Raw genomic sequence first — 144,179 nt, 5'->3', positions numbered from 1 at the left:
ATATTTAATGTTATATAACATGTGTATGCATGGTTTACTTGTAATGCAGTGCTATGGAATTCTCCATATCTGCACTTATCTAATGGGCTGCTGACTCTTGATTGACTTCTTAGTATATTTTAACAGACATAATATGAAGCACTTCCTAGTAGCATAGAGGTGCTATTTTTGGAGATACTAGTTTCATTGAGGGGATGATGGTGTTTAGAATCTAGTATTAGCAGCTGATAATAACCCAGTATGTTTTCTGAAAGCTTACAATAAAAATAGAATTTCTGGAAAAAGTTTCCCAAAATTTCCAGGGATGGATGTGCAATACAGAAATAGTGTGATCTCTCCTGTTAATCTCATGAAACAGATGAACTTAATTTCACCCAGCTAGGAATTGACTTGGTCCCATAGAAAACAAAGTCTTACTATTAAATTAATGAAGAACAAGACCAGACCCTAAGTAACAAAAACATATTCCTGTGTTCTCCAGATGTATCCCAATTTTTTAGTTCCCATTTCTATACTTGCACACCAAACAAAACTTTCTAACCTGTTTTGCTGAAGAAGTAAGGTGGAACATTTATATTCAAGCAAAATAAAGCCAGAAGGCTGCCAGGGCAGTGTCCACCTGATCCATCCTCTTGCCTTGAAACAAATGTATTCTTTTACATACGGATGAAAATAATTCTTCATCACATTTAACATTTCATGCACAGCTTTTCTCATGGTTCTGTGTAGCAGCAGCTATGTCCTATCCTATTAGGTATAATGCAAAACAAGCACGGCACCCACTTTGGAGATTCTGAGTGTTCCTGACTTCTCTAGTGTAAAACAAACTACAATTCATCTCACCACTTCTGTGATTCATTCATCTCAGTTGATCTCTTTGTTCATCGGTTTTCCCTTGAGAAAGATGAAAATCCTTATATTTCTTCAAAGTCAAAGGTCTCTAAAACTAAATTCTTCATGGGAACAGTCAATTCAGCTTCCCCATGTAAAAATTTATCTAGTTTTCATTATTAAAAAAAATCTTATTTTTTTAAATCTTTTAATAGAATCTCATTGCATATTATACATATCTGGTGAAATGGTTCAAAACCCATATGTAAATAGTTTTTGAAATTCACATAGGTAAGAGAAGTCTATGTAAAAATGAAATAATGTAATTATTTCATGTAAATTTTAAAATTCCATTAAACCAATAGTGTGTTAGATTCTATTGCAGTTTTCCATAAAAGCTTAGTGAACATAATTTTCATGTTTGCACATATGATGGCACATAATATTGTCCACCAGAGCAAAGCAATTTATACAACAAACAAACCAAACATTAACTCAATTTTCATATTTAATGCCTGATTCTTACAGATGTCAATGGTGAGACAATTTATTTCACTAAGGTAGGAGCAAGACCTAAGTAGCCAGTAATGTGCCCTTCAACTTCGTGTTCACTCAGTGCTGTTCAGTTAACACACTTTTCCATTGCTGTGACAATTTTAAAGCATTTATTCTGTAAATGAATAGTCAACTTTCATGCAAACAGTCCATTAGCATTAATCATATGACTCTCACATACATTGACAAAAAAAGTGTTTGCTATATTTCCCTTGTCCGTGAGTGGTTGGTAAGAAATGAAAAATAACAATTTAAAAGGAAGGTTAGAACAACTGATCTCTTCACACCATTTCATTTCTCCTCTGAAATGGGAAAAACGATATTCCAAATATGTAGAATGACATTTCTGTTGGTCAAAATATAAGTCTTCACCTACTTTATCACTGATCCTGTTGATTAAATTAGCATTTATATTTCCTGATATATTTCTCATCGGATAATTCTGAAGAATTTCAACTTACTGGAGTACAAATGTGCAACTACATAAAAATAATTAAATTAACTCAGTCATTTGCATTGACTAATACAAACAGATACTTTCTAAATTTTACCTAAAGAATTTTAAGGTATTAAAATCTTACAGCTTTCAAGACATGCCCTTCACTTGAGTTTGACTGAACACTGCTATGCAGTCACTGGAAAAAAATTGCATTAGGGCTTCTGCCTAACAGGAAATTATGCCAAATATGAATCAAAGCCCGGTGAATTCAGTATGAGTTTTGTTGTTTCAACTTTAATTTGCATTGGATCAAGCTCTTTGCACACGATCTCCCATTTCTTTGACATTAAAGCAATGCCTACGATTGTCAAAAAATATTTTTCCTTTCTATTCAAAAAGAGATTTTGAAAACTATCCCAGGACTCTGAAAAATGAAAATCAGACTTGAATTTGTGTGTCAAATAATAATCTTCAGAAGCTTGTTATTTTGCAGATGGAGATTTTAGCTGCCATGTTGTCCTTCTAAAAATAACATGCAGTTTTCCAGTGAGCATGCAGTCATCTAGCAATATCAGTGTGTGTTTTTATCACAAAGAATCATTTGATAAATCCATCTTTAAAGGTTTCTGTAATCAAATCGGGAAAACTCTTAATTTTATATATAAGGAAAAATATTTTTTAAATCTTTAAAAACATGATACATCTCAAAGTCCTCTTATGTTTCACAGTGGAAGACAAAAGACCATAGATGAATGTGATAATGGATAGACTATCTGAGAATTAATCAACATTTTTTAAAGTGACAATGCTGGCAAACCACAAGAATGGAATGTTAAGGTGTTTATTGTAAGCCAAGAGGAAAAGATTTATATGCATTATCTCCAAGCCAATATACAATAAAATCCATTTTCAGGCTTGAAATAAAATACAATCAAAAGGCCATTTGTGACTCGGAGTCCATGTCTCCTTCTTATGTTATAAAGTACCCCTAAATTTTCCAGCACCATTTTGGCCCTTTTCTTTAAAGGGCAGATACTATTTAGTTAGAAATGCACTTGTATGTTTTTTTTTAGTCCTGATCCAACTCCTACTGTTGCCAGAGGAATATTTTCCATTGAATTTAATAGGAATTAAAAAAAAAATTTAAAAGTTCTTTAAGTAAAACTTAGTATCCTCTACTAAAATGATTGTTGTTAACAGAGATTCATTTGTGACTGCCCCAGTGGCTTACCAGTAAGCTGATGGGACACGAACAGTATATTTTTTAAACCAACTGTAAGGCAGAAAAGCTGAGGTTAATATCTGGATTCCCTGATTAAAAACTGCAATTGTTTCATCTATAGGTAAATGTATTCTGGCTATTCCTAGAGTGACCTTGGCAGCCAACTGTGTTGCCCTTAGTGTCAGCAGAAGGAAGGCTGTTGGTGTCAGTGGGCTTTGGATCAGGATTTAAAGACAGAGGAAGCTTGCTTAAGGAGGAAAATAGACATAAAAAATAGTCCAGACTTCCCAGATTTTGTCACTTGGAGTTTAGAATACCAACAAGACATTTTGAACCCTGAAGAATAATTGTTGCAAGTTAATTATTTTGACCCTGTATATTTTTTACAATTGTATACAAGAATACAGAAGAACAAATCTCTCTGGCTTACAAAAAAAAAAAAAGGCAAGTACTTTATTTATCAATAGATAGTTCAGCTGCTTTTTACCATTGCAATGACTAAACAAATAGCATAAAATAAAAAAAGGGGAGTATAAAATCATTTTACTCAAGCTGGTATCCCAAGACAACCTTTTGACTAAATACAGAGTTAGATGTTTCAAGTATGGCACTTATATTAAATAAGAGCAGAGAGAAGGTGATATATTCACAGTTAAACACAATGAACTCTCTTCCTTTGGTATGTATGTCATCATAGGTGATTGTAGGTAAATACATAACGTGGTTAGCATGAACCAACTCCATCTTATTCATGCACATATTAGGGAATCAGTAAAAATGTACCGCTAAATTTTGCAGACCACAACTAATTAAGATGATTAAGGTCTCTGGTGTGTGTGTGTGGACAGGCAAACAAAAAATGGTAAAATTATATTCAGCATTTATTGTTTAGCGTAACTAATTGATGCACAAACCATGATAGGAAATAGCTAATAATACACACCAGGAATAAAGTCTGTGATTTAGACAAACAAAATAATATAAGACATCTGTGAGATACGTGAACGCAGATATCCTGACTGAGCTGTGGTTAGGTTTCCTTACAGTGCGCTTACCCTCCTCTAAAACATGCTTATGTCTGCACATTGCATCCCACCCCATCCCACCCCATATAGAGTATCCTTGCAGAGTTTTGATATGAACATTCTACACATTTACAACAATTAATCAGACAATTCAAACTGTAAACATCCTAATGACAACCAAAAAGCTGCTTCACTGACAGATAACACCCAATCATTAGAAAGAAAAGTAGGAATAGTAGTAGCTGTGCTGTAAGGCTAGATCAAGCATGGTTTTATAGCTGTTTTTTCAGTCTTTTACATAGTGCTGCATTTTGCAGCTAGTTCAGTAAGTGCAGATCCAATACCTTAATGGCTTTCTTGGTGGATTGATAAAATGCTTGCCTAAGCAATGTACCTTTCTCTAATGGTATCTGGGTCTGTTCCACCTGGCACAATGCTTCAGTTCTGTCACAGCCTCACACATAAGCTGAGTCACTTGACTGAGTCCTGCCAAAGTTAGGCATGCTCATTCTTGGCAGGTCCTTATTTCTGATTTCGTATATGGATTTCCTTTTTGCCTGTACTCCTCTCACTGCCATTTTGATCTTTCTCCAGCCCAAATGGTTCAGTTCTGCCAAATTAAGCACCACACAAATCCCACTGACAGCAAACATGAACACCAAGAATACAGTCTTCTCAGTGGGTCTAGAGACATAGCACTCTACTTCTTTAATGCAAGGATATCTGTCACATTCGTACATGGAAGGGACATTGAATCCATACAGAAAATACTGTCCCACTAAGAATCCAATCTCTAGGGCATTTCGAAAGACCACTTGGATGATATAAAATCGAGAAATGCCTTCTTGCCTCCTCATCTTTGACTTTGTAGTTCTGATAGCAGGATTGGGGATTTCCTTCACTTCTAAGCAGTCTGGTTCTGCCTCTTTGGTGGAGTTCTCAGTGTTCTGCAGCACCCCATTGACAATAGTGTTCTTGATTTTCTTACTGTCCTCACGCTTCATTGAATCCTGGTCCCTTTCCAAGGTAAGGAAGACAGTGGAGTACCTCCGTTCCCTTTGTTTAGCAGACTGGTGAACGGAGTACGTTATAAAGCATAGGCTGGGAGTGCACACCATGATGATCTGGAACACCCAGTACCTTATGTGAGAAATGGGGAAAGCCTGGTCGTAACAAGCCTGGTTGCAGCCTGGCTGCAGCGTGTTACAGACAAACATCGTTTGCTCGTCATCGTACACCGTCTCCCCTACAATGGCCACAATGAGAATTCTGAAGATCACCACCACGGTCAGCAGGATCCTGCAACAGAGAAGCCGGTCAGTGCGCGCCGCCGCCGCGCGGCCGGGAGCTGTCCAGTGCTGACCGGGCCCTGCCCGCGGCCCTGGCCCTGCCACCGACCGGCACCGGCACCCGCGCCCGGCCCCGCTTCCGCGCTGGGGCGCGCAGCCTGCGCGGCATCATCTCGGCGTGGCCGGGCGCCAAAGACCCCGGGCAGCGGTCAGCGCTGCCCCCCGCCCGGCCCCCTTGGAGAACAAGCGATCACACGAGCCGTGGGGACCCCCAGAGCACGGCCGGGAGCGGCACGGGGTCGGGGTGGCAGCGGGATCCCGATGTCAGTGGGGTCTCCACACCGGCCGTCCGCTGCCCCTTGGCTCCTCGCGGACAAGGACGGCGGCGTTTGCGATGTCCCCGCTCCTCGGCGCCCTGTGCCGCATACCACCCCCACACACACCACTGCACACACACGGGTGCCCCGGGCACACCCCGCAAGAGCCCGGCCGAAGGGCAAGGCACGGCCGAGACCCACCGTGCCCCGCCGACCCTCCGGCCGGTACGCCCGGGCAGAAGGGGATCCCCCGCTGTTCCCCCGTAGCGCTCCCGCAACCCTTACCTCCCTATCATAGTAGAATGCTGCTGCACGGCAGCTTCCAGTAGCCTCTCTAGAATAGTCCATTCCCCCATCGCTGTTCATCCGGAGACAAAGACTTTGGCAAACGGAGGGGATCTCTTCACTTCTGCCTTCTTTTTTTCACCCCTCCTATTTTTGGTTGGTGGTTTGTTGTTTGTTTTTTTTTTTTTCAGAGGGAGGGAAAACAAGCAGTTTCTCCACCTCCCGCAGTCCGGTGGCGGGAGTGCGGCTGGAGGCAGCAGTCCTGCCGAGGATTCCCGGCTGGGCTCGGCTCGGCTGGACTCGGCTCGGGGCCACTCGGCGGCCGCCACCGGCCCGGCCCGCTCGGCTCGTGGCGCGGCGCGGCGGGCGGACCGGCGGCGTGGAGGGAGGAAGGTTGGCTTTAATATCTTGCTGCCTCTAATCTGCCTTTAAGTAGTCTCCGCTTGCGTCACTGACAGGTTGTTGGAGAGCAGCCAAAAGCAGTGCTCGGATTTTCTCATTTTTATTATTCCAGTGAATACAAATAAATAAATGCAATAGAAATAAATGAAATAAATAAACGGAGGAGGAGGAGAGAGGGCGGAGAAAGATCTGCCCCATCAGGCACGAGGCTCATTGTGCAACCCAGTGCCTCCTTGCCGGAGCAACCCGGCCGGGCCCCAGCTGCCCCGCCGCCCCCGCCCGCCGGCACATCCCGCGCTCCGCTCGGGAGCGCAGCCCCGCCAGCGCCGGGCGCTGCCCTCGGCTGCTGGTTAGAAACGATGCTCTAGGGCGGGAGTGTGACACCGTGGCCCATCCAGCCACGGGCGCCTGCCCGCGGGGTCCCCAGGGGTTGCTGGGCTTTTCCTCTCTCCCAGGGATCAAAACAGCGGTGTCATACAGCAGCAAGCTTACCTGTTAGAACTGCTGACCCTTGGAAGACATTGGACTTACAACTGAGTCTTCTTTCTCCCCTGAATACAGTTATAAGAATCACTGTGTAGAAATGAAACTCATATATAGGCATTTCAGAGAATTCTGAGATTGAGATGATTGTATATGTGCTAGGAAAAACACCAAACCTTCACAGAAAGCATCTCTAAACAGTACAAGAAAAAAGTATCTTGAATAAATCTCTTGTAATAAGTCCGCATATTTTATTCCCATAAACTACTATACTGTGCTTAAAATATTTTTTTTCTTTTTACAGATACCCTTACAGACATCACCAAACATTTCCACAAAAAATATTGGCACCAATTGGAATTGAGTTCTCTGGTGAAGAAGCATAAAATATATTCCATATATTTACATAAAAATCAAGTAAAGCTTCATACCTGCTGTTCCTTTTGCTCAACTAATCTCATTAAAAACAACATAGGAAAATTTCTTGTCAGTCTTATCATAATACTCTTACTGTCAAACTCGGTAAAATCAACCTTTCTAAAGTAGAACTGCACAGGCTATTGTAAATGGTTTAGTCCCTTTTTTTCTTTGAAGCTCTTTCATGAAGCAATCCCATGTTTTACCAAAGATGTTAAATGTTTTCTGAATAGATGGGACCATGTTTCATCTGTGCAAGAGGGTATCTGTACTCTTTAGACACAAAAAGTTTTGTTGTCTTTTCATTTGACTAAGTAGATGGTCCCTGTTTCACACGATATTGGGTCAGTTGCCTGATCTGATCCCCAAATCTTTGAATTAGGAAAGTATCAAATAGGAAAAGATTAGTGAATACCTCTGTACAGACATTGGTAGACTTTTCTTCTCTCCCAATCAAGAGTCTGTGAAGAAGCATTCAATAATCTGGAGTGTTTCCTTTCCACACTGTTAGGAATTACTAGGAAGACTGAATAATCACTTTTTTCTTTAAAATATAACTGCATTCTTCTTGAAAGCCAGTTCACACCATTCACGCATTTGCTTTTTGTATATAGTTTCTAAAACTTGCTGCTGCAGCAACACAAAAACTAAAAAGAAGCGGTTGGGGTTTGGTTTGGTTTGGGTTGGGTTGGGTTGGGTTGAGTTGGTTTGGCTTGGTTTGGTTCGGTTTAAGAGGACTGTGGTATCTATCAAGTGCCCGGACAACTGAGTGTCTCATATGGATCCAAAGTATTTGTTTGAAAATGGATCTGAAAATGAGAGAAATGAAAGCAGTAAGGGAAGCAGTAATGCATTTGTAGAAGGAGAGAGGGCAGAGAATATGCTAAGAAGCTAATGATGATAATCCTACTTAGCAAACCAAACAGAGAGGGAAAGCCCATGATTGAAGTTACTGAGGAGAGAAGATTTCAGTCCACAGAAAAATAAGAGAATTTCTACAAAGGAAAATGGTCCCCTAGCACTGGGAAAGAAAACTCATTTATTTGAACTTTTAAGACCAGTAAATGAAAAGGAATTACATTCTGATCGTATCAAACACTGGTCTATTAATGAACAGTTAGTCAATGTTTGCTGTGCTACTGACAACCCAGCTGTGAAGATAATGAGGTGAAATATTGTAAATGAATGCTACAAACATATAAACATTGTTATTAAATTACTTTTGATTTAATTATGGTTTAATGATAAATACTTTCAGACCTTCACTTGCAGGTCTTCTCATTCTGAAGAGGTGCTTCTCATTCTGAAATACCTGACCTCTCCTTTCTTAACAGTATCCTCATATGCGATTCCCCCAGTCGTATTCAGATACAGTATACTTGGTTTTAGACTTGAGAAAGTTTACAGAGCTTCAGACTCTGGTGAGTTTGGGAAAAAAAAGTCATTTCAGTGAGTGTCTCTTTCACAATGCCAACATTCATTTTAAGTGGCTGGAAAACTCAAAGGAGTTTGTTACATCTAAAACTTATGTGTATGATTTCTGAAGCTATGACTTTCTGTCCTTAATTTGAGGCCTGACTTGCTGTCAAAATAGAAGTAATCAGAATCAATATGATGTTCTCTGAGTGTTTAACACAATAGTGAAAGATGTATGAAGAATGTAGTTAGCTGCACGTCCATCATCCATTACAAGTATAACAGCAACCTGTGGACTTATATGACAAGTTGTCTAAATCACAAAGTGCTCAAACGATGTATAGTCATGATTGTAAGTTGTAGACATAAGAAGATTTTCAGCTTCTAGAGGTTCATCTTAGTTTTTACACCATTCCCCTGAATGTTTCAGCCTATGGGAAAGCCAGGATTTGCAGAGCAGCAGGTTGCCGAGGATGCTGTGGATGTATACTGCACAGCGTATGGTATTCGGATTAGAAAACCATGACTACATTTCATTCACAAGCATTCAGGTTTATAAAAACTTTATGTCTACTGCTTGCAAAGCTTACAAAGAACCATTTGCTGATGAAGAAGCAATAACAGCTTGCAACAGGGTCGAGCCTGCCTTGTTCAATACCTTTATCTGTTGCATACTAAGGAAAAAAAATCAGCTTCCTATTCCACACATAGGCTTTTGTGTGGTAGGGTGTATTTTTGTTTCTCTTGCTTTACATCCAAAGAGAATGAGTATTCTTACACAATCAAAATTCAGGGTAAACTCTGTCATTCCTAACAGGATCTCAAACAAGCTTTGCAAAAAGAAAATTCAGTCTGCATGTGTTCAAAATTGCCAGTGCTGCAATATTAATTTCTGATGAAATAATATAGACTAAGTTGATCTTGAATTAGGTCTGAAGAATGAGACTGTATGTGTCCTCAGTTTGAAGCCAAACTGAGGTTAATCTGTCTGTAAGAAGCTGTAGGCCAGATTCTCTCTAAGAAATCCAACCCTTTTGCCCTGATCTGGTTTTGTAAAAGGTCTGGAGAGCAATCAAATCTTTCAGGCTGCACATTCCTCCAATATGGAGCAGAACAGACTGGGAGCAGAGCTGACACATTTGGCTAATCTGTCAGACCCCCTGCAACCTGGACATGGATGACATGACTCGGGCAGGATGAAGTAGTCACATGGCTAGTGCCATACCTACTGTCAGACAGTGTGCCGAATAACAGTATTCTCCTGCTTCGTTTCTTTCTATTATGAGGTTTACTGATGTAAAAGCACAACACAGATCTTACACGAGCCTTCCCCACTTACTATCTCCTTTTAAAGTTATACATTCATTATAAATTTATTCCAAATATTTTATCTTAAAATAAATCTAATGAATTGTTAGTACTATCCCAACAATCTTCCTCAATGATCTTTTTTTTGCAATTGTTTGCAATGGATCCATAATTGCAGCAAATGAATGTCTTATTTAGATTCTAAAATTGCTTGACAAATGATTGTATTTCATTATTATACTGCAAATCACTGTTTTCACCAATTGTAGCAAAATGAAAGCAAAGAAAGAGTTTTAATTAAAAATATGCAAGCTATTAATAAAGAAAATTATGGATTTTTCTTTCAGTAGTTTTTGTGAAAAAATCAAGTTGCCCCATATCTGTTTTGTGACTGCATTTTCTAGCTAATGTCATGAAAGAGAGATTTTTCAGCATTATTTTCACAAAGCAGTAGAACTTCCTTTGGAAGGCAGTTACCACAAATGCTTCATTTCTGATAGTATTTGGGGTAGTCCATGAAATCTAAGTCATTAGCTACTAAACTGAAAATGCCTTTTTAAGACCTCTCAAAGCCATCTGCTATGCACTGTTTTCATTTGGTACCATGTGTGTATTAATGAAATGATTGCATCAGATTAAATCTTTTATTCATAAAATCATCTAGGTCATCTGCTTCTACATACACTTTCTCTCTCATTAAAATGAGCATTTGTGTGTATATTCTCTCCCCAGTGTATGAGTACAATTCTATCTGCTGTTAACTGCTATATGTAGTTCTCAATAAGAAGTCCCTCTCTGTGTCTTTTTCTCAAATGAAATTCCCTCAAAAGACAACTTTAATGTATCACAATACCAAAAGTTTATTTTTTCTGCAGTTTGAAAAGTAATGACTTCCCAAAAGATACAAGATCTAGATCTACTAATGACCTCAGTCCTTCACAAGAGAAACCAACACTGCAAGAACCTGCATTTTAGTGCCAAGAAATAGGTAGCACACTCTTCCCATCCGATCAACAGTGTTTGTGTCAAAGTTGTCAATAGTGAGGCAAGTTTGTCGTCCTTGTTGTGAGGACAGAATATAGCCTGCATTTTTACACTTCATGCTTGACAGTAGGAAGGTGTTGAATGCACAGAATTCAGGGCTTTCTGTTATGCATGAGCAGACAAAACATTCACCCTAATACTCAAGTTAAGACTCTATTATGCGTTAAAGGTCCATATCTACAAAGGAAGATTGCTGTAAATGGAGATTTAATCAGGAAAACAATGAATGTGATAGTAAAGAAGGAATAAACTACGAATAGTCACAAGCTTTTAAAGTGAGAGCTCATAAGTCATGTTGAATTTCCATAACAATTCTTGCAAGGGAGGGAATTACATAGGAAATATTTATGAGGGGGGCAGGTACTAAGTAAATATTCCACAATCTTCTGAACAAAAGAAATTTAAAGTATTTAAATGTAACTGCTTTAACTAGAAACAAATTTTAAGTATCATATTTTTCTAGTTACAGAATATTTTATTCCCTGACAGAAAACATCACCCAGGTTTTATGGAGGTCCTGTCAGCTGTCCACAGGGATCTTCTTATGCACAAATTAACAGCTCAAATTAATTTTCTAGGAAACAATTTGGACTTATATACTGAATTACAATTGCTTATACTTCTAGCATATATACAGCTCCTAGTGCAACAGGGTTTATACTTCTTGAAAACTCCTGAGAGTAAACTCAGATTTATCTGCAGATAGGCTGTAGCTAGAGGAAGGAAAATTTCATTGAATCAAATCCTTATGAATTGACAGGCTCTGGAAAGAAATACAAAAGAAGTAAAATATTCCAGTGGCCAGATCATCCACTGCCAGTCTCTTGATTTTCCCTTCTAACTTTCACTAGTCTCTTAGTGCACTCACATTGTGCTAAAGCATCCATTAATGCAGCTTCATGGACTCTGATTGCTTAAGTGTAAATTTGTGAACAAATCTTACGTGGATTCCCATTGCAGTCTACTTTAAGGTTCCATATTCACCAAAGAAAAACTCTTTCAAAAATACCTTGGACATGAAAGAATACATAGGATTCCAGTATAATCAGATTTAGTGCACATCGTAAGGATGCAAATAAATAGGTACATACTAATATAACAATTAATTTAATATGGAAGGGAAAATGATCTTTCACTGTTGAACAAATTATTTTATTCCTAGAATCTATTCTTTCAAAGATACATATTACAAAATATAGGTATCACTATATAACTGATTAGGGCATTATGGTAAAATACCAACCAATTATACAGCCACTATGCCAGAATCAAAACAGAATATTGTGAGACTCAGTTTGGTAAACCTTATTTTCTATTCTCCTTACAAATCAAAAGTAGGTACAAATTGTCATCAGAAGAAACATAATTAAATTTGATTATAATAATACTTTTAAAAAATTGTAATTTATATCATAATATCTCCATGCCATGGTACTAAATTTTTATTATATTAATGGCAATTCCCACTGGCTTTAGCTGAGTCAGAATTTAAAAGCCTTGAAGATCTCATGTGCACCAGAATATCTTAAAATTTATAATGGCAGAATACAAGTTATGAGAAAGTTAGTGAGTGCTTCAAAATACCCAGAGCAACAAAAAAATAAGATGAAATAATAAGAAAAGAGTCCTCTGTATTGGAACTCTTAGCAGCATTTTGATGCTTCTCCTATTCCATATAGAAAAAAAAATATGAGAAATCATACTTCAGTATATCAGCATGAATGCATTACATCAAGCACTTTTTTTAGGCCTATTGCTTATCTGTGTCTTGCTTACATTTGTCTTCTACCAAATGCTGAATCTCTGTACTCCCAGCTGCTTTCAGTTCAGTGATGTGATTTACAGCAGAGCTGTTTTCCTTTGTGTTGATTGTTACACCACCATATGTCTTCAGTATTCCTGGTGCCCCTCACTCTTGTCCTCTCCCTCCCCATCTCACCAGTCACAGAAGGGAATTCACATTACATTAAAGCTTCCCTTCAGAGGCCAGGCTGAAACAATCCCTTGAAATAACTAGGGCAGTCAAGTGATTGATTTGAAAGTAAACTATGTCAGCGAACTGCAGTGAAAAGCGGGAGCTCAGTAAGAAGGTTTTTATCCCTCTGTCATTCAAAGATTCTACAGTTGCAGTTAGAATTTGTGAAATATATTTGATATTAATTCCTGTACAGATATATGAGGCGTACACATCAGTGTGCAAATGTATGTATTTATGCATGTGTGTCCTGGCTGGGAAGTCCTACGCAGTGGGTTGAGAAGCTTTTGACAGACAAGGTGGATCAAGTCAGGTTGCAGAGCTGAAAGCCATCCAGCCGGTTTAAGATACCACTGAATGAGAGAAATGGCCTGCACTCTGCCTCTACACTGACTTGTGAATGGTGGCAGATGCTCTGTGGGGGTTGGTTGGACCAATAGAAAAAGGCCAACTCGCAGCACAGGGGTAAATCCATCTAGGCTGCTGAATTGTGGCAAGACATCACTGCCCAGGTAGAGAAGTTGGTTATAAAAGTGTGTCATGTAGATGTACATGTACCCAAGAATCAGGCTACTGAAGAACATCACAACACACAGGTGGATCGAGCTGCCCGGATTAAAGTGTCTCAGGTGGATTTGGACTGGCAACATAAGGGTGAGTTATTTCTGGCTCAGTGGGTCCATGACACCTGAGGTCATCAGGGAAGAGATTCAACATACAGATGGGCTCACGATTGAGGGGTGGACTTACCCATGGACACTATCCATAACTGTGAAACATGTACTGCAATCAAGCAGGCCAAGCAGGTAAAGCCTCTGTGGTATGGTGGATGATGGTCAAAATATAAATATTGGGAGGCCTAGCAGGCTGATTACATCACAGTGCCCCAAACCCACCAAGGCAAGCACTACCTGCTGTAAATGGTGGAAACAACTACTGGATGGCTGGAGACGTGCCCCATGCCTCACACCACTGCCCAGAACACCACTCTGGGCCTTGAAAATCAAGTCCTGTGGCGACATGGCACCCCAAAGAGAATTGTCAGACAACAGAACTCATTTCAAAAATAGCCTCACAGACACCTGGGGCAGGGAGCACGATACTGAGTATATCCTATTCTCTACTATGCACCAGACTCTGGGAAAATTGAATGGTACAACGGATTGTTAAAAACCACATTGAAAGCAATGGGTGGTGGGACCTTCAAACGTTGGGATCTACATTTACTAAAGGCCACCTCATTAATTAACACTAGAGATCCAACCAATTGAGCTGGCCCTGCCCAATCGAAACCTCCGTGTACTGTACAAGGAGATAAAATCCCCATGGTGCATATGAGGAATGTGTTAGGGAAGACAGTTTGGATTAGTCCTGTCTCAAGCAAATGAAAACCCATCTGTGGGATTGTTTTTGCTCGAAGACCTGGACGCACTCAGTGGGTAATGCAGAGGGATGGGGAAACATGATGTGTACCTCAAGGGGATTTGATTTTTGAGTGAGAACAGTCTGTAATGTTGAATTGTATAGTACTGATTGAAGATTGACACTGATTGACACTGTATGCCATAACTACCATGAACAATGAGGATGGACTGTTCCAGATACACCAGCCATGAGCTCCTGATGCATCTTACAACCACCCAACACACCAACCTTCCTGGAAGATATCTAGGATGTATAGAACCCATAGTCCTGGACTAAATGGACTAAATGAACTCAGCAGACATCTTGGAGGGACCACTACTGACTATGGAAAAGATGTGTGTGTATATATATCTCTCTCTGTATGTATATATATGTATATAATTGGAAGGTGTAGGATCTGGACATGACACAGATGGTACAGAACAAGGGGTGGATAATGTCCTAGTTTCAGCCAGGACAGGGTTAATTTTTGCAGTAGCCAGGACGGGGCATGGCTAGGACCTGGAGGTTATTCTATACCACTTCACACCATTACCGGGGGCAGGAGGAAGGGAGTTTTTTTCCGAGGAGAAGGGGTCCCTTCTGGTTGAGTAGGAGTGGCAGAGGAAGCGATGGGGTAATGCCAGTTCCAAGCTGGAGGGAAAGGTGATGGTAGCGTGGTGGAGGAAGCGGTCAAATATTTTCCATTTTCAAGGGGTTCCACGATGAGCAATAACGTTTCTTTTCTTATATCCTCTGTCAATCCTGTTGCTGCTACTGTTTGTTTTCTTATCTCATTGCTGTTTGCAGTAACTTGTTCTTATCTGAACCTGTGATTTTTACCTTTTGTGCCTCCAATTCTCCTCTGCATCCTGCCATAGAGAAGGCGAAAAGGGGAGCGAGAGAGTGGTACGTGGCTTGGAGTGGTCTCAGTGGGAAGACTAAATTGGAGAATACCTAAATTGGAGAATTCCTAAACCATGACAATGTGTTTTATAATTAAAGTCTATTTGCATCACGGACTGAAAAAAAAGACATACAAAAAAAATATTTAATAGAGAATTTAATAGGAATTCCTATTCTCTAGGAATCCTCTTCTATAAGATTACTGATGAGATTTAAATGGCTTGTGTGGGGAAAATATATTTAAATTTCACAAGATTTTAGACTTTGTCCCAGGTAATATCCTGGGTAAAATCTACTGAGTTTCAGCTTTTCAGTGACATTAGTGCATGTGGATAAAGAATATATAGTCATGGGTTTGAGAGAAGAATCTGATATATTTTGTGGAGTTCATTAAATATTTTTTAAAAATAATCTCCAAATGAATTTAAGTTTTATAAATATTCAATAGTATCCATTTTTTAGTCTAGAATCTTTAATCTAGTCTATAGTTCTACACACTTTTACTGGAGATTACAAATTTATAGACCCAGAACAGTTTTCCAGAACAATTCCAATCACGCACATTTGAAATTTTGCAGGTGGTGATTTAAACTGGCATTATTGTGAGTTTCACAACTGTTACTAACAAACAGCATCTGCTCAGTGCTGTGCAACAAGCTTTGTTTTCATAACAACTTCAGTTAATCTTTCCTAAAGAAAAAGATTTCCAGGATGACCATTTCATTAAACTTTTGTAATCTTTCCATTTCAAAATGGAGCAAAATCAAATTCAGATTATCAATTTCTTTTATCCCAGAGAAAATTGAAACAGTTACCTGTAAATTTTGCAAAAAATTTTCATGTTCTGAAATAATCAATTCATAACTTTATTTCGAGAATTCATTAGAGACACTGTATTTTCTACTATACTGCAGGAATTTGCAATGCAACAGTAGAAAAAGAAAAATTCAATCATTCATAAAACATTGTAGGACAGCTGCAAATGTGTGTGAATTATTTCTGTGTTTTTAAGAAAAAGACAAATCAGCATTATGTGTAATGTTGCTATGGTATTGGAAGTTAGAGTTTATTTTTCTAGATAATGGTGAAACCCACATAATTTCTCGCACAGGTCAGAGTTGCTCAAGGGTGACCTTGATTCGCGCATCTTATGCAAATCTGTCCTCATTTTAATCAGATATTTACTTGGTACTTTAGATATAGAAATTCTGCTTTATAGTGTTTGCAACCTCTTTCACACTTTTATGTAAGTCAGTGTGGACTGTTTTCCTGTGATAAACCTAACTAAGCTATCAGTGATTTAGAGGAAAAAAAAAAAAAAGAGAATTTGTCATGATACCTTGCCCTGTGACTTTATTAATTCAAAGCAGTGTCTGTCCTACAAGTGGGAAACAGCATGGAAATATGTACTTTTCATTACTATCCACATCTTCTTTAAAACATTCCCAGGAGCTGTGGGCCTGGTGTGGGCAGGCTGGCTCACATTATCAGTAGTGCCAAGCAGCTGTTTGACTCATCCCTGGGTACTTTTCCCACTAGTACTTGCCCAGCTCTATATCTTGCTGAGGATCAAGGGAAACTGAAAGGCTCCATTACTCACCTCTTGTGAGGCTAAATACCTACAACAAAGCCTGAACTATAGAATCTGCCATTTAAAGTGTTTGTCAGTTGAACTGCAAAGGCTGCAACAGAGTGTGGATGATATCCTATGTTTACATTTACGTGCAAATGGGTAATTATTTTGTAGTTTTTTACAAACTGTTGTTTTTTATCAGTTACTAAGATGTATTGCAAATACTGCATCAGGTTTTACCTGCGTTTTCTGGGTTTTTATTTTTAGCATCTCTTACATTTGTATGTGTCTGTATCTGCCAGGAACATAATAAAAAAAATGCACCATTTTATTTTCTTCAATCACCCTTTGCAGAGTATTTCCATTTTGCACAGAAATTCTTCATGACAGACTCACTCAGGCTGTATCCAAATCCATATGCAGGTCATACCTCCTGGCACAGGACAGTAATCCTCCCTTTCCCCATTCTGATTTACTGTCATTTTCCTTTTTCAGCACAGAGGTATGAGGCATGATGAAACACATTCTTCCTGGTGGAAACTTCTAAGAGTAGATCTGTGAAGGACTTGTCTCATCCTAGAGGCTTCCTCTTGCCTAAAAAGAAAAGAGGGATTACAGCAAATCAAAAAGCCAGAAGGACCAGGGTTACTACACTTTAGATTCAGTAAAGATTTTTGCATGCTTAAAACAGATTAAAATTACACACAGAGCATTTCCAGATGGGAGTTTCAAGGCATCATGTTGAGATGAGATCCCCAGTGTTTTCTGAAAACCAAACCTCTTCTGATCTTGAGAAATAAAAATCAGTCAATTTCCAGCACTGGATTTCACTGTATGAGTACATCCATTCTATAATTTTAGCAGACAAAAAACAGGCAAGGGGATTCAAATATTTGCTGATAAGCACTTAAAGTCTTGATCTGTTTAAAAAAATATTTCAATTAGTAGGATGTCAAAAAAGTATGGATATATTATTGATCTGTTTCACTAGTGGTTTTTGATATATTTCATTATTTGATCTATTTTCTTAGAGTGGAGAATCAACCTTGAGGACAGAAACTGTATTATAAAGAGAAAAGGCTTGTAGGAAAGCTAGTACAATGGGGGGAGAGAAAAAAATGCCAGCCAATCACACAGGGTTTTAATAAGTATTTGTGAAGCATATTTTTTTTAATTACACTAACTAGTTATCAAAGTCCAATGTCATGCTACCTGAAAGGTCAGAGCAAACTGTTCCTTGGGCTTGAAGGAACTATGCACAGCAAAAATAAATGTGTGAAATCCAAATATGACTGCCACAAGGGCAAACAAGGCATGAGAGAAAACATGAGCTCAAAGATAAATCAATTAATCCAAAGAACACCAACTAGACAGGTGGATGAGTCATACACAGGGTGTGGGTAGAGCTCCTGTTGAATGGAAAATACACTTAATGCAGTATGTTTCACTCTGAAAGACAACGAGGCCAACAAAATAAACTAAATTGCATGGCAAGCCTCCTACCTGCACCATAGTCATAGAAGTATCCTCAAACAGGGAGAAGGGTCTGAGTTGCTGCTTTTATAATGTTTCTTTTCTGGTGTTTAACTCTTCTCAATAATGTGGTTTTCTTCAGTTTTGGAGAAGGTTGGTGTCAGGAAAAAAGTACAATGTAAAACAAGACATTGGTTTTGGCATCATAAATAAGAGCTATGCATTCTTTCCACTGGGAGAATTGGTCAGAGAAATATATCAAGTGAATATATCAAAAGAATTGAAAAAAAGATATTTAATTGTTCTTTTCTATGGCAGCAGGGAAAAACAATCTTTCCAGAACTAGGAAATACCAACATACTTGCATCACAGGGCAATAATGATTATCCTGCAGAGGTAGTATAATCTATCACAGCTGCCGCTGGAAAAAATCAAGCACACTACTACAATGGCTATAATTATCTTATTAAAATATTTTTATTTCTAGCTAATTGAATGTGTAAATAAGGAAAACAAATCACAACACAGAAACCTTGACAGAAAAGTTAAAGTAGTACATGACCCTAACTCTAAGTGGTCTTCTGTGACTGAGTATTATTGCATTCTTACTTAAGAGCACAAAAAAATATTTTTTAGATTTGACATTTATTATGAAAATAATTTTCTCAGAAGTCAGAAAGTATATTCAGAGGTATATACTTGTTTTCAACACATAAATCTCCAGCCTTTTATTGAGAATATGTATCAGGTTTGCATGGAGCATGCCTACTGGGTTTGCATGGCAAGGCTTTGGTAGTGGGGACCTACAGGGGTGGCTTCTGTGAGAAGCTGCCAGAAGCTTCGCCCATGTCCTTCAGAGCCAATGCCAGGTGGCTCCAGGACAGACTTACCACAGGTCAAGGCTGAGCCCGTCAGTGATGGTGGTAGCACTTCTGGGATAACGTAGTTAAGAAATGGAAAAAAGCATGTAAAACACCAGTAGGAGAGGGAAATGACAATATATAAGCAACAACTCTGCAGATACCAAGGTCAGTGAAGAAGGAAGGGAAAGAGGTACTCCAAGTGCCAGAGCAGAAATTCCCCCACAGTTCACAGTGTAGACCACAATGAGGAAGGCAGTTCCCCTGCAGCTCATGGGAGGGACCTCATGTTGGAGAAGGGGAAGAGTGTGAGGAGTCCTCCCCCTGAGGAGGAAGGAGTGGTAGAAACAACATGACTGCAGTCCTCATCCCCCATCCCCCTGTACATCTAGGGGAAGCTGGTTTTAAGATTTTGTTTTATTTCTCATTACCTGACTCTAACTCAATTGGCAATAAATTATTTTTTTCCCCAAGTTGAGCCTGTTTTGCCCATGACAGTAACTGGTGAGTGTTCTCTCCCAGTCCTTATTCAACCCATGAGCCTTTTGTTATATTTTCTCTCCCCTGTCCAGTTGGGAGGGGAGTGATAGAGCAGCTTTGGTGGGCACCTGTCATCCATCTAGGGTCAAACCACCACAAATTCAAAAGTTGTACAGACCAGCATTTAACTCTCTGTGCCTGCAGCAGGTTGTGCTAGAATCTAGATTGAGACACACAGCTTAAAAAATCCACATAAAGTGCCTTTTCACAAAGCCAAACTCAAAGGGTATCTTTACTTGGCTCTTTTTAGCTGCTATATTCAGTGGTTAATTAGAAGCATGCACTGGAGTTTTACAGCACAGGAAGAAAAAAAAATCTGTGTGTAAAATAGCCTTACCCTCACCTACTTCAGACATCTCCAGTAGTATCATTGGCTTCAAAACAAGAACAATGTTGAGATTTACCTGACCTGAGAATTTGGCCCTTTTTTATTTTTTTTTATAGACCTAAGAATATAGTGCAGCTTTTTTGTTCTTCATTTAAGTTATATCTCAAGTTCCAGCCTTCCAAAATAATACTCACTGAAGCAAAATACATTCTGCTCTTTAAGAGATTTTTTAAGAGGTCAACTTACCTATGCTTTGTGTGAATTTGAAGTTGTTACAGAAATTACTGAAGTTGGATACGGTACCCTCTTTCCCTAGCCTACTTCCCTCCATTCCTTTCACCAGACAAACTTTGTTTGTGAAAAGAGCAGGGAATTTGGGAGAGAATGGCAAATGAATGTGAAGAGTTCACATTATGCACTGACAGCAGGACTGGCTTGTGACACACAGGTTTTGTCAACAGCCCACGAATTTCATTATATACTCTTCAGTGCCATCTGCTGTAACCAGATGCATTTAAAACCTTAAAAGATAATCAAATAGTCAGCTTCAATAGCTTCATGGTAGGGACATTATCTAACTCTAGGCTTAGGTCTGTCCTACAAGGTTAGAATCCCACTAAGGAATCAAGGTCACATCGTTGCCAAAGATGAAGAACTTGGTCACAACTATGGACAAATTCTTTCCACTTTTTGTCTCACTTTCTTAAGCCATAGCAAAGCCATACACAATTTACACCTGTGAGAACTGTTGCTTTAGCACCACAGCACCTCCTCCAGTCATGGAGGGACAGAACTGCACCTGTGGCTATGACTTGAGAGCAGATATCCATTTCCCTGGTGAACCTGGGGAAGAGAAGTCAAGAAACAATATTTTCCAAAGTACAAATGGGATTTGGGTGCCTAGCCTCCAAACCCCCAAACCTGTAAGACAATGGCAAAGCCTCTACCATTAAATTTGCTTATTAGGTGAAGAAAATATAGTTCCGTTATGCCCTCTGTTATCTTAATATCTTTCCTGCAGTTATTACAAAGAAAATAATGATGAGTTTTCTGTGTTTCTTAGAGCAAGTGTACAATTGGATTGGTTATATCCATTCTGTCCTTCAGGATTTAGACAGAGCTCCAGAGCTCAGAGTTCTAGAGAAAAACTTTCTGCTGAAAAGTCACTTTTTCCAACAAGAATATCACAGTGGGTTGTTTGTCACAAGTTACATGGCATATTTTCCAATAGAACATTTTGTAAACTTTATGTACTGACTGACTCCATTTTCTCTGTGTGAATGACATACCATAGAATCACAGAATCATAAAGGTTGGAAAATACCTCCAGGATCATCAAGTCTGACCTTTATCTGAATACCACCATGTCCATTAAACCATAACACGTGCTACTCCATGATCTGGTTTTTATTAGCTTTAGGAGACTGAAACTTTGATAGGGATTCCTTTGTTCTGGAAGCTATACTGGAAATTTTCCTATACAAAAGACCTTTTGGTCTAAATAGTCAAAATAAAGGAAAAGAAAAGCATAACAAACATTTTTTGATTTTTCATACTGAGAAATTCCAGCCAGTAGCACCTGTAATGAATTTCCAGAATGTAGAGTGCTGTGGGTTTAGTGAAGCACTACCAGCAGTTTGTTGGGTTTTGCATAGGACTATTTAACTGGTAATTATCTGTTCTGTGGTATTTGTGGCATTCTCTATACTTAGATTGGCAAATGCCACAAATTCCATGATAAATTTAAACACTGTGACTGATAAATGTCAAGCTTTTAATAGCACCCACTGTCCCTCTCTCACCACATGACCCTATTTGGAGATTGCACAATCACTATCTCTGTATCATTACTTATACAAGAAATAGTCTTTAGAGCATTTTCAATGGCAATATATTTGCTTTGTATAATATATAGAGGCAGAATGAGCAATGGAACCCTTTGTATGTTTCTTGCAGAAAGAAGAGCCTGCAGGATATTATTCTTGATGATTTAATATGCTTTTTATTTGCAAAAATAAGGTCAGAAGGTAGTTTCCTATTTCTGTTAGGTGCCAGCACAACGGGAAGAATTCATTACCTCAGTTGAAATGAAAGAGCAGAAAAAAATCTGATGACAACAGCTGACATTATGTTTGATCAGAAGGAAAAGTCTAGAAAACTATGCTGCAGCCATTAAAATACAGAATGTGACACCAGACACTGTAAACTTATTTTCTTTGGGCACTTTTTACACTTTAAGTAGTATGTGATGTATTCAGACTATGTCTGAAAATCATCCCTGTGTGGCACTTTTTGACTGTAGCTTGTAAGAAGGAAGGAGTATTTCACATTATCAGTAAAATTGCTTAAGTTCTGATCTCAAAATTCCAAAATTCTGAGGTTTTCGTCTGACCACAAAACTAAATCGCGAATTAACTTCTGTCTTAGGAACAGGGCCACAAAATATCCACAGTTTTATCTTAGTCAAATACATCTGTGATGTTTCTGACCAGAAATACTTGCTCTTCCAACTTTAACTATGCTAATTCTCCGGGGGGGAGGACTCTTTCTATGTGGTACACACATGGTTTCTGAAACTTCTTACCAAGTTAGGGATGCTCTTCCATTGCAAAATCAAAGAGAACGCTTAGGGAAAGTATTTGTATGCTAAATTTTATTTCTTTCCTTGATAGCAGTTACTGTAAAATCCCTGTGTTTCTGGAATTTGCGGAAGATCTCCCCACATCTACTGGCCCAGCAATATGTGACCCCCAGACAGCAGTTAACTACATTTTTCACCTGTTTGCTTCCTCATGTCGGCTGAGGCAGCCACAACCAGCCACAAACAGGCGGGAGAGGGGGATGAATGCATGGCGGGAGTTGCTGTGCTACTGCATTTCCACTCTCCCATTTTCACTCACACTCTAGAAGAGCAGGAGTTACAAGCCCTGTCTAACATCCAGGAGCTTCTCAATTTCCCTTTGGGCACTGCCTTTTTGCAAAAGCATGCCCAAAAGCCATGGTGTAGCTCATAAGGCTTTTGGGACCCTTTGCAAACAAAGCTCATGTAGTCCTCATTATCATTGACAACGATAATGTCGATTATAATGTTAATCTCCCTTTCTGGTGATGTAAACCAGAGAGTCTTAGAGACTCAGAACTAATCTTTAAGCTCTTCCTTACTTGCTTGCTACCTTCATCTTGTCTGGTACCTTCCCAGACTTATTATATCGTTTACATGCTATGTAAATCTATGTCAATAAAGCTTTATGCTATTCCTCATCCACTTTTTTCTCTGTATGTACATACATCTCCTGATAAAAAAATCTTTATAAAATACAATTCATCTCCTCTGTAAGAGCATACTACCTTGTATTTGGTAGACAACATATACTGTGTTTTGTAAATTCTTTCTTTATGATGAAACATAAAATTACCACCAGGTACATTAACTTCTGCTAATACCTGCTGTTTAATTTCATCAACATTAGTCACACAGGACAGCTTAAGCATAAATAAATCCATTCTTTAATTATATAGCAGCATAATTAAATTTTTCCAATTATTAACATTTCTGTATGGTGACTTTTTAAGTTTCAGCAATCATAGCCATCCTCAGGAGAAAAAGCAAAGGTAATTGGTAGTATATTAACTGCCTGAATTGCTTCTTTCTGAAGTGTAATGAGTGAGATTTACTAATCGCTCAATTTTATAAGTTTTTTCTTTTTCTTGTGTCTTGATAATGACAGAGACTTGTGTTACAGGATGCTTCAGAGTTCAGCTGTTACTGGAAGCAAGCATCAATCTCTGCCTGAGCCATACACACAATTTATCCAACCAGCAGGTTTTATCTATTTGTTTCCTAAAGTAGTGTTAGTATTGTAGATTATTCTGACTGTCACATACATTTAGAGTCACCTAATGTTATAAATATAAAACACTCTTATTCTACATTTAAAAAATTATCCCTCTACAGAATTCAATTATTCAAGGCAAAAACTTTTATATTAGTACTTTGCCTCAGGGTGGCTTTTTTAAAGCTTCAGCTAAACCAGCCTTTTAAGAGACAATTAGTGCAAAGTAGACAACTCTAACAAATTTATGACCCTCCTACCAATTTTTTTAAGGAAAAAGCATTAACAAGTGAATTCTGAAACATCTCCTTATTTCCCTTAAAAAAAAATCCATCTTTTTAAGCAGAATCACAGTATTTTCAGATCCTTAGCACATACTTCATGTAGGTATTACAACCATTGTGTTTTGATCATAATTCTCAATACTCCTCAAGTGCTAACATGCTTCTTAAACTACAAAGAAAGTTTTCTGTAATATCTGAGGGTCAGGCAGCAGTGGTAATACCTCAATGCCCTTCAGTCAAAAGCAGGAGTACTGGGCAGTTTTGTTCTGGCTGCAATAAGATTTTGTCTCAGCTCTTACTGATGTATGTCAGTATTTCTTAATACTATTTAGCCCTTCTTATTGAATAAAGCTTCTTTATGTAGCTTAAAAATCACGTCAGACTGACTTCCACAGAATTTCTTCCACTCCATAGTATGTACAGAGTAATAAGGAGCTGCAAAGTCAAATAACAGAACACCCTTCAGTGTGGCAGACAGACCTTTTGCCATATATCCACACTGCTTTTCAAAATGTGTGTGTTGAATCTATAATCTGGCTAAACTTTAAGTTTCCTTCTTCCATTGAAAGAGAATCTTATCAAAAGCAGGAAAGGTTAGCTGTGATACTTTAGTCTTCACATTTGTGTCAATGTCTTCACTACCTGAGGTGTTTCAGAGGTGAAGATTGATGATCACAACTGGGTTTGGGTACAGATGGTTTTTAATATACCTTTCTCAAGGAAATATTGGAAATAGTTTTACTGCTTTTCATACAGACGTTCTGCAGTTATTTTCTGCATCCCATTCCACCATCTTCATTAAGGCTTGTTGCAAAATGTAAACAGAGGGTAAAGTTTAACAGTGGCATTTCTCATCAGTGTTTTGAATCCTAGCTTAAGTGACTTAACACTCAAATTCCTCTCAATCAAATTAGATCTAGTTTTGCTTCCATAAATAGTTATCATAACTCCCATCCCATTGAATTACTAGTTTTCACTGCACTGAGTAGGAATATGTAATTTTCAATGGTAAAATGTGGACTACTGCATTAGAAAGTAATACATCTGGAAAAATGCAGTAAGAAGAGAAAAAGTTTAAGGCATTGTTACTTTGTAGTCCTGTCTCTATATGCAAGCACACCACTATTTTGCACAATCCTTGCTGCTCATATCCATTTTCATAAACTGCGAATTACAAACCCCAGAATGTCTATGGAAGGGAATTTTTCAATCAGTGGCTTCCTTCAATTCCCTCCTCATGCCCACATGCTCAACAGTGAATTCCTGATCAGAGCTGTGAATGTGGTGCCAGCTGTTGCCTGCCATTCCTGACCTATCAGAGTCAGTCAAGTCAGGCATTCACTGGGCCTGACTTAGCATGCCCTTTTGCATACTTGCTTAACATTTTAAGCTCCAATTAGTTGCAATTTATGTCCAGTATTAATTCACACTAATACATGAGATAATCTTTCTGCCCAGATAAATCTTCCAAATTAGCAAGCAAGATCAAGCAAAAAAAATGCAATGGTTCTGAACAACAATATGCAAAAGTCATTGGCAAACATCATTAAATGTGAGCAATTAAATTTTTGTTATCCAAAAATCTGGAAAAGTTCCCACGTTTTCAAGACATACAAAATTTCTCCATTTTATGTGAACTTCAGAGTAACTCCCTTCCCTGGGAACCTTCTTGAGAACAGTGTGGGCTGTTGACCTGCCTTAACAAATTCACAAGTTAATGAACTTGTATTTTATTGTGAAAGGCCTATTTGCAGCAACAATTCAGTAATACTGTGTGCAGTGTGAGAATGAGTATTTCATATTCATGTTTAAATTTTCACACCATTATAATTTCATTTTTATGTTTGTCTAAAATACTTAAATGTATGTTTAGACTGCAAAATGTGCAAGTTTTATTTTTATTTGACAACTCCATCCAACTTCTCTGCCTAAACAAAAAATATTAGAAATATTTGAGTATTTCAGTTGCAAACGGATGGTAGGCAATTACAGTGGCACCACACCCCAGTAAATTGTCTTCTAACAATAAGTAAATTGGAAATAAACACTAAATACACCTTCCTGTGTTAAAAGAGAAAAATGAGTTCTACTTAATCACAGACCACATCTAATGTCAATTTTTAATGCCTTTCAAGAAAACATGAGGTAAGAGGAACAGAAAGTTTCCCTGCAAATGTATAAACTGCCTTTTTTTTTTTAAGTTAGCACTGGAGTATAAAATCTTATCTTTTCAAACAGCTCCAATGACACTTACCTAACTAACTAACTACACAGTTTGATAAATGTTTTAATTGGTTTCCGAAATAAAACTTGGGCAAACTCCAGTGTGTACATAGTTCAAACTATGACACAGACTAGTTACATTACTTCTATGAAAATGTCCTAGATCATTCTGTACCTTACCTTTTAGTTACTACTTTTTAGAAAAATTGAAGAGCCCAGTCATAAAAAGCCACCACGAGGAACACAAAAGCCCACGGAAAGTACGCTGTTTATGATTTTAGTATCTGGGTCAAATAGCAAGAAGGGATAGCAAAGATTAAGGATTACAAATTGCTTAAGACATATGAATGATGATGTGAAAATAACTGTGATTATAACAATTTGCTGTAATTATGCAGCAAGAGTTTGATTCTTGTGTATTAGTAAAATAAAGACTTCTTTATCTCTGGCTTTGAAGATATGGGAGAAAATGAGTAAGCTGTCAGTTTTAATTAATGTTTTGTCATAAATATTGATAGCCCACAGACAACAATTTTATGACTCTTTAGGATTGAGCTAAATATTTATAAATCAGATCCTAAATGTATTAACATAATTCTTTATAGAAGCTTTGGCTTTTAATAAATTAACATTAAAATGTCTGGATTACAATAAATGCAACAGAAAAATCTTTCTAAACTGACTGAGTGAATATGAGAGGTTTCTTTTCACTTGTTCCACTTTCTGGGTCTACCCTCAAGGCTAGTTTTTTATAAGCCTTGATATATAATGCTCCTTTTGTTTCAGGTTTCAAAATTGAAATGATAAAATATAAATTCTTACTAATAGAAAACCATGACCTAATATGCCTATATCAGTTAGGACATGGACGCAGTAAAAACATCCATAGGTCTAATGGGAGTTTCCAAATCCCAGGTGTTTAGTCTCTTTTTTTTGACCAAAAAAATAATTAAAATAAAACAAAAGACAATAATTTGTAGGTTGCAAGTCCCAGATCTCGTTTATTTATAAAGCAATAAATATTAGAAGCACAAATAAATTGCACGGGTGTGTAAACAAACTGTACAATGACTGAAGAGTTCAGGAAGGTTTGCCAGAAGACTCCAAGAAGCACATTGTCGTCATCCTGAGTGGGAAGTAAATTGAGGGGAAAAGTGCTTAGAAGCACTTGCGGTGTACAATGGATGGACCAGCTTCATCATACTCCTGTTTACTGATCCACATTTGCTGGAAGGTGGACAGAGATGCTAGAATGGAGCCACCAATCCAGACAGAGTACTTGCGTTCAGGTGGGGCAATGATCTAGGATAAAGAAAAGCAACAAAATCCTCATTTCTGAACAATGAACCCAAATCACCAATGCTACAAACCACTAGATATTTTCTTAAGTAAGTAAAGAACTTTGCAATTATAATAGTATTGATCTTCAGCAGCTGTTACAATACATGTAATGTTCCTTAAGAAAATATATAACTGTTGAGTTTTTTTAACATCTGCTTCTAACCAACATAATTATTCTGCTTAAATGGAATTTCTGCTCATTTGTCCATCAGCTGTTGATCTTACTTTTGAGTTGTTCTTATATCCCAGTTTAATGATGTGGACATTTTCTCTATCTTTATCCATGTTTCAAAGTACAGAGTCAAATTCCTTACCTTGATCTTCATAGTGCTAGGAGCAAGAGCAGTGATTTCTTTCTGCATGCGATCAGCAATGCCAGGGTACATTGTCGTACCACCTGAGAGGACGTTGTTAGCATACAGGTCCTTACGGATATCAATATCACACTTCATGATACTGTTGTAGGTAGTTTCATGGATACCAGCAGATTCCATACCTTGAGAAAAAAATAATACAGCAGGTCAGTAAAATATACAAGAGGCCTTCATGAAAAGAAATCTCAGCATTTCTCTTCATCACTACTATGAACTTCTGTGAATTTTTGTTGTAAAATTATTTACTGATTATTAAGTATTATAGAAAAATACAAGAAATAGAACTACAGAACTGACTTAGAAAATGAAAATTATTTGTTAGAAAAGGTAAGAATCATAATGCTTCTGTAAAGACAAGGTACACAAAATATACAGTAGGAGAAGAAGTAGACACACAAGATAAACTCATTCAGTATATGGCAATGGAAGGTTATATAGAAGAGAACATAAGTATCAGGTTATGTCAGTCTCACTAAAAAGCATTGGGCGAATATAGTAAAGAAAGTAATAAAGACAATGAGAACAGTTGAATTAGAACTAAAGAAGACAATAGTAATTTCATTTCTTTTTCAGTCAACTCAAAATACAGTCTATTCTGCTTAGAAACATCAAAGCAAGACATAACCATGACACGGAATAAGATAATAGCACTCGACAGTAAGGAAAAAGAAACAAGAAGCAAGTGTTTGTAGGTTGCATTCCAACTTATTAATTTCAACAGGTGCTTCCTGAAAGGGCTGACATTGGATCCACAGAAAGATGTCAGCTGATGAACAACTGCATGTATTGCTCAGGACTTCAGAGTATAAACATTTGCTGTATCCGTCAGCTGCACACACAAACAGCAAAGCTTATCATCTTGACCATGGCAATGTTTAATTATAGTGCATATAAATATACACACACCTTCATTCCGTTTTCTTCCCCTCTCTGGCACTTTACTTCATGGAGTCAGATACTGGTTTGAGTGTAAGCCTTACAAATACAGCACTGAAATGTATTCTTGTCATCAGTGACACGGAATCATAGAATGTCTTGAGTTGGAAAATACCCATAAAGATGATGGAATTCAACTCCCTAAATTGTGACCCTAAAACCTGATTTAAAACTTGCAACAAAAGCCCAGAACTCAGCTAATTACCAGATGAGCTCACATCAGGCACATCTTACAGGGACCAAAGGATCTAAATAATTATTTATTTGTGTTTAATTCTGTGCCAAATTTAGATAAGCAGGAAGAGGATTGGGGCACATTCTAAATCTTCTGATTCATTCGTACCTCCTACAGAAAGGAGAATTTCCTGGGAACACTTACCAATAAAGGATGGCTGGAACAAGGTTTCAGGGCAGCGGAAACGTTCATTACCAATCGTGATCACTTGACCATCAGGTAATTCATAGCTCTTTTCCAGAGAGGAGGAAGAGGCAGCAGTGGCCATTTCATTCTCAAAGTCCAGTGCGACATAGCACAATTTCTCTTTGATATCACGAACAATCTCCCGTTCAGCTGCAGATATATGGAAATCAAATCAAGTTTTGGATGAACAAAATACTAGGGAAAGACAGTAGACCAAGAGAGAATGAGGATTTTCATAGCAGAGAAAAGCTGAAGGACTGACCTGTTGTCACAAAGGAGTAGCCACGCTCCGTGAGGATCTTCATGAGGTAGTCAGTCAGATCCCTGCCAGCCAGATCCAGACGCATGATAGCATGAGGCAAAGCATAACCTTCATAAATAGGTACATTGTGGGTGACGCCATCACCAGAATCAAGAACAATACCTGGGAGAGAAATTTCAGAGAGCAGCTGGAATCACCTAGCAAATGCTTAGAACCCTTAGGCACAGTATGTAGCAACAAACACAACAAAATTGGGGATTTTTCAGGCAACATGAAGGAGCATCATTCTATTTTAGTCATAAAGATCTTTCTAATTCCTTCTGCCTTTGCTTGCCTGTACATTCCTGTTTGGTGTGAATTTTCCCACAAAACACTTGATCCGTACATATTTTAAGCTAATCCATAGGAGAAGTCTTCCACTGCTACTACACTGAGCAGTAAGAATATTTGCAACAGTCACTGTCTTGATCCAATAATGGGCATCCTTTGACCCAGTTTAAACCCTTAACCTGGTGTAACACTTGTGTAACTGCAGTATCTCCACAGGGAGGTCTCCTCATTTGTGCCACAACAAGCAGTGGCAGAGTCAGTTCCAGGGTGCCTCTTCAAAAGCAATGCAGATAGGTCCACATTGTTCTTTCTACAAATTATTTCGTACTGGCTTTTCTGCCTGTTAACATCAATTACTACAAACTAAAAATACCTATTTTTCTGTAAAATTGAATGAGTTACAGTGTGTTTTCTTCCTTTTTGGAGTGGAAAGGAAGAAGAGTTCCTGAAAGGAAATATCTAAGTAGTGTTTATTTGTTTATTTTACCTGTTGTACGACCAGAGGCATACAGGGACAGGACAGCCTGGATTGCCACATACATAGCAGGTACGTTGAAGGTCTCAAACATTATCTGGGTCATCTTTTCACGATTAGCTTTAGGGTTCAAGGGGGCTTCTGTGAGCAAAGTAGGGTGTTCCTCAGGGGCAACACGGAGTTCATTGTAGAAAGTGTGGTGCCAGATCTTTTCCATGTCATCCCAGTTGGTGATGATGCCGTGTTCAATTGGATATTTCAAAGTAAGGATACCTCTTTTGCTCTGAGCTTCATCACCCACATAGGAATCTTTTTGACCCATACCAACCATAACACCCTAAGAGAAGAAAATACAGAAAAGCATTATAGGAGGAAGACAACATCACAGAGGCCAAACAACTACCTTGCAGAAAACTGACATGAAGTTGTGTCAGGGAAGGTTTAGGTTCGGTGTTAGGAAAAGGTTTTTCACTCTGAGGGTGGTTGAGCACTGGAACAGGGTCCCCAGGGCAGTGGTCACAGTACCAAGCCTGACATAATTCAAGAAGCATTTTGACAACACTCTCAGGCCCATGGTGTGATTCTTGGAGCTGTCCTGTGCAGGGCCAGGAGTTGGACTTCAATGATCCCTGTTGGTCCTTTCCAACTCAAGATATTCTGTGATTCTATAATTCTAACTATGTTATTTTCAAGAAAGGTACAAACAGTCACACAACCAGAAAGTTGTTTTGGAAAAGAAATTAACATTATTAAAATATTAAGTCAACAGAATTTTATGTTTTCTCATAAAATATTTTTTCCTTCCATCAAATGAAAGGATTTTCCCTCATTTTTTAATACACATCTTATTTTCAATTGCTTCTTTCTGGTCCAAAATTTTGACTGAAAATAAAATGCACAATATCACGAGCAGGAAAAGATACAAATAGAGTTTGTAAAGAGGAAGATACAGAGGGAAATTCGGATCCTATGAAGGAAGATACTCCATATTACTATGGAGCCTTAGCTGTAATTTATTCATGCTAAAATATAAATTGCAAATGTTTTAATTGAAAAAGAAAAAGAAAAAGAAAAAAAAGAAAAAAGCATTATGAAGTTTATGAACTTTTTACCATGGAAATTATAGAAGAAAAAGGAGATATGGGACAGTCAAACAGGGAAGTTGAGGGAAGTGCTGGAAAGACCTGGAAATGTGTTCCTAGTATTATCGCAGAGGTGAGCAGATGAAAGGGCAGGGTATTTGGGACAGGACAGAAGAACTAGGGAGGGAAGGGGCAAGGGGAGGCGACGTCTGGAGAGAGGGGGAAGGGTCTGTCTTGCCCCGGTCCTGCCTCTGTATTTTACCTGGTGCCTCGGGCGGCCGACGATGGACGGGAAAACGGCCCTGGGGGCATCGTCTCCGGCAAAGCCCGCCTTGACCAGCCCCGAGCCATTGTCGCACACCAGTGCGGTGGTCTCCTCGTCGTCACACATCTTCGGAAGAAAGCACGGACCTGAAAAATAGCACGGTGGCTAGTTCAGACCCCGGCGCTGCCGCCGGGCCCCGACGAGCCCTCGGGTGGCTCCTCGGCGCTCTCCCGCCCGACATCCCGGAGGGCACCGCCGGCGGCGGCGGCACACGGATTGCTCCGGAGGGAGCGCGAAATTTGACTCGTCTAGGGAGGATGCTCGATGGCTCAGTCATGCTCGTGGGCAGAGCTCTAAATATGGTGAATCGACTGCTTTCTTCTCCGGGCTTTAAAAGCCGCCCCAGCTTGCAGGACATTCAATTAGGGCGTCATTAGCGGTACCCTCGGGCCGCACAAAGAAACGGGAGAAGAAGCGTTTTAAATCGAAAAGATCTATCCTGCCCAGAACACTTCGCCGGCGGCGAAGCGTCGCGCCCCGTCGGACCGCGGCGGCCGATGCTGCGCAGGGCGCGGCCGGGAACGGGGCAGGCGGTGCCCCCGGCAGAAACAGAGTGGAGCCGTGAGGTGGACGGGCCGAGGCCCGGCTGCACCTGCACGACCGGCATCCGCCGCCCGGCAGTGCCTCCCATCCATCCCTTCCCATATTTTCCATCCTGTCCCCTCCCGTCCCATCCAGTCCCTCCCTGCCCGCCCCGCTGCTGTCGCGCTACTCACCAGACCAGCACCGGCGGCGGGGGGGCTGCGGAGGAGACCCGAGGTGCTGGGTCGGCGGAGACACCCCAATTTATACCCCCCGAGTGTCAGCGTAGGCGAGGGCCGCCGCGGGACGGGGCAGCCACCTTCTCCTTATTTGGTCGGCTCCGCGCCATTGAGCGGCCGCGCAGCCATGAATGGAGCCCGGCCAGCCCCGGCCGCCCGACCCATGTAAGGCAGCGCGGGGCAGCGCGCCCCCGGCCCGCCGCATGGCCAAATAGGGAGCCCCGCGCAGCCCCCGGGGGTCAGCGCCTCCGGGTCCGGAGTAGGGAGGTGCCTCCCGGGCCGCCCTCCCGGCCGCTCCCGCAGCCCGGCTCGGCCCCGTCCAGCGCCCCGCGGGGTCAGCGCCCGCCGAGTACCGGCTCAGGTGCAGCCGGGAATGCGGAGCCTTAAACTCTTGATGCTCGGGTTTGGTGGAGGGTGCGAGGGAACCCTCACGGGTGTTTTCTCCCCCGGCTTTTCATTTTTCCACCAAAAAAAAAGCCATTCGAGCTCCTATTTAATCAACGAGCCATGAGGTTACTTCAGTGCCAACAACTGAGGCTCCTCTTCTGCATGGAGGCAGCAGATGCTGCCTGTATTGCCTTAGGAAAGAGCAGTGCACACTCAATTTCTTTTAAACTTTGATGAGCACATGCAGCAAAAAATGTCCTTTTCTCCACTTTTGGCTGACATCTATAGCACAAAATGGAATCTGCTCATTTATGTTAATATGCTCATTTATGTTAATATGCATATACTTAAACTCTCCATTTTTGCTCTTTTAATGCACACCGGATCAGTAACAGATAGTGATATGTCTAGGGCGGAGGCTGAGATACGGGAAGAGCTTGGACAAAAACCAGCTATGGTATTAATGTAATGTGACAGTTGTTTTCCTGCTCAGTTGTTGAAACATCCACATTGATAATTTGTTCCAGTGGTGGAACCTACAAAATCCATGTGTCTTCAGGACTTTTTTTGTTGTTAAAAATAGAATGACTGGAGAAGCATCGTTTGAGTGGGTTTACCCTGGTATGTGAAGGCAGAGATTGTCAACTTGTGTCCCAGAGAAACTCATTATAACACAGAGTACAGTGTCCTTCAGGAGCTCGTCTTGTAAGCTGCCCCATGTCTGCCTCTGACACAATGTGGGAAGAAGGAGGAAGAATTAAGGTTTGAGACAGAAGGGAATGGTGAGATGCAAAGATGAAGAGGGGAACACTCAAATGGATCAACTGCTTAAACACAGGTCCAGTTTATTAGGTGCCATACAAGGGCTGGTGTCACATGGCTATCTACATCACAAATTAGGTAGAAGGAAAGAGCCTGTGAATGCAACCCAACTTGCAGTTTGGGGGCTTTGAGGGGTGTTGGTGTAAGAGCGACCTTTGCACTGTGGTTTGGCTCTGACAGAGTGTGCAACAACTTGAAATCACCGACTATTTATTTCTAAACAGTATCCAAAGGGGGCGTCAGAGACCCTCAGACTTTAATTTCTTCTGAAATTGGAGATAGTGGGATCTGTTACTTCGTTTCTAGCACAATTAATAAGGTGGTTAGCTCCACCCCAACCCCAGTTTGTCTTGGGGTTGTACCCAATTATGAGCACAACTCTGAAACAGATGGTAGCAACAAACTTTTTGGCCGTTGATAGATAGCTCCTGCTTTTCTTTAAATGCCTTGAGGAAAGAGAACATGTTACAGGTGAGACATTATTTGTGTATGGAGTTATGTATGTATATTTAGTATTTGAGTATATATAAGTATATATGCACATATATATATTATATGCATGTATATATCTGGGTATATATACATATGTATATATTGTTTGGGTTTTTTTCTTAGCTACCTAAGAAAGGCTGTGTAGGTCTGCGAAATATGAAAGGTCAAAACAGCAAAACATGGTGCTTCAGTACCTCTTCTCTGGACAAACTTTGCCTCTTTGTTTGCTTTGTATTGGTGGAAAATCGACCAAAATCAATAATGGTGGAATAAGAACCCCAAATGAGTATATATTTATCTAAATTAATTAGGCTCAGGTAACAGAGAATTGGAAATATTTTAGTGATAGTGCTGTTGTGTATTTATATAATAATTCATATATATACAAGGATTTATAAGCATATACACCCTGGCATAGAGCACCATTTCGAAGACAAAGATACTTTACTGTATTCTGCTTTCAATTTTAAACAGTCAGCATATTTTACTCCATGGTAAGTTGCTATATGTAATTTAAATCTGCTTCTTTTTTTCCCTAGCAGATCTTTTCTACAGAAACCATGTATTGTAGGGGATTGGCCAGCTTCTCCAGCACTAGAGATTAGTTTACAGTGTTATCTCAGCTGTTCCTCGGTTCAGAGGTGTTGCAGTATTTACATAGAATCCCACTGCTGATAGCTGCATTGAATTCCTCCTCAATCAGACCCTCTCTGTCACATCCTACATTCCCTTTGGCTAGAGAGAGACAGACTGCTGACGCTGAGACTGAGCCAACCCTCACTGCAAAATCTAAATAAAACAGTTTGTATTTTCTTGTTTACTTTCTAACTAAATTTTTACTTTCTCGACTATCTTCTCAAATTTTAAATTTCTAGTCCAACAGGACTCATATCTAGGATCCTGATGCACTTGAGAACTCACCAATCCACACGCCAACACACTCCCACATATTGCAAGGTCAATTGAAAAGGGCACCACACAAAGTATGGAATTCCAAAATCGCATTTGCTTCCTGGTAGCCATTTGAAAACTACCCAGATAAAGTCAGTCCTTTAGCCAAAATAATTTTGCTTTCTGCAATAAAGTGTTATTACAGCCTCAAATAAACCATATAAGCAAACAAAGAAGAAAAACCTACTGAGGCATGTTATGCAACATCATCTACAGGAAAAACACTAGCATCTGACTGACCAGGGTCCTCACATGCTGTGTACATTTCTCATGACTTAGCTATTGGGAGTGGCCCCAGAGACAAAGGGAACACAGGCGGTATAGGCTGTTGGGAGAGCAGACAGATCTGCAGTGGGCGTGATCTGCATGTACCCTAGAACAGTCTGAACACGCAGGAGCCTCAATGAAGCCTCAGTGTGTACAATTATTAATGTGAGAGCAAAATGTGTGTGTGTGTGTATAGATATATATATGAGACACAGGCACATAGGCAAAACTGGATGTGTTATTCAACCAACAAGACTGTTGTGACTGCAGCCAAAATCCGAACGAGTTCTTACCTCTGTGTGGTAAAAATGTGAATTAAAAAAATCACATTGTGATCTTATGATGCCCGGAAATCTTCATGACTGCTATTAGACTTAAAAAAAAAAAAAAAATGCTTAAACATATAGCCTTGATTTTGAAATCTTTGAGGCATAGAACACTTATTACAACAGACTTCAAACCATTTAAAGTAGTTAACATTGCATTCAAAATTTTTTTCCTATAGATGTCCCAATAAAATGAATAAATTTTACATAATGCACCAAAATATTGCAGTATACCCTGACCTAGCAAGCTTTAGAGCAGACAGCTTCTCACTTAAAATCTGCTATTTCTAAATTCAATGGATGTTGACATATAAAATCTGTCCTAGCACAGAGCCAAATGTTACCTCTATTAAGCCTCAGGCCAGTGTAATGTTTGGAAGAAATTTTACTTTTTCAAGAATAAGAAGCAAATGTCACTCTGACAGGTTTTCTTGTGTCTCATGATAGCTGTTTGGAGCTATATGGGCTTTAGAAATATAAGCAGCATTGCAGCAGAGTCTTGCTGATGGGCAGGAGTCCTGATGAAATGAAAATGCCAAACATGCAATATATGATGAAAATCACTGTCATGAAGGAGTCATATGTGGTTATCTATATCTATATTTTCCATGTGTAGTTATGAACATGTGTGCATATGCAGACATATAAAGAGAAGCCAGAAAAGACACTTCTGCAGTCAGCAGCAATATGAAATTATTCCCTATGAAACTACTAAACTGTTAGGTTTTGAACCTCACAAGTGAGAAATCTTTCACCTAGAGGAGAGCCTCCCAATTTAATAATCATGCTGTCTGGCAAACTTCTCCAGAGAATTCTTTGGGTGTTTCCCTTTCTTAGTTATATCTCATTCACCCTAGTACTAACCCATGTTTCATAGTTAATACATTCCTTGTCTTCTCAGCATTTAAACCCTTCACATAGTTGCAGGCTGTTATCATCTCTCTGCGTCTTTCACTCACTCATGTACTGCTGCACATCTATAATTAACCTAAAACATCTTAAGTGTGCACTGAAAGCATAGAATCATGAGGTACACACTGGGAGTTAGAGATGCAGCTAAAACATCTTGTTATGAAGCTGAGAGAATTAGGCACAGACAGTGTAAGTGGAGGTGAGTAGCAGCGAGAGAAATTTGTGCTTTTAAGTCTGTGACTCTCCAGAAGTATTATTTGCCACATGTCACTTACAAAGAAAGGTTGAGATTTTCACTTCCATTATGACCCTTTTGCAGGGGAAAGAGAGCTCAGAGCATGCCAAGAGATTCTGTGTGCCTGCAAAAGAAGAGTGTCTTGCTTCAGAATGGCTGCGGATCTCTCACCAGCCAGAGTGTGACAAGCATGACAGAGTAGGACTCCAGCATTTCATAGTGTGAAGACCAGTCTACTCTGAAATAAAATATAGCCCAGGGAAACCACTGTAATTTAGGCTCTTCAGGCTATTTTATGCACAGAGGGACAGGAGTAGTTCAAGATGGCAGAAATATGTCCAGAACACTGTTGCCAGCGTGTATCTCGGTTGCCCGTCCTGTGCAGTGTCTCTGAGAGATACCTGCCCTACATTAGAGCCAATGTGCAGTATTTCTATCAGTATTTATAAATCTCATTTCTACTGTTGTTGGGGTTTTTTTCCATCTAGAAGACACATCTGACCTAAACATCAGAAAAAACGGAATACGAAAAACAACTTGAAAAATAACTTTGTGTGTGTTTGTTCAGTATCACAAAATCATCATTTGGCTGCTAGTACAGTGTCAGCACATAAAAATTCCAAAGGCAATGGCTAATTGCTAATTACTAGATGTACTAAAGAGAATTGGACAATACCTTATATTAGGAATATTTCCAAAATCCGTCAGTGCTAAAGGCTGAAATTTGTGACCATTTTTATTTAAATTATATTTCCTTCTTATATGTGACTGCAAAAAGCTCACATTAGCAGTATGGTCACCCAGGAAGTGTAAGGAAATTACATGGGACCTTCGTAGATATTTAATTAGTATATACATTATTTAAATTAATATCTAGATATTTAAAGATGACAAAGGAGAACAGTGAGAAAAAGAGAAAAAACACAAGACATAGACTCAAAAATTTGCAGCCAAAGGAACTTCCTCATCCTGATTTGTGTCTCACTCCTCCTCCAAGCTCATTCACCTCTTATTTTTTTGCCACAGATTCTACACCTGTCACGTTCTATAGAAAGGGATCAGGACTTCATAGCCTATCTATGCATTGCTTTTCAAATTTAGCATTTCACAAAGTGCTACCAGATCAGTGCCATGAGCAGACGTGAATCTACTACCGGTGGTGGTGTTTCCAGCACACTGCTGTAACCTTCCAGTGTAGTCTAGTTCTCTTACTGTAAGTCCTTCTACAAGGTCTCTGAGTCACAACCACCACGTTCAAGCTGAGTGGTGCAGTCGACACACCTGAAGGATGGGATGCCATACTCCAGTCTCATAAAACCTCACCTGGAATACTGCATCCACCTCTGGGGTCCCCAGGACATTAATCTGTTGGAATGAATCCAGAGGTAGGCCGCCAGGTTAGTTAGAGGGATGGGTTACCTCTCCTATGAGGAAAGGCTAAGAGAATAGGGATTGTTCAGCCTGGAAAAAAAAGGCTTTGGGGTGACCTAATTGCAGCCTTCCAGTGTCTGAGAGGAGCCCACAAGAAAGATGGAGAGGGACTTGTTACAAGGGCATGTAGTGACAGGACAAAGGGAATGGATTCAAACTGAGAGTAGGTTTAGGTTAGATATTAAGAAGAAATTCTTTACAGTGAAGGTGCTGAGGCACTGAACAGGTTGTCCAGAGAAGTAGTGGGTGCCCCATCCTTGGAAGTGTCACAGGCCAAGTTGGACGGTGATCTGAGCAACTTGGTCTAGTGAAAGATATCCCTGCTCATGGCAGGGGTGTTGAAACTGGATGGCCTTTAAGGTCCCTCCCAACGCAATCCGTTCTGTAATTCAATGATTCAAAAATTTGAAGCAAAAGGAACCTGAATCTGCCAGCTGCTGCGAAGTACTGTGAGAATATCCAGATTGTTTCTCAGCTGCCTTTTGTTTTCCAGAATCAGAGACAGATGCCTCATAATTACGAGGAAAACAACAATGAAGCAGTCTATTTTAATTTCATTCTTGCTAAGGAACTAACTTTTAACAAAGGAAACTATCAAATACTTGATTTTCTGTTAACCTCTCTCTTCAAGCATTTGCCTGTACTGTTTGTTAAAGCTGGAGGAGCAACAATTCTTAATCTGCATAGACCAAGGTGAGAAGGAAGTATAGCTTTACAGATGAGAAACTGAGGTTCAGAAGAACGAAGAGACTTGACTGAAGTCACACTGGAAATTAGCAGTTTATGTAAGAATGGAATCCTGCTTCAGAAGCACACCATTAAGCAAGAAGCACACCATTGCTCTGAGATACAAGTACATGAGGCTTTCTGAATCTGTGGTGTACACAAAAAGAGTTTGCTTTGTCACAATATCCTTCTGAAGAAATGTTGTATCACAAGACCAATGGATTCTACTGATGCTATTAGGAACAAAAAGATATTTGATGAGTCTTAGAAAAATGTGATGATTCCCACATGAAATTTTGCGAAGTTGTAAGATGATTTAGATAAAAACATCTCAATTATTAACAAAGGGTGTAGCTGCACCATGATATATAAAGAAAACATTACAGTAAGTGGATTCAAGAGCAGAACTGGAGGATGCTGACACTGGCTCAGAACTTTCTGGAAAAAATTATTTATCTTGCTAGAAAAACAGAGCTTCTTCAAAACATGTTTTACCCCAGAAGTTTGCTACTCCATTTTTCAAAGAATGCTCTCATGTCAGGTCATTTAATTTTCTTTAGATTGAAAAACTCCACAAACCTACAGCATTATTTTGCAGAAAAGCACTATTGGAATTACAAAGAAAAAATTTTATTTGATAGAAACTATTTTTTTCCCAGATTTCATTTCTGAGTATTTTCAGGATTTTTGCCCCTTAGACAAATAGAAAAAATATTTTTATCTCACCTTCTTCAAAAAATGGAAAATTATCTCAAACATGACAGTTTACAGATCAAAACTAAAACTGTGATAACCAAAATGAAAATGTTCTGGAATCTTGGTGATCATGAGATTCCCTTGAAAATTGAGCAATTAACAATTAAGCAATTGGCTACAAGGTTGCAGAAGCTTCCACAAAGTTACCTTATAAAGAGAGTTTATGTAATATAAAAAACATACTAAAAGTGTAAATTCATATATTGTGACTATGTATCATGTTATGAATGAAATTTTATCCACTTTTTGTCATTCATTTCTCCTTATGGCCAAAAGAGAGAGAGAGAAAGAGAGTGTAAGCATAATTCAAAAATCTAGACTTTCCAGTGAAGGAATAGTTATGTAATATGGGTTCCATTTTCTGGAGTTTCAGTCAGCTACTGGATCACGAATTTTACTTTCACAGGGAATTCATAATATGAGTACCTTTTTTGTGCAGGTATGGCCTAGGCACATTTTTTTACTAGCTTTTATGAATAGTTAGTTGCATAGTATGTTTTATAAAGGATACTCAAATATTTACAAAATCAGTATCCTACCATGAGCTATCTTCAGTAATAGTGTCTTAATTTCAACCCAGCATTCCCATAATACATTCAGTACAACTAATAAGAATCCATACCAGACTGACATTTTTCATCTTAACAATAAAATATATTTGTAACATGACAACAGTACTGACAGACTTTTAAGATCTCAGAGAGCATTTACTAAGCTACTCCTGTTATGTGCATACAGGCTAAAAGGATACCACAATGAAAAATAAGAGTTCAACTGAAATGAAAATAGCAAACCCACATTTTAAGCCATTCAGGATGCTTTGGGATGGAAACAGTTTCAGGAGACTAAAAGGAGATTAGTTCTGGGGTTTAATAATTTTCTAAATAGTGTTCTAGAATGACAGTGGGAAATATTTTCTACTAGTACTTATTTTGTCACTTATTAATCCAAAGTTCTAACTACAGAAAAAATAAATCAGTCTCCCTTATTTTTCTTGTTAAAAGGCTCCATTTTATATAAGACTTTACTTTATATAAGCATTTACTAAGGTTTCATTAATATGACAGAAAATGGGGCATTTCTGAGTTGCCTGTAGAACAGAGTACTGGATTTCCAAAGTACTGGAATACTTTATTTGAGTTACTGTCTTAACATAGGAAGGCCTGTTACTGGCTCATCAAACTTAGTAATTATTTATGCTTGATACAAAGATGTTTAAAATTCAAATTTCAATTAGCATTTTGTATAAAGCTGTCCAGCATATCCTGCAGATAAGAGTTGTAGGCAGCAGCAGTAGACATTTCCATAAATGAGGAAGGTAAAATACCTCTAAAGCACAGGTAAAATTTCTAGTTATTGTCATTCAACCTGTAAAGAATTGCCAGAAAGGAACTACCCTAAGCTTGGGAACAATAATTCATTGCATGTGGAGTTTGAACCGTTACAAACCTCTGGAAAACTTCTGATCAAAAGGGTCAAAATTGAAAGGATGCATATTTAAGGAACAGGTAATCTACCTAAAATCTCAATAATTCAAGATCAGAGAAAGTACCAGATTGCATCAGTAAAATCTCATTGGCAAAAGTTCATCATTTAAGTCAACTGGGGAAAATGTTGCTGAAAATACAGTTTTAATCTGTTGCCTTAAGCATAGTAGATGTTCAGGGAAAGAAAAAGGTCAGTTCAATGGTTCATGAAGAAATTACTTCCCCATAAAATATTTTCCAAAATAATACACACAATACAACCAAAAGCAGTCACCACAATAAAAATCTAGATGTTTTTCTACTTTGCAAAACAGTATCAAAACTTACAGGCCACAAGGTTGCCCTCAGAGGAATGACTCTCATGATAAGCAATTGTTTCTCAGTGCAAAATGTCTTGGATAGACCAAGTTTTGACACAACTTGACATGCAGAAAATTTCAAAGATAGCATACTGACTTTCAAAATGAGATAAAATGGCCCTAAGATAAATAACTCAGTAAAAATCAGTAAAAAAGAACAGTCACTTGCTGACGTTTCCAAGTCATCTCACATATTACAGGTGGAACTGACACACTTATGCCAATTCTCCAGATTCTTGCTGAGTGACAAGCAGTTAAGAATTGGGTACTGCAGTATCTCCAGTCTACCTTACATTTAGCACACTCTCCATATTTTTTGAAAGTAGCAAGTAAAATCTATGATGCTTTAAAAAAAATACATCATTTTAAAGGAAAAGGCCTTAAATACATAATCTCTCATGAAATGTAAATTTTTTCTAAAGTTTTGGAAACTGAAAAGGAAGCTCATCTGCACATTTCATTTTTATGTCATTCATGGTCAAGCTGGTTCCCAGTGAAGGCTCTATGACAACTCAAGTGAAAATTATCTAAATGGCTGCTGTAAGAATTAAACTATTGCACTTAGAATGCAGGGAGTTTCGAGTACTCAAGTGCAAGAAAAATGAATTAACTACAGCAAGTTCAGAAACATGATATGTTTGAGAGAAATTTTTTAGAAGAAAGTTTAAGGAGTTGATACAAACCACACCAAAAATCCTAGTAAACTCTTATTGACTTTATAGGCTTTGGAATAAGCCCAAGACAAGTTGTCTATGTGTATTGTTTCCTATCAAATTAAGAAGGAGATAATAGATATTTATAGTTAAATAAAAGGCATAAATGACAAGGATAAATAAATGTTTATTTGGTAGAACTATAACTAGCATTTTTACTCTGACCATGAATTATGAATCATTGTGCACCCTACAAACCTGTTAATTTGTCATCTTCAAAGAATACTGTAGGAGTTTGAAGCCCAGCAGGAACTGGACTAGTCATATTGAAGTAAGTGACTGAAACATTATTTTGTTGACTCAATTTCTATAACACCAGGAAACAGGTGAATTTCCATACAAGCAGAAAATAAATTCAAGGGTAAATAAATAATAGGATGGATGCTGAAAATATCATGTCTAAATATATTCTGAAAATTCGAGCAGTTGGCCTGGAAGCATATAAACCAAGTGAGGCCTTAAAGCCTGAACATTAAGAGAGAAAGCTGGAATATGCACTGTAATTACATTCTTGGGCTAGCTAACAACCCACCTCTGTCCTAAAGTCAGTAGTTTTCTAGCTCTTTAGAGGTCTTCCAGTTTGCTATAACGAAGATGCTTATGCTTCTTAGTGAATTTTAAACTCCTAGAATTCCTGTGAGGTTTCTATACATGAGACAATGAGGTACGGATTATAACTGATAAACAGGAAATTGTTGATGAATCTGAAAAACCACTCCAGTACTCCTCAAATTTTCCACTTATCACCCCATTCTATTGGGTGTTGGAGCATGCAGTTTTACAGATGACTTTCACAAAAACAGATAGTTGTCAATATGAAGAAATTGCTTTGCTCAGCCATATATTCAAAGATGATCTGCTTGAAAGCTGTAGAAAGCTCTGCTGGTTTCAGCAGTTATACCCACCCGAAGCCACAGAGTAGTGAGATTCTGAGTTCAATTATTAACAAAAGGAAATTAAATACTGGAGGCCTTACCTTTAGGAAAATTATCTCTGCAGTATTCAAATGAAAATAAAAAATACAATCCTGAACACAGGAACACAAGGGGTTTGAAAATCATAGCTCAACATAAATTCAGTGGTCCCAGCACTGTGCTAATACTACCACAGAACTGGTTAAGAAGTTCTGCCAGAATAAAAGTTAAAAGAAGTTTTGTTATACCTTTAATAACGAAATAATTGTGACCTGGTTTAGAACATAAAAGGAATTCTTTCTAACCTAGTAGCACAATTGTATATGAGCTTCTGTAAGAGGGTGACAGATTTGTAAATGTATTTCATTGTTTACATTAAAAGAATAGGCAAAAAACACAGAGGAAAGGTAAAAAAATGGAGAAGAGAAAGATGAATGAAGAGGAATTTTTGTTTCAACTAGCTTTACTGCTGTGTTAAATATTCTGTAACTGTAACAAAATCTCCTTCCTTTCTCAATTACAGAAAAAACAATGACAAATTAAGAATACTTATGGAAGTTAGGTGCTCTTTGGAAGAAGTGTGTTTGAGGCTACCGATGCTTGTTGTAGGAATATTTAGACCAGTGGTTTCCAAGTGGGAGGTAAGGACCCAAGGGTGTGCACAAGACAATGCACTGGGGTACAGGAGGAAAATATTTTTTATACCATTAATATATAAAATTATAAAATTATATATTTGTAAAATTGTAAATTTTTAAAATAGTGTTTATTTCATTTTTATCTCATTCACTTTCCAATTTTGTCTTTTTGTATATTTCATAATGTACAGAATATGTTATTACAGTAGTAATCACACATAAGTTGTACATTAATAAATATACATAGATTGGATGTGCATGTTCCAATATTTTTTGCTGATAGGCGTGTGCAATCAAAAAAGTTTGGAGACCACTAGTCTAGGACACCTACTGCTGAAGGTCCATTCCTACAAGGAAATAATAAACAGCAGGATACAGTCAAAAATGTGGTCAAGGATGGCTGAACAAGCAAACTTAATAACATAAGGTTTAACAGACTGTGATACAAAACACAAAAACAAAAAATCAAAACGCAATAGCCCCTTAAGATATACTCAGCATAACGAATTCTACAACTGTTATGTCAGGCATAAAAGCAACTTTATAAATATAAAAAGAAATTCGTCAAAGTAAAGTAGCTAAAGGGGAGCGTAGAAAACATAATGAAGGAAAATAAAATCAATTCATGAAACCCCAAATTAAAAATTATCAAAAATCTTACAGGGAAAGAAAAGAAGATGCAAATTACAATGGACTAAACAAAAAAGCAACAAAAATAGGAAAAAAATAGAGGAAAGAGTTAAGGAGAATAAAGGTGAATAATTAGATTAAGATTGAAAGGAAACAGGGAAGAATGGAGGCTGTTCTGGCAGACATTCATATCTGTCTTGATTGTTGAGCTCCAAACTCACTGGAATACAAAAGGATTTGAGCAATCACCTACTACTTTTTAATTTGAGAGAGGTGGGGAGGGAAGAGTAAAGTAGAGAGGTGCTCATAGAGATCACTCAACATTCTAACTCACAGTGTACCTCTAACAAATCCCTCTGAGATCTGGCATCATAGATACAGCCTGGACACAACAGGTACCCTGTGGTACCAACCGGTTATGTAACAGAAGTGAAATAAAGAGCTAGCGAACTAAGACTCCAAAACTCCCAGAATGTAGCTGCTAGGCTTAAGCAGTAACTTAAAGACGTTTGTACATTTCATATTCCATTTTACCAGCCAGTACAATCACTGCTGGAAGTCATACAATAATATTTATGATTGAGAAGGTGATCTAATTATAACATTGATTTCAGAAAATGTATTTCCATGCAGAACAAAAAGTTACCACAGACAGGTATTACAAAAGCAGCTTTCAACAAAAGATCTGATTTTTCAGAAATTTGTTTTAATTCTTTTTGATTATTGTGGAGCTATAAAAGAGGAAGAAAATAGAAACTATCCAGATAATTCTGTTTGTGCTGAATAAGTTAAACAAAAAATACACTTTCATTCCAGCACTTAAAAGCTACCCTATAGGGAGTCCATTACATGAACCACACACTAATTTTAGGGTTTGAGTTTGGGTGCCTTTATTTCTCTCATTTTCCATATCCAGAGCACATACTGTGCCCAATCTAAATCTCATATTTAAACCTTTTTATATCAACATGAATGTCAGATGAATGTTTAATATCTAAGTTTTATCTGCCTGCTCTGCCCTAGAGGATTTTACAGCTCCCAAGTTCAGTGTTAATACACAGGGGAAGTTAAATGTTTCAGAGAACAGAATCAGCAAAAAACTCCCAGTGAATCACCCCAGCCAGCACTGTGTTTTCTCTGATCCTATCCTCTAAAATATTAAACTTCTCCTGTGTATCATCACCCAGTTCAGCATAAGATGATGCTTGAAGATTGAGGCTAAATGAGGACAAGGATATTTCTGAAATAACATTGATCTTCAAAGCTTAGATGATCTTTCTTACCAGTCTAGATTCACAGCATGAAACCACTTTATAAGAGCTCAAAAATCACAGAATCAGAGAATCACAGATTCACAGAATATGCTGAGTTGGAAGGGACCTACATCGAGTCCAACTTCTGGCCCTGCACAGGACACCCCAAGAATCGCACCATGTGCCTGAGAGTATTGTCCAAATGCTTCTTGAACTCTGTCAGGCTTCGTGCTGTGACCCTGGGGAGCCTGTTCCAGTGCCCAACCACCCTCTGGGTGAAGAACCTTTTTCCTGATATCCAACCTAAAAATGCATCAGTTACGACCAACTTTATTTTACAAAGGCTTTTTAAGTACAGTAGCTTATTGGTAAATAGCACATGTAATCCTCTTCTGTTCTTACTGTGGTAGAAACACATATCACTACTTCGCAAAACCAAGTTCAAGGCAGTTCTAGGCAGAAGCTATTACAAGAATAATTATAGATACACATACACAGGACTGAATCTCTCACTATACGCTAATGATTAGGTATGTCCTCAAAAAGAGGAAATGAAAGATGTTTGGGGGTTGCTTCTCTATCTATGATTTCCTTTCAGTACTTTAACAAGTAACTGCCTTATATAAGTTCTGTAAACTGGCCTTGGACATTGTTCTCTAGACTGTAGGCTAAAGAAGATGGACTCTCTGGTTTCCTCAGGGATTTTACTGTGCCCTTCTTCACCGCAGAGTTTCCCAAGAGTCCTGCAGAACAAGATGATACATTAATATCCACATATGAAAAGCTCTGGAATAGATTTGATTGTAATTAAAATCCAAAATATCACACTCAGAGCACGTCCCTGTAGTACCCAGAATGATACCAAGACCCCTGCTGAAGAAAACATATGCAGTCATTTAATTTCTATTTAATCAGCAACCGTAAGAGAAACATTCCTGACTTTGTGTGCTTCACTTTGCAAGCGTGATATACTTTCACTGAACTGTCTTTGCCCAAAGGTTTCAGGGAAACAAAAAAGGAAGCTGAAATTCAGATGCAACGTCATATAACAACATAGTGCATTTTCCCCAACAAGGCTGGTGTCTTTACATTCACAGGAGTAATAGGTTTCCACAAGTGTGTTGAAGATAAATACCATTCCTGGGTGTGTTGGTTTGCTCCAAGTTTTTCGACTATGACTTATCAGTCCTCCAACCTCACTCTTAACCTACTCACAGTCAAGTCCAGCTCCTCAATATAACCTTGTCTGGCTGCTCTATCCTCCCATTTTCAATCCTCTCTATTTAATTAGATTTTAAAATTAAGTTGAAAGCCTGAGAAATGCGTATGTATCTACCTTCTCCAAGTACATTATCACTACTCATTTTCAAAACAATAGCTACAACTTTTATTGCATATTTTAGGAGACCAACCTCTGGATTGTTAAGGTTTCTCTAACATACTCAAGAGAAATTCACACAGTTAAAAATTAAGAAAACTTTGTTTAGGATTAACAGAGTAAAATATGAAATCCAGCAGCATAGAGCTGAATGCTTTTCTGTTGCAAAGCTGTCTCCTTTGACTAACACAGGAGCTTGCCATTGTATGCATTCTAAGTGTGCTGCCTCCCCAAACACACACCCTTCAGCAACACTTCTCTTAATTCATCAAGTCCTATCAAACCAGTGAGAGGAGAAAGGAATCCATAGAGGGCACACAAGGCTATGCCTGTGGGCCAGCCAAGAAACACCAGCACAGTGAGGCAAAATAATCCCCACACTAAGCAACTGAAGTCTGCCATCTGAAACCAGTGACACGGAAAAGAAGGGTTAATTTTGACTGCAAGTGGATATAGGGATATATAGATAGAACTCTCTTCTTGAGAAGCCAAAAAATCTCTTTTTTGAATTTTTTTTTTTTTTTTTGCAGGTAAAGAAAAGATACTTTCAGTCAAGAAAAATCTGTTTCCTGTATTTAACAAAATCTAATTTAAAAAATACCAAGTCACATATGCTTTCTGGGAAACTTTCTAAGGAAGAAAAGATCAGATTCACTTTAATCTGTAGTATTCTAGACTAGAATGACTTGGATGCAAACTTTTAACATAGCTTTACAGAGATAAGTTTCATGATAAAATATGGCTATAGATGAAGAATAGAATTAATGTTTGGAATATAATACATTTAGAATATAATACATTAAGAAAATCCCAAGAACTAGACTATGGCTCTTCCATAAAGCCGCAGAACTTCTCAGACTGTCAACATTGCTTATGCTCTGGCTTAATGAGAAATAGGTTGCACACAACTGTACCAGGTTAATTGAGTTTACATATCTGCTGGTTCTTTTCATTATCACATACTCCCTGTGATAAGCTTTCAGACTATGTGCTTTTTTTAACAGATCCATCAAGACTATTATCCACCAAGACTATTAACAGTTATGTCCCCAATGACTAAGATGTGTTGTGAGTTGTCAGAGCATTTTATTTCTGCCTTGCTTATTCTTTCAGCAGTCCAGAAAATTGCAGACATATTTATATGTATGAAAACGCCACACAATCCAAAACACAACCTGGAATTTTCTGATGGTCTTGTGAGATGTCCAACAGTGAAATAAACCAAGAAAAATGATGCAATAGAAAGATAAATTGATCATATCTAAACCACTGCAACATTTCTCAATGTTTCATTTTTAATAATTTATAATTGAGATTTCACAGTAAAAATACAAACTGCTCAGGAAATTCTTTTAAAATTAGAACCCATGAGTTTACTGTGTACGCTCTTGGTTATCAGATGACTGCTGTTAACTAGATAGATATATAAAATGTGATAAATATCAAGGAAGAAGAAAGGGAAGCGAAAGTTAAGATAGCAAAAAGCAGTATTATTCTACCTAATGAGAAATCACCCTGGGTGGCACAGTATTATTGAGTTAAACAGGTTGCTCTAATTCAGCCTTACCTTTACAGCACAACTCTATCTTTTAAAATTATCAGATTTTCTCCACCAGGCACCAACCAAAGCAGGAAACCAAGGTAAATACAATGATTGACAAGAGCCTTTGTCTCCTCTTTTGTCACTTGAACACTGTACTAAAACCCAGAGGTGCCCACAGCAACAGATGTCATCTCAGCGAGTGGCTCAGGTCTTGGGTGGGCTGCAAGGAATGGAGGGATTTCTGCAGACAGCAAATGTCTCTCAGAAATTGAGGCACCCCTAAGCCTGGCATTACGCAACACTCACACCTGTAAACCTGCAACTGTGGCAGAAACTATCTTTGTGTGTCTCATCTAATCCCAACAGTGTGGCTGGGCTAGCTGGAGCTGCCAGGCAAGGACAGAACTTTGTTGGAGTCACCAACATCAGCCAAAGACTGCACATCCCAAGGGCATTGTTGGCTGCCCTGGTAAGGCCCTAGTATGTCACCTGTGCTGAAGAGCTGAAGATGCAGCTTCCAGCCTCAGACATGGTTTGGCAACTGCATTTTAGTAAATACAGTAAGTATCTTCTGATCTCAACCACAGAAAGCTTGAGGCAGAGAAACTGAGGATGGACACTAATGCATATGCAAGTCATGTTCTGATTAGTGGAAACTTCTGGAGGAGAAACCTGGCACACCTGCAGATATTAAAGATGAGTCTTTCCTTTCCTTCCATTTCAGGGATAGAGAAATAAGGATGGCTAAAAAAGTTTTGCAGTGATCTTATAGAAAACTGCACTGGGCCCAGTGGGAAAGAGTATATTCTTTATGCCATTCGTTTGGCACAAACTTGTGTCAGAGGATGCATTTTTAGGTTGGATATCAGGAAAAAGGTTCTTCACGCAGAGGAACAGGCTCCCCAGGGAAGTGGCCACAGCACCAAGCCTGCTAGAGCTCAAGAAGTGTTTGGATGATACTCTCAGGCACATGGTGTGACTCTTGGGAATGGTTCTGTGCAGGGCCAGGAGTTGGACTCAATGACCCTTGTAGGTCCCTTCCAACTCAGCATATTCTGTGATTTTGTGAAAATGTGCCCCAAAATCCCTATGGGAAAGTTTCTGCTCGTATCAGAGTCTCGGTTTAAGACAATTTGGAGGGGCAGAGACCTCAGACAGAAGTCTCCTCCCTTGGATTCAATACCTGTGGTTTCTCCAATACAGAGAGAGAGACCAAATATGCCCAGATGTAAGTGAAAAAATAACTCTCTTTACCAAGAAGAATTCTAATAATAATACCGATAAAACTGGGTTAAACCAACTGATGAGGAGGAACTTCCCAAGCCCCACTCACCAGACCAAATTGAGACGGTGGCCAGCCCCCCCCCAGGAAAAAACTCATGTGGCCACGGAACAGAGACAAGATGGATGCCCTTCTGTGTGGTTTGCCTCTCCCACACCCAGAAAACCTGACAGGAACAGTTGGAGAGTCAGAACTGGCAGGAAATGGCAGATAAGCTGGGATTTAATACCAGTAGATGCTTGCGTGGTGCTGGAGTGAGGCTGAGGTGCTGGTACAGCCAGTAAGAATAGGTCTGTGGACCTCCCAGGGGACCAGAAGGACCTACAAGACACCTGTTGGATCCTGCGATGAGACTTGGTTGCTGCAATTTTGGTCTTCATTGGTTGAAGTGATGGTTGCAGTCCTCTCGAGTGGTTGCAGTCCAGATTCTTTGAGGTGGTAAAAGCCTTGAAGCCTTGAGTGATAGTGGAAGCCCCAAAATTCAGTTATATATGCTCAGTTTCAGGTGGGAACACCTCAGATATCTCCCTTGGGCTGGGGAGTTTTACACTGGATGATTTAGTACTGTGAGTCACAGGATACTTTGGGAGTCTTTGACACCTTCCAAGATGTTGCAGCTGTCTCTTACATCAGTGCAGCTGAGTCCATTATGGCTCAGCAACAAGAGATGAATATCTTCAGGTTAAGCATGAGTGTTCCAGGGAGTTATCACAGCTGACTCATCTGGGTAAGGAAAAAGAAACACTACCCCACATCACAGAGTTTGCCTCTTTTCTTACCTTATTCAACACCCAGCTTGTAGCCTGAGGTGTCGGATGTGCAGCCTTCAGCCCCTGGCTTGGGTGGCCAGTCTGCACACTGCTGATTGAGCCATAAACACCAGTAGTACAGTCCCCTACAGCACCTGGATTGTCAGTGCAGGTGATTGAATGTTTGAGTCATTAATCACAGCAGTTCAGTCTCTTTAAAGAAGGCAGAACACCAAAAAGCCCAAAAGGCATATTTGGAGAAAAGAATAAAGGTGGATATCAGAACTTTTGTGTATCCCAGGACAACCAGTTACACAAACACTTCAGGAATTACTCAAATCCTCCAATTTCCTTAATTTTGTCTTTTCCATGTTTTTACTAGATGACAAGAACATTCTCTGATTCTCAAGGAATGTTCCATGTGTATTTCTATTACCACCTTTGGCAATATTTAAAAGGCATCTTACAAATGCTGTTGTATAGACAGCTTTTTATAATTCGACTATATTTATGCCTCAGACAGTTCTGTTAAAATCCACTTAGGCTATATTAAATCTTATCAGAGTGAAATGCTGCAGGATATTCTAAGTAACTTTCTTCTTACTGAGGTATCTCAAAGTCTCATCAAGAAAATGAATTAAGCATTTGGTTTAACAAAACATCTTGTAGTCAAGGTAAATACATGGTGATCTGAACCGTGTCAACATTTTTTTCACAGTGTATATGAAGAAGTGGGGTTTTTTCATACATGTATTTCAGCACTGAAGTTGCTAAACAAATATTTTGGTTGAAAATTTATGTATACAGATGTCATGATATTCACAGTTATAATGCTGCTGGCAAACCTGACAGCTTGCCAACTGAAATTTTAAACACCCACTCAACTTAAGCAGAAGAACAAATTCCAATAAAGAAACTGCACAGTACATAACAAAACAGTGGTACTATGTCTTCATGCTTGTATTTGCAGGGCAGACTCTTAATATTAAGTTGCAGATGGCTTTTTACTTTCTTGCAATAGAAAACAAACAGGCTAATCTTCACTCTGAACATGTGATTGCAATGATATTGCAAATTAGTGCTCAATTTCAACTAAATGCACTAGTTAAATAGCTAATTAAAACTGTATTCAAACATCTCAGTTGCAAATATATTCAAGATGTCCTAAATCTGGCTTCATGCTAGAACAAGACAAGAAAGTACAGTCTTTCTTGTACTTTTGAGTGAGCAACTTCCCTATTTTAAGCAGATTTTATGAGGGTATCTGAAATAGTGATAGTCAAAAAAATTAATGAAAACATTATGAACACAGTCAAGTCTTTTCTCAGAATTACCCAAAAGATTGTTATGAATAATTGTTCCTTGTGTTTAAGATTGCTGATTTAAAAAGAACACTGCAAGATTCTATGTTTTTTTGCTCCATCTATTGATATCTATACAGACTAGAGCCAGATGTGAAAAAAATCCCTACCCAAACCAAAACAAAACTTTTGTGAATACAATGGCGTTTAAACATCGAAATCCAAACCCATAACCTCAAAATCTGCATGTCTCTTACCAAGTGCCACAGGGTTGCATGGCTCAGGAGGGACCTTGATGTACATGGCTGACATTCAGTCAGGCAGCAGCAATTTGGCAATTTAGGTCAATTACCCCTTTACAAATTTCTGCTTATGAGCACATTCATTGTTTTTTCACATCTTCACATCTTTCAGAGGCATATCTTGCTGTCCCAAATGCAAGCAAGGCTTACGTCTTTCTCTTCAACTATGTGTTGAATGTGGTCATATTTAGACTGCAAAAAGCTGCAGCAAAAAGCAGCAAAATTCATTCAGCAAACTGTTTCCAAGCTGAGAAATAGAAGGTCCTATCAACAGCAAACTGAGACAGCGAGCCCATGTCAGAAGGTGAAGGGAAGGGGAAGATTCCCACTAATGCTTTTCTAGTTGACTTGAGGAAGAGAGCTTGGCCCTGCAGGCATGACTGTGAGAAGAGTCGCGAACACACTTCCTTCCCTCCCTTCTCAAAGCAGAAAAGTAGCCTAAGGTGGAGAGAGGTGCCAACCGAGAAAATATTTTATCAAAGCAGATGTATTTATAGTTCATGTAAAAGATTTTGCTAAAAGAAACATGGAACTGCTATTACATTCATAAATTAAAGCTTAGCCACTGAGATATATATTTAGCTTACTGCAAATTACTCAGCATCTCCTCACATTATTCTCATGGCATATTATGCACCTCTGATCTAACGGTCTCACTAGTTTCTACTTATTGACTTCCAGGTCCCAGTTACTACAGTCATGCAATCCTTTACACAAAAGTTTGTGTATGTAATAAAGCAATTTTCAGGACATCTTCATATTTGTATGCATGTAAACTTAGTATCTTTAGCTAAGGTCTAAAATAAATATTCTTGACCCTCTAGTACTCTGCTGTGCTGGTAGAATTCAGAAACATAGGAGACGGACTGCCTTCTCCACACCTTCTCCTCCATGGTATAGGAGCATTAGCAATAACAATAACTTACACTGGCTCTTTATTCCACTGTATTAATTTTGGAACACTGTAAGGCACCATTTCTAAATGGAATAAAATAAATCCAAATAGAATAAATTTGCAGGACAAACCCTTTTACATTGTTTAAATTGAAAGGCTTTTTGTATACTAACATAGGTAAAAAGCATGGGTACATATTCATTCATAGTTCCTTATATTGAAATAATCCAAAAAACCTGTTTAGCTAAATAATTTACAAAATTGGCTTTACCTCATATTATGTAAAATATTAAGTTTTGTACTGACAATATCAAGCATATCCCTTTGTGATTACAGTAAGAGATTCTCTTTGGAATCAACTTGATATATATTTACCACTATACAAAGTGTGCATGTGTACTTCCACTGATATTTATGTTTCAGTGGATAAAATTTAAAACACTACACCTGCTCTGTTTGCTCACTTTTTGTTTCCATTTTATAATGATTGCTTCAGCTCAGAGTTACAGGAAGGTACTGTGCACAGGATTGAGCACTGAGATGAGTCAGGAGCAGCAGCTGTCCTCGGTGCCTCGTCTCATTATGCAGCTCAGACTGACAGAACGCCAGTGGGGGAACACTGCAGGAGCAGGGAGCAATCTAGGACAACTGTCCCATCACTGAAGTATCTGTGTATGCAGGAGCAAGATTAGTTCATAGTATATTAGAGATCAAATGAGATAAAGAACTGAGCCTGTGAAAATTTCTTAGCATTTCTTAGCTCTGAGTAGAACTAGCAGGTGTCTGAAATATGGTCAGTCTGGACAAGGAAAGAAATAGTATGACACTACATCCTTTACCAGGACAGGAAAGCAGGGTATTGAGCACAATTTTAATAGCTTGAACTTTATGAGGGTTATAGTGAATAATCTTCACTCCTGCATGATGCACCATGAGATGCACTTACTTCTGCAGCTACGATGGTCAGTTTTCAAAACTGGAACTCAAGTAGTAGCACAGGAATGGTTCAACATCCAAACATATGTAATCAGAGCTGGTCAGAGTTTCAAGTTTTCATTTTGTATGAAACTCCAAATCTTAAATTTCTTTTCAGTGCTAATTGGATCAACAAACAAAACAAAGCAACCCAGACATTTTAAACACTCAGATATATTGGGGGTTTCTTTGTGTGTGTGGGTGTTGTGGGTTTTTTTGGTTGGCTGGTTAAGGGTTTTTTTGTTTGGTCTTGGTGGATTTTTTAATATTGTACCTTTTACTTTCTATTTTATCCCTTGACTTTCTAAAAATGTATGATTCACGTAAGGGAAAAGTGCATTACTAAAGGCAAGTGCTTGAACAGTTTTTGTTTGTTTTTAAATAAGAAACCAACACAGTGCCACATTTATGCAACATTTTGGGAAAAGCATTGCTTTGTGAGAATTGTCATTACATCCACAATAACATTATTTCCTAAAAAAAATACCCCACAGAAGTTTCAAAATACCCTAACACGTTTTCTGTTCTGAAAATCCATAATTCATCACTTAAAGTTCACGTAAATACCATTCATTGCAACAGTTTAGATACAATGTTACATATACATATACAATAATAAATATATAATGTTTATAATATATATATAAAATAATGTTTATTTAATAAATACAGAATTTAACTGGATGCCATGGGTCTCTGTCCTTGCTCTCCACAAGATTTTTCACTGCTACACACCAACAGAGGTAAGAAAATCCAGACCAATACACAGTATGCTATCAGTAAAAAACAGTCCCCAAAATAAGAACTCAAAATCTTCTTGAAGGTGAATATGTAACGTTCTTCTCTAGGATCTGTATGAATCCACAAAACTTTTAATAGAGACTTTAATTTCAGTAAATATTTCAATCAATCGAAGAATAGTAATTTTCAGTAATATCTTTTGCATAAGCAAAACCATTATCTCACCTTAAATTTCATAATTATTAGGTTTTAATTCAGAGCTATACAGAGGCAATATTTCAAACTTAGGTCGTATTTACATACATTACATTACAGCATTTTTTTATTTAACTCTGATCACATCTCCAGAGGTTGTCAATGACAGACAGCAAGACAACCCTTCCACAGTTGGGCTTTTCTTCATCCCTAGTTCTGTTTCAATGTTCTTTATCTGTCCTCAGCACAAGAGGATTATTGGTGAGTGACTTCTCCCCCTGACTCAGCTCGCAAAACATGTGGTCTCAATTTAGAAAACATGGTATTGCCCAATAAGACATGACTGCTGATGCCAAAAATCACTCTGAAAAAATAGGGCAAGCCTAAACTGCTGTGACTTGTGGTCAGAAAGAGAATCTTTGTGCCTCTATACTCAGCTTCTCTCTATGCACTTCTGCTGCTCCTGAACTACTTCCTTTACAGTAGTTAAGATACGTTCTGTCCCTAACAACTCTCCCATCTAAAAATAAATGCTCTTGACACACAAGAGATGTCAGACTAGCACAGCAGGATGCTGAAGCGTCTCTAGATGCGTAACAGGGCTTCTCTTACATTGGGTTGCAGCAATTTAGGAATTCACACTTGATAAATGTGATAAGGGCGGCTTCTTTTTATCTCTTGCAAATGGTGCCAGGACTGATATATTCTTGACCCTTATTTGGCAATCTATCTTGTTCTTTTACGCTGTTCTCTGGAATCATAAAAGTCTAATGTTTTATTAGGCAAACATGCACTCCTATATAATTTTTTCACTGACATGTATAGATGAACTATGTAATTGACAGAGCTGGCTCAGCATTTTGCTTGGGTCTACATTTTCTTAAAAAATACTCATACAGAAACATACTCTGTTTACTCTGACAGTGTTTCTCACGCAGAAAGATAATGCTTGAACTCTGGAAAGTTTCTTACTTATAGCTGAAATGACTCCAGCTTTTTTTTGAATCTGTTTTCTAGATACAATGGTACAGCAAGAGGCCACTCTGCTTTACACTTAAGTAATGCTATTACTTGATTTAAATATCTTTGTCCTTGCTCCTTTTTCAAGGTGAGTGAAAATTGTAATGGAAGCTAAATGAAACATGCTATCTTTCTTAATAGCAATGTATTACATTACCCCTCATATGGGTTAGATTAAGCTGATTAAAGCCCTACCAAAGCAAGGCCCAGAGAAATGATCTGTCCTTGTTAGGACACAACAAGACACCTTGTTAGGACTCCTACCATGGGAGTAGGGGAAAAAAAAAATCACTTTCTCATGACTGCAGAAACTGAGAGTGAGTAGCATTGCAGGTATAGCTTCTCTCTTTCTTCCATTCTCTTCAATGTAGGCATTTTGTAGATGCCTGTGTTTGCAGGTTTTGGAAGTTTGAGAACTGCACTTTTTCAGAAACCTACCAAAAACTTAGGAAATTACATGGACCTACAGAGAATACTTAGCTGAAAGCCTTTCAAGGATGTTCTTTTCTAATTTGCAATGGAAACAGTATTGTTTGAAAATGTTATAGCATATTGTTGCACTGTTATTTGGCTTTTCTGACAGGTACCTAAGCAACCAATACTCTGAGAAAAAGGATTGTAAAAGAACTATACTTGAGAAACCGTATAGCAAAGGAAGCACTAAGGGCCATAAAAACAGCCTCCAAATTCCCCCCAAAACATTCCCTTTCTATTGATTGTTTCTACTGGGAGGATTACCATGTTTGGCAAAGGAAACCATGTTGTCATATATCTTAACAGCACTCACAGCTTCTTGACTGCTGTGGGCTGTGATTTATTTGTTCACTAGGATGTGCACTTTTGTCTGCTTGCTACAAGATTTCATGTGTAACCTAATTCTTGTTTCAGTAGAATTGTATGTCATCAAGTTTATCCAGTGTGTGATCACCACTGCCTCTAGGTCTTCTTTTAAAAGAATTCGGTGATTTCAGAGAATAAAACTGGTGTCTCTTGTCCTGTAAGCAAAGCCATTCTGTCAGAAAAACTTAACTTCTACTCCTCATGAGAATACTTTTTTTCAGGATTCATATCCTTTTATGTCCCAGGAAACTGCACGGACTATTCCAAGAGGCAAGGGAAAGGGCCAGATGCTTGCTTCCCCTTTGAAGGAAGTTGGCTCCTTCAGTACTCAGTATCTTCTACTAAAGCAAATGCAAGGTAGGTTACGAAAAAGTAATGATCTTAGGAGTTTATTATAGATTATATATATTGTATGTCTTATATTTATTATTGTTAACTGCTTATTGAGACCTCCAGCTTGTCTCTTCTTTCCCCCTTGGCAAACTTTGTCCTGAACTTTTTAGAACTGACTTACCCACTGCCTTTGCCACACTGCCAAGCTTTCTTTCGAAGTCCCATAGAGACTAAAACAAAAGCAAACTGTATTTTGAGAGTGTTACCAAGGCACTTTCTTTGGTAATACCGACACCTGCACTTACTGCACTATTTCAGTCACAGATGGAAAAGGGCCTGTACTTATATAGTACTATCTTAGCCACCTATGGATGACAGAACCCCAGTAAACTGCTCTTTACCTTTCTATTACTGAGTATTATAGAAATGAACAGACATTGCATTACAGTATCATTTTTACATCAGCAGTACATTAGCGTCCAAGGGATTCTTAACTAGTCTCTAAACAAATCTGGAAAGTAGTGCCTATGTTGCTTTACAGGCTTAGTGTAACAGAGGAAAATTAAGCAATTCATGTAAGGCTTAGCTAAATTAATACGAAGAAAAACCACTAGTTCTTTAGTTTCACTCAAATGTCCTTAATGGATTTCTTATTATACAGCTTTGAAACAATAAAGTAAAGCAATTTTATTTTTTTCCTCCAGTTCACACCCTTAGAGGATCCCGCCCTTAGACAGACTTGGATTTTGTTCGCTAGGTTTTCATGCACTGCTATAACTCTTTGCACTAATGCTTGAAGAGAATTTTTTAAAAGCTATCTTAACAATAATTTTTTTCACTTACTTAAAGATTCTGCCTTTTTAAAATAATTTGTGTAATTTCTTTGACAATTTCAATACATTTAGTTTAACAACTGGATCTTCTTGTGCACTAGAACAGAGACGCTAAATCCTAGTAAATATTGGCATTGGAAAACAAACCACGTAGATCAAAATTACGGTTTTAGATTCCTTCAATTCTCTCACCTACTCTTTCTTATAAGAAAATGTAAGCAGAACATAACTTTTCCACTATTTTAGTGGAAAAGACAAAGTTTGTTCTTTACCAAAGATTAAAAACAGAACTAAAAAGCTTGGGGGGTAAAAGGCCGCAAACTCCTGACCTAATACTCCAAATCAAAGCCTCAGGAACTTTCCAACCACTGCTAGAAGAAAAACATGATTTTGCCAAACTTTTGAAAATGCATTTTTCTAATGTTACCACGTCCCTGAAAAAAGTCAAGTTTAACATGTGGAAGATGACCTTAAGAATAGCAAACAACCCGCTTTGCTCAAGTTACCTCAACAAAACCTTCCATCTCTTTTACAGGTGGTGCTTGGTCCCTCAGAAAGCTGTATATTAAGGCTGTTCAAGCTTTTGCAATTGTTTGTAGTTCGATTGCCCCTTCCTGCACCTTAGCCAGAAACAACCTTCATTACAACTCCACTTATGATTTCAGGGCAACACTGAAGTCTAGGACAACTCTTGTCCTGCAAGGACTCAGCCAAAGTGACCACATACACCTGGGACTTGCACACAGAACTCAGCATCACACAGGTAGCTGTGCATATTGTTCATTGCAAACTGTGCACAACTCAAAAAGGTCTTTGAAGCTCCTTTCAACTTCAGGTGCCTGCTAAAAGTCCTTCTGTCCTAACTATTGATAGAATCTCTGTCAGTTAAATTATCCATTTTAGAAAAAAAAAAGAAAAACAAAAAAGACAACTGCAGAATCCTTTTCAAATTGGTTAAATACTAAAGCAAGTAAATGATTGTCAGACTCAGTATTTATGGAAAATAAGCTGGAAAACAAAGATGACAACCCTCAGCTGAGCTAGTTGCTTGTGGCCTGAAGGCCTTGTATTATTCAATTCTGCATGAACATGTGATTGTTATTGCATGAAACTTAATATACAAATGTTCAACACTGCAGTATTTTTTCTCCTATGGCAGACAATTCAGTAACAAACAGTATGCTCCCTTCAATCAAAACAAGCAAGGAAAGAACAGAAATTCTGCTCAAATGATTAATTTCTTCTTTGAGAAAACTTAATTTCAGCAAAGACAAAATGTAAAAGAACACAGTGTACCAAAGGCAAATATTTAGATTTGCTACTCCTGACCTCCCCTCTAACAGATGGGAGGAGAATGATTTCAGGGGGAGGAGCAAATGAGATCTCAGGATGAACACACTAGATGTGTTTCATGGAGCTTGGCTTACATTTAACTTGATACTATTTTTTTCCATGTTATACTACAAAAATACTAAATAAAAAACTTCAATGCTATTAAAAAAGCTTGTAAGTTAATCATTCTCTAGTCATTATAGCAAGTCCATCTGGCAGGTTCACAACTGCAACACTTGAAAACCAAGAATTTTCCATTTGCCAGCAACAGGTGATGTTATGGCTATTGCTGTTTGAAAATCTACTTGGATTCATAAGTCTCATTAAACCACTGAATGTAAGCAGAACATAACTTTTCCACTATTTTAGTGGAAAAGACAAAGTTTGTTCTTTACCAAAGATTAAAAACAGAACTAAAAAGCTTGGGGGTAAAAGGCCACAAGATGTCAAGATGAAAATTATTCTTAACGAATCAGGAAAAACCCTTTCTCTGATCACTTTATGAAATGTGTACACTCAAAAGTTACCCTAAAAAAACACCACTCAACCATTATGTCATTAATATCAATATTGTATGCTTGCATACCCTGCATTCAGGGAACCATTTTCATTTTTCTTCCTTGTGTGGCTTTAGCCTGGGCAATTACTGTCTCCTTTTAAAGCAAAAGAAATTTATTTCAAAACACTAATTTAAAAATCAGTGCTGTTGAAAAGCTGCACCCTTACTTCTTCTGTAAAGAATAATAAATTAAAAACAGCATCAGAAGTCAACAGTGAGAAATTGCTACAAGTACCTGGGACTTAAGAAACCTTGAGAACCTGCAAAGGTCACAATTCAATAGAGCTTTTAAATGCTTCAAAGTCGCATGATAATTCACATTTCTCAGACATACAACTAAGTATCTTAATGAACTTGAGCCTTTGCCTAAAATACCATCTCAGTGTACATAAGCACAGTTCTGCATAAGGAGTTCTCCAGGGCAAAACACTACGGGAACTGTAAAGAGGGTCTGACTAATACTGAATATACTTCATCGGTGAGGTTTAATGGGTAACACAGTGACTGAATTAAAGGTCAAATACTCAAAACTGGTATAAAAAGCATCTTTACTGAACAACTTATGAAAAGGAAAATGCATATCATTTGAGGCCATTAAACAAATTACATTAGCGATACTGACAAGAACTCAGTAGAATGTTTGCCAAACATCTTGCTAGTGCACAAAGCATTCAGTGACAAATATACCAAACAGGTCACATTACACAAGCGACCCTTTAAAAAAAGTCAGTACAAAAATAGCAATTTTTCTAACTGCTTTTCCCCATCCATTTTTCATAATGCCTAAATGACAAGCGTTCCATCAATCACTTTTCAGTCTCATTCTCAGGTTCACTGTCTCCACTGTCACTGTCTCTTCCAGGATGTTCGGGCATTTTTCGATGTTCATCCTCTTCTCCCACATTCAATTCTCCTTCCTTCATCATTTCTTCCAGTACTGTATTTTCTTCTTCTGCATCTTCCTGCATGTCTTGCCCTTCACCTTCTACTTCAGTCTCTTCAGTTTGAGTCATTTCTGGTTCTTCAATCATGGCAGGTGGGGGCAGTAAATGCTGAATGATTAAAAGGAAGGATTTTAAGTTTTTACATTTTAGCTTGAACTGTTCACCTTATAGTTAGGATTTTACATTAGTTTGCATACCAAGTTAACAACAAAGACTTAAGATTTAGAAGCCTTATTGATTTGTAAGCACTTCAGTCCTATATAAAAAAAATTAGAATAATCTTGGCTCACAAAACGGTCATCTCAGATATATTTTTTTCCTGAAAAGAGGGTATTAGCAAGTCAGGTCTTTCAATTCAAGGATAGCAAACGTTCCATTACCCCAAACAGTAAGACAAGTTATGGTAAATCCCTACTTGGAGCAACATGCTTATTCCTACCTGTAGTAGGATGCTCTGCCTGGCATGCAGCAAAACAACTTGAACAGTGCCCTATTTTGCAAAGCTATCAGTGGTGGACTTTGAGGGGATATCATGCTGCTTTTGGTGTTGAATTGTGCTAAAATCAGTCTGACTCACTAACTCCAAAGTTAAGCATCCTGATAGTGAGGAAAAGATGTGGCATATATATATAAGTATCCTTATCTAAAAATGCTAAACTGACACAGCTGACCTGGAGACATATGACTGACAGTCAATCCCTTTATACTACAAAAGTCTAATCCCACTTTCCAATGGCAGGTTTTTCTAACATATCCCTTTTGGAGTCTGTGTGGAGATTCCTCCCTTGGTGGGAGATGTACCTCAAGGTTACCCCTTGAGGCCGACTGAAAGAAATTTGCCCATGGTATGAGTAACAACAATCTCTACCTAATAATTCTTTCTTTCTTTTGCTAGCTTTAATATAATTGCTTTAATATAATTGCTTTGATATATACTATACTATACTAGTAGTTTTAGCTTCTATACTGTGTAGTAAATAATTCTGATTAAGATCTTTTTGTCTAAACATTTATCATAATAAATAATTCATTTTTATATAAATATATCTGATTTGCCATCCTTAATCCTGCGGGACAAAGTTGTACAAAAGTTCAATCACACCTCTGTAATTTCTTAGACTTGACAATTCATTGACAACAACTGAGGCTAAGATTGGATCCAGCTGCACCTTGGCTCCTCTCTGAGGAGGAGTTTAGAAAGCAAGGGGGTCCACCTTGTGACTCAGTGGGAGGGCTTCTCTAATAAACTCTGTCTGAAGCTCCCACTCCACACATGACACTACTATAACTCACCTATTACCAATTCAAACTCCTGGATATGTTTAACTTGGTTTTGAGGCCTTTAACAGGCCTGTCTTTAACAACTTATTTCCATAATTCCCCCCTGCAACACCTTATAAAATGCTATGTGACTGTAATCTGTACTTATCCAAGTTTCACACAGAGCTGTAAAGGCAGAACTTAGCAAGTTCTACTAACAGTCAAAAAACAATGTTTAAATGTTCTGCTTTCAACCAAAAGAGTAGTTTGCAAAACATTATATGCATTCCCCACTTGGGAAAAAAACACCAAGAACACAGAGAGCTGAAATGTATGTATGGATGCTATACAATTCCAGGCTGTCCAGAAACACTCATACTTCTTGCAGCCTGACATTATTTAACGACATGATGGATATTTCCTTGGGATACTGTGGATTGTTTTAATTAAATGTAAGCTTGATAAACTTCCCATTGATGATTGTTCAGTTTTGTTTTCCTCAAAAGGCAACTTGGCTTCACATGACAAATTAAGTGTCTAATTACAGTGAAGTCTTACCTTCAATCAGATGGCACTAATATTACGAATATTACTAAGCATAGACAAATCTATAAAGCAATTATGACTACTAGCAGAGACATGAAAAGCATTTTTTACAGACTTCAAAGTTATCACACTGGTCTCTATAATCCACCTGTACACAGATGATGTATCTCCAAACCAGAGATTCTTTCATTAAAAAAATGTAGTCTTGATGTATGAGACAAATTTGGTCTTCTGTGATTTAGTTAGATGAATGTTGTGCTTTGTGACTACTACTATAAAGACTAGTGTAAAAGAAAAGGAAAAATATTACATTGTACTAAATAGGACAAAAGAAATTTAATGCCTGCTTTGCTTTTTATCTGTAGTTCACCTCCTGGCTTCCCTGCAAGGAGAATGTGATTCATTGACACAGTAGGAAAACAGCAGTTTTGTAACTAATTTTAGCTAGCAGTGAATAAGATTAGGATGCCAAGAAGAATAACCAGCATTAGCAGAAGGATTGGGTGCATATTTGTTTAACGTGTCAAGCAAACCCATTTGCTGGTAATATTTAGATGCTACCATCTGCTTCTCAGGACATGTATACACACTTCCCTGTTTTGACAGGGCTATTCATTTACACCTGCATGTGACCAACTACAGAGTCTAGTAAGTTTTCATCACATAGCATTTTGCATGGTTGAAAGATCTCCAACTACATTAGACAAACTGGCTCCTAAACGAGTCTTACTGTGCTTATAAGACTGGGCTTCTAACAAAACAGTGTGAGTTTCCTTCACTATTTTTATAGAAAAATAGCTGTAAGAAAAAGAGATTTTAGTAGTGTCACTCCTCTTTCTCTATCCCCTTTTCTTTACAGCACACAGATAATTTAGAGCATTTCCCCAAAATAGCGAGAAAGTATCCTGTCTGGCAGGACAACCTGGTAAAGGCTTTTTCTAGGTAGCAAAATGCTGAAAATTTGGCTGAAGCTGTCTCACAGAAGAAAAAATAAAATAAAGTCCAAGAATCACTGGATAAGAACTGCAGAGAAAAAAATTTTCTATCTGAAAGTCTGAAAATCAGTTAAAGGAGAAGTTTTGGGTTCTGATCTCTACTGATTACACTGTTCCATATTTGATGAAACAGTGGAAGAAAGGAAGAGGATGTAGCACAGAGACATCTTTGCATTACAGAACAGAACCTGTATCTCACAAACAAGAACCTTGGACTATCTATTCAAGTATACAGTCACATTCACACTCTCTTCCCACAGTCAGCTAATATAGAGTGAGTAGTGTCCTTTCACATCAATTTTCATAGAATCATAGAATTGATTGGGTTGGAAAAGACCTCCGAGATCATCGAGTCCAACCCTTGGTCCAATTTTGTCTACTTTTGGAAATCTTTCAGAAGAGCAAAAACCAATAAGGGAACTTCAGAGTACCGCGAAAGAATAAATTACAGGTAACATAAACACGCCAGACACTGGGTAAAAGCTGATGCAGTCGAGGGGTAGCATTTAAGACCATTCTCCCTTCTGGTTACTGTCAACTACCTGTGGGCTTTACAGATCCAAGTATGCTGAGTAAAGGCAGCTTTCTGCTCAGTATACTTTCTAAACTATACTTACACATGATAACAACGGGTTTCTGTTGGGTTCAGAGATTAAACACTGACAAAACTAGATACAAAAAGCATCTACAACTGCTTCCAACCCCATGAAATTTTGCTTGGTGCCAAACTAGTGCTGAAAAAAATTGCTCCAGAACAAAAAATGCTACAGCTGTGAACCAGCCTGGAAAATACAGTGATTTAACATGGTTAAAATGGTTTCAAGACACGATCTGGTCTTTCAAAACATTATTGCAACATGCAGTGGTGTTATAAACCCACTAGCTGCACTTACCTGAAATATAACACACAAGTTTACTTTCAAGTAAATACTGAACAAGCTAGTTCTTTAGTATTAATGAATAGTACTTTTGGACCAGACAGAGCCATGTCTACCACCTGGCACCAATTACTACTAGTGACCTTAAACTGGGGCTCAAATTTCTAGAAGATACAGCTTTTGCTACTGCAAGATTTTAAAAGACCTCAATATTCTCACTCCCAGTCACAAACACTTCTTGAATTTGAAATTTAACAGGAATAGTCTCAAACCTCAACAGCTTCTCATGCTGCTTACCAAAAAACAATTCTATTTTAAGTGCACATATGCCAAGAGTTAGAAGGGCCTTACCTGTTGATGGTGGCGAGTACTCTGAATCATGTGCATATACATATTGTACACAAAATTAGCCATTTGAGGCATGTTCTTAATAACATGTATTTGGTGAGATGGTCTTTCTCCATTCTAAGGAAAGTGAAAAAGGTTGACATTCAGCAAACAAAGCAAAGCAACCATTATTCAAAGGTTATTCAACTATATTAGAAAACGTAAGCCCCAAGAAGTTAAATACTCTTTTTCAAAAAAAAAAAATTGCTGAATTCTTTGGAAAGTTAGCCAGTATAGGTATTCCACTTTGGAGAACTGGATTAATAATGATATTGCATCCCAAAGAAGAAATTTCAAAAGGAAAGGCTGGATTCTGATTCTTACTTCATAAAGTATCTTTTGGAATTGAGTAAGTTAACATATTAAAGGCACAAGTATTTCATGATCAGATTAGGACTTGGCCTACTTGCCCTCTGCAGTCCAGCTGTTTCTTGCTCACACTCATGCCCATTGCACTCTTGTTGCACACATGATCTGAAAGTTTCAACTGAAGGGCTCCCTCCCAAAATTGTCAACAGCATTAAAGACCAGGGAAACATTTGTAACTGAATTTGGGGTACATGCAGGCACCCCTTCTCAAAGTTTCAGTATGCAAAGCAGATATGTTCCTCTATTTCTTCATTTAGCAGCCTGCTCTGTGTGCCCTGTGCTTAGATGCTGAATACAAATTTTTCCCAAAAGATCTAGCGCATATTACAAATTAGGTTTTTGTGCTTATGAACCTAGCACAGCAGCCAAACTCTCATGATTCTGGAACTAATTTAAAAAGAAAAAAAAATTAATTGGTTAAATTGGTTATCCGGAATTATTCAGCTAAATTATGTAACTTTACGTCTTTGTATGAGAAGTGATTAGCTTTATGTGGCTTTTTTGAGAAATAACTTTGTTTCATAGCTAGACCAAAAATATGTAAGCACTAAAAGCTTACTTACTGATCACAAAAGAAAAATACTGAATCCATTACACAGGCACAACAGTTATACTGATAATTAAGTTTTATGGAAACATCAATTAAAACCAGATAGCATGTATCCTGATAAAAATTAACTCTAAGGACATAATTCATAGACTCATAGAATCGTTAAGGTTGGAAAAAACCTCTAAGATCAACAAATCCAATAATCAAGTGGCATTGCAAAGTTCACTGCTAAACTATATCCTCAAGTGTCACATCCACACAGCTTTCCAAGGATGGTGATTCCATCACTTGCCTGGGCAGACTGGTGCAATGCCAAGAGGCAGAGGCACTGGTTTAGCAGAGAAAACAGTTCCATCTTCCATAGCCCACTTAAAAAAAGTAAGCAAACACAGACACCCATTACAGATACCAAAATCCAGTGCAGCTGTTCCTACCTGTCTTGCTGTTGGAAAACATTCTGTGGGAACAATATGGAGGTGAAGCGGTCGAGCTGTGAGCTGGCTGAAAGCTGGAGTTAGTTCAAAACAGTTCTGAAATAGTGACACCCTTGCAAAGATATAAAGTCCAAGTCTGGCTCTTGACATGGCAACGACCAATCGTCGGACATCCCTTCAGAAAACAAAATCAATCATGATCTTTTTCACTGATAAATAGTTGCAATAAAAATAAATAAAAGTACGCTAAAGTCTCAATTAAAGGAAATATAAAATCATCTGCTAAAATACTATTCTGTCTTAAGTTTTTTCCCTACATACTGTTTCAATAGCTACCAAACCCTAGTACCATTATATAGAACCATATATATATAGGTCCATTGTATCAATAATGATATGAAAAAACACCCTTTACTATCTTCCTACACCTCACAAGTAAAGTTGAGAGTAAGCATCGAGAACAAATCCCAACACTATTTTTGTATCACCAAATGAGTAAAGATGAATTTGATAACTCATCTAACTATTGCTGATTAGACAAGTCTTCCTCCATCCCATCCCAAAACAAAAGCACATTTAAAACCACACATAATAATGCAACTCATGCAATGATCAAACACTTCTGATGCAAAATAAATAAGTCTCACTTACAGGAAAGGATTTATGAGAAAATTTAAGCCTGCATTTGCTCAACAAACATTACAGTCTTAGCATTCTACTTGAAACCAAGTTCGGCCTATCTGTAGTAATATAAACTAATTATAGTATAAGAGCCATTACTAAAGGATTAAGTGATCATGAAGAGGGTACCAGACATTTATAAAAGGAAGTATGTCTCAACTTCATTATATATATAGCATTAAACTTCATTTCTACTACATACCCAAATAATCTAACACTTTTGTACAAGGTACTATAAACATTTCTGTATCTGACGCAGAGAATATGTACTTCAATGACACTACAAAAGGTGTTCTTACTTACCTAAGGTGGCCCACAGCTTTGGTACGCACTAGTGAAAGGAGAATATAATCATTTTGTTGACCCTGAAATCTGTCCACTGTTGTTACCTAGAGAATCAAAAACCAAGAAAAAAACCTCCATAGGTTAATCTTTGCGATTTCACTTAAAACATGACACTAAAATTTTAACATCAACTTTGGACTGAGATTGCAGTAAACAAGAATAGAAAAGAAAATGCTTTAACTGTTTTAGTGGGTCTCTAACCAAGAAGTCTGGAGTTTCTTTGCAAGATGTTAGAGGAGTTGTCTGACTAAATATCGTTTCTTTTTTTTTTAAATTCAGACAGCTAGCAGTGGGGTGCTTATACCAAAAGATTACAGAAAGTCATTGGCTTTATAATACAATTTTAACCTGCAGAATTAGCACCAGACTTTAATAACTATATTCTTTATTTGTTTTGTCAGATTCGTCATACGTTTTATCAAATAATTTCCACCCTGGATGGATCTTCCTAAAGGTGTGGTTTTGGGGATTTCTGTTTTTATTGAGGACAAAATAAATGACAAAATAGAGTTATTCTGTCCCATGTAACCTGTAGTCTTTTCACCTTCACTGACTTCACTCTGTCCAATTACCAACAGGCAGAAACAAAGGCACTAATTACAAAATTCCATAGAACATAGATTAATAAATGTGTAGTAAACCAGGGAATACTTGCACAGGTAGCTGTGAATCTATTAAATTAGTCTTATTGACAGTATGACAATTTAAAAACACAGAAAGCAGAACCACTCCAATGACTAATATATTTTCAAAGTCACCTTGTTTGGCCGTCCAATCAGTGGATTATTTCCACACCGCTGATTAATGACATCACGGATCAGGTGTTTCTGTCCATTGTATGTTGTCAGGATACTTATCTTGTCTGCAGGATAACCAAGCAGGCACATATACATGAAAACTGCCACAACATACTCTGCTTCACCAAGGTTCTAAAGTTTAAAATGAGAAAAAAATAAAGAAAAGAAAAAATGGAAGATAAAAAAAGGGTTACCCAGCCTGTAAGATTAAAAAGAATAACACCTGTGACACTATCATGTATTTAGACAAATATCTTAGTGCTGAAACGTCTCTAGATCTGATAATTCTTTCCTCATTTCATACAAACCATTTTGAAAGAATAAAAGAACCATAAGTAGGTTTAATAACTTTGTTCTAATTCCTCTTCAGAAAACTACTGAAAATATCTACATCAATACTATTGTCAGGCACCAACTGAAACTTTGCAATATTTACTCAAGAGTTCCAAACAGTCACCCCAAAAAGCTGCAATAACTCACTCTCCAGTAAACTGAAAGTAAGAACTAGTTGAACTAGAATAAAGTCCTTTCATGTATTCATTAGGAGACAGACATCTGGATTATGAAATCCAGTTATTTCTACTGCAGGCCATACCTATTCAATTTCAAATGACCAGCTGTTATTTTGTACATTGTAACTTACTTTCTGTGCCCTTACTTTATAAGTCTGTCCCAAAGAACCACCCTTCTGGCTATAGGAAGTTTTGTTCTATTTCCAGACCAAAGTTATTCATAGCCTGTTTAAATCCATTTTCTGTCAACAAAAATTATCTTTCAGGTTAAGAAGTTGTTCTCAAATGCTGACATTTACTCCTGATCTATTTATACTTGGAATTTTATCCCCACTTGGCGCATGTTTGAATAGGCTGGACATACCAGCTTCATTTATTTTTTCTTACTAAGTGGGCTCTGCATTACTTGGAAAATGCAGTTGCCAGGCATATCAAACACCTGTGGGTGTAAAGCTATTCTACAAATTTTAATCCCCTCTAAGTCTAGAAAGAAAAGCCCAAATTCACAAAGAGAAATAATACATGGTGGCAATCTCTTATCTCATGAAAAACCATGCAATGCCATCAATATACTCCATTAAATATCTTGCAATGCTTAAGATCCTGGGGAAAAAAAAAGTAATAGTAGGAAGAAATAGAGGAGTTTGCACATGAAAGCACTGTTGTAATAACAAATGTGTTCTGTGTCCTCATATCAGTGTTCTTAATCTTCTTTAGCTAAAGAGTGGTCTAAGCAGTGCTCATACTCTCAATTATCAGGCACTCCTTTCAGCTGTTCATCTTCCACTGGACAACTTTTTACTACTTCTGCATTACAGTTTAAAAAACAAAACCAAAAGAAACTCTCCGAACGATTTTGTCCTCAATCTAGAAGTGGGATAAAGTGCATTATGACTCACCATTGCTTTCTTCACTGACAGCAAAATAATTTGTATTAAAATACACTGAGAGAAACCAAAGCAAAACCTATGAATATATTTTACGCCTTTTTTAACAACAGATTAACATAAGTCTCAGTGATCTTCACAGGGAAAAAATGAATATTGATATTATTATTTAAAAGTCCATTGTTTGCTTTCCATAATATTAAGCAAAATATAAGGTGTTAATTCCATGTTTGAATTAAACTCCTTAACTTGCACACAGCTCCAGCTTCTAACTTTTCCAAAACTCAAGCTTGGTATTCTAGGCACCAGAGTCTGTTTCATCACTGCTTTTAAAACAAGAAAAATAAAAGGACTGAAAATATAAGCATCTTATTACAAGTGTAAAATGTTTTCCCAGTTTAAGGGAAATAGATGGAGACTGTTGTTGATGGTTTGATTTGAAAATTTAGTTGAGAAACTCCAAGATCAAGGGCTTTTTTGCAATGCACTTAAGCCTCAATGCTTCTCTGCCTGATGTATATTTCTTGCAGTACTGTTTTATTCTTCTATGAACGGACCTTTTAGCATTCCTACATATAAATCGAATCAATACAGTGACTCCTAAAACTCAAATATGTGCCACCAAGCAAACTTTGATTCTTCATGTTCAGGTTAAATGCTACTCTTTATTTCACTATCATGCAGCTGAATTGCCACGACTTTAATTTGCCTTAGGTCAAAATGACATTTTGTAACGAATTGCCTTTTGCAAATGGACATGTCTATCTCGTATTGGCCTCATAAGTCACCAGCGTGCCTGTAACAAACGTGGATAGTGCCTTCCTAAATCTTGCGAAGTCTAGCCATGATGATGATGACATACTAAATCTCATCTCTCCCATAAAATTGAGAAAACAGATATAAAAGTCATTCACTGAGCAAAAAATACAACATATTACGTTATCATTTTCAACATTCGAAACTTATTAACAGGAGGAAAAGAATCACACATACATGACTGATCTGAGAACATGAACTAAACATCAGTTTACTGTATTTTGATAGTCTGTCTTCACTGCAGATCTACTAAGGCATATTTAGAATAAAAGAATTATACATGTAATATTTCTCTTACCTGATAGAAATACGGATTGGGTTCAGACTCTCCTACGCCATTGAAATCTTCTACATTTATAAGCTGGAAGTCGTACAAAAACCCAGCATTGGCTGTTCTGAACTCTGGCAGAAGCTGCACATGAGGCAAGTTACCCAGATTCTTGTAACGCCAGTTGTAGAGGTTACATAAACTGTTCAAAACCACAGAGACAAACCCCAAAGAGTTAGTTATAGGTTCTCAAACTCATCCAAATAGTTCACATGCACATGCACACAACCCCTTGCTTTCAAGATTAGTGCTTCTGTAGGCTTTCAATGAAAAGAATAACTTTGCTGGGCAGCTGTACATATATAAATGAATTTATTTGAACAAGCTATCCAGCAATATTACTTTTAAGTTGTCTGTTTGGTTCTGTCTCACAGAAAACTTCAGATTTCAGTTCAGTGTGGTACACACAGCCTTAAGTCTGTTCTACTTGATCAGATTAAAATTTTGCAAAGAATTCTAGTGGAAATTTTCATGGGTAACAGAACTTAAGGAATACTAATTCTTCTTTACAAAACAGGAGTAAGGAAAAAAAAGCATTTTCTGCATTAACAGTTGTAGGATTTCTTACTCTAAAAAGAAATATATTTTGTTACTTATTTTGTGTATTGCCATGTACTAATATAAGACATGAAGGGAAAGAACCAAAATCTACCTAATTCTGAATCATCTCTGGTATTTATAAGACAGTAATACAACCAAAATGCCTCACTCAGAAATGCATAACAATATCCAGACCAGACAAAGTAGTAGATAATTAATGGGTAAGCTACCTCTGATCAAAAAGGATAAAGCATAGGAAAGTGTGGAAAAAATCCTAGATCAAAAAATTACTTGCAAAATGAAGGAATTCTTGTGCTCTCTTATCACTAAAAAATTCACTGAGATGTTGCGAAATAGTAGATGGCAAAATAAATGTCATTTACCATTATACTCAGATAGAATTTGCATTTTAAACTGTCATTCGTAAGACTAGAAAATAATATTCGACCCTCTCAACATTTCCTACATGAAAAAAAATGAAGTTCTCCTTCATATTGTTAACTACATTTTATGCCTAATATAAAGATTTATAACTAAACTTAGAAGAAGCAAGATTTTATATAGAGTAATTTTCTCTTATTTGGTTTTATTTTTCCTTCTTAATATAACACCACAAATATGCAATTTACACAATAAATAAATATGATATTTAAATTACCACAGTGAAATGACAAATACTTAGATAAAAAGAAAAGTTATTTTATTACAGAGATGCAGTATCTCCTTTAATATAAAAAAAGGCTTTATGGCCTTGTGTGGACAATCTAGATGCCAATGAAAGATGCAGCTCTGCTGAAATACTACAAGAAAAGTACCCTTTACAGAATTAAGGGAAATATATACTCAACGCTAAATAAATCAAATCTTTATTTAACCTTGAATATATTAAATGTTAGTTTAGAAAAGGAAGCTTCTGCAAAGAAGTCTCAGTTGTAAAAAAACCCAAACACTTAGGCATATTAAATTCCTTTAAATGTAATTTTCATTGAAGTACTCATGCAACAGCAGAGTACTACTATATAAAAATAACAATGAAGAAAGAAATCTGATTGCTTTTCAGCAAAGTAAAATCTGCCTTCCTAGTCTAAGCTGAAAAAAAATGGAACAAAACAACTAAATTCCAGTTTTGCAAACTTCTGTCCTAACAATAAAAAATAAAGTTTCCAAAATTATATGTGCACTACTCCCAATTTTAACCTGGTATTTCCATACAAGCTAGACATGCAATCTGCTGTCTCACCTCGCTCTTGCTCTTCCTTGCGCATCCAAATCAACAGTTGGCACTCCAACACGAACAAACCGTGTAAAAAGAGACTGCTCCATGTTGGAGTATTTTTGAAAAGCCATGTTCTTAATGACTGGTGGCAACTGATGATGGTCACCAATCATAATCCACCGCTTCAAACGACTGAATCCATCCTGGGGGTTCTAGAATTAAAAAATTACACTACTGTAACTATTATGATATAATCCAGGCACTCAATTAAAACACATTAATAGTTAAATTGGCTGCCTTTGTCTAATCTCTAAATTCCAACATTTAAGTTACACTGAACTGCAGTCATTTTAAAGACTATTAGTTTCTTTCCAATCAGAGAGTAGAATTCTAAATAAAGTCTTTTTTCTTATAAAACAATAGGTACCTTTATCTGCTAAAATTAGTAGAGAAATATCAGGATAAATATCATATTACATTGCTTTAAAGGTCAAAAGTAACACATTGCCAGAGAACAAAAGGAAGAACTACAATTATAGACACTAGAGTAGTAAAAAAACCTGGTTACTCCATAGCAGTATTACTCCAGAACTGTCCTTTGAACTTTTACTTTCAGGATTCTGAGGTACTGAATATGAAGCATCTGAATGATGACTGATGCATCTGAAACAGTTTAAGTGCTCAGATGTCTGAGGCACAGACTTAACCTGCCTTTCAAGTGTCTCTGTAGTTCGTGTGCTTCACCTCTTTACCTCTGTAATTCTCACATGGCCTCTTCCATGACCAGGATGTGCCTCTAACTAATCCTCATCTTGGCTCTTGGACTGAATTCTCTTCAGTATGTTTCGTGTATCTCTTTCCAATTCTGTACCATCCTTTGTTCACCTACGTTACATACTGACAGACCTCATGAAAAAATATAGGGACATAAAAGGAACAGATTGTGCGGGTAACATTATCCAAGAATTAGAATCCTGAAGACTTCCACCTGCCAGACCCTCATTTCTGACACACTCCTGTGATATTTTCCTTTCCCCATGGGAGCGCTATTCAAGACAGAACCTAAAGTTCTGTTTCTTGTCACTTGAAGTGGAAGAGCTCTGAAACCGTTTCTGATCAGACAGCAAGGAATGAAAACTGAACTATGGACCGTCCAACTCATCAAGTCTGAAAATGCCTTAGTAAGAAAGAGTATGAAAATTATTTTTATTGGCATGGAAAAAAAGAAATCCTTTTTTTTCACCCCTTCCCGAAAACTTACAGCTTTGGAGAAGACCAGGCATTCCATATAGTCGTTCTGCTCCTAGCAGCAATTTTAATCTTGAACAGAGAGCTCACCAAACAAAGCAGTTTTTAAAAATTTCTTTCTGAATTGCAACTGAAGAAATCAAGTGCTGCTACTCTGGAAGCCTAGATCTTTAGGTTTCATTAAAAAAAAAATCACTCAATTTTCAAGGATTATTTGGATGGCTCATGTAAATATACTAATGGAATCCCCCAGAATATGCCTCTCTGGTGAAATGGTCTGCTTTAATTACACAAACTCTTCAGTTTCTGCATTTCTCATATACACTTTATTTTCCCTCACCAGCCTGATGTAGCTGGTTATTCAATGCTCATTCAAGCATTTAAAAAAATCTGTAAGATGCTTATTTCACTAAAAAAAATAATTTCATAATCAATGTGACAGTTCTTACTGCCTACTCAAACAGCAAATATCAGTTCTGAGTTACTTTCTGCACAAGATATTTTCCATTTTAATATTCACTATTGTTCAAGAACACAGACTCTTGTTTATAATTTTTTGAAATATGTTTTATATTTCAAGTCTAACCTGCAACAGAAGAGGTATAAAGGTTTCTATCTCCAGGATCTGAGCGGACTCTTCCATTAAGATGTTGTCATACTGAGAAAAAAAAAAAAGTACAGAGATGTCCATACAGATAGAAATACAAATTAACGTAGTTATTCAGCCTACCATTATTCATTCCGTTCTTGATGGCTGGAACAGTTACAGCAGGAATAGACAAAATATCAGTATTACCAAATGGATGAAATCCTACCACATCAATGGCAGATCCATCCGTACCAATCAGGGCTTACATCTAGAAGGAATCCATGACTGAACCACATTACGTGCTTCCTGTATGCCATAACCCATCCGCAAGAGAAAAGCTTTCTGCAGTGGAGCAAACTAATTTGGTATCTCTGCACTGAAGCTGAAGAGGAGCCATTTTGTGATCCAATACACTGCATTATCAGTGAAAGAATTACTGGTGTCTGGCTTTTGTCAGAAGAAAAGTCTGCACTGAATTAATAGTTATGGTTACCACTGCAGAGTGCAAACAGTATTGTATCATGGTTCTTTTTCCTCAAATGGTTAATTCTTTAGGTAACTAAAGTTCTAAAGGCCATGCTTTTCATCCCAATTCTGCCTCTATTTTATTAATCCTATCACTGCTGCTTATCACTGAATACAGCAAAGCTAACTTTTTTTTTGAATGCACTATTAAGCATTTTTCATATATACAAGAACTTGAAAATTATTTCATAAGTTACATTTTTCTTCAGTAAAATTACAAATTGAAACACACTGGTAAAAAACTGCAACTCAAAATAATCTAGGTGCCTGGATTTAGGGCAGATAAAAAGGTTTATACAGGGCTGGGGGGAACCAACATTAAAATCAAGTAGTATAGTAACACTAGTATGATCATTACTTTGAAGCCTAATTCAACCAGGTCACGTCGTTTCAGAGCAGCATGAGTACAAGTCATAGCAATGATTTTTGCTTCTTTCACCAACAGGTATTTGGATCTATCCAGGCCACTGCGGAGAAGTTCAAATGCTCTGAATTCCTATGGAGGACAACAGAAAATTCTTGAAAGTCAAAATACAAAAAAATATAACTTATAAAATATATCTACTCAAACTATCTGGCCACCTTCTTAATATAATTAAACAAGGAAGTTATGAAGGTATCTACTGATATCAATCTAATATGAATAACTTACTGTGGTTTCCAGGTTTTGCATATTTCAAAAAACAATCTTTTAAAAACCTGTCAAAGAATTCTGTGAACATGTGTGCATATAAATATTTGCAGACAATTATTCAATTAATTCTGAGGAACCCTCTCAGAATCCCCCAAAATTTTGTTTCCTACTTTACTGAAGTTAATTCAGTATCGTAAAATTAATACACAATTAATATGACTAAATGATACAAAAAAATCACCTTTGCCCTAACTTTGAAAAGCCTCTCAAGCAATTCTGGCAAAAATAGAAGATAACCTAAAAGTAACTTAAACAGATTATCTGATTAAAGGCAATTCACTGTAAATACGAAGACCCTGTAAGGATCAGAGGAGGACAGATAGGTGTACCAATCCTAGTAACCTAATTAGTAAAAATGGAACATGCAGAATGGCTGCTTCCCAAAATCAAATTAAAAGATTAGACCCAGATCTCTATCACAAAACATACCTATACCACTCAAAGGTGGAAATTCTCACCTTGCAGGCTAATGAAGCTGCCTAGAGGTATATATTTCTTCTAGCATGTTGGGCAAATGAGAATTTTGGAACCATGTAAAGTTTTTCTATAGGATTAGCCAGATCCAGTTACCTTTAACAGTTACGTCTTACCTCAAGCTGAGTGAATATTTTCTTAATATGTCTAAAACACCCTTCGGCAATTTCCATATCTTCTTCATAGGATTTGCCTTTGAAAACTGGTTGAGGAGCATTTGCAAAATACTGGTGAAAAGGAAACAAACTGGAGACATCTGTGACCTCTGGCAACTTTCCACCTTTAACTTTCACTTTGCTGATATACTCCTCCCAACGAGACATTACCTATGGCAAAGACAAGTGTCATACTGACGTGGTTTTATATCACCAAATTTTTGGCAATGTGTAGGCTTGCATACATAGCATTAAAAAAAATTTATCACAAAAGTAAGGTATATCTAAATTAGCATTTGAGCTTGTGTCAGGATGACATTTTCGAAGTTGTGGTGGGTTGAGCCTGGTTGGCTGCCTGATTCCCACCCCAAACAGTGAGCATCTCTGACTCCCCCTCCTCAACAGGACAGGGGGAAAAACGGTGGAAAAGCTTATGGGCTGAGATAAAGACAGGGAGATGGTTTAGCAAGCAGCATCACAGGCAAAAAAGATTTGACTTGTGGAAAATTATCTTCTTTTATCGCTGATTAAAAACAGAGTAAGATGGTGAGCAACAAAGCCAAAACCAAACCTACTTTTCTTCTCACTCTCTCTTTCTTCCCAGGTTCAATTTCACTCCTTCATTCCCAATTTTTCTACCTCCTCCCCAACCGAGCAGTGCAGAAAGAATGGTGCTGTCATTAAAGTTTGTAACACCACATCTCTGCCACCTCTTCCTCCTTAGACTTCTCCCCTGTTCCAGCATGGGATTTCAACAGGCTGCAGCTTCCTTCAGGACATATCCACCTGCTCAGCGTGGGCTACTCCACGGACAGTCCTCCATGGGCTGCAGGTAAGACAACCTGCTTTACTATGATCCTCTCTTTGAGCTGTGGAGGAACCTCTGTTCTGGTGCCTGGAGCACCTTCTGCCCCTTCTTTTCCTTCTGACCTGGGTGCATGGGGTTGTTCCTCACACTTACCTCTCTGCCCTCAGCTGCTGCAGAGTGGTTTTTGACCTGTTCTCAGAGAGGTTTTCACAGAGGCACCACCAGTGTTGCTGATGGGCTCAGCTTTGGCCAGCGGTGAGTCTGTTGGAGCTGGCTGTGTCCAGCACAGGGCACTACCAAAACCCAGCACAGGGCACTACCAAAACCCAGCACAGGGCACTACCAAAACCTTGCCACATAAGCCCAGTACAGAAGTAATTTATTATCTCCACTTACAGTACTTTGGTTTAAATACCAACTGGGATTCATTTAGGAGGAAACTCAGCCAGAAGATGAGCTTTAGCAGTGCTCTCAGCACACTTCAACACCTAATGTCCATTTAATGTTAAGACCCACACTAAGGCTAGCCCAGAGTAATTTTTGTAAAAACATATACAGTGGATGCATTTAATGCTAAGTACTACTCTACAGGTCTTCTTATGCAACACTAATTGCTAATGTAGATGTGTCACTGAAAAATATATGGAGGGGAAATGAAGGATACACAGTATACAAAAAAAAAAAATCACCATTTTGTACACTAAACATTTGATTTCACGTTTAATGCCATAAAAGCCTTCTAGCAGGACCATCAAGTAGCTGCTCCAATGCTGGTCGAAAATGTAAAGCAGCCCACAGATTTTCTTATCTGAAGAAGTTTCAGATTAGAATCTTGCCAGCAGTCATGAAGGGCAGCAATGCTAGCCTTTCAATTGGTGAGTCATCAGGCAGGATTTGAAACAACAGCAATACAAGCAAGTCATGTAGCAATTTTAATTTTGGCTGGTATTGTATTGTGAACCACCAAGGAAAAAGCATTTTATTTTTACACTCAACTCTGAAAAATTCACTGCAATTTTTACAAAGTGTTTCATAACATATTTAGGTCATACAGTCTATGTAGAAATATTTCAATCCTTACTTGGTATAAGAAAAAGTGGCCAGCTGTTTCACAAGTGTAAGAAACATCTCCTGGGACTCCAAGACTCTCTTGTAGTCGCCCAACTTCTCGTAGAAGTTCAAGTCTTCGAGCCAGCACATAATTAACTCTTCCATACCTAAGAAACGGATTAAATATAACACCATTTTTAAGTGTATTTAATTCAGAATTGTTTTATCTAAATATCACAATGAGAAATAAAAAACCCCAAGAATTTGCTACATGCTGTATATTTTTATCAATTGAGCCCTAACAATCCACAAAGCCATGCAAGAATCAGTGCTTTAGATAAAGCTCTTTTTATCCTGCACTTCAACTGAAGTTCCCTAAGTGTTAATAATACATTCTCATGATGTACCTGTGAAGCAGAAAAGCATTACTTCCCACGTACTGTTTAGAAACTAGGGTACATTACACACAAGTCTATGGACCATCATAAACAAAACCCATACCCAGAGTTTCAGCAGGAAAAGGTTTACTTCCTTTGGCAATATACAAAATGTCATGTGATAATTAGCCATAACAGGCAGGTCTGCACTCACTCATAAGAGATCCTGTACTCCTACATGCCCATCGAATAGCTTCTATGACTTTTATAATTAGTCTGTAACCTACTCGTTCCATTCTTCCTTCTCTTACAAAATTCAAGCCAATTTTTTTTCCTTTATGAATCAAATTCTTTATTGCATGAACTCCTCCCCTCCCAGAATCATTAAAAGAACAAAAATCAGTGAATCAGATTTTCTGTAAAAGAAGACTAATTTAGAAGTGCTACAAATGGGTGGAATTAAAGAAGTGAGAGGAACAGGACACTTTCTTTTGAAAATGCATAAATACTTAAAACCTCAAATGTGAATAATGGCTAACTTTCAAGTTCTTATTAAACTTACTATTCATAAAATATGCTTTCTGCACAGAAAATACTTGGCACTACCTCTGTCACAATGAGTTCTATTGTCTTATTTAGAAGAGTATTAAAGTTGGAGATTTGAATTTACTAAGATACAACTGAATAAAATATTGCTGACAACTGGCAAAACCCAAGACTATGGAGAAGGAACTATGACAATTAAGATCCTTGAAATACTAAATAGCTTTTTCTTTGTCAACAACTCTACTCCATTCTAATTAAAACTGGTTGCAACCAGTTGTGAGATTTTTTTTCCCACTCACACTTCCCGTGACCTCTTATTTCTCACAATTTAAGTCATATGTCCTCTTTTATGTATTCGTTCATTCCTACAAAAATTTTCTTTAGCTGATCCCCTTTGTGCTTCAGTGACAGTACCAGTTTAATCAGCTCCTCTCCACCTCATGTTCTTATACCCCCTGCTGTGTTTTGCTGTGCTTGCAGAGGGTGCAAAAAAAGAACACCAAGCTTGCAAGCAGGAAAATTCCTTAAGCAGTATTGTGCCCTCAAAAGCAACCTGATGCAGAAAAAACATGAACTCAGAAGCAACCTAAAAACAAACATAAGGTATATGAGAAATAAACTTCTCACGGTAGTGCAGCCCACTTTCAAATATATTCCTCAACCTTTACCCTCCCAAACTGCCAGAACCCGTAGCACCTGCAGTAATATCCCATAGGTCTGAAGTTACCTTGAAAAAAAGTATGAAAAGAGGCAATGTAGAGTGTCTCAAAAAAAACTCCTTTTAATAATGAGCACTACCGTTCAAGGAATATACTAAACTATGGATATTACTAAATAAATATATGCTATGGCATCATATCACGAAGATTCTGGCTATCAAATTTCTGGAATAATTTGATTATGTCAAAGCATTCAAATTAAAAGAAAAAATCACAAGGTATTTATTTTGCTAAATGCTCAACTATGTATACGTGGGTAGCTTCTAGTGACTACATGTAATTTTTACTACAGCTTTTGAATTCAAAGTATTGCTATGAGAATCCAGTACTAGACAGTTCAAATATTTCCAGTGCACGACCATTATACCCGTGCTTACACTTATGAATGTGTTTAATCCTACTGACGTCAATTGGACTAACACCTGACAAACATACAAATATTTAGGAGAAAAGAATCTTAAGTCTTTATACTGATACAGTGTTGATAGCTTTCCTTATGTATGTATATTTCAATATGTTATCAATGAAATATTGCTTAACCTCAAAGTTGCTTATCTGAAGAATTAAAAGCATAAAGTTTAATTTTATTTTTTTGTTTATTAATGTAACATTCACTGTAAGAGTAGAAGTGATATCATATTTGCAAAAAAAATTGCAGCTCCAAAAACCTACCTTTATCATTTTAACTTCTCTTACAGATTAATTCTATAAAAGGTATATGAGCCCAAAAATTATAATGGACTACTTTTATTCAAGCAGTTGAGTTTGTCAAGAAGCAACTGCCTGATTCTGCCTTTAGATTCTCAAGGGAGCAGTTTCTGCAGCAGGTAATAACCAAAATTACTGAACCCTGTATGGAAAACTAGTGTACCCTGTGTTACTGAGATTCAAAAATATGAGATAGGTAAAAACTTGTCAAACAGTTCCTTGCACATTTACATGGGAGGTAGAGTGGATTCAACACACACATCTTGTTACAAGTGAGTTTATCATTAGCACCTCCTTTCTCACCTGCTGAAATCTTTCTCTGTCTCTAATTCCTCTTCTCCATGACCCAGACGCAGAAGGTGACGCTCATCAATGTCTAGAGCCATGATTTTTTCAAACAGCTGGTTCAAGGCCTAAAGATTGACAAGAACAGGAGAAAAGGTAGTTTTTAGAAGATTCAGAGGCTCTTGCAGAGGAAAACTGAGGAATCACTGGTAAGCAAGCTAGGAAATTATGCCTCTTTTAGTATAAATGGAAGCTGAAACAAAGTTAATATTGAAACTTTTAATCTTGACAACAGGGAAATTAGCCTACTAACATTCTTGTATTTCCATACTTTATATAATAATTAAATTGGATTTTACAATTTTAAAATTTAATTCTATCACATAGTTAACTTAGTTGATAAATCCATCAGTTTAAAAAACTGCCTCAAGAGGCACACTTTGTAAGCATCGATTGTTGTTAGATGACTTTAAACAATCTAACTTTTACTGTGCACTAGAAGAGTATGATCTAGTACTGACTATCAGGTGCTGTGACTATTCCATTTGGATAAATAAATTTTGCTTAACTATACTTCAAGGTGTTCTCCCTTAAACTCTTCAATTCTCTAATTGCTTAATATCAACTGTCTAATTCAGAGGAATTGTCTATCTCAAATGAGCAACTTTGTAAGTGCTGCATCATCAAGTTATGAAACTAAGAATAAACATAGGCGAGCTGCACTTCCAGCTGGAAGTCACACATCAAAGCATAGGGAACAAACCCTGCTGAGATACAGTTTATGTCCCGAGGTACAATTTCAAGATCATGTCCTCATAGAAGTCTTGTCTGGTAAGAAGTCTCCTACCTGCCCCAAAGTATTTCCTTCCCCTTCTCCTCAACAAACACGCTCTCAACTCTTTCTCCAAACTTCACTACCTGTCACTCTCCTGCAGCCCATTGCAGATTGGCCTTTATTATTCCAGGCTGTAATTCCTCACCAAAGCAAAGCCCCTACACCATTCTTTGATCAACAGTGTAAGTGCCTGATCCTGTTTTGATGAGAAAAGATTAAATGTTTTTGAAGTGGTATTTCAGTTAAAACAGCTCATAACTTAGACAATATAGGATAATTAGAGAGACCAGGAAACAGATAACCCTGGTTTCCAAACAAATTGTTCCAAACCAGATGCAGATTCCATAGAATATAGAATATGCTGAGTTGGAAGGGACCCATCAGGATCGTTGAGTCCAACTCCTGGCCCTGCAACACCCCAAGAATCGCACCATGTGCCTGAGAGCATTGTCCAAATGCTTCTTTAACTCAGACAGGCTTGGTGCTGTGACCACTTCCCTGGGGAGCCTGTTCCAGTGCCCGGCCCCCCTCTGGGTGAAAAACCTTTTTCCTGATATCCAACCTAAACCTCCCCTGACACAACTTCATGCTGTTTCCGTGGGTCCTGTCACTGGTCATGAGAGTGAAGAGATCAGTGCCTGCCCCTTCTCATCCCTTCACAAGGAAGTTGTGACTGTGATGAGGTCCCCTCAGTCTCCTCTTCTCCAGGCTGAACAGATTAAGTGCCCTCAGCTGCTTCTCATAGGGCTTCTCCTCCAGATCCTTCACCATCGTTGTAGCCCTCCTCTGGATGCTCCCTAATAGCTTAATGTCTTTTTTATATTGTGGTGCCCAAAACTGCACACAGTACTCAAGGTGAGGTGACACCAGTGCAAAGTAGAGTGGGAAATTTAGAGTAAGACTCTTTAAGACTTTTAACATTATTTTTTTTAGTTTATATATACTTGAGAAATAGCAGTTAGACTCAATCTCTTATGAATGGGAAGCAAACAATCAGCTGAAGAGGCCTTCCCTTAGGAGCATGAAGCACAGAGTAACCAGTGTATGAGAAAGTTACTTAGCAAAATCTGGCATGCACACAATGAACGTGCAACTGTAATAACTGAGCAGAGACTTTCTCAAAATAGTTTCTAATTTCTACCTCCAATCAGTTAAACGTATTAAAAACTTCCGATAAATAGCTCAAAACTACGTACCTCAAATTCAAAAATTTAATTTCACATTATGAAACTGGCAAAACTACACACAAGCCAACTCAAGCTTTCATTGTTAAGAGACAACTGCAATCCCAAAACTACTAATTTCAGTACCTACTGTTCTTATAGATTGTAATTACAAGAAAATTTCACATATGATTGACACTTTACCTGATTAGAGTGGGTAACTATAAGAGTTCGTTGTTCTGGGAAATTATGATAAAGATTAGATATTATCTGCACTGCTACATCAGTTTTTCCAGTACCTGGTGGACCCACTACCTAAAAATGAAACATAATTAAAAAAATTAAAGCCAAACAAAAATCAATACATTATCAGAATACTGCACAATAAAAAACATTTAGTCAGCTGGGAAAAAAACTCAGAACAATCTCAAACTGTATTGACAATATACACTGCTTCCTGGCTTTGCTGAACTTCAAGACCAAATACAATGTATCATAAAAGACTCATTCAGACTAGTTAGGGAGATTCCTGACTGAAAGGAATATGGTAATCCAGCATATGAAGTACTGATTGGTTCCACTACCCATGAAAACAGACCTCCTCAGAGAAAAAAGGTAGTTTAGCCTCAGAACCAGCTGAACATGGGGGAAACGGCGAAAAGAGCACCAAGACACATGCAACTGAAAAAGAGTCATGTAAGACAGACATAAAGAACAGGGGGAAAAAAAAAAGAGAGCTCATTTCTTTTATTTACTCAAAAATCTACAACTAAAGCCAGAATTAAATAAGATAACAGAATCCCTAAAAATACCATAGTTAGTCCAGGCTGCATTCCCGCACGTATAGCTTCAATCTGAGTATGGGTAAATTGAATAGTATTGCTGTAACAAAGCAAAACAAGATCAGATAACTGATAGACTTTGCCAACAGTTTTGATAAAAGCAACTGTTTTAACAAGTTTTATTTAAATTATTGGCTAAATCACTCCAGAACTACACACTTGCAAACTCTTGCATAAATAAAATCAACATTGCAACTATATTCTTTATAGACAGAACAGTCTTGCAATTTCTAAGCAAGATAATAAATCATGTTGTCCATGTGACAACAAATTTATCCCATCTAAAAGACTGTTTGTCTTTATTTACTATTTGCAGAGAATGCTGTAAAATTATTTAGGTATGATTTTCCTAATATTCAAAACCATGAGACAAAAAAATACTAACAGATAGTATTTCTCTCTGTTCTTCAAGTCAATTTTTTAATAGAGAGGGGATAATAGAATAGTTTCATTTAAATATAAAACAAATCAGTCTCATTTCTGAATATGAACTGCTATGCATATGTTATTATTTTAAAATAAGTTCTCATCCATTTATTACCGTTTTGGTTGATTATATGGATACGGTCCCCTGTTTGGAATGACATGAGGCTCTACAATCAGTGTTTTAGCTTCTTCACAGTTTTCTTCATTTCCATCCTCTTTTCTTTTTGTTCCTTTACCTCCCTTTATTGGGAAAGTTATCCTGTAACACATAACTTAAGGTTACACTTAAATGTGTTTAATACAACACAGACTGTCTTAAAAGTTTATACAGAAATATTTCTTTATCACCATTAAGACAAACTTTCAAACAATAAGGAAACAAGTGCTGCAAATGACCAAGTACTAATGAGGATAAAGAAAAGAAATTACAAACAAATTGACGAAGCTGATTAGACAAAAAGTATGTCAAAAGCACTACTTTCATAGCTTAAAATACAGCAGCAGTGCTGAGAGCCAGCTAGAAAAAGATGTGTCAATGTTCTAAATTGCCCCAAAACATGAAGCTTTTTATCCTCCCATTTCAACTTTTTATAGCTGTCTGTATATGTTAGCAAGCTTCTCTAATTCAGAAACAAATCACAGGTGAAGGAATCCCAATGCCTATTCAACTATCTCCAGAGAAAAATGAAGATATCTGTAACAGTAAATCTCTGAAGTTTCTTTACAGGACAAATGCAGCAGTACAAAGAGCAATAGCTCTTCATAAAGAGCAATATCTGTCTTAATCTGTGAACTGAAAATGAACACTAAATCATTGAGGAAAATTGTGAGATCTTTTCTTGATAACTTCAGACTACTTTTATATCATTATATAGTGTTCGTGTCTTCTCCATAAAAATTCTTCATGCAGTGTTTCCAAAAAAAGCATGGAAGATTACCTCCATGCTTTTCAAGATTCAATTTAGCCATGATAAAAGATGGACTGGTGCATGAGAAAGACATCTTTTCCCACCCCAAATCCATTCCTTCAAAAGGAAACACATTTCACTTCTCATTAACTTATAAGTGAGAAAAAGATACAGTTTCTTTAGCTGAAGAACCTGTTCTCCAATACTGTGCATTGTGAAACTCAGTTGCCAAAGTTCAAGGAGGTGCACCAGGAGAGACAGAACTGTCAAGTCTCCAAACAGCACCACTGAAACAAAACGTGTAGATGACACTTAGCTGTCACAAAGGCAGGCATCTTATTTCAGAAACCATTTCTAAAATAAAATAAGCAATATGGGATTTCAGACTTAACCCCTTGTTTTGTGTGAATGGTGTTTCCAAAAGCTCAAATTTTAACTGATGTTGAAATTCCTGTTCTTAGCTTGCTTTAATGAGACATATAAGGAAAATACGTAATTAAAATTCTTTAGGCTGACCTTGAGGAGGCTAGATAACATAATGCAGAAGTGAATAGTACAGAAGTGAATACTACGTGTCTTGATTCTATCTCCTACTTTTGCTTCTCCCATATATTCCATAGGCTGATCTACAAGCAATGCTCTGATGCATTTTTGTACAGAATAGAACAGAAACTGATCTCAAGCCTAACTGAAGTACAGTTAACTCTGTCATGTAACTGTCTAAGTCTTAACATATCTTAAAAGAAAGAGCATCTCCCCTCAACCCCTGAACATAACTCCACCTGACAACACATTTCAGCAAGAAGACCCGACTAGCACTTGAAATATTGAGATCACCTGAAGGGAGGTACATGCAGAACTGGATTGTTAACAGTGACTTTAACATTGTATCCAGGAAAGCTAGCTTTTAAGTGATCAATAGACAGGAAAGTGTCATTAAAATCCAGAGTTGCAATCTGATTTGGCATTTTGGAATAGTGTGCACTACTTGGGTCTCCATATCCAAGAATGATGTCATGCAGCCAGTCAGGAACCACACAATCTGTATTCATCAAATTCCTAATAGTCTCCAGAAGAGCCTGTAAATTAGAAAAAAACCAGAAAAATAGGACTGGAGAGATTGACTTTTTACCAAGCAAAAATCATACTGAAGACCAATGAAATCTGTTCTAAGATGACAGAATGTAACTTCTTAATTGACATTCTTTAGTTTGGTTACATTGAGTCCATATATACAGTGTATATCTGCATTAAAACACCAGTATCAAAACACATAAGCCCTGCAGCCAGGCTGGCAGCCCACCCACACCACACCCCTGCAGCCTGTGACTGGCTACAGCACAACTCACTCTGGCCTGGAAGGCACTGAGCAGACATCCTGCCTGGGAGGGAAAACTGAACTCCATAAATACACGAGACTGCATGAGATCTTCTCTCTTCTCCCTCTCCAGCTGGCACCGTGTGAATCATTGAATTGGTAACTATTCGCTCTCTCCTTCTCTCTTTCTTTATTCCTTTTAATCTGTTTTCTTCTTTTACTCTTTTCCTTCTCTTGTGGGTAACTTAAAACCAATGAACTGTGGTTCACTGAAGCTGGTATATGGATTGTTTTAGTGGGTGTTTACTGTGGAATGGGTCTTTGTGCTGAATGTTTTAGTGAAATGCTTTTTCTTGGTTGTATTTTACTCCTGTAAAAACCTTTCACCAAAATATCTTTTTTCTCACTAAATTAAAAAGAATTTCTCTTACAGAAAAGCGTGTGACTCTTTCTCTGGACACTAATTAGAGGTTATAATGAACCAAAAGGCTTTTAAAAAGTCTTAAATAAAAATGTAACCACTCTGGGCAGTTTATAGCTTAACCTGGAGCACAACAACATGCCAGCAAACATGGACACAAATGGATGGCAATCACAGTGCATCAACAGTCCAGACCAGAATATAATACAGAATCTCCAAATGCCAATCTTGTAAAAGAATAATCAGTCAAATCAAAGTATGGAATTTTATTCTGATAGTCTACATTTACATATTCATCTCCAAAGGGTAGGATTCTCTGCCCTTTTCTTGCTTGAGTTTATCATTCATGGAATCAAGTAATGTGATCATCATCCCTGCTTAGTCAACTTCTATAAGGGTCCTGATTTCTTCCCTTTACTCAGCATCTGGAGTGCTGTGTCCAACACTAGGCTCCCCAGGACAACAGACATAGACATAATGGAATGAGTGAGAGCCACTAAGATGATTAAGGGATTGGAGAATCTGTTGTATGAGAAGTTGAGAGAGCTGGGATTGTTTAGGTCCAAGAAGAGAAGACTCATGGGGTGACAGAGAATTTTATCACTTTGTATAAAAAAAAAGTAATGAGAGGAAGAAAGGACAGTGGAACTAGAGTCCGCTCAGTAGTGCCCTGTAAAAGGACAAGGGGCAATGGACATAAATGGAGATACAGGAAATTCCACTTAAATACATCAAAATGTTTTTACTGTAGGGGTAATAGAACACTGGAACAGGTTGTCTAGACTGGTTATGTAGTCTCCATCAATGGACATACCCAATTCCAACTGTAGAAAGTCACAAGATCTTGAGCAACTTGCTCTACCTGTCTCTGCTTTAAGTAGGGTTTGGACTAGATCATCTCCAAAGGTCCCTCCAGCCTCAACCATTCTCCTAATCTATTCCTTCCAATCTCAAACATGCTGTGAATTCTGTGATAGCCCTTCAAAGTTACTAAATTGAAGGCAGTTTAGCTCTTCTGAAGCCTGAAGTCCTGCCATTCCCTCAAAGACTCAAGACTTATGGATGGACAAGTCCTATATAAATTAAGAATATTTATATTTTTGTTGCAAATAGAGAACAAGTACTTCTGGCTTAAATATATATTAAGTATAGCATGATACGTTTGTGCTAAGAAAAGTATGGCTTTTTCAGGTAGTATTTTTAAATCTAGATGATTAGTTTCTCAGAGGAAAGTATGAGAAGTATGTCCCTAATAGATAATATGTTCCTTCTACATCACAAAAACTTTGCTTCAGCTTTTCAAAAGTAACTTCTACGCATGTAAAAACAGTAATATTAGTTCTTGTAAGAACTAACACTGCTGACCAATTGTAATGACATGGTGGTGTCACCTCTAGCAAACACACTGCATTTGCACTTTCTCTGCTGTCTCACCTGCTTAATTTACTAAGACTGCACAAGAGTTCTCTTGTCTTCTCTCCTACAAGCTCAGCTTTAACCTTCAAGCTGCCTTCTATCTGCTCAACACACTGTCCCAACTAATCACAGCACTATCTTGTTTTCTTTTATCCAGATGAAGTTAGAAAGGTTTGCAAATGATATGGAAGGCATGCACCTCAACTGGTAGCAATGTGATAAATGTGGAAATATCTTAGTTTATCTTGAAAAATAAATACATGAGACTTGAGTAAAAACCAGTTTGCATTGGGAGTTGCCTGTAAATTAACTGCAAGAACATAGTACAAATTTGAAAGCTACACTCACATCTAACAGCAATTCTGAACAAACTTAACCATTCACTGCAGCACTTTCCCTCTTGCTACAATAAAGTAAGTACGTGAATGACAACACACGTCTATAAGTGCTTGTACACCAATAGGCTTTGGGAGAAAGTACTTTTACTTATAACGCAAAATGAACTTGCCACAGACACACAACATGTGCAACTGGTTCTGGTGAGGTTTTTTAAAATGTATTTATAAAGGACTCTCTATGAAGTACTTTCAATATACCAATCCACAGTTGGATGGCACCAGAATGGTCTAAAGCAGGCTGCAAGCTACTGTTTCACGCCAGAGACATCTTTCTAGCTAGAGAAAAAAGAAGTCCGTGTCTTCCTGCCTGCCTCTATCCATTTACACAGAATTTGCTTCAGAATCCTTTAAAATGAAAATCACTTCAATTATGCAATGCATGATTTTAAGGCACCAAAAGAATGGTAGTTTTTCATTCATGTTGTATTTTTGTAAAGGAAAACTCAAGGAACATTAAAGATTCAGAGGTCTAAAGAGCAAAGAAAGTGAATAAGAAATATTTTTAGGTTTACAAAATTATGTACCCTCACAGTGAAAAAGACCAGTATCTTGTGCTGCATTACCAAGATGCCCAGTAGGTCAAGGGAGGTGGCTCCTTCCTTTCTGCTCAGCACTGTTGAGGTTGAATCATGGAATGGTATTTATAGGAAGGGATCTTTAAAGCTCATCTAGCCCAACCCTCCTACAATGAGCAGAGACTTCTTCAACTAGATTGGGTTGCTCAGAGCCCTGTCTAACCTGACTTTGAAAATTTCCAGGGATGGGGCATCTACCACCTCTCTGGGCAACCTGTTCCAGTGTTTCACCACCCTCATTGTAAAATATTGCTTTCTTGTAACACTACCCCTTGTAGTACTGCTATTAAAAAGTCTGCCTTCCTTATAAACCCCCTTACTGAAAGAGTGCAACAAGATCTCCCTTGAGCCTTCTCTTCTGCAGGCTAAACAACGCAAACTCTCTCAGGCTTTCCTCAAAGGAGAGGTGCTCCACCCCTCCGATCATCTTCACGTCCCTCCTCTGGAGTCACTTCAACAGGTGCAAATCTGTAGGCTTCCTGTTACAGGATTGAAATTATAAACTGTTTCATCATATACTTAGGTGAAGAAGCAGTGTTCTGATTTTCAGTTAGTTCAACAGTTATCTGTAGGGGAAGGTTATCACCAGCTGACATGCTGTAGTTTACTAAAGGGATGCAACGTTACCTGAAAAGCTTAACTACATGCATTGAAAATAAACAAGTCTCAGTACTGCTGGCATATTCAGACAAACTCTTATCTAAAACTCAAAGAGCAAGTACCTTACCTTGAAATTGTTTTCTTTTGGTTTTCTTCTCATTATTATATTAAATGTTTCATAAACATCTTCTGCTCCATTTTGGATTGTATTGGTCATGTCTTGTTGATACTGGTTTGGGTCTAGAAATACTCTGTACGTTCTGCAATCACCTTTAAGTCTTGGTTTGGGTTCAGGTCCTGCCCGTAATGAAATAGCAAGATTAGAATTTGAATTAGTGCTAAGAGCAGATTACCATTCAAATAAGTGATCCATAATTGTTCCTCAAATAAAATTTAGGCAAATTCACATGATGTAACTAATTTCTGCACAGCAGTAGAAACATTTTCATTGCATTATTCTAACAGTTTTTGAATATAATGTATTTTATTCCTAAAACAAAAACATACCGGATTTATTTAATTAATGTAACTACATCAGATTTTACCAGAGGAAACTAGTTAACCTTTTCCAGCTTGCTTATGGAATTTGCTTGTTTTTTTCCAAGTAGGTAATTAATTCAATGAGCATTCCTTAACAGAGAAGAAAGTTAACAACTAAGTTGTTAAAAATAGAAAAAATAAAGAGAGGAAAAAAAGCTCTGGTATATCATACCTTCTTCAATAACACGCCCTTTCTCATCCAACATGCCCTGAATTTCACAGCCTCTGACATACACCAGACCAGTCTGCTCAACAAAAGGCTGTCGTCGGTCAAACTTGGTGCCATAAGGTTGCATGGGACGTACCGTAATCAAAAAGCACACATCATGTTTACGCAGACCTGATTCCCAAAAGGAATATTCAGTGATTTGATTGAACAGCGTTTCCCTTATCCATTTCTTATATATATATATAAAATAGAATACAGTAGGTGCACTAGCTAGGTGCACCACTTCAGTGCAGTGAATTCTGCTGCCATCCTCCTAGATTTTCTACTTAATTAGAAATCTATATTCCCAAACTTGTATCTGCTTATTTATCACACACTCCTGCTTTAGTATTTGTGCTACATGACCTGTAATCACACCATGCAGCTGCAGCTCCAGCATATTTATCAGGTTTCTCTAACAAAAGAGAAGGGAGTGACATTTACTGATAATATAAGTGCATGCCTCTATGCCACTTGCCAACACGGTCAACTAAAGTTCAAATCCCCAAGCAAAAGAACTGTCATCTGTGGATACTTATAAGAAATAGTATTTGGTACCGTCAACACTTCATAACAGTCTAATATACTGAAAACTACTCAAATGCATTGGTTTGAATTAAAGTCTGTTCTCTCCACTTGTGTATGAGACAGATGCCACATTTCCCATACTTTCAGTGCTACATTATTAGCATATGTATTAATTTAAAATGTTAACTTTCCACATTCCCCATAAAGGACAGAATTCTACAGTTAGAAACTGAATGGTATCAGTTACATTCGGTTGCCAACAGACATCTAAGTACTTTAACAATTTCAATCTTCACTTTAGTAAAGTATAAACTTCTTAGACTTGGAATTTGAGTAACTGACTTCTAAATAGTGTATTATGATTGACATAACTGTACCTTGGATTAAAACTCCCTTTTCCTACAAATAAAATTACATCAAAATGTATTTTGATGAGCACCTATTTTAAGCACTTTTCTTCAAAGAACATAAATACCTTCCCATTCATCTTTGATGTTATCTCGGACATTCAAATTAATTGTGACATCTGCTCGTACTCGCATGGGCCAGTTTTCACCAATATTGGGCTTTGCCACCTCCACCACTGTGAAAGACACAATGGGTTGTGCCATCCTAGCCCATCCACCAAAGACCACACCTCCATATTCCGATAACCTAAGAAATAAACCCCAAAGTTTTGTTAGTCATTATCTGATGAGATAATCAGTTCTTTTTTTAAAGTGTGAAACAGTTTACCTCGCAGTAAGTTCTAAGACAAAAGCAGAATACTTAATTTCACATGCTACTGAATTAGGTTCACATAATCCTGCATTTTAGAACTGATGCATAACACGAACTGACTTATGTTTCAAGAAACAAAGGCAACTTATGCTAGCATCATAAAAAAAACAACCAACCAACCAAAAAAACCCAACAAAACAACTCACGGAGACAGAAGAAAAAGGGAATATAACAAAATGCAACTACTGAGTATAAAAGATAGCACACCAAACGAACCCTTGAAATCTAAAGAGGATTAAAATGTGGCAGATGGCAAATTCAAGAATACTCAGGAACCCCTGTCACAAACCAGAGGAGTTGAGATGGTAAGTTTCCATGTTTTGTAATGTCAGTCAAGGCTTAGTACTCATAGAAAACTAAGTCATCCATCTTAACACGACAAGTTGTTGGCATCCAACATACTGCCTTTAACCCCCCTACAGGGATACATATCCACACATCCTCAAAATATCATCCCTTGGGATGGCAATACCTTATAGAAGGAGTAAGTATAAAACACAGTATCTGTGTAATAATTTTAAGCACAGTAGTTACTATATATTTAGTATACACACAATATCGGTTATTCATTCTCGAATGCACTTTGATTAGAATTGAACTGACTGGTTTACAGTCAGTAAATATTACCATGGTTTCATCCTACTGACACTGTCTTCAATGTCCTGTCTGATTTCATAGGTAGACTCTAAGCGGAAAAGATTGAAGTTCCTCAGCAGGTAGTCATGAAGAGTCAGAAACTGCAGATTCAATTTGGGAAGTGCAAGACAGCCTAAGGGTTTAAGGGTGGAAGGGGAGAGGTATTTGATGAATAAACACAAAGAAGCTGAATTAATACAATGTTTCTATGAATTCATACATACATGCATGCATTGTTCTATAACTGCCATAGTTGTTATCCTGCGAGATTCTAAGAACTACCCCTTTTAATCAATATATGCCTCTAAAAAGTACCTATTTTTCAGGTTCTCTCTAAATTAACCTGCACAAGATTGAAGGAACTGTCATCCTTCTAGCAGTAATACAGCGACATATTTAAATATTAAATCCATCCCTGTATTCAGACTACAACAAAATTGATTTTATGAAAATCAAATGCAGGGCAAAATAATGGTACTATGGGAATGCAACAATTAGGTTAGCATTAAATAGTGATGAAAAAGGCTCATTAACTACAAAACCCCATGCATTATCCAACAATTCCCCAATTCCCATGCTTTATGTTTATTAGAAGCCACAAAACCCATTAATGTAGAAAAAACTTTTAAGTCAAGAAATCAAATTTTAATACACAAGTCTTCTCAAAAGTTTTTGTTAATGTTTTAGGTTTTTTACGAGAATGACAAACACAGGAAGATCAGATCTAACTACACAAGGAACATTAGAACTCCTAGATAGGTCCTGAAGCTTGCATCTTTTTAGGGTAGAGTTAGATGCAAATTTTCCACAATAAAAATTCTTGTAAGTTACTCATTACTGGACTAATATTTCAGTTTGAAAACCTACGTTTCAGACCTGTGAAAGCATCACACTTTTGTAACTTGCAATATTATTGTTGAAATCCTTCACTGGTATAGGTACTACATATTGGCTTTCACATGCACTGAGATACAACAGCAGTGAAGAGGTGACAGAACACAGTAATTTCTATTCTGGAAAGCCTGATGGTGATAAAATACTTTAACACATTTCCCAACACCAAGTAACAAACCCTATCCTGTAAAGCTAGTTATATGCACAAAGGGCAGGATGTGAAGCAACACCTCTTTAAGGCTGCACAGTATTTATTAGACAGATATTCTTCCCCCATTTCATAAGAGAGAAAAACCCCAAAACTCCTATCCTTCTTGGATTAAATTACTCTTACTTAAATTTTAGACCAAAGTAATCAGGCTAGTTTTAAGAACACAAAAACCTTTCAAGACCACAAAAGCAAAACTGTCTTGTTTGAAACCAGGATCGGAGAATTAGATTAAAAAGAGAAAGTGTAAACTAAACTAAGAGAAGCAAAATAGAAAAATATTTGTAATAGTTTGATGGCAACAGAACTACTTCACAACAGTGCCATCAATACAATAATTGCAAAAGAGTTCACCACAGGAGGAAATGCTTCCACCAGCAACCACTGTTACTTGCCAAAACTACATTTCATGCATTATTAAAAAGTCAGAGCAGCTCATCACACCTGTTTCTGCGCTGTGTTGTTTCTCCTCCTCCCTCCCTTTCCTCCTCTACTCTAACACACATATTGCGATTAATATATTTGGCTAATAAAACAAACACACAGTGCTAGAAATGCAAAGTCAGCCTTCCAACAGTCTGAATGACAGTAAAGCTACTCTGACTTCTATTTAAGTACCTGAATGTTTCAGAGCATTGGAATAACCTATGTGCTGTTCATTGAAATAAAATATAGAATTAAAAAAATAGCTGGTTTATATATTAATTTCCTAGAAATTACAGCAATCTCCTGGGATTAGGAGGTTTTTTTACTTTGTTTGGTTTGGGGTTTTTTTTGGAAAGGGGTGCTGTTTCTTTTTTTTTAAAGGTTAAACATCATCATCAGACCTAGAAGACCTAGACTTCAGAAGAATAGAAATCAGGTTTTAACTATCTTCATCATACTAAATGTAAGTAGTTTATCTCTTCTTGGACAGGTCTCTAGGTGACATTTGTATCATACCAGTTTGGAAAAATGTCCTTTGTTGCCTATAACTCTGCCTATCTAAAGGGGTCATCTCTTTCTTCTCATTAATATTTGCTTCACAGAGAATTCATCCAAAAAAACTAATTTATGCTAAGCAGCTGAACTTAAAGCTTATAACTACCCAAAAAACCCAAAACTACATGGAGAAGGGTATGGAATAGTCACTTCTAAAACCTGAAATATGCTTTATACTACATATTATATATATATTGAAGATATACACTGCTATACAAGATTTCCATATTAATTTAACTCCAAATTAAATTTTTCACATTCCTAATGAAATTTCTCATGATGTGCATTAAAACAGAAGTTTTTAAAAGTAGCTAGACAAAAATACATGTGCTGTATATTACAAATCTTAAAATTACACAATTCCTTGTTTGCAATACCTGCAGTTTGCTTCCTTTATCATAAGCACATTAAGCAAGAACAGCAGGTTCTGAATTTAAGAGTGCATACACTACCCTTCAGTGACTATGTGTACACTTCTACCTTGAAATACGAGTAAGATAATTAGGGTTAATTTCCTCTCATTACCACCCTTTCCCCCCCCTTATACTTAAAAGCAAAGCACAGACAGCAGCTTTTCTGTTGCTGTTTCCAACCTGTTTCACCTTACAGTAACTACTTGTTCCTCAGCTGGTAGTATACCACATCTGTTATCCAGAAGCAAATAAATGTCTTTGTGTAAACACAGATTTATTTTTCTTTAAATCCACTACATAATTGCTAACAATTTAATCTCAGAGTTCCTGATTCACAGCTGAAAAAAACCCCCCTGACCTTACTATAAGATACTTGAAGACACCATGTACTGCATATAAGTTTCTCGAACAGAATAAACATAAGACATCAGAACTGCCTTTTTCATGCAGCATTCACCATTCTGTTCAGCATTTACTGAAATACTAATCTTACCTTCTCCAGAATAATATTCGGTTGGTACAATATTTTCATCCCAAATAATCTTCTCTGTGGGATAAAGAGGCATCTGGTTGAGTTGCTGAATTTGAGATATTCGTCGCTCATGACGGGAAACCTAAAGAAAGAATGCATTTCAAACTCTAAGTCAAAAAGGAACAATAAAGCTAATTTTGATCCATAAGACTGCTGGTGGTCACTTGCATTTTCTCTTTTAATATTTTTTTTAAATTAAATAAGTATCTCTCCATGGCATCGATAGGTATCGTATCACTACCATCTAAGTCTTAGAAAACTACGTGAACAATTTTTTAAGAAATCAACAACCCCAAAATAAGCTTATTAAACAGATTTTAAAAACCAGCTATGCCATTTTAATACTGATATCAGATCAGAAACCTACAGTAATATTGGTATACCTTGAATATCCAAGGTATCAAAAGAAATTATGTGCAACAAAGAGTATTTCAAATGGGTTTGAGACTTAAATAGGTACTGAATACTTAGATCTACTTTAGCAGATTTTTTTAAGTGGGGCAAGAAGGTTGCTAAATAAGGAGCAAAAACTTTTCCAGAACTCAAACCTATTACTAAGACTCTTCTGACTGACCTTTACTATTACACCAAACACACACATATTAGTTTCTCATGGAAATTACATATATATAAATAGGCATTTTCAAATATTTAATTTATATGGTTTTAAACCCCATCTTAGTATGCCATTTACTGCTGTAACACTGCTGTGGTTCATGGGTGCTTCAGCAAAATGCCCTAAATAACTACTTTACTGAAGCGTAGCTGCTGGATTTAGATGAGTTTTCAAAAGAAAAACACAAGCAGCATTAACTATGCCTTTACCAGCAGCTCCAGCAGAAACTCCTTTTCGTGGGTCGTGTCTTCCCCTTCGGCCAGGGGCGGCAGGAGGCACAGGTACGACGCCACCTGGTGGAGAACGTTGGAGCTGCACAGCAAAAGGAAAGAAAAGCCTCTATCACTTAAACTGAAACCAGAGAGCACTTTCTGCAGCTTAAAAAAATCCAACTATCTATTTTGATCAGAGACCAACATTTATGGATCATTCTTTTAAGTGAAGTTTGAGTGTAATGTGTAAGCTGAACCTCTCAACTACAATAAACAGAGCAAGGTATGAATACTTTCTATTGTTTCAAGACAGGTACCTGAAACAGAATCAAACAACAAAGCACACATTGCCTTTGTCAATATACAACCTGCTCACATTTTACTTACAGCATTTACAATACAGTACAGTTAATACAGTGGCATAATTTTATGATTTCTGTTGCAGTTCTTGTACAGAACAGAGTAAAAAAAATAAACTAAACAGCTTAGAGGTTAACTACTGCAAGTTAATTACTACTACAACTACTTTAGGCAACCAGCTTATTTTCCAGATTATTAGCTCTTTCTCACATTAATGAAAAAAAGAAAAATAAAGTTATTTTTCACTACTACTGGACTCAAAATCTCCCTGTCTCTCTAATTCAGGAGATGTAAAGGCACCATGACAACTCAGAAGGAACTGATAAGTCATGTGAGAATGCATGAGAAGTCAGAAAGAAAAAAGACTAGAAATCTGTAAAATTAAATTATACTGAAAACAATTTCAACTTGATAACTTACCTAAGGGGTCCAAATAACTTCACCAGTGCATCACGAGTATCTACTGCAGCTACATTTGAGAGTGCAAAGTCATATAACTCCGGGAAATGTGCAAATGCTGCTCTCTACAAAAGACCCACGCACAAAAATTGGATGTAAGCATATTAGAGAAACAATTTAGTAACAGTTTAAATGTTCAGACAAAAGCTTCTGCTGATTCAAAACATGTTCCACCCCATGGACACTACCACCACAGAAATAAAAGCCAGTGAAACACCACCTATTTGTTACTCTTGGATTTCTGACACAGTATCTTTTCCTTACACACCTTTCTATCAGGTCTGTTACTGAAATGAAACATAATGGAGCAGACATGTAGCTTTGCAGGCAATTAAGAAAAACAAGGAACGAGTGTAATTTGGCCATGCTTCCTTGAATCGTTTAGCTAAAGTGACGGGAAAAGTTCTGAAAAGCATATGTGAATTTACTTTGTCTCTTCTGTACAAGGGGCCGCTGTTGCCACATGCCCACTGATCTTGATGAAATGCTGCCACCTACTGCACCATTGCAAGTTCCTACAGCATTCACAGTTCATCTCAGTAACTTCAAGTCCGAAGTGGTGATGTTTTGCTAGAGCATATTATTTAGTCATTGTCACATTCACCACACTGAAGCATTACCTGTCTTCAATATGACAGGCAGTCAAGCTAAAACTATTCTTGTAACTCAATAGGGAAAATAAGGGTTTGATTTGGGAAATATCCTTGTGCATATTCCAGATGCAAATCAGACTAGAAAAACAAGACCACATCCTTTCCCTCCCATAAGCACTTTATCATCTGCCTACCTGTAGAGAAGTAATTCTGTCATAGTGAATTGTTGTCATCTCATTCTCTGTCAAAGCATTTCCAGTCTGATCATTGATTTCAAAGCCAGTGTAGAATTTTAGCATATCTAAAAGCTAAGACATTAATATAAATTAGTGGATTAACAATAAGAGACACCCTACTACAAACAAAACCACAATTTCAGAGGACAAACAAAAGTTCCTCAAAGTTCTAGCTAAATTTTATACTTGGTTGATGCACAAAATAATTTTGCTTAGGTATCTCATCTGCCAGAGGCTCACTAAGTCACTGAAGCCACCTTATGGCTTGCTGCTACCAAATGGGAAAAGTCTTGCTCCCTCCTGCCCCCTCTGATGGCAGCTCTGAAATTCATCCTACCTCTCAATAAGATTATTTAACTTGGAAGAAGAAAATTATTCAGATGTGCTGCTGGCTTTTTGTTTCATCAATACTGACCCTCGATGAAAATTAACAACTCCCAGAGATGGGGGACAGCAAGCAGCAGGAAAAGTAGCTCACATGAAGGAAAGGCAAGAGATCTTCAGATCCTGCCATTAAAAAAAAATATACTAGCTATGACTGAGTAAACTGAAGGACAGTAGTGAGAAACAGCTGCACCACAGAACAGCCTGAAGTCAAAATCAAGAACACAGGAATGCACTAGAGACAACTTCTGCTATGTGTGCAGTTAAGCATGCCAGAAGCTCCACTGCTTTTTACATTGTACTTTTAAGAACTTTTCAAGAACAGAATCAAAAGTATTACTCTGCTCTTGTGAGACCCCAGCTGGAGTACTGCATCCAACTCTGGGGCCTCCAACACAAGAAAAATGTGTTGCAACAAGTTGCAACAAGTCCAGAGGACTTGGCTACAGGGTTGGAGGACCTCTCCTACGACAACAGGCTGAGAGAGTTGGGGCTGTTCAGCCTGAAGAAGAGAAGGCTCTGGAGAGACCTTATACAAGCCTTTATAGTACCTAAAGGGGGCTACAAGGCAGCTGGAGAAGGACTTTTCACAGGGCATGTAGTGATAGAACAAGGGGGAATGGACTTAAGCTGAAGGAGGGTAGGTTTAGATCAGATACTAGGAAGAAATTTTTTACTGTGAGGGTGGTGAGGCACTGGAACAGCTTGCCCACAGAGGCTGTGGTTGCCCCATCCCTGGAGGTGTTCAAGACCAGGTTGGACAGGGCCCTGAGTAACCTAGTCTAGCGGAAAGTGTCCCTGACCATGGCAGAGGTGTAGGAAGTGAATCATCTTTAAGGTTCCTTCCAACCCAAATTGTTCTATGAAATGTAACAGCAGTCACACACTTAGGTAATTGTAAGAAAAAACTACTCTCTGATTTAAATAAACATGTAGTTTGCATCCAGGAGAAAAGCCTATCTTCAACAAATAAATATAAAACAAAACAATCGTGGCATTCAGAAACACAGTGAATGAAAAAGTCATTTTCAACAACTTTGTATCTCACCTGGCAGAAGAGGTGACCCTCTTTCTCTCTTTTAGCAAGACTAGACAGGTAACAGTGAACAACAAGATGGGAGTCATCCAACACTGTATTGAACCAGCGCCGTGTGGGAAGCAAAGCCTGTGGTAAACAACCTCACGTCAATACAAGCAACTCTTCAAAAGGTAAGAAATCCTGGTTTTTCAGAAATTTTCCATTTCAAGAAGGCATATTACAATATATTGTTGAAGTTATTTGCATATCTAATACCCTAACAGGTTCTCTTTTTAAAGCAGCATTTATGTATGCCAAGACACTGGTTTTATGTAGGGAAGCAGCTAAGAACACAGCCTTTTATGTGACTGTGAGCATGGCATAAACTATCAATTTTTCAAATCTTAAAAAAAAACAGTGATCATTTCTTCTCAATGTAAATAGCTTAAAAGCTGCTGTATGTAGCAACTGTTGATCAGCATACAATAATACATCACAACTTTCTACGGACTGAATTCAGAAAGCCAAAAAGCATCAAAATGGTGTGCAGAACTAAGATGAAGAAAATAAAAGAATCTGTAGAAAATGTTGATTACTCTGCACAATAATTACAAAAAACAAACTCAGAAAACCATAAGAACTCTCCATGGAATCATTACTTTCACATTATCAAATCACCAAGTTTTGATGGCAGTGTATATACTGTACTATGAAAGAGTACTATACTAAAAAAGGCTTCGACGTCAGCAAATGAGCCCATTAACACAGTTCTTGTTACAAAGGCAGAAAGACTTGGATTTACAGCTAATTTCACATTTACTTGTTCCAGTCAATTAAACAGACTTCATAACCTGTCTGCATTCTAACCTTTCTGTAATACCTAGTAAGAACCAACATTAAATGTACTGCCTCTTAAGCATTCTGGCTAACTGACAGACTTTAGTTTACCTTCAAATACATATTTTCTCTGTAAGAGTATATTATATACATATTATATACATAAAACAACAAGCTTTAATTTAAATTATTCATTCTATTGCAACTACAAGCACAAACTACTTAAGTGATTTAACAGAGGACAGTTAGGCAAAAGTTAGGCAAGATCAAACCATTTTAAAGTTCCCTGTGATTACTGTTTCAGAAAAGTCTCTTTTATTTCAGCATGCCTTCTAAAGTTGAAGTTATTCTAAATAAGTATCTACTCATGTGAGAAACTGTAAATGAATGCCTTTTATTTTTAATACTGGCACTGTGATGCTTAAAATTGTCTCACTCAGTACTGGCTGAAAAATTTCACAAAACTTTGCTTCGCCCCCTGTAACAAAGCTCAGTCACCAGATCTGATTCATGATTACTTCTAAATCATGAATTCTAGTCAACACAGAAATAGTTTGCATTTCAGAACTACTGCTGCTTTCTGGGATTTAACCCTATAAGATAAAAGATACTTTAACTGACCCGTTATGCATTGGGAAGAACAATTCTGAGTTATTCCTAGCAGATTAAAGTATCACACACTTTAATCAATTGCCAGAATTATTACCACTACTCCAATTAACAAAGTCCTCTTCACCGAGCACTTTAGCATCCTAATTTTGTCTAATAATTCATCTGGCTTATAAACATTACTGGTCAGTTCCCAATGTAGATGCACTGCTATAACCTCCTATTTACAGATGGAAAACTATTATTAAGGAACCATATGCACAGCTGTGACATAACCACTTGCTATTCGGAATAAGGCTGTAATAATGACTTTATGCATTAAAGGCCTAGAAAAGTACACCTGGAAACAGGCTGAAACAATTTAATAACTCACCTCAAGGTCTAGCATGAGTTCAATAAACCTTTCACAATAATGAACTTTGTCCATAGAAATAGGACCTAGATAGAAGAAAAAAAAATTTAAAACTGATCCACACACCACGATATATTTACACTTGAACTATTCTTCAAAAATGTAATAAATGCTACATATACAACAGTATTAACTTTTTAATCTTGTTAAAAGCTAACTAATACATTCTTCTCTTTCTGAAACAATCCTTTCTTATATCCAAAATTCTTCTGGTTAGCAATGAAAGAGAGGAATAGAACCAGAGTTTCAGGAGTGATTTTATCAACTTTGAGTAAATCTCATATGTGACACGCAAAAACGCATTCTTCCACAGGATATCAATGGCCCATTAAGCTTGTTAAGAACTTTTAGGGCCCAGTACTCAGAAATTTAAAATCTGCAACCAAGGTGTGTGCAAAAGGTCTTGGTCATCTTCAAAGGAACTCAGTGGTGACTACTAAGGGGCCTTCAGAATCATATTAAAATACATTAGTCTGCTCTAATGACTACCTAATTCCTAAAGTCTCCAAAGAACTGTTAAAGCAAATCTTCCTAAAACAGATCTTGCATAATTAGAAAAACAGAGGGGATAAGTATCCTTTCTGAGGAAGCCACAATACACAAAATTTCCCCTTACAGCTCAGGTAAGAGTTGAAGTTTGCCAAGAGTTTAACAGCAAAAGCAGAACTCTGGGAAGTGATTTCACCCAAACTGTGCTGTGCTTAGAGCATAATAATCCTGTTTTGTTAAAAGGCTGTACAAACACTTTTCCTTTCTAAATCAGGTAAGCATATAATTTTGCTTGTCACAATGACTTATAAATCAACTGCAGTCAAATCTTAGAGAATTTCACTTCACTTAGACTTTTGTTCTTACCGTAAATCAACAGTACTAACAGAACAGAGACTTATAATATGCATTTATATCACCTATTTAAAAAGGCATCTAAGTATGTATGAAATGCTTTAATACTCTGAGCATACAATAGGGAATATCAGTTCCCAGAAACACTGTTTTTACTAGGTCTGTACTGAACAGAAGGAGGTTGAAAGAAGCTTTCTGCTGTTTCATTTTTAAAATATATACAAATTTGAATATAATTTTTATATGAAATCCATGCAGGCAGGCATATATTTCACTAAAACTCCATCTGAATAAGGTCTCCAACCTCAGGTTGATATCCTAAGGACTTCAGCAACAGAAAAGAACTTAACACAGATTACCAGACAACAAAGTAACATAAGAACCACAGTTACCTGAGACAGGTATCGTCTTTAGCACAGAAATGAATTTCTGAATGAGCTGTGAAAGAAATCTTCTCTCCCGATATGCTCTAAAATCAGACACATGACGAAAGAATTAATACTCCTTATGTGTAGACTAGAAGTACATTGTAGCTTTAACTAATACAAAGTTAGTTGCTTCAAAATTTACACAGTGGTAGCGGGTTGCCCTGAAACACACCTAAACTGTTTAGATGGTAACTTCTCTCTCTGCACTCAGGCACACAGAATAGCAGTCTACATTTTTAGGTACAGAACTGATTAACAACCCATGCTTCTTACTGAGTCAAAGAGAAGTTTGTCACCACCTACACCTTACCACCTTGCAACACAAAACCATTGGAACATTTAATTTTGGTGAGATACACACAGATTTATTCAAATATTTGCATAAGCTATGCGCTTAAAAGAGAAACATTTGCTAAAGGTCATGGAAAAAAACCTAGTAACTATATGAATATTCTTTTATACTTTCATCCAATAGCTCTAAGATTTGATATCATAAATTCATTAATCAAATAAAATATAAAGTTCTGTAATATTTTGCAATATTTTGCACAAAGACTACTAAAAAACAAAAGAGTTTCCAAGAGACCACATATGATCAATCCTTCTTTGCCATCTTCAAATGTTTTTTTAAAAAACTTTTTTTAATCGAAACAATTTATTTTAGCTAAAACACAATGAAAGCAATAAGGGTTTTGGATTTAACACAAAAAAATGTTTCTGTAACATACTGCATTCTTGCTTCTTCATCCATTTTTGCATCATTTTTCCTTATTAGATTCCAGAATTTTCTTAGTTTTGGTGTCTTTTTCAGCTCATGTTCCAGTCGCTTCTGAAATGTTAAAATGTTATTCAGTCACCAAGAATCCTTGTTTTCACAAGAGATAAGAATACAATCCAGTCTTTTCATTAAAAAAAGAAAAAAATACATACCAAACTGAAACAAACAGTTGTCTCAGACTATTCTCAATAAGTATCATTGTAAAACGAATGTAATACTGCTACAGAGAGTCTAGTTATGGTTAGATGTCAGCTTCATTGCCTAATCCCTGTGACCTCATGGCCTTGTCTACAAACTATAAAGAAGCTATAAGCACAAAGGTTTAGTTTTAATAAAAATTACATAATAATTATTATTACGTGGAAATTAGCAACAAACGAGAAAGAATTTTACAAAGCACACAAAAATGTAATTCCATAGCAATGCTGTAAATATTAGAATTCCTTAACAGTATTCCATAAGAATTCACTTTATAAGACTTGGATAATGCCTAGAAGATTACTCTGTCAGTTTACAGTGTTATGCTTACAGGTTGTAGAGCCATCCACATCGGTAAGGAAATGAGCTGCTGCACTTGACCTCTGATCAAGTCCACTTCCTGTTAGAAAGTTACAGACAAAAAATGCTTTTTTAAAATTCTTATGTTTTCTTACAAAATAAATCAATGTACATTATCATCTAACAGAAGTATGTTGTTCTCTTAGACTTCACAATTTCTTAACAGGAAACTGCACTACCCAGTAACACCTTCATATTTTAGGCTCTTTCCATGGAGTCTGTCAGTTCTCAATACTTCAGCAGAGGCCCCATCTGTGCATGTATTTTTAGCACAGAAGCTGTTGAGAACTGATGTTCCTTCTTCAGTCAATTTTTATTCTTGAACTCAGTTTTCCTACTGTGCTTTCTCTACTAAAGCCCTTAATTTAACAAGTTTCTGTCACTTAATCTACACTCTTCCCATTATCTGAAACAAATAATTCTCTCTGTCAGTTCAAATGTGCTCTCCCCAACTCTACCTGTGATCTGCATCCACAAAGTTTTCCTTCTTTCCTAAACCACTGAAAAACTTCCATTAACATCTTCATGGACAAATACTCCATTCTCAGCATTCTGAAACTTTAAACTTCACCGCTCTTCACTTAAAACACTACTGCGACTATTCTGTTCCACCTTTCACAAATAAGGGCAGCTTGCAATAGCACTGTGCTTTTACAAGCACTTTTTCACTGGCCTCCCTATCATGTTATACGAGAAACGTGCTCGACAAGAAGGATTCCATAGTCACTATCAAACTATTTAAAGTGGAGATGCATTGTACCATGGATACCACAGAAAAATACTACCTCAATGAACTATACACATGAAGTTCAAGATGCTTACTGGCTCCTACAACCATTCCTAATTCCAAAATCAAATAATTCACTTTCTACATTGTTTTGTCTGTGCGAATTTTGTTCTTATTTGTGCAGACGCCGATTTTGAATAACACATCCCATGTGCAATGTAAGTAAAGAAAAAGTCCAGTAGCAAGAGTGGTTATAGAGCACTGCTTCATATAACAGATAATTGTAAATTTTTCTCCCTGCTTGCTATTTAGGATCTTCAACGCTTTTTTAACTACAGATTGAGAACACAAATTAGTCCAATGCTTTCTTAAAACTAACTCGGGAGAAGTGCAGACAGAAATATTATCTAAGTCTGGTTTCAAAAGTGAAAACCACAGTCTTTCTCAATAGCTAACGGAAATAATTTTTGTGCAATCTCCCAGGCAGAACAAAAAGAGCAAATAGTAAGTCATCTGCTTTTGAGTATAAAGTAACTTTACAAGTATAAATACATCATTTTTTTAAGCACCATTTTTAATACAAAAATTTATATTCAATTGTGCCTCTAAATTGTCTAAGTGCCAATGCTTCAATTTCAAGTCTCTTCTATGACCTTGTGTCAGAGAAAAGGAAACATGATGAGAGAGATAAAGTAAGAGTCAAAACAACAGGTAAAAGCCCTCCAGTAATGTCTTTTCATTAAATGGGAATTTTGTTTCATCTGCCTCGTAAGAAGAAATTGCTCAAACTGCCATTAACACAGAACAGCATAAACACACTGGAAGTATTGCAGTTACTTTTAACATACCAAACTATTGAAGCAGTGATCAAGGAAAAGCAGCAGGACTGTCTGTTCATGCAGAGAGTACTCACTCTCATTTTCAACCAGCGATGCTTCCAGTATGCGTTTGAAAAAGAAAGGAAAGTGTTCTGGCTTTTTTTTGAATGTCTGGGAATAGAAGAGGAAGTTGATTTTGAGTCAGATTGATACAAATAACTTCAATCTTTTCACATAATATAGCTTAAGCTCCCTAAATCCATTTAAATCTATAAAAGAAAGGATTCATTTTCCTCTTTTCATTTATTCTGACCGGGCAGCACAAGCAAACAGACCAATGATATCCTCCTGACAGGGGATCCTCACGCTACACCTTCTGCATAGTCTCACACAGGTGATGCACAGGACAAACTGAACAAGAAGCACAAGTGGAGTGGATTGTGTTGTGGGAATGTTCAATTGGTGACTGCACAGAAATATTGTAAAATGTCCCGGGTTAGAAGACAATCAGTAGACTTTGGCTAAAACTATGGCAGTTCTAAGTGATCTGCAAAAAGTGAGCAGGTAAAAACCACTAGAGATTTATTTAATGGAACTTCCATTCAGCTACCTCAGAAGAAAAAGGTAAACTAAATAATCATCAAGACAAAATGGTTTCTTTACAAGGGCAGCCATGTACCAAATAACAAATTTAACTAATCTGCTTGAAAGGTAACACACACCTGTCACTTTGCATCTAGGACATATGCCAGAACAAAAAAAGACAGACATCATATGAGCCAGTTAGTAATCCTTCATGCTTTGCCAGCACTGAAGTAATGGCACTAGTACTGAAGTAAATGTGCTTCTGAAATAACGCTTGCATAGAATGTCTAACTAGGCTCACATTGTTCAGATGGTTTGCGAGAAATGGATTGTTCGTAGAAACACAAACATTTCTAAACGCACTATTAAAAAAAAAAAATCAAACAAAAAACAAACACCAAAACCCAACAAAAAACTAACCAAGCAGTCTACACAAGAGCAGAATAAGAGATCATTTTAGTATAATGCAAAAAAGCTAGAAAACCGTATTCACAGGTTTTAAGCACAATATTATTGAAGAATATGTCTCAGTGGTGCCTGCTTATATCCACAGACTAAAAAAATCCTTTTTTTTTTAATTCAATATCAGGGCAAGAACTTCTCTGTAAATACCCAACTTTTGTTAAGTGCCAAAAAAGCAAATGCTGGTGATTATTCTGCTATGAGAGGCCATACATTAAGGACTTGTGCACTGGGAGGGATCAAGTAATTTTTCATCTGTCCAGTCCTTTCTCCAAAAAGAAGTTACAGTTTAAAACAGCATATGAGATACTCCAGCTGAGGCACTATTCCCTTTTAACACTACAAGCTCTGCCACTTTCTGTCATTACAAGTGAGCACACTGCAAAAGCTGCAACTTGTAGATCAAAGGCAATTCCAGCTGTAATTGAAATCAGTTACCTCCCACGCAGGGACATTCTCTCTGAACTTCTCATTCACCATACAGCAGATTGACATTAAATATGCCTTACTGGACACCTCTGGAGAATAATTCATCCATAGGTAATTTTCAAGGTACTGACTGTGAAGAGACAAAGAGTATTTCATTAGTTACTGCCACCCACATAATCTGTCACTCATTTAAAAGAGCAGTTATCCACAGCGGTTTTTTTTCCTCTTTCAAGCCATCTTCATAGTTTGTTGAGTAGTTCCTCAAGTTACCTCTCATCTAAGTCACTGAAGCAAAACTTGTTAAGACTCAGTAAAAGCCACAAGAGACAGATGAGTTTTTTATCAGGAAGACACATTCATCGGAGGGGTTTCAAGTGTAACAAGTAGCCACAGCTCCATACAAAGTCATAACATGAATTCAGGTTGATTTTCCCAAAGAAAATTTCTGAGCGTAAGATGCAAAGAACAACTACAGTATAACAGTATTTGTATTACTAAATAAAAAAAAAAAATCTCATGGATAAAGACAGAAGAGCTTAACAGACAAACAGGGGGCAGGGAGGGCAAAGAGAGAACATGACAGGAAAAATGGTAGTAGATGGGGCTATAGACCAGAAAGCACTGAAGTTATGTTAGGGGCTGATAACATTAAGAATGTTCACAGAAAGGATAAGAACCTCTAAATCCATGTTACTGCTGACATACAAATTCCAGAAGTCATGCTACCAGCATGCCATTGCATGCCATTTGTTATGTCAAGCCCCAAACCATAATTTACATTTTCTCTTCTGCAACTTTTCTAATTAGGAAGCAGGAAACAGAGGGAAGTTTATTCTGCTTCAGTAGTTAGTGACTCTACTTATATATTACAGCCTTTTGAAACAAAGAATCTACCTCAACTAAAAAACATCTCATTGTATTTGTTCTTAAGTTTTGATAAAAGAGCCAAGGAGAACATTAAACATTGTGGTTTTAGACATACTCTATAAATTCTCCCAGGCAAGTCTGAAGTAATTGTAAACTACTGTTTAAACAGATTTCCATTTCTTTTCAAGTGAAGAAAATGTTAGTGATGCTGCTGCAGCACAACTCACTTTTACCCTCATAGTACAAGACTTAATCCAAAAACTTCCTCTGACTTCAATGAGTTCTGATTTAAGGCTAAATGACACATTCCAAATTACAGACCTAAGTTTTTCACTTATTTCACTCATACTCCTTTCCTCGATGCTTCACTTACACTAGAAATTGAGAATCATGAACGAAGATACTCTGATACGTTACTTCAATTTATTAATTATTTCCCCTTTAAATTAAGCTCTCCTCACTTAATTTTCCTCGGTATACAATTCAAGGCCTTATGAAGTAGGAACAAGTGAGTATACTACCTTCAAACTGACTTACTGCCCTGCATTTGCTTCTCATCTTTACAGGTTCCTATGAAAAAACAACTCAAAGTTTCGCTGCCATTAGCTTACCTGAATTCAAGAAGCATTATTTTTCTAATTGCAAACCTAAAAAGGAAAAAGTACAATTAACACAGGAACACACACATCTTAGCTGCATGGAAAATGGCTATATTTTTCCTTATTTCATTATATAAGGAAGCTTGTAGAAACACCCAGGAATTACTTCTGCCGTGCTGTTTCCATGCAAAAGCAACCACTTGAATGCAGAAGCAACTGCTGTGGAAGCTAAAGCTCATGCAGATTCATTAAGCAATTAAATTCACATTTAAAAAAATTCATGCAGGTCTTTTAAATATGAAGACATCACTTCCAATAGCATTGAAAATACAAATTGCTAGAAGCTGAGAGTGTCTTCTGGAAAACTACAATTATATATTTAATCAGTTCATAATGGTATTTCTTCTTAGTCACTAGAAACTGAAGCTTGCCCTGATTGCATATGACAATTCTTAGATTACTTTCAGAAAGCAATAATAAAAGAATTATTTCCAGAGCTCAAACTTCCCCTGAAAGCTCCAGCTACAGTTACAACTCTTTCCTGTACACACAGTTGTAGAATGTAGTTTATCCTGGATTCTTTGTCTCCCCCATCTAACAGTACAACTATAAATTAGACTTGCCCTTCATAAACCTGGTAACAGCAACCAGGAAAAGAGTAGAAAGCTAAAGACAGTACACTCCTCAATGTTGGTTTTTTTTCTTTACATTCTTTAGTGATAAAAGCATTGATCAAGCTTCTATAACCATCAAAACAAAACCAGCATGAAACACAACAGACTACCAGTAAAGGAACTGAATAATAGGATGTCCAACCATCACATTTAAGAATTATGAATTTAGGAAATTTCTTTTTACCATATTCAGACTTTGAAATACCATAACGATTAAGTTACTTAAACACCCTTGAGTAATTTTCATCTCCTTTCAACATGTAGATGAGTTTTATAATATTCTATGAAACATTAGAAACCACTTCAATACAGGCAATGTTGGAATGGTTGCCAATAAGAGAAAGCAACCGGTGTACTTACTTTGACCTGACAATTTCTTTTGTATATACATCTTCAATGACCTACGGGAAAGAATATTTAAGAGAATTTTATATACTGAATAAAGTGACTAAATGCATTAAGACACCTTATTCTGAATTAGTTACTCTCTACTTACAGCTACTAAAATACTTTTATCAAGCTTTTCCAACAAGAATGAAAGAATCTGCACTATCAGTTGCAATAGGCACACTTCGATGTCACATGACACAGAGAAGCAGCAGTTCAGCTGCTTATGTACATCCTAGTTCTAACAATCACAGACAAATTTTATCATAAATACTACAGAGAGACTAGGCAAACACCCACAAGGAAAAGAAACCTAACGTTTAGGTACTCTGCACTACACAAAACCAAACACACTGTGCCAAATTTTAAACATTCAAAGTGCACATATCCACCAGAACAGCACTGAAGTTGTCTGACTGAAGCTTTCCAAAGAGAGCTTTTATAAAGTACACAGTTCAGCAATACCTGCATCTTTCATCCTTCATTTTTACAAGTAGTACCCTCTCAAGCATCTTTTAACTTCAAAGGAGATGCTCAAAAATCTGTTGCCCCCCTAAGTTCTTGGCCAAAATAAATAGCATGTAAACAAATAGCATGTAAAAGAACTGCACTGCTATAGCACACCTTTCTAACAGTGTCTACATTTATAAACTGCAAATACACAAAAAATTAGTGTCTTAAGCAACTGTTGACCTTCCAAGCAGTCTCCTATACTTTTATATAAAATAAAGACCATTGGACATTAGCACATCAGAAAAGGGTTGATCCTCATTCTTTTACACCTCAACAAAGTTCCAGTAGAAGTAATTACCTTTAAATCAAAAGACAATGTTTTCTTCACATGTGGAGCCCAGTATTTATTTGCTAACTGCATGAGAAAAAATAAAGGTTAAATACATACATTTTCAATTGTAGTGATACAATATCTCTACAACACTTTATTTCACTAATATCTTGCTTAATTTCAGCTTACAGTAACCACAGGTAACAAAATTATATTTTCTAACAGCAGTGTTTTTCAACAGTTTAAGATTTTATGCCTAAACCTTTTCCAAGAGAGGTGTAATTCTCTGGAAAAAATTCAGATACACAGACTGCTATGTAATAAACAACTTTTACTCGTAAGCTACTTCTAACAAAACCCTCAAAAACACAACATGATCTTTCAGAGACTGTGAATCCCAGGTTTCAAATGATTATGCTTCCATTGAGGACCCTAACAAGTAACTAGAGACTATATATAAAAGTCTAATACTTCAATGCTATTTGCTGCAGCCATCACTTCAACAAGACTCCTGAGCTATGGTAACAAGAGCTTCCTATCCAACTTTATTCAACCTCCTTTATGCTCTGGAAGAGGAAGGAAAGTAAATTTCCAGAGGGAAATAAATTAATAATAATAATTAAAAAAAAAAAAAACAGACTTGTAGAAAACCACTTAAAACGTTCAGCAACAAGAAATTCTCAGCAACTTTTCACGTGTTAAAACATGCCTTTTAGTAGTGCATGATGTATGTAGTGCTGCTTTGTAAATGTCCCTAGTCTGGAAGCGCTGGGGGGGAAATAACCTCTCGTACATAACACAGTTACATCTCTCATCACTTACGACAGAACAAAACCCTTTCCCCAACACCCACGGCCTAGGAAGGATATTTAAACACCGCGGCACCGTCGCGGCGGGAACGGCCCTTCCAGCGCCCGGCCCCCGCCGCGGGAGGGGCGGCCCGGCGGCCCTACCTGTGTCACGTACTCCGCGTTGATCTGCGACACCGTGGGCGCCACGATCTTCTTCGGCGCGGCCGAGGACGCCGCTGTCGCCGCCATGGGGACGCCGCTGAAGCCGCCCGGCACAGGCCACCGTCCCGAGCGCTCCCAGCCCGGCCCAGGCCGAGGGAGGGATCTCCGGCCGGGAGCAGCGGAGTCGGGAGCGCTTCCGGGTCCACGAGCGCTAGAGCGGCCATGGGGCGGGCGGGCGGGCGGCGGCGCCACCTGCTGCTCCTTCGCTGGCACTGCTGCCCCTTCCCTGACAGTGGCGCCTGCGGGAGTTCAGGAGCTTGTAAGTGCAGAAAGGCTGTGGGAAAACACGGAATCGCAGAATCAACCAGGTTGGAAAAGACCTCTGAGATCGTCGAGTCCAAACTATGACCTAACTCCACCTCGTCAACCAGATCATGGCACTAAGTGCCACATCCAGTCTCTTCTTAAATACCTCCAAGGAAGGTGACTCCACCACCTCCCTGGGCAGCCCATTCCAATGCCCAGTCACTCTCTCTGTAAAGAACTGCTTCCTAATGTCTAATCCAAACCTCCCCGGCGCAGTAGACTGTGCCCTCTTGCTTGTTGTCTGGGAGAAGAGACTGACTCCCACCTGGCTACAACCTCCTTTCAGGTTGTTGTAAAGAGCAATAAGGTCTCCTGTGAGCCCCCTTCTCTCCAGGCTAAACAGCCCCAGCTCCCTCAGCCTCTCCTCATAGGCCTTGTGCTCCAGTCCCTTCACCAGCCTCCTTGCCCTTCTTTGGACACTCTCCAGCACCTCAATATCCTTCCTGAACTGAGGGGCCCAGAACTGGACACAGTACTCCAGGTGTGGCCTCACCAGTGCTGAGTACAGGGGGAGAATCACTTCCCTGGTCCTGCTGGCCACACTGCTCCTGATCCAGGCCAGGATGCCATTGGCCTTCTTGGCCACCTGGGCACACTGCTGGCTCATGTCAATCCTGTCAATCAGTACCCTCATGTTCCTTTCTGCCTGGCTGCTCTCCAGCCACTCTGTCCCCAGCCTGTAGCATTGCAAGGGGTTGTTGTGGCCAAAGTACAGGACCCACCACCTGGTCTTGTTGAACCTCATCCTGTTAAGAGGGAGGCAGTCAACACGCCAGATTGCTGCCACACTCATCATTCCAATGCTCAGTAAATTCACTTAGGGGGGCTCCTTCTGTTCTATGTATGACTTAGGGCACAGGTTTCTGTCCATCCTGACGTGGGAAAAACACACTAACATCAAACAACTACCACTGAGACCTGAGCATGGCTGTGCACCCTGTCCGATCCATGTGCCCATATTCTGTGGAGGAAAGGCAAAGGTACAAGGGAAAAATTGCACGGTCACGGAAGTCAGAAGTTTGGTAATGCTTCAGAATGGCTTGCAGTAACTCATTCTATTTGGTAAACAGATTAATTAAGGAGGAAATTAACAGAATCCCTAGGGAGGTGATGGTGCTTTGTTTCTGGGCTCATTATCCAGCACCTGCCACTCAAGTACTTTAAACTTCCAAGCAGATCCTATTGAAGTCTGTTTGAATATGACCTCCTTTGTTTTGCTATCAAAGTGATCTCCATTTCATTTCTTCAAGCAGAAGTTAAACTAAATATTCTTTTTGAAGCTGAATTAGAATGTACAATGGGAATGGGAAAAGTAAGGACAGTACATTGAATAGGATCAGACAATTGCTGCATTCAAATAAACAGGCCTACCAAATGCCTTTACTTTAGAAGACCCTGAAAATTTACATTTTCTGCACGAAAACTAGTAAACCCAAAAAGTTACAAAAGTATCAGTAAAAAATTCTATAAATAACAAGGATTGAACATGGTCTTGTCTAGTCACTGGAACCTTCAGAGATCTGTATTTGATGAAAAATACGTAAATGCAAAGCACTTAAAGTACATTTGAACCAATGTACCCCACCTTACACTTAAATTTTGATATTAAAAAAACAGTGCATTAAGATGCTTCAGCTTAAATTAAATAGCTTGGAGATTGTAGCTTGTGACTAATTTAGGCTAATCAAAATCTATGCAAATACAACTACACCTTTTGGTGTCTGCCCTTTCTCCACCACCTAGTACAACTGCTAGCATTTGCATCCATGGACAGGTTTAGAAAATACAAGTAAAATTCACCTGAGCTGGCTGGTTGAGCCGTATTAGGATGTTGCTGCATCTTAGCTGATAATACTGCCTACAGTGTCCTCCCCAAGTTGCCTTCCACACTTTGGTTGCTGTATATTTGCCTGCCTCAGAAATCAACATACATAGTTTATATTTGCATGTATCAGAAAAATTTGTCAGTTTGGCAAACAAAAGAAAAGAGACTACTCTTTGCTATCCATGTAAACTACAGGGATAAATGACAGGAAAGGAAGGAACTATTGAAGGACAAAGAAATGTCCTATAAATATTACCTATAAATATGGGCTGAAAATAGGAAAGCTTCTGCAATTGGCTTTCATTTAAGATGGACAATCGGGAGAGGCAAATGTATTTTGGACTTGGTAAATTTTCTAGAACAGCCTTGCAAGGCTAACCTAAACCTTCTGGCTTTTGCCTATGATAGATCATCAGGCATGTGTCAAAACCTGCAAATTTCCATATTTTATCAAAGCTATGAAAGCTCAAGAACGAATCCACGTTTACCTATCTTTTGGCACTTGGGTGTCCCTGTGAGGAGATCAGTTTTCTTAAACTTCACTACAGTCAATCCAGTCAATGTGGCAACAGAGGTCGTTCTAGAGCACAGATTAGAACTAATTTAAGTGCTCTCATTTGCTGAAGGAGCTTCTGATATCAGAAATTAATATCACATGCCTAATGTTAGGTAATATGATTACATGCCTAAGTGACAATGTCAAATAAAATGATAAAGATCCCCTCCCTATAAGTAATGCATTAAATTTTTCTCTATAAGGCATATTGTTTAGTTAGAGACTGCTGGGACACTAGGACTACAAATGAATAGCAAAAGTATAAATCAGTGGTTTGGAAAAATACATCACTTTCAAGCCTCAAGAGCAGGGCAACCTTTAAAGAGTTGTGGTTAGACCAGGTATAATGACACCCAGTGTTGTACCTATGTCCCCATCTGTGACTCTGACCCCAGCTCACAACTGTCAATTAAGACTGGTCTCTTGAATGCCTATGCTCAGTCTACCCCCCCGAGTGGAGGCACATCTGACACTTTCCACCCCAAACTCCTTTGTAGTTCAGGAAAAATAATACCCCCTACCCTGTCACCCCCACAGCCTCCTCTGAAGTTCTCCATCTTTCTGTACTCACTGACTTAACATGTCAAGAAAATAAAATATTCCTTTAAAAAATCTGTTAATTCATTCATGAAGACATGTATTATTTAAAAGTCACACATTTGAGTAGATAGTTTACAAGATTATTATTCATTTCTAGGCTGCATACCTAGTCCTGGTCAATTTATATTCTATGCTGCTTTCTTGCTTAATTAGCTCTTCTTGTTTTGGATGCTTGCCCTTCTATATTATTGCAGCTAAGAAAAATACGCTTTTCTCCCTCTCTTTGCAAACTGTGTAAGCCAAGGTCATCAGTAAGCTGCCCATTGCTTTTATCTCAATGATACTCTCCTGAACACACTTTCAGTAGGTCAGAAAGTACCTAGTGATAATCAGCAGGAGTTGATTCTATGTTCTGTCTTGTCTACCTTTTAGATTATTTTAGGTTCTACCTAGAGTCACAGAAATTATTAATTTCTACCAATGAAAACTCCAAACAATTAATCGATAAGGATTTCCAATATTAATTGATTTTTTTTTGTTATTGTTTTAGGGTTGTCAGTGAGACATGATCGGTGAAACTAGATTCAGCAGGGCCATACTTCTAATATAAATGTCATTTCACTTTTTACTTTTCTCTTTCACACAGAGGTTTACCCTTCAGCTTCTTAGACATAAATAAACCCTGCACTGAGATGCAGACTCAGTATGGATACCATCTTGCACCTATGTACATTTTGCTGTAAAAGTTTTATTCCAAAGCAGGTGACAAATACCAGCACTGCAGTCAGGGTGCCAAATGGAATTACCTTACCCAGTCCAGTCACCAGATTCCTTGAAAATTATGAACCACCATCTTGTCTGATGGACAACTGACTTGTTCTCCTCCAAGCAAGCATTGTGTTAGGGACAGATGATTCCCCATGTGCCTCAGCCTGGTCACTGCAGCACAGCAGCTACTCCTGGCTCTTTGATCTGGAGCAATGGGGTGGCTATCACAACTCTACTGCCACCTGTCCTGGTGGCCAGAGGAGCAGAAGTGACAGAGGTTCCCCTAACCTAAGGAGGAATTGAAAATATTGAAACCTCCTTTCCAGGGTGGAGACTGTTCCATTATAGCTGACACCACTCTGGTGAACAGAGAAGCAGCTCACTGACAGCATTGTTGTACTGTTCCACGCTTTGCCATCCATGGGTTGTTTTCCTGATGGTTCATCTGTACAATTTCAAGCTAGGCCTAAAGCTCCCATGCATGATCAAGCCTGTTGAGGCTTTCTGTGAAGCAAGGCTCTCAAGCTTAGGAGAACGTATCACTTTAAAATCAGCTTTTATCTTAGCTTGTTGACTTTTACACATAAACATGAGGTTTTTCAAGAGGCATCCCTCTGAAAAGCTCTGAAACAGAAATCTCCACACATGAGAATTACAGGTCTCATCATGTATATATACAAACTTGCACATACAGGTTTTCTTCTAACCAAAGGAGGAAAGTGGCTATGAATATGCAACATTATGAAACATTCCTTGCAAGGTTATGTAAGTTTTTGAAAGGGATGAGGGGATGAATGGCATAGAAACAGAATATTATGTACATTAAGCAAAAAAAGATCTGAAATCTCCTGTGTCTCTTACCTGTTGATATTGTAGAAGAAATATATTGATTTAAACCTGCTTTCAGGTAAATAAAATTTGGAACCGCTTCTCGAAAAATATCAGAGCAATCCTCCAACATGTAAAAAGCTTAGGCACAATGACAAGGGGTTATTCCTTTGATTATATCTTATCCCTCATATCAGTTAATATTCATAGAAACTAAATGTTCAGCCTGTTCTTTATAGCTTTAATTCAATCATGTAACGTTCCTTTAACTATTTTATTTATGTGTATTCTTCTAGTCCAAGGCTTTTGTCACCGTGTTCATCTCACTAAATATGTGTACTTCCACTCAGTAAATATGGGTACTTTCAAAAATTATGCCTCAGTTTAGCAACAGATGCTTCTTAAAATATTTAGAATTTTAAAGTGTAAAGAAGCCATCAGTAGCATTCTGATTTGTGTATAAATATTTATTTAGCACACATTCTGGCCAATGTACTGCCCTTGATTTTTGTGCAAAACTTACAGTAACTTCAATGGATATTCTGAGCTCATGACTAGAGAAAAATATGGTTAATTCAGCAACCCAGATGCTTTGATATCCCAGAATAGCAGCAGTGCGTCTAGTGAAGGAAATGGTGAAATAGGAGACTTTGTGTCATTCTGAGCTTTCTGTTGCTGGGCTCACATTTGGGTAACAGCTCAAGTCAGAGCAGACTCTGGGCTATTCTAATTCTTTTCAGAGAATTTTAGCTAGGTTCCTACCAACTGAGGCAGAACCACAGTTAGAAGTTAAGAGGCCAATGGCCAGAAAAGGTCTAGAAATATTTGCTAGAAATCCTATGAGAGGCTTTTATGTGATAAAGTTTCTATGTGGAAAAAAATTAATATGAAATAAATCTGTTTGATGGAGGAACATGGGGCCTTCATCACTGAAATGAGATTATAAGGCAAATAATTTCCTTTCTGCTAGTGCTGGCATGAGAAGTGTTATAAAAATTTGGGTCTATTTGCAGCGTCATTGTAAAAGTAGATCCTTGATCACATATCTTTTCTCACAATAAAGAAAAAAAAAAACAGATTGCAGACAAAACTGAAGTGTATCTAATATGCAGCATAAAACTTAATCGGAGGCAGAGCAATTCTAAGATGCTGAGAGCTAGCTCCAGTCTCCTAAAGCTTTCATCCTTGCTTTTCTCCATATTTTCTAGGTTTTTGGTAAACATTTCCATTAGCATGTCAGGATTTTAAAAGAAGATAAAATGGCAATAAAACAGAATACCTACTGAAGACAGCAAAGTCACAACGGTGTAATACTGAAAAATAATTTAATAATTTTTAATAATTCCTCTTACTGAAAAAAACCTTTCTACTATGATATAAACTACAATAATACACAACAAATCATTTTAGCTTATAGGCAAATGTTTCCTCCACTAATTGCACTAGCATCAGACATGCTATTCAACGCCTGAGGGAATTCTTACAAAGATATTCTCACTACCCAAGTACCTGCTATTATTAAGACCCAGAGTCTAAATATGAGATAAAGTGCACTACGGCAAATAAGGTTGCCAAGATACTAAGCCAAGGTTGCTCTCAGTGTCATGAAAAAATCCTAACATGTTTTGATCTTAAAAATTATCCTCAAATTGCCTGGTGCATTTGAGGTGTCTAGATGGCTTAGCAGATTTCTACTTAATTTAGTAGGCCTATATTGTCACTAACAGGAATCTCTCTGATGTATTTTCAGGATCATATGAGAATCAAAATAAAGTGAAAACTGAGGAAATCATCTGATTTTCGGTAGCTCAGCCAGCTCCTTTTGCAAATACATATTTAAGGATTAAAATTTATACCCTAAAAAAATGCACAAATAAAATAATGCAAATTTGTATGCCACAAAGATAATGTTTTCCTTTATGTCAATAGAATACGAGTGCAGTGCATTAGCAGTACACATGCTAAGGAACACTTTTTTACTTTTTTATATAGCAGCGGCCACGTAATTCTCTGTTTCCCTTCCTTCACTTTGCCAGCAAGGGACATTCAAGTGCCATGGGCAAAGCTGGACAGTCACCATATCCATATGCTCTAACTACCCTACACGCCCAGATGACTTTCAGTGGAGAATGACAGGCCACAGTCTACATCATCACCGGTCAGCTTCTTGCATCTTCATGCACTCACATCCTCAGGCACTACTTTGCATGCCAAGGCAGCACACGTGCAACAACCACCTCCATGACTCTTGGACTAGAAGTCACATATGGGATTTCACAGATCCATACAGTTCAGCACCAGGGACACTGGAAGGATTCCAGTGATGAGGAAACATTTCAGCAACATATCCAAATCATGTCAGATGCATAAAAGAATCAAGTCACACATTAGGATATCCTGGAAGTAGACAGGAACTGGAATGGCAGAGAACAGAAGTAAACAGCATTCAGAGACCTGTGATAACTCAGGACAGATATAATGACACTTTTATGTTAGAACACTAGGTTCTGAACAGGGATATGATCACTTATGAGTGATTTTGTTGGCATAAGACTGATTTCTCCTTCATTTGCACGGACTTAGAATATTCACCTTTTTAACAGATGCTAAAAAAATGCCGTTTAAAAGCTGCTTGACAGAACTAGTCATTACATGAAAAAGTACAAAAGTACAGTTAATTTGCTTAACCTGGATAAAGTACATTACATGAGAGCATAGTCACTTTTGTAATTTCAATTTTCCTTATGATAACTGCCTCTCAGACACATCTCGTTCACAGCCATCAGACCATAAAACTAGGCTATTAAGTTAAAACTTGCACTTTAAAAATCCACAAAACCTTGCGCTAGAAATATGAACCGTGACCACTTTAGTTATTTAGGAGATCTAGGCATTTTCAACATTATTACAAGGGGCCATTAGACAGGCTGAATCCATAGTCTTTATTGATTTAAGAGTCATTCAACTGTACTTAGAAAAGTGTTACTCAAATGAGCTACTATTGCAAGATTATGACTTTTAGAGTTTTACATTTATACTAGAAGGCAGCCAGGAAAACTAAACATTAGATCCAGCCTAAGGTCTCATTAACTTCAATTAAGTTTCTTTTGTGTTTATCTTCAATTTGCCTCACTAACTTTTCTTGTTGGCTCTGGGTGAAATAGAGCAGATCACAGCCAAGTGAGAAACCCAGCACTCAATGAGAAGCAGCTACAAAAGTGATTAAACAGTTTTTCTGTGGTTTATCATTGTTTTTTTTCCTTTTTGAATTTTTCTGTAGATATATATAGGAACACATATATGTAAGTTTTGATTTTCTGCCAATGTTGTGTGGGGGTACAACTGCCGCCCCATGGGTCAAATCCAGGAGAAAGTTTGGAGAAAGGGGGTGCCCTCTGAACCTTGTGAAGACCCTCAACTGGAGGGTCTCCCTTATTCCTTTCATCCTTATTCTTTCCCATCCTTACCCTTTTTCCATCCCCAGCCTCCACACAGATCATTTTAGGTTGATTTTAGTTGTAAATTGATTTATTTTAGATTTTAGTCTGATTTTGCTCCATGTGCTTTAACTATCTAATAAGTAGTAGAGTGAACCTTGCCAACCAACTTCGTCGTGCCTTCACTTTTACGTTAAACCTGCTTTTAAAGATACCTTTGCCAGTGATTCTTTGAGCAACCTAAAGCACTCATTTGTGACACACTGCAATGACAGCGCAGCATAAACATTTTAAAAACATCCATAGCCACATTTCCTAGGTAGAAAATGGATGATGTGATCAGTTAGTATGGCAGTCCCAGTGAATTTTACTGTTAACTGCAAAGGACACAGGATTTCAACTTCAGAGTTTTTTCTCCTGACTCTTAGAAACGATTTTACCCCTTTCTAGCTAATGTCTGCAATTAACCCCTTAAAATCATGAATTTATACTGACACAAAACTTTTCATAAAGGGATAGAGAGCCAGATAAACAGAGTGGCTCTTACTGCCCTTCTGAAATCCAAGCCCAAAGATTTCATTGCTTTGCAAATTAATCAGATAGTAACACTTCGCACAAATGTCTATTCATCCCTCAAAAGTATCTTTCTGTATTACCTCCCCTTCATTTACTGATATTTTCAAAACAAAAAGTGTTCTCTAAACATTACTCTCAAACATAGCATTTTTAAACGACTGTAACTCCTTAAGAAAGATCTCATTATGTTTAAACATATTTATACTTTATAATAAAAAATATCTGAAATAAAAGCTATTGTTCTAACATACAAAGTTAGTTATTTTGATATGCAGTCTTTTCTGCATAATGAATGTTAAGTAGTTTCAAAACTCTGGTTTGAAAAAAAAGCATACAATAAAAGTACAATATAAATAGTTTATTACGGGTTTTTTAAAAGAGCTCAGCAATATCCTTTCAAAACATTTTATACAGTGTTCTTTCAATATGAAACAATTCACATAGGGAGAAAAAAATCTCAATATATAACTATAGTCATTATTAATGTACTGAATTTGTCTGTCACACAAAAATCATAGTAACTACAGACTGTTTCTGAGTATTTTTCCTGGTTTTATTCTCTCTAAAAATGGAAAAGAATACCATGTATGAAAATAAAAACGCCCTTTACCCTTCACTTCATATTCACCAAATACTACAAAGCTCATGCCACTTCAAAAATAAAAAAAAAATCAAACCCACTTTAGTTAAATAAATATGGAACTATTTAAATAGAGAATGTCATGTATCTTACAGATACTAATTTAGAAATAGGATTAAAAACTTCAGGTTTCAACTACTGAAAATTGTATAATAAACAAGGTATCCTAAAAGGTAGTTTTTTCAGAGGAAAATAAAAAAGAAACAAACTTCATTCTTGTTCATAATGTATAAAGCTCCACTGCACTTACACTTTTTGCCAGCCTCTTCGGCACAAAGGACAAAGCCATCTACTTACCAGAAAGTATAGCTACAGATTCTATTAATACAAAATCAGAATTATTTAATTTCAGCTAAAAGTAATTTTCAGTCTCTTATATTTAATATAACGAGAACATGACTTCCTGGCAAAACTGCTTGTCTGAGTTATTATCACATCTTAGAGAACACTTCTTTTACTGGTTCAATATGTATGCTAGAAGGAAAGGAGACTAGAACAGATAGTAAGCACGTTTGTAAAGTTAATGATAATTTCTTGTCCACTTCTCTTACATAAAAATAGTTCAGTAATATATGAATTGATCAAAAGAGCTAGAGAAGGCGAGGGATATACAAGGAAGTGGAGTTAATCAAGTGGTGAAATGGATTGATTATAAATCCTAACATTATAGCATTTATATAAAAAGGGAAATAATCTAATTCCTCATCTCCAAGATGAGCAATAGATCTCCAAGCACATTAAAAAGCATTTTTTTCTATTTTATAGAAAACAGAATGTTCTATAATGCCACATCAACATTTTTCTCATTAAACCTCATTTTTTCTCATTTTCTCATTTCTCCCCTTTTTCTACTTTCTTCCTTTTTTTGTATTTTTTTTTCTAAAAATAACCATTTTTTAAAAATATGAAACAAATACAGCAAGTGTCCTTTGCTTGCAACATATAGGGAGCCAGAAGAAAGTAAAGGGACCATTTTTTCTATATTGTGGCAATTACCTTGTCTTTACTTTTCTGGTAGTTGTCATTGAACATAAAATACTACGCAGAAAAAGGTAAAACTTTTAAAATATCTGATTCATGGAGCACTGCAGATTGCTGCAACACTATTAATACAGTAAGAATGTTATTTATAAATTAATTTAGCTAAAGGAATGCAGAGTGACTTTTTTTTGCATTTTTTAAAACATCTCAACATTCATATCTCACAAATTATAACAAGTAGACAGTTCCGAAGACAGTATATTAACTCTTCACCAGCTCATCTGTGTAACAGAAAAAATATAATCCTCTTTAGTTAATTGTTTGGTCTAACATAAGTATTTTAATAATTATGCAACCAAAAGTTTAAATCTATGATTTCATAGGACATTATCCAGTTTTGATAAAAACAATATATTCTCCTGTTGCTCAGTGAAGCTAAGCTTTAAGCTCTTTAAAGTGAATAAGGTGGTGTCTTTTCAAATGTGGGGTCTGTCTGAATTTTTTTCCACAAACTAAACACTGAAAAGGTTTGTGTCCAGCATGCATTAGGTAATGTCTTTCAAGCTTAGAAGGAGATTTAAAAGTTTTAAAGCAGATATTGCATTGATACAATTTGTTAACAACTTCACTTTTCTCAGTACCCTCAGAAAAATCATGCCAATAACTGTAACAGCTTTGCTCTGTTTCCAACAATTTACTACACAAATACAGCTGTGGGTTTCTACTGCTGGTGTCAAGCACAAAATTCCCCGACTCGATTTCAACTTTGATTTCAGCTGCTTGGTTTGACTGAATCAGCTCAAATTCTTGAAAGCCAGATGGCTGTGAAGGTGTTTGAGAATAACCCACAGGCTGAGAAGACTTAAATTCAGTGTGATCTCCCTGATGATTGAAAAGTTTGTTCAGGTTTTCAAATTCTACCTGGCAAATGGGGCTTTTACAGGGTCTCTTTTCAGTATGGGTGAGCTGATGTCTTTTTAAGTGAGCTAATTGTCTAAATGTCTTCCCACAAACATTACAGCCAAAGGGCTTCTGTCCCGTGTGTATAAGATAATGTCTTTGAAGTTTGGATGAAGATGGAAAAATTTTTTCACATCTGTCACATTTACACACTTTGTGTCTGTTATGTCTATTTTTAGCAGAAGCTGAAAAAGCACAGTGACGTACTTCTGGATTATCAAAGAAGTTATCATTCGATGAACCAGAAAAAGCATCAGCTTTATTATCCAGTGAATCATCAACATTTAACATGCTTTCACCAGTAAGCACACCTTTTAAATTAACACCCAAGTTGTGAGGTTGCAGGTACTCTTGCCAAGGTAGCGGCACAGTCAACGTTCTTTTCATCTGATTACTAAGTGCCTTATGCATGTCAAGGTTGCTGTGGCAATCCCTGGAAGGTTTAGTGGAGGCATGCTGATCAGAACACTGATCTCTAGCTGCAACCAGGTCAGGATTTCTAACATGACCTGATTTGGTTTTTTTTCTGTCAGTCAGAGAAAAATCTGTTGCCTTTGCTCCAGTACGCTTCAGTTTCATCAGGATCTTATTTTTCATGTTGACTGTGTGTCTGCAAGCTGTTGTACCATTATTTGAACTTCTGGTGTCTCTTGGATAACAACATTTGTGCAAATTTAGAACATGCTCTGTTTCAAAACACTGCTCACATGCTGGGCATTCAAAGGGTACAATATAAATTGAGTGAACATCATGTGGGTCATTCTCCTCTGACTCACGTGTGTCAGCATTCTTGAAACTATCCCTCTTCCCTTCCAGTAGGTTGTGTGGTCTGGGATACTTAAGAGCCTTTGCTTTGCATACAGTACTGGGGAAAGTCTTATTTCTGGCATGGAGCTGTTTATGCTTCACAAGTTTGCTCTGTATTTTAAATCCCTTCTGACAAAAACAGCACTGAAAAGGCCTTTCTTCTGTGTGTGTGAGCTGATGAATTTTCAAGTGTGTTGACTGTCTGAAAGATTTGCCACATGAAGAACACTTAAAAGGTTTCTGTCCAGTGTGAATAAGGAAGTGTCTTTCTAGCTTGGATCTTGATGGAAATGTCTTGTTACATGATTCACAAGTGTGAGTTTTCTTTCTCTTTCTGGCACCACGCAGATGATCTGACTTCAGACACTGATGCAGCATCCACTTCTCTTCAGTTTTAAAATGTTTCCAGCACACAGAACACTGAAATATGCCACAAGTGACCCTGCCTTGCTCAGAATTCATGGAGTTTTCTGCTTGTTTTGTATCATTCTCATAATTTGCATTATGAAGCTGCTGATGCTTTAAGAAAGTTATTACATTTTTGAAGTTTCTATAACAAACAATACACTTAAAAGGCAGATTATGGGTTAACTGATGCCTCTCCAGGTGGACTAGCTGCCTAAATGTTTTATTGCATACATGACATTTAAATGGCTTTTGACCAGTATGTATGAGATAATGCCTAGCTAATTTTGATGGAGTTTCAAACTGTTTATAGCACGTGTCACAAATATATGGCTTTTTCTTGGGTATCTTGACAGCTGTTACACACTGCTGAACTTTTAACATTTTTAAAGGGCAATTACACCTTGCCTACTTTTAGTTTCTTCAGATAGGTGTCTCAAGTGATATCATCAATTGCACACTAAGATGGAAGGCTGTAGAAGCAGCGAATTTTCTTAGGAGAGATATTCTTAAATCTCACAGGTCCCTAAAACAAGAAAAAGAGTATTATTTAGCTTATATTAATATATGATTGCTAAGTTTGTCTCTTGTTTTCTACATAAGAGACCAAAAGTACCTAGATTAGAATACTCTTGATTTAACTTGGCTTAAAATACTTTCCTTGTAACAAAGTAATCACTTGTTATGTTACATGGTACAGAAAAACTATAATACTTTCCAGAAGAAAATGAAGTTTAAGTCACCTGTGCTTTAAACGCAGCTACACTGTATTTTATATTTACAAATAAAGCATATTCTAAAAAAAAAAAAACAAACCAAAAAACCCACACAAGAACTTATTGTAAAAAATTTCTTCCTTACAGGAGTAATTCTAACTCCCAAATACAATATTTAAGAATATGAGAGAAAAAGAGAAGAACTAGGGTTTCTCGGGCTTCAGAAATCAGTGTTAGTGACAAGAACACTTAGCTTCAATGTATTGTTAAATTTACTATTTACATTTTTGCATCTTACCTACTGTATCCAGAAGTGTAATCATTTTTGATTTCTCTCAAATGGCAAATGCTGGAGCCAGTCAGGAAGAGCAACACACTAGCCATAAACTACAACCAGAAAAACACAACCCCCAGAACATGGAAAAAACACAAGCTATGTTCACTATCTCACTATAAAGCAAGAGTATCAGAGCTGTGATACCAAACCATTCATATACTGTGAAGTCATGAATACAAAGGTAGTTACCATAATTCATCATAATTACTGTTTTAGTCTAAACCACAGTAATGAAATAGTATTAATTTTCCTTGAATTTTCAACAGATGGAACACAGTTGGGCAAGCTACTGTGTCTCAGCTGAGGCTTAATGACTTATAAAAAAGAAACAATACCTTTGCAAATTCCTGAGTGTAGAAAAGTTATTAAAATATTCATAGGAACAGCCAGAAAGCACTTCAAGCAAACATTTAGCCCAAGCCTTCCACTATGAGGCCACCTCATGTCTATGACCACTCCAAAGTGGCCCTAACAACTTCCACTGAGGGAGGTTCCAAAATCTCAGCAAGGGTCCTGTTCCAATGTGTCACCTTCATAGGAAGCTTTTCCTTGCGCTCAGCGGAGCCTTTCTTTACTACAAAGTTATTTTCATTGTTCTCTGCCACAATTTTATGTATTCCAAGTCTGAATTATCTCCTTTTTTATAAACTAGGAAAATTCTGGGGTTTTCTAAGTATTGCTTTTAGATCCACCAAGAAAAAAAAAAAAAGATTGGTCTTTTAAATCATCTAAGACAGATTAAGTATTCCAGTCCACAAGCATAGTACAAAAAATAGAATTACTTACATTACCCATATAAAAGGGATGGAGGGAGCAAACTTTAAAGCAAGGGCATAACAGTTAGGACTTGTGAATTGTAGTATCAAAACACCACAAACTATAGTTAGTAGAAATGTCTTCTGTATCTTAAAGTTACGACAAGCTGTATAAGTGTTCAACATACCAGCTGAATAAAAAATTCATTTATTCAGTGTCTCCAAACCCCGTCATTTCACAGTTAATGCCCTTAGTTTTTAAAAATTCAGAAATATCCAAAACATCTATTCAAAGTAACTGCAAAGAATAAAAGCCTACTGCAACTTACAGCAAGTTAAATAAAATTACAATGAGATTTGAGAAACATGCACAAAGACTGAAGGTATCTGGTGAATCGAGATTTTTCTTAAGCTTAACTGAAAGAAAACATGATCATCTGGTAGGATTGTTCCACCTCTAACAGACCTGTTCCTATATAATTGTGGGCCTTAATAAGTAACATTTGGATGTCTGCCTTACATGTGGTTGTCACTACACTAAAAATTTACTTAATCTCACTGAAATACTTCAGGATAGATAAAGCAGTCGAGAAAGTCAACTTTTACTTTCCTATTCTCTTTTCCTGTGGAATTCTAACAGCTACTCAGTTTCAGTCTTCTTTTGAAGAAGCAAAAAACCCACAACACTTTTGGGAGATCCCCTTTTCCTCCCAGTTGTTGTCACATTGTGTGAAAGATGGAAATTTAGAGAGAGTTAAGTGTGTGACACCAAATGTCTTTTAGTTTGTGCTACCATGAAGCTAGAGACAGGCAGTCTGAGAAAAGCAGAAAAGCTTCGCTGCTATGCTGAGTTTCCGTGCAGCTCAAGGCAGCTTCCATTAAAGAAAACCTCCCGCAGAAAAACTGTAAAGACTGACGAATTTCAGATAACAGACTGTCATACAGATCTAATTTACACATCAGGAAAATGCTCAAACACTACAATGGCATGCAAAGAAAAAAAGTCCGAAGTAAGAGACAGCTGTGGCACATTACACAAGGGATTTTGTATTTAGCTTATAATTTTTTTAAAGTTTCTATCTCGTGAATGAGGAAAATGCTCTGTAGTACAAGGTGCCAAAAGCACAGTATAGCTTCTTGCTGTGATCTGCTTGCCCTGTGAAAAACTAAAGGCTCAGACAGGGTAAACTAAGGGGATGCGGGGGAAGGAGAAAGGAGCCAAGATGGGCATTACTGTGTGGCCCAAATACATTTTCAAATCCTATTTACTAAGGACAGGCTTCTCCACATCTATTTCAGGGTGCTCTCTGCCTTGCACATCTAAGGAATAAACATGTTGCTGCTGAAGATCAAAGAGCAAAAGACAAGCTTGGAATATTGCTTCCTGCCAGCCTTGCAAGTACACAGGCTTGTCCTAATTAGAGTTAGAAAATGTACTTCCCTATGTGATAAGGATTTAGTTTGTGGCGTAAGTCCAATTTACTATTAAACTGACACTACTTTCATCTTGGCTGTAAGGTCATGCAGAAAAATAGAATCAAGAAATAACATACGCCATTGAAGGTCCACAGAAGATCCTCCTAAGTAGTATTGTTTAGTGATTATTTACAGATTATTTTTTTAATATTACAGAGGGCAGCAAGCTGCAACAACATGAAACCATAATGGAAGAAAATTCTGAATTCAAATCTAGTCTTAACTAATCAGAGAAGTTTGCCTTGTTTTTGTTTGTTTTTTAAACAAGAAACCCTCAACAAAACCAAACAAACAAACCAACCAGGAAGGGCACTTTAATAAGAATAAATACAAGGCCTTCAATTTAGACCAGAATAACCAACTGGAAAGGGGAAAACTTACTAGGTTATAGTTGTGCAGGAAAGACCTAGAGTTTAAGTTGGAACAGAAGGTGAATATGCCAAAAGCTACCATCCATACCAGGATGCATGAACAGATGTAAAGCTTTGACAGCACATAAATCTTTCTTATTACTTACTACTGTTTAGAATGCAGCTGGAGTACTCTATCCAATTTTGAATACTGCCCTTCAAATCCAGTCAAACATATGAACTAACTGGAATGAATTCAGAGAAGAGGATCAAGAATGATCTGAGCTTAAATGACAAATATACAAGAAAGGATTAAAGTAACTGGGAATGTTCAAACTAAAACAGAAGAGACACAATTAAAAAGAGCACACGCCCTACAAAACAAAGCATAAGAACCACTTTTAAGGCAAACAGAAATAAGCTGTTTCCCAAACCATTTACAGTTGTGAATGGAAATGGCTTCAAATTATAGTAGAGGACTCAAGTACATTATTGTCCTTACAGCTACAAAGCTTTTTTTAATGCACATACAAATAAGTTATGGGGGGAGATTGCTCTGCCTCCAACACTGGAGGTTTCCAAAAAAGGTTGTACAAACATCTCTCAAATTCCCACACCCATATAGTTGACCCTATACAGATAAATATTCTTGCTTGCTTTCCAATTGCTCATTACTGTAATTCAAAACAAGCCACTTAAGACTTGAAAACTCAATATATTTCAAAATTTGCCATGGAGGGTTCTTCTGCATTATTATTAGTAGTATATCCTCAGATCCTTGAGGCATGGTAATACTTACAGCTTCCCAGAAACAATTATATAAGAAAATGAATTATAATAATAGATGGGTGAAGAAACATAAGTCGCTTCCAGTTATACTAACTACACAACAGAAAAGTGAAAATCTAGCTGCTGATTTATGAAACATAGTATGTGACAGAGCAAGAGGAACACGAGCACTGAGACAAACACGCTGTCTGATGGATTTCCTCACCAGCTCTCCCAAGAGAAAAGTTTAGATTGGTGCCACGGGGACACAACTCACACTAGAAATGGAACCTTCACCCGCCAGTTGTGCAGAAATCAACTGTTATTGCTCCTCAAAGCTAACACCCCTTATTCTCCCCTATCTTCCTTGCATATTTCCAAAATACTTCCTGAAGCAAACAAAATAAAAGATTTACGATGATGAAGCAGGGCTGGTTTAAGGATAAACCTATGTTCTGCTGCAGGGGCTTGAGACCTCCGAACTGCCACCAACACTCCCCACACACGTAAATCCAGTTAGAAACCTCAAAGCAGCAGCGAGGCAGCCTTTGCGGACAGCAGACTGTGCACACACACAGCCTCGCACACACACACAGCCTCGCACACAGAGACACAGCCTCGCACACAGAGACACAGCCTCGCACACAGAGACACAGCCTCGCACACAGAGACACAGACTCACACACACACACACAGAGACACACAGACTCGCACACAGAGACACAGACTCACACACACACACACAGCCTCGCACACAGACACCCCGCGGGTGCTCTCCCGTGGCGCACAGCGGGTCCCTGCCGAGCCCCGGGCCCGCCCGGCCCCGCCGGGTCCCCCAGCGCGCAGTGACCCCCCGGCCCAGCCCCCCCGCGCTGCGCTGGCGGCCGCAATGCCGCGCCGGGGCCGCACCTGGGCCAGGGCCCCTGGCCTGCCGGCCGAGGGGAGGGCGGGGAGCGGAGGCGGAGAAGGGAGCGACCTTGAGAAGCAACCACCGCACCTTCACCGTCCTCATCCCTCCCGGGGTTGCTGCCACCTAAACTCTTCCCCCCGGATGGCACCGGGACAACGGGAAACCCGGCCCGGAGCTTTCCGTTCCCCCGCGCAATCCGGCCCCGCCTGCCGGCGCCCGGGCCCGGGGCTGGGGCGGGGGAAGCGCCCCAGGCTTCACTTCTGCCTAGGCAGAAAATGTCCTCTGGCTCTGCTGATGAATTATTAGTTGGTGGTGACACGTTATTCTCCACAAATAAGACATATTTCCTATTTTAGCATCCTAAAAGCAAGGAACAAATTCCCGGTGGTTGTGGGGTTGCAACTAAACCGGAGTTATAGCCTGTTGTGTGGTAAACATCATAAGGCCAAACCTAGTGGCTTAAAAGGCTTGGAAATGGTGCCTGGAAGGGAAGGGGGGAAAAGACACTTTCCAGGAAATCTAAAAGCACCTTCAATAATATATGCACACAAACGTATCAGTTTTGCCGCCTCTGCAGGAGAAAGGGATCAAACAAGCACAGGAGCTCATGGGCTGAAGGACAGACGGATGACCTGCAGTAGTCAGAGCTCCCTTGGTGGCTGCAGGTTACCTCCGAGATTGGCAGGCAAAGGGCTGAAGATATCCCAAAAATGACAGAAACTGTTTACAGCTGGGTCCTGCATCTAGTTCTGGAGTCCCCAATACAACAAAGACATGGACCTGCTGGAGCAAGTCCAGAAGAGGCCACAAAAAGGGTCTAGGGTCTGATGTATCTCTCCTGTGAGGACAGACAGAGAGCTGGCGTTCAGCCTGGAGAAGAGAAAGCTCTAGGGAGATCGTATAGCAGCCTCCTTGTGCTTAAAGGAGGCTTATAAGACTTTCCAAGGCCCATAGTGGCAGGACAAGAAGCAACAGTTTTAAACTGGAAGATGGTAGATTTAGATCAGACATAAAGAATAAATATTTTACCAATGAGGGTGGTAATACTGGAACAGGTTGCCCAGAAGCTGTGGATGACCCATCCCTGGAAGTGTTCAAGGCCGGGTTGGATGGGGCTGTCCACAGCAAGGGGTTGGACTAGATAGGCTTTAAAGGTCCCTGCCAACCCAAATCACCCTATGATTCTGTGATTGTGCCAGCCAGCTCACTCATACTTTTCTTTTAGGTGTCCTTTTACAGAGATTTCACCTGACTCCTAGCAGGAGGAACAGAAGAGGGCAAAACAGACAAAAAATCAAAGATGTAAATCAGTAAAGATTTAAAGAGTCTCCAGTAACTTGTGTTATCTTTCTGCTGTGTGTGTTAAACCCTCTCTTCCAGTCCTACTGAGAATTCAAGAGGCAATCATGAATGCTAAGTGAACTCCGAGCAACTACTATATATATTAAAAAAAATTGCTTACTCATGAATTTTGTATACATCAATGAAAGAGAAGTTGGCAGCATTTACAGGCCTAAGGATAGTTTTTCAGGCCCTGGTATCTCTGCAGCACTGTCCTTGAGATGTAATTTTTGGTATCTAGAAACAAATGTCTGTAAATCACTACTTCTTAGCTTAGGAATGTTAGAAATCAACTCAGTCTTATCACCAGTGCTGTAGATAACATTTGACCTAGTTTGCAACACATAAGTCAAGTTTTAACACTACAGAACAAAATTTATTTCCATTTAACCTTAAATGCTCAAGCAAGCATCTTAGATAGCACTGATCATTACTTTAATAGCACACACTTATGTATTAACCTCACTGAAAGACAGCCAAGTCTGTGGTTAAAATGGGGATTGGAACAGCCTAGAACTGAAAGCTTGGAAACACTATATGACCACAGGCAAGCCACTTAACCTTCTAGATGTCAACCATAAAAAGTGCATAATATTTGACACATACATCTCATAAAGCTATTCAGAAATATTGTTAATCATTTAACAATTGTAGATCACCTGATTATATATCTTTTTAAAACATATTTTTCATTTTAAAATATATCCAGCCTTAGCAGCCTGTTCATGAAACCTCTGGTCTGAAGCAAGTACACAAGCAGCTGAGTTCTGCTTGCGCCCAATAAAAAACTAATGTATCAGATCCACAGCTAGTGTAGAGTGTTGTAGCTCTCGATTTTAATAAAGTTCTAGCAATGCATAACAGGTGAAGATCTTATTGTGTATTTCTGGAAGTTAGAAGAAAGTGTGATCCAAAAATACTTAATTCAGTCTTAGCCCAATTATAACAAAACAGGTGAATTCATTCAATGTGTTTTTGTAGAAAACACTGCAAACACACAGAATAGATTATATGCTTCTATGATGCCAAAGAACATGTTAAATAGGCAGGGTTTGTAGGAAATAATGTTTCAATTTTTTAACAACAATGCAAGACCTCCTAAGAGAGGAAAGCAGATTTTTGTTAAAAAAAATCTAAACTTGTTTCAGTCATTCATTTATGCCTTCTTTTCATACCTTGGTTTTGGAAATGTCTTTTTGTAACCTGACTGTGCTTATTATCCTGTCCCACTTCAGCAAGTCATTGGGATTTACTCAATGCCCTTTCCACTATCTGGGTGTCCTGCTAAACTGTAGGTAGATATGTGCTAGGATCTTGATGACCTGTTAATCCAGGTAGTAGGAATACAGGACAGTCTTGTAACCGTTCTCTAGCTGTTTTTTATTTCTGATGCTTCCAAACCCAGATGTTGCCATTCATTCTCCATGCACACTTGTAATAACAGTTTTCTACATGCTGAGAATATGTAGAATATGAAGAATGAGCATGCTTTGGTATTATCCTTGTTTTACTTAGCTAGATTAGGTTATATTTAACAGAAAATAAACCAAGAGCATGCTGAAACAATCTGCATGATCATTGTCTAACTTGGCACTTGAGACATTATACAGAATTAGCCTAAGTGATAGCTGTAGTGTTACATGGAAAATTCTTCTTTTTATTATTTTTTCTCCAAAGAAAATAAAATGTAAAAAATAAACAATAAAAGAATTCCTAAACTTTCCTTAAAGAAAAATTCCACAATACAATAGTTTCCCTAGTTAGTACTGAATTTCAAGATTCTGAAATGCTGCATTGTTCCTTCATTTGTGAAAGAAAACGTTATGTAAGACTATAAGCTATGTAACTCTTTTACCTTATTATTCTAAATGCATATTGCTCCACTTCTTGTAGAAGGCATGCTGTCTGGAGTAGGTATTAGCATCTTGGTTTTAATGTTAACAAAAAATGAGTGATTACTCTTTTTGTGGGTATATGCTATAGTATATTGATATGGAAAACCAGACCTCATTACAATATATTTCAACTCTCTTTAATATTTAGGAAGTATAGGATTTTGCCTTAAAATATTGTGAATATGCCTCTGCAAGCTGACAGTTGGCAATTCAATTACATGAGTTGCAGGGACAGTCTGTGAGTTTTAACTGCAACACATTATTATTAATAATCTTGTGTCTGCTTTTGTAAGGTGCTCCCTACTTCAAACATGTGCTGTACATGCAATGTGTTACAGCGATTTCCATGGTGTTATTTTTATTGTATTATAGGCTAGATAGACACATAACACAATATATAACTTGCTAATGTGTCAATTAATGCCACCTCAGGGCTGCAGTAAATTGCAAAGACTTTTAAAACTGTGAATATGCATTTCATGTTAGTCTTAGGTTCCTTCCTTTTTCTCTTGTCCTATTTTCTGCTTTGTTTTTTTCCTAAATAGTCCATCTTAAAGCCCTCTGGTGCATAACAATGAATTGCCTTGAGGGGAGATGGTCGTTTAATGAATCTCAGAAATATGTATTCTACACGTGCAAGCATCATATTTTATTTGATAAAGCACTGTGTGGCAAGAGCCCCATAAAGTGTCTCTGTATGCTCAAAACAGAAAACAACTTTTAATGATGTTTTTGAGAAAAATAAACTTTATTCAAGAAGACTTACTAAAAGCTAGGGGAAAAAAAAAAGAGAATTTTTTAAAAAATGGTGAAATTTTGAAGGCAACACATTTAGTTCTATGAAATTTAAGAATAATTATATTTCTATACCTTTAAGATACAGTTGTGCCTAACTGCACTTTCGTTAACTTTTTAGCTTTGTCTAGTAACATATTTTGCTTTGTTTAGCAGTATATTTCAAAATAATTTTCTTATCTTGTATAATGCATTTGAAACAGATACAGAAACCAGTGTATTTAGATGTTCATTTATTGAGTAAAAACCCCACAAATTGCTGGCTCACAGCTCTTAATCTCTAGAATCCCTTAAGAATCCCTGCTTTGAAATTAGTTGCAGGCTCTATCAATTGTATCTGTTTAAATGGACAAACTTAATTACTACAGAAGAGCAATTGATTTTTAAATTACCACTGATTGCACAGGGGGTATCTCAATGGGAAGACAGGTACATGCACGCTTTCAAATGGAATCAATGTATTAATTAATCTACAGATTGACATACTCCATAGAAAGTACCCCTTCTCTTCATCTCCTTCCTGCAGATTCATTTGTTTCAATTTAAAGGAAATTTCTGGTGATATAGAAATGAAAAATTCAAATGCAATATAAAATTCCACATGCTGTGTATAATATGTGAGTTTTGTGTTTCTGACTTTGCATATCCAGTGCCATTTGCTAGCTTAGGTGGCCTCTGAGAGATAAAGTATTCCTTACAACACTGAAACATTAAATTGTGCAATATAATTCCAAGGTATATATGTGCATGCAGGAGCTGAAAACGACTTTTTATAAAATGGAAATGGATGCCTTTCATGGAACCAGTAAAATGAACATAAAAAAAAAACAGACCTGGAGAAAACAAACATGTCCTCAGTACCGTGTCCACTGCTGGGCTCCCCAGTACGAGAGAGAGCTTGACATCTTGGAGTGAGTCCAGCAAAAAGCCACTAAGATGATTAAGTAGCATCTGCTCTGTGAGAAGAAGCTCAGAGAGCTGTGACTGTTTAGCCTCAGAAGGAGAAGGCTTAGTGATGATCTTACCAATGTGTATAAATACATAATGGCAGGGGGAAAGAAGTTGGAGCTGGACTCCTCTCAGTGGTTACCACAGTAAAGACAAGAGGCAAGAGGCACAGAGTGAAAACCAGGAAATTTCACCTATCCATGAAAAAAACCCACAACTTTTTTGCTTTGGCAATGGAAAAACACTGGAAGAGGTTGCCCAGAGAAGTTGTGGGGTCTCCATCGATGGAGATTTTAGGAACAAAATTATATGCAGTTGGAGCTGATGAAGGCTTGAAACATCAAACAATTATTTTTTGTTAATTGAAAGGTCTAACAATTAAACTGGCTTATAGTTCTGTGGGACCTTAGCTTCAGTTAAGGAGAAACAACTGAGCTGGGAACAGAATAGTCAAAATTACTGCTGCAAATCAGTTTCTGTGTCACTCCCTGGGAAACAAGTGTCAATAAGAACATTTGGAGCCAGTTATTCCTGGATGTGGTAGACAATACTGAATGATTACTGAATCTGTTATAGCTGATTCTATTTTAGAACTGATTTACATTTGATTTTTGCAAGTGATACATGCACCAAAGGACAGCTGATCATAAAAACGACGTTTTAAGTGATCACATGCAGATTACAGTTTGGTTAGCTGGAGGGTTAATAGAAGTTGGTCTTTAGATTTATTATTTCAAAAGAAAGTATGAGCTTCAAGAAAATACAAGAACTAATTAAATCAAATAGTGGTCAGCAAGGAAAGCTAAATGTCAGCGATGGGAAGTATAGTTGTGAGACAAGATTTGCCAAAAGTCAAACATTATTAGTCTTAAAAATATATAGCAAAAGGTTTTTATCCACATAAATTTAAGAGAACAGTAAGTGACAGCCCTGTGCACAGAAGATGAAGGAGCAATGGAGGATAAACTATATAGGGTTCAAAATGCATTGGAATATTTTGCCTCAATTTTCAGTATGGATCACAAGGTAGGTGAAGGGAGAGGGGGACTGAGAATCTGAAGTAGCAGCAAAACTCGTAAGTCTTGATGTGAGACGATTAGGAAAGCTGTATGTTTATTTTTGCCCTCTGTCAGTGGGAAGCCATTCCCCCTTCTCCCATCACTACAGGTCCTTGTCCAAAATCCCTCTGCAGCTCTCTGGGCGCCTCTCTAGGCACTGGAAGGGGCTCTAAGGCCTCTCTGGTGCCTTCTCTTCTCCAGGCTGAACAATCCCAATTGTCCCAGCCTGTCCCCAGAGCAGAGAGGCTCCAGCCTTCAGAACACCTTTGTGGCCTGTGTTTTTGTCTGAGTGGATCATAGGATTCCTCTCAGTTCCACTCAATGTTTACTGAGCCATGTCTTCATTCATATCTTCAGAATCTTTGTTTCAATGTCACAGCACAGCTTCAGTTATTTGTAAACAGGTCTATCTATATTAATCAGTGTAAAGAATAAAAGGTCTTCAGTGTTTTCTCCAGGCCAACTATCAGTACCTTGAAAATGGCACTGTTTAGAAGAAAGGGAAAAAAAAAAGAAAAATGACAGAATGAAGCAAGAGAAGTTACAGGAACTATCTAGTTTCACTCCTGGTCTGAAACTGTATCCTTTTCTGATAAGGGTCCAACAGTGCACGATATAAATCCTGCAATACGTGCAGTACACAACAGAGCAGTATGATGTATGACCATGGTATTCAGCATCTTTTTTAAAACACTGTAGTGCAGCAAAATCACAGCCATGCAAAGGAAAGATATTTATGGGCATCTGGGCATACATGCATACGTACGGGCACAGCAGGTTGAGAGCTGGTGTTACAAATCATTTAACCCTCAGAAAAAAATTGGCAAATTTCAAATGTGTACATAATCCTAGAAGGACCTAAAACTAAAAATTTAGGATACTGTTTTGATGCATTCAAGTCAAACAAAGGACTTTTTTCTAAACCGTCTCACAGAATGAAATTATGTTATTTCTAGTCTAAGTGGTGCAGTTTCTCATGAGGTTCATTTCAAGCACGAGAGGGATGTACAAAGAAAATGTTTACTGCAACACAACTTGCTGGATTACTTCAGCATCATAGTCAGCAACATTTATAAAAACATACAACACTGAACACTGTGTAATGTATTTTATTCTTAAAACCTACCAAATACATATGCAAACAACATCAGTTGACCCTCAACCACATATCTTTTGTTTCCTCTGCATCTTCTTCTATACTTTGTTGATAGAACTTTTCAGGTATCATTATCCCCAAGAACATTCTAGTTACTTACTGAAAAGAAAAATTAAATAAAAAAAAAATCATATGTTGCCAAATATTCCCAGCTATGTAATCATAGATTCCTTTAAAAAAGAAAGAGGTTAAGTACCACATTAGTTTGCATGCTGAGGATTATGGAATTATAATGATTATATTAGGATTTTTTTTTTATAAATTTAATTGCATTTTCTTACATATTATAAGGTCACCAAAATTTGTGCAATGCTTGCATAAATGGAACTGGTCAAGAACTGCTTGATGAAACCACCTTTTTATCAGAAAATACTCATTTACTAAAAATATTTTTTGAGCCATCTATCAGTTTTAACACAACTTTTTTTTTGGTGAAGTTATCTCATGTCAAGCATGTTTTTCCTGATTGAAACTGGAAAGTGAGATTGCCCCTCTTCCTGAACAAACAAATAGCTAAGGCGTTCTTAGGGGATGTGGAAACTCCCAGTTCACTTCTCTGCTCTGAATTTGGCAAAACTGGAATTTAAACCCATGTGTATGTATGTGATGTATGCCTGAGGCATGAAGCTGCTCAGTGTTGTTGTTTACTAGTTAAAAAAAAACAGCTCAGAGTTAGCCTACTTTGCTGTAGAAGCAGAGATTTCCCGAGATCTGCCCAGCTCTAGATGCACGTAGCAGCTGTTGTCAGTATAAATTAAACTACCGTAGTCCCATAAAATATTGTGCCATGTTTACACAGGTACAAATGATCCCACATAATGTGAAGTAGCAGAAAGGCCTCCTCTGGAAGGAGTCAAACTTGCTTCAGATGTGCACTACATATAGTCAGATCTAAGAAACCAGAGGGGTGATTTAATGTCATTGAGAGGGTTCAAAGTATACATCAACAATCTTGTAATGTCTGAATATATGCTCAACATAAAAACTGCAATCGAAAATCAGTTGCAGGGGAATTCATTGGCAATACTGGCTTGAAACTTTTACATCAGACATATTAAACCTCTTCCTCATTTCAAAATAGAAAGTGCATAAGCTGTGTCAGTGGGCCATGTCTTGTGCTGTGCGCAGACATCCTGTGGTTGTGTTTATGCCTATGAAGTAGATGATGAATGTGCTTTTAGTCTTAAGGATGAATCTGCTGCCTTATGGCTAATGAGGAAGATTCAGGTAAAGCATCTGGAACTTCTGTCTGTAAGGTGAACCCTTATCTATAGCAACTGATCAGAGCGAGGATGGGCATTTCAGAATACTGAAATGGTTTCTAGGGCGGCTTCTTATGGGTAAACACTGAGATGATGAAGACCACAGCAGAAGACCTAATTCTTCTTAATTTTCTTCTCTTTATTTTTCCCTTTTCTCTTTGTTTCTAGAGAAGATTTATTTTCAGGGTGAGCCATCCATAAACATTTTTCTAGTTTTGGGGGCGATATTTGCTGTTTTCTTCATAGGATAAATTAGTCAATCCACCTTCTCATGGAAAAGGAAAAAAGTAAAAAAAAAAATAAAAAAAACCCCAACTTAATTTAAAAGCAAATGTTAGTTGATTTCAATTTATCAGTTTTGATTGGAAATTCAAGTAGGACAAATGTTAGGAAGATCAAACTGTCTATTTTCATTGTATGTTTGAACTTTAGGGAACATCATTTAGTAATGAAGAAGTCAAACTTCTCCTGTACCTAAAATATAGTCTTCTCAGGATTAGATTTCAGTTAGGTTATAGCAGCATAAACATATCAAGTCTCCATACAAACTCCCTTTCAACATATGACTAGTAAAGGGCATGATGAAAACAGTGTCCTGAGAATTTTGAAAACCTCTGGCATAAATACTTCAGTTAAAAATAGAGATATAGTGGGAAGTGTGGGGAACTTAGGAAACCACTTGAGGTTAATATTCAAATAGAGAACATGAAAGATTAGTCTGAAATTAAAGGCACTTTTCATATCTGTGGTATAAATGAAGCAATGAAAACAGTTGGCGAACATGTCACTCACTTTTTAGACATGTCACAGCTGTCCATGTGCTCACCACATCACCCTGTTAAATTTTTAGAGTTTTTAATATGAATATCAATCCTTCTTTTCATAAATGTAACCCATAAATGCCAGAAATCCCTCAGGAGTTTTCTTAGACTTTATTTAATGCCCCACAAGAAAGGATGTAAAAGAGACCTTTCTTTTGTAAAGTGATCCTATAATTCTGTTCAATATCCATCATTTTCAAGGCCAAGTAATCATATTTAATGGATCCTAAATTACTTTCTGTCAGGCAAGGATTCCCTTGATAATATTAACCAGTACAGAGGGCTGGCACTTGGAGGCCTGAAACTAAGAGGGTTTTTTTATTGCAAGCAGCTTACAAGTACTTAAGGGTGGTGCTCACTAGCCCTGGAGTAGGCAAGGGTCAGTGTTTCCATTTTGATCTGTGCTTTCAATGGATTTTAGCTTGGCTATAAATAGTCAAATTGGTTTCTCCCTAAGGTGACCTGCAAAGGATTTTTATCCATTGCTGTGTTTGTCTTCTATTTTTTCCTCTCCTTTTTTTTTGAGGGAGTGTGTGTGTGTATTACGGGTTTCTTATGGCATTTAAAGATATTGCCTGAGAGCAGCAAGAGCAGGATTCTCTCTAAGGAAAACAGAGCCAGGAGCCAAGACAGGTTACCCAAGACAGGTGCAGGGCTGTGAATGCACTAAGGTCCAGTCCCATAATGCCCAAAGTAGAGCAAGTCTGGTAATAACAATGAGGGTCAGCCAACAGTCCAAGGGTTGCCAGACAAATCTGTAGTGGTGAGAGTCCAAGCTGTGAAGTCAAGTCAATGGGTCAGGATCAGGTCTGGATCAGTGGCGTAAGTGGCCAGGTATGGGCAGGGACCCTTGGTAAGGACCATGGGAAAGGGCAGGGGATTGAAAGCAGCTTTGGACGAGGAGGGTTCAACTATCCCCCTTCTCACAATTCTTTCTCGTGCAACTCTTTTCTCAATACTCTAATCCAAGATTATGCAGCTACACCATGTCTGTGTTGATGTCAGAACAGTCAAATCCCTTGGAGCAGGGGTGTGAGGCTGCTCTCAGGCTACTAGGCATTTTTTGCCTACCTCAAATTTTGTTACCTTTTTCATATTAATTTGCTTTTTCTGCTGAAACATTTAAGATAAGCAGCATCATGTCTAGTCTTTCATCTTGAGTAACAGTTTGGGTAGAGAGGAGGTTGCTGTGCTGTGCAAGAGGTGGCTGAGAAGGAATCCACTCTAAGAAGTGTTAGAATTTTATCTAGACTGCTTTCACTAATTCAGAAATTATGGCATTGGTATTTCAACAATGAAACTCTTTTCCCAAGTATTCAGTAGGCATTTCAGTTCAGAAAATATTTAATAAAAGCTACTTAAAATAATCAGTCAAACATTATCAAAACACTTTCCATCTCAATTTTTTTCAGTAGAGAATGGTGCTGAAGATTTCAGGATATGAAGATTGTAGTTGTATGGCCTGGACTTGGTTTGATAATAAGTACATGATTTTCTGTGGTGCCAAATGAAAAATAATGTATTCATTATCTCTATTGTACAATAGGCTCCAGCAGTAATGAAGAGGGGATCTGCTCTCCATTACTGGAATTAAGGACCAATAATGGGATACACTGAAAACTTAGTGTTACCAATCTATTTCTAAGGATCTGAGTGACATTTCTCAGTTTGTTTGTAAAAGATTTCTTTTTCATTATGAATTAGTCATTTAAGGGATAATCTTGCTCCCATTTGTAATTGGTTACAAAGGTGGGGAAACCCTGGGGTTTTCCTATGGAAAATATTGTTCATCTCCCACATACAAATGGTTTCATGGTCTAGTACAGAGAAGATATGACTGTCAGACTTCCTCCGTGCTTCAGTTTATTTCTGCAAAATGGAGAGATTAAATACTTTCTTGATCAGAAAAATGCTTTAAAATAAAATTTTCTATTACTTGTGCAGTGCTGAAACACCATGATACTTGGTGTTACATCATGCCTATGAACAAACATTCTGATATCCGGAGAAAATACAATAGCTTCTGTCAATTCACCTAGAGTCACATTCTACAGACATAGCTATGGGTGGTGGTACTAGGTCTCAAGTCAAGGAATTTACAATACTTCTGCATTCAAAGCTTTGTCTGCATCATTTCTGTAACAAAATAGACAATAAAGATCCTTTCCATCTGCCAAATATCAGTCACATTTTATCAGAAGTTTCACCTTCCATTTTTCTTTTTTATTTTCTGCTAGTTTGTACTCTTAATCAAGTTTCCACCCTTGTTTCTGATAACTGCTTTACACAGACCGTCCAAAATTATCAAAACTATACAGGTATCTCTGGGAATCTAACCACCAATGGAAAAAGTCTTTGCCATCATCCCAAACTACTGTATTTAGGTGCAGAAAATATTGTTCCACAAAAAAAATGTTATTTCACAGAAATCTTTTTTTCTTTTGTTGAGACTGAGAGCTTTCCCAATATTCTTCTACAGTGGAGAGTTTGGAACAGTGATGTGAACTTTATGCAGCAGTCTATGAATCTGGGCATAACAATGAAAATAACCTTTCACAGTGTCAAATGAAACACAGTGAAGAGAATTTGTGTATCTAGAAATTTATCCAACTATTTTTTCCAAGTATTCAGGTAGAAACAAATACTTCTGTTTATTGGATTACATGAAAGACTGAAAGCAATTAACTTCTTTAAAAAGATTTTTGATAAAAGTAGGAGAGGACGGTAGGATCAGTTGTGAAAGCAGCTGAAGGAAGCACTATGAATTTGGGTGGTCATAGCAGATGAAGAGGAAGAAAATGGAGTTGAGAGACACCAATACATCCCACAAGCAACCTAGGTTTCCTTAGAGTCAGGACAAACAAGGCAATCACTAACATCAGGGAAGCCTGTCAACAATTTTCAATAAAATAACTTTTCTTGATATGTGTTTGTTCCCTAAAGATTTACATGAATTCTTCTGGAGGTGATGATATAGTGTATAGGCCTTGGGTGGGAAAGACATTAAAATCTGTGGGGGGTTTTGTGTTTGTTTGTTTTTTCTTTTTGTTTGTTTTTTGTTACTTTTTTGTTGGTTTTTTTTTATTATTATTATTATTTTTATTTTATTTTTATTTAGAGTGAGTAGGGACTAATACTCTGTGCTGAATGCAAAAGGCAGAAAATGTATATCTGACTTGGATACCTTAGGCCAATGCTCTAGCCAGCAGGAAATGGGCTTCTTTATGAGAATTTCAGCACCATTAAGGTTTTGAAAAGTCTTTTACTAATTCAAAATGGAAAGAAGAACAAGTGTAAAAAACTGCTACAGCAAAAGGAATTATTGCTATCTATTTAACTATACCTCCTTCAGCCCTGCTTTTACCACTTCTGGTACTTTAAAGCAAAATCCATTTCATACACATTTTCCAGAAGAAAATCAATATGAAACTCTAATCGCAGCTATAAGTAGTTGTTACACTAAGAAAAAAAGTTTGATACACTGAACTGCTCAACCAAATAAATAATTTAGATAAGTGAGTCAATGGTGCTGAAAAGTAAGTCTTCATTAATGGACGTCACTGAGAGAGCAAAGAAAGCAAAATGAATCATCAGTCCACTGCCTTTAATAATATGATTAAAGAAAGAAGGTACTGAATTATTAAGAACAGTGGGGATGGAAAAGAAAAAGAGCAAAACCCATAAAGGGTACCAGTTTGCGGAATGATGATGAACTGGATACTCTTGCTATTCTGAAGGGGTTTGTTTCTCTTTTAATTTTATAAGTCTGAGAGCTGATGATTACTTAGGCCTCGATTCTCTACCTAGCAAAATCATAAGCATCTCTTTCCCCTCTATTTCATATAAATTGACGATTTATGTAATTTGTATATAAAAGTGGATTAGCAACTGAATCTGGAAGAGGCCCTTGGAGTAGTTTAAAATCAAGTCCTGTTCCTTCAGAGCTTAATAGCAAAACTTTAACACATCCTAATGAAAACAGAAACAACCTCCAGGATTTTGAAGCTGGGACAGGAGAAATGAAAATAAATACACAATATTTAATTCCACAAGAGAGGAATATTTTAGTAGGATAGTAGTATGCTGTGAATCCACCTTCCAAATAATTCCATGAAGCCAATTCCCTCAGATACCTGGCATTGCTTCAAGAAAAAGCTAGCTTTACTGCCCCTTTTTATTTGACTTCAGCTGTATATTGCTCTTTATATACAAGCTTATATGTACCCTTAAATGGGACATAAAATTCAAAGATTTCTTGTAGCTGGTCTGGCTTTTCTCTCACAAATGATCCGAGTCAGCTCTCTGGATATAGAATCGCTAAGTAATTATACATTTGGATTTAGTTTTGGATTTGAAATCTTCAAAAGAATATTGTAAAAAGCTGAGGTAAGTCCCTGTCCATGACATCTGTGCATAAAGATTTGCTCAGATTCACTTGGTTATCTAAGTAGGTGCTTTTTACATGCCATTAAAACATGATGAAAGCGTATGCTGGGGATTCTATATTTTAATTTGATTTGATCAGTTGTTAACTTTTATTCCTTCTGAATTGGACATTCTAATAGCAAGGATAACCTCATTTGGTGTATTAAAGAGACCTCTGTTATCATTATATAAATTCCACTATGCAAAAGACATAGATTTATTTTAATTTATTTTTAATTTTTATTATTCTTTATTTTATTTTTTTTCATAAATTTACCTTGTTAAATTTACATTTACATGATAGACTTTTCTGCCTAACCATGTAGCTATAATGCCATAACCTCTGTCCTTACCACTCTTCCAACTGCCCCGTGTTTTGAGGTTTTTTTTTCCTTTTCATTGTGCTATATTGTGTCTAAATTGGATTGTCATCTGTCCTAGGAAGAACAGAGAGAATTCTGTATGGGTTTAGTACTATAAAAATAATAATAACTGCACTTTGATCCCACTCATAAAAACTCCTGTATCCCCCTGCCCTATATTGAAAGCATGTATTATAAATAGTCTGAAGAAACTACAGACACTGATTGCAAACAGAAGTAAAGAATACGGTCACCAGCAGATGTGTTCAATGTATGACCAGCACAGCATCTCTTTCACCTTATATATTCATACCTGGGAGAGGAACTGTTTGTTCCTTTGAGCAGGTTGCCAGGACAACCTGTCTGTGTTTTGATCCTTATTTAAAAGAGTGAGGAAAGAGAACGACAAGTATCAGTAACTAAACTGCCTTTACAAATTTCACCCAACCAGCAAGCTATGAGCAAGGCACTCCAGCTCTACATAGCTGATGAAGACTATACATAGATCACAGAATCACAGAATATGCTGAGTTGGAAGGGACCTACAAGGGTCATTGAGTCCAACTCCTGGCCTTGCAGAGGACCATCTCCAAGAGTCACACCTTGTGCCTGAGAGTATCGTCCAAACACTTGAACTCTGTCAGGCTTGGTGCTGTGACCACTTCCCTCAGGAGCCTGTTCCAGTGCCCAAACACCCTCTGGGTGAAGAACCTTTTTCTACTATTTAACCTAAACCTCCCCTGACACAGCTTCAGGCCATTCCCTTGGGTCCTGTCACTGATCACCACAGAGAAGGAATCAGTGCCTGCCCCTCCTCTTCCCCTAATGAGGAGGTTGTAGATACTGGAATATGCCTCTTAACCCGCTGCAGACAGAAGTCTGTGCA

The 144,179-nt window shown here is 37.6% G+C and overlaps 4 protein-coding genes and 2 long non-coding RNA genes across 11 annotated transcripts; 2 read left to right on the top strand and 4 right to left on the bottom strand.

Annotated features, from left to right (window-relative positions):
• Positions 1-2,652: 2,652 nt before the first annotated feature.
• Positions 2,653-6,309, bottom strand: GJD2 (gap junction protein delta 2). The gene is made up of 2 exons (XM_032692145.1): positions 5,964-6,309; positions 2,653-5,371 (listed from the first exon to the last, which is right to left on the bottom strand). Exons 1-2 carry the CDS (start codon positions 6,032-6,034, stop codon positions 4,528-4,530), a joined length of 915 nt encoding a protein of 304 aa, XP_032548036.1. The 5' UTR covers positions 6,035-6,309; the 3' UTR covers positions 2,653-4,527.
• Positions 6,310-27,405: 21,096 nt separating this feature from the next.
• ACTC1 (actin alpha cardiac muscle 1) lies at positions 27,406-32,742 on the bottom strand. Its single transcript, XM_032691729.1, has 7 exons — positions 32,695-32,742; positions 31,916-32,064; positions 30,584-30,908; positions 29,767-29,928; positions 29,463-29,654; positions 28,088-28,269; positions 27,406-27,734 (listed from the first exon to the last, which is right to left on the bottom strand). The coding sequence occupies exons 2-7, from the start codon at positions 32,042-32,044 to the stop codon at positions 27,591-27,593; spliced, it is 1,134 nt and encodes a 377-aa protein (XP_032547620.1). The 5' UTR covers positions 32,045-32,064; positions 32,695-32,742; the 3' UTR covers positions 27,406-27,590.
• A 1,595-nt stretch (positions 32,743-34,337) lies between these two features.
• On the top strand, positions 34,338-59,568 carry LOC116788703. Of its 3 annotated transcripts, none has more exons than XR_004357740.1 (4): positions 34,338-34,419; positions 50,741-50,968; positions 57,505-57,616; positions 58,961-59,568. It is a non-coding gene; the product is annotated as an uncharacterized LOC116788703 (long non-coding RNA). The 3 variants fall into 3 exon arrangements; XR_004357741.1 differs by lacking the exon at positions 34,338-34,419 and adding an exon at positions 35,180-35,241; XR_004357739.1 differs by lacking the exon at positions 34,338-34,419 and adding an exon at positions 44,045-44,158.
• A 1,278-nt stretch (positions 59,569-60,846) lies between these two features.
• Positions 60,847-111,413, bottom strand: AQR (aquarius intron-binding spliceosomal factor). Its single transcript, XM_032691724.1, has 35 exons — positions 111,230-111,413; positions 110,304-110,360; positions 109,466-109,506; positions 108,444-108,479; positions 106,975-107,095; positions 105,520-105,660; positions 103,916-103,984; positions 103,337-103,437; positions 102,573-102,649; positions 101,299-101,363; positions 99,510-99,626; positions 98,036-98,149; positions 97,210-97,313; positions 96,427-96,529; positions 95,563-95,683; positions 92,565-92,706; positions 91,633-91,811; positions 90,594-90,761; positions 90,009-90,178; positions 85,991-86,232; positions 84,361-84,504; positions 83,790-83,859; positions 83,182-83,292; positions 80,998-81,107; positions 78,376-78,511; positions 76,448-76,657; positions 75,522-75,659; positions 74,636-74,707; positions 72,826-73,013; positions 71,016-71,187; positions 68,464-68,634; positions 67,664-67,749; positions 66,680-66,854; positions 65,291-65,404; positions 60,847-61,368 (listed from the first exon to the last, which is right to left on the bottom strand). Exons 1-35 carry the CDS (start codon positions 111,314-111,316, stop codon positions 61,123-61,125), a joined length of 4,398 nt encoding a protein of 1,465 aa, XP_032547615.1. The 5' UTR covers positions 111,317-111,413; the 3' UTR covers positions 60,847-61,122.
• LOC116788704 lies at positions 77,297-119,064 on the top strand. The gene is made up of 3 exons (XR_004357742.1): positions 77,297-77,318; positions 99,545-99,670; positions 117,863-119,064. It is a non-coding gene; the product is annotated as an uncharacterized LOC116788704 (long non-coding RNA).
• ZNF770 (zinc finger protein 770) lies at positions 117,525-129,431 on the bottom strand. 4 transcript variants are annotated; one of them, XR_004357738.1, is made up of 3 exons: positions 129,230-129,431; positions 124,322-124,444; positions 117,525-118,526 (listed from the first exon to the last, which is right to left on the bottom strand). XR_004357738.1 is itself a non-coding variant. In XM_032691728.1 (2 exons), exon 2 carries the CDS (start codon positions 124,300-124,302, stop codon positions 122,182-122,184), a length of 2,121 nt encoding a protein of 706 aa, XP_032547619.1. In that variant the 5' UTR covers positions 124,303-124,444; positions 129,318-129,406; the 3' UTR covers positions 120,463-122,181. The 4 variants fall into 4 exon arrangements, 3 of the variants coding, with proteins under 3 accessions (XP_032547619.1, XP_032547616.1, XP_032547617.1); XM_032691728.1 differs by lacking the exon at positions 117,525-118,526 and having other exon boundaries at positions 120,463-124,444; positions 129,318-129,406; XM_032691725.1 differs by lacking the exon at positions 117,525-118,526 and having other exon boundaries at positions 120,463-124,444; positions 129,230-129,405.
• Positions 129,432-144,179: the final 14,748 nt, after the last annotated feature.

This window comes from Chiroxiphia lanceolata, chromosome 6 (genome assembly GCF_009829145.1).
Source record: "Chiroxiphia lanceolata isolate bChiLan1 chromosome 6, bChiLan1.pri, whole genome shotgun sequence".
Taxonomy (NCBI): Eukaryota; Metazoa; Chordata; class Aves; order Passeriformes; family Pipridae; genus Chiroxiphia; species Chiroxiphia lanceolata.
The sequence above is the reverse complement of the archived record's forward strand: the minus strand, read 5'-3'. Positions and strand labels throughout refer to the sequence as shown.

What these genes read in the sequence shown, in the direction of transcription:
- GJD2 (XM_032692145.1), bottom strand. Translation starts at nt 6,034, where the DNA reads ATGGGGGAATGGACTATTCTAGAGAGGCTACTGGAAGCTGCCGTGCAG. An exon ending in CATTCTACTATGATAGGGAG is followed by an intron (nt 5,372 to 5,963) that starts GTAAGGGTTGCG and finishes TCTCTGTTGCAG; the next exon opens with GATCCTGCTGACCGTGGTGG.
- ACTC1 (XM_032691729.1), bottom strand. Translation starts at nt 32,044, where the DNA reads ATGTGTGACGACGAGGAGACCACCGCACTGGTGTGCGACAATGGCTCG. An exon ending in TGCCTCTGGTCGTACAACAG is followed by an intron (nt 29,929 to 30,583) that starts GTAAAATAAACA and finishes TTTCTCTCCCAG; the next exon opens with GTATTGTTCTTGATTCTGGT. An exon ending in GTTCCAGCCATCCTTTATTG is followed by an intron (nt 28,270 to 29,462) that starts GTAAGTGTTCCC and finishes TTTTTTCTCAAG; the next exon opens with GTATGGAATCTGCTGGTATC.
- AQR (XM_032691724.1), bottom strand. Translation starts at nt 111,316, where the DNA reads ATGGCGGCGACAGCGGCGTCCTCGGCCGCGCCGAAGAAGATCGTGGCG. An exon ending in AAGTTATTTGGACCCCTTAG is followed by an intron (nt 96,530 to 97,209) that starts GTAAGTTATCAA and finishes TTTGCTGTGCAG; the next exon opens with CTCCAACGTTCTCCACCAGG. An exon ending in CATCAAAGATGAATGGGAAG is followed by an intron (nt 90,762 to 91,632) that starts GTATTTATGTTC and finishes TTTGGGAATCAG; the next exon opens with GTCTGCGTAAACATGATGTG.
- ZNF770 (XM_032691728.1), bottom strand. Translation starts at nt 124,302, where the DNA reads ATGTTAAAAGTTCAGCAGTGTGTAACAGCTGTCAAGATACCCAAGAAA.